The sequence below is a fragment of the Saccopteryx bilineata genome, chromosome X (assembly GCF_036850765.1).
Source record: "Saccopteryx bilineata isolate mSacBil1 chromosome X, mSacBil1_pri_phased_curated, whole genome shotgun sequence".
NCBI lineage: Eukaryota > Metazoa > Chordata > Mammalia > Chiroptera > Emballonuridae > Saccopteryx > Saccopteryx bilineata.
In genome coordinates, this window is record NC_089502.1 from 145,989,462 (window position 1) to 146,133,640 (window position 144,179).

The 144,179-nt window shown below is 51.2% G+C and overlaps 1 protein-coding gene and 1 non-coding gene across 2 annotated transcripts; one reads left to right on the forward strand and one right to left on the reverse strand.

The window, feature by feature from the left end:
• The first annotated feature begins 1,638 nt into the window (after window positions 1-1,638).
• PRKX (protein kinase cAMP-dependent X-linked catalytic subunit) lies at window positions 1,639-97,386 on the forward strand. The gene is made up of 9 exons (XM_066248778.1): window positions 1,639-2,293; window positions 32,486-32,654; window positions 47,790-48,053; window positions 73,214-73,333; window positions 78,483-78,578; window positions 81,983-82,040; window positions 84,925-85,002; window positions 86,075-86,230; window positions 93,456-97,386. The coding sequence occupies exons 1-8, from the start codon at window positions 2,128-2,130 to the stop codon at window positions 86,198-86,200; spliced, it is 1,077 nt and encodes a 358-aa protein (XP_066104875.1). The 5' UTR covers window positions 1,639-2,127; the 3' UTR covers window positions 86,201-86,230; window positions 93,456-97,386.
• A 33,429-nt stretch (window positions 97,387-130,815) lies between these two features.
• Window positions 130,816-130,891, reverse strand: TRNAG-GCC (transfer RNA glycine (anticodon GCC)). The gene has a single exon. It is a non-coding gene; the product is annotated as a tRNA-Gly (tRNA).
• Between the last annotated feature and the right edge of the window lie 13,288 nt (window positions 130,892-144,179).

A 144,179-nucleotide genomic window follows, 5' to 3' on the forward strand; every position in this document is an offset into this window, starting at 1 on the left:
GGGGGTGTGTGGGAGACAGGAAGGGGTCAGAGTCCCTGGGTAGCCCAGAATTTAATTGTGAGATCCTCTGTCTGGGTACAACCAGAAGCGCAGGGCGTGTTCCTTAAGTCAGCGTGAAACCTTGGTCTTTAACCAAGCCCTCAGCCACCGGCACCCCAGTCTAAAGGTCCACCCCACGTGCAGAGGTCGCGCGCTCCGCAGGCAGACACGCACGATACCCCTGCGCGGTCAGTCAGCCCCGGTGACCCCGGGCCTCCCGGGCGGGCAAGGGTCCTTTGGCCCGCGCGCGCGCGCGCACGAGCGCAGGGACGCCTCCTTGTTCTCAGCAGGCGCACCGGCACACGTGGCCCTCTCCCGGGGCGCATTTTTCGCATTCCAGTTCAAGATTTGGCAACCCGAGAGTGCAGAACCGGCGGCGTCACGCCCGGGGAACACGCCACCCACAACGTGCCGATGACGGGTGGGGCGAGGGCTGGCAGCCCCGGGGCGAGAGAACCACACCCAGAGCCGGGACCTGGTTTCCTGGGGCCCCTTCCGTCTTGGCCCTGCCCGGGTCTCTGCAATCCGCTTCCGTGCTAAAGTTCTGGTTTAGACGCACGCACGCGGCCTTGCCTTTCTGAGAAACTGCCCCCGCCCGGCCGCGAGCACGCACGGGCAGTACCGCTGAAAGCCCCTCCAAACAAGGAGGCGGGCAGGCGACCCTCCTGCTGCTAAAAGGTGGCGCGCGCACCGGCATCTGGGGCAGCCCCGGGGCCCGGCTAGGAAGGACCGGCAGCTTCCAGGCCGCGCCAGGCCCGCGGAAGCCCGGCGCGCCGCTTTGTAACCAGATACCGCCAAAGGGAAAAAAGTACCCTTTGAAAACACCGGTCGTCCCGTTCTATCAGAATTTCAGACACACCCTCTTCATCTAAATCTATCTATAAAGATGGGCCGGGAGAAGCACACGCTAGGAGAAAGTCTATATTATTATTATTATTCTCGCGTGTCTGAAATTCACATGTGTCCGGGAGGGAATCCCACGCGCATCTCCAACCGTCCCTGCTGCGCGTGGGGCCGTGGCTCATCAAGTCGCGCGCGCCGCCTTCGGTTGTCCCGGCTCTTGAATCTGAGTCTCTTTAGACTTTTTTTTTTTTTTTTTTTTTAACGGTCCTTTGGAAATATAAATAATTACGGCTTTAGAGGAAGGCGTAAAGAAGCGAGCGCCCCGGAAGGTCCCGCGCGCCGCGAGCCCGGCGGCGCAGTCAGCGTATCGCCGCGCTGGAGTCCCACAGCGAGACTGAGAGGCTGACCCGGCCCAGCCGCGGGGACTCGTAGGCAACGCGCGGCGCGCCGAACGTCCCCTCCGCCCTGAAGCGTAGGTTCAGTTTTATTTTTTTTAAGTTTACTTCGGTTTGAGCCACGCCCTGTGCGTCCCCAAGCCGGTCCCGCCTCCAACTTTCCGGACTGGGGCGCAGCGATCCCGCCGGCCAGCTCGCGCGGCGCAGCTTCCGAGGGGGAGCGCGGCAGGGAGGGACCCCACCCAGGGACTCCCCGGCGTGCCGAGGGGGGCGTGGGCACCTCCCCAGAGCCGCTCGACGCTGGGTGGCTGGAGCAGCCGCCACGCCCCGAGCCTCGCAGTTCCAGGGCGGGGACTCGGCGGGGGCGGAGCGGGCCGAGTCCGGGCAGGCGGGGAGAACGCCCCGCCCCGCCCAGGCGGCTTCCGCCCGCTTCCCCATTATCGCGCACTCAGCCTGCGCGCGCCGGTGGCGGCGGCGGACTCGGGACACGAGGAATGAACAGGGAGTCGGGCGCGCGCGGCCGGGACCCCGCCTCGCCCCCGCCCACCCGGGCCGCGCCCCCCTCGGAGGCTGCGCCGCCACCGCCGCCGCTGCCACCGGGCCCGCGGTGCCCGCCCCGCCAGGCCGCCGGCTACTCCCACCGGCTGCTGCTGCTGCTGCTGCAGTGAACGCCGCCCCGCGCCCCGCCATTGTCCCCGCCGCCCCGCCAGTCGCGCCGGGCCCCAGGCCGGGAGGCGGGGAGCGCGCATGGGTGGGCGCCGCTGATGCCGCCGCCTCGCCGCCCTCCGAGGCTCCGTCCCGGGAAGCCCGGCCCGCCTCGCCCCCTGTCCCGGGACTGGAGCGCGTCCTCATGGAGGCGCCCGGGCTGGCCACGCCGGCTCCGGCGGACTCCGACCCTCCAGAGAGCCCAGGAGAGACCCCCGACGGGACCCCCGCGCACTTGCCGGACGCCGAAGCGCCTTCCACGGAGTCGGCCGCCTACCGCCTGCAGGACTTGGAAACGCTGGCCACCGTGGGTGAGTACGAGGAGCTGAGACCCGGGGCCGCAGGGGCGCTCGGTGCCGCCGGGAACGCAGGCAGGCGTCAGACAAAGGGCCCCGAGTGTCGTCGCCCGGACGCCTCCCGGGGACGTTTCTGCCCGGACCCCGCCAGCTCCGGCTGGCCGCGCGGGGCTACCCCTGCGTCCTCTGCCCCACACCGACGCCCCGAGAGTTGCAATGAGTAGTTAGTCCCCCCTCGGGCTGGCGTCTCCAAAGGCAGCTTCGTTTAAGACCGCCCGCCAGGAAACCGCCGTGGTGTCTTGAGCCCCTCGACGTCACATGGGGGGGGGGTGTCGCGCGTCCTCCCGGGCAGGGACCCCCCTGGACAGAGGCTGTTCCCCACCTTCACTTGAGGCCAGCGTCCCCTGCGCCCAGTGGCAGGAGACACTCTTGGGGAGCTTGGTCCTAACTGCGGCTGGGGGGGGGGGGCAGGGAGCAGGTGTCTGGTGCCGCTCTGGGCTGGGGGCCTTGGCGATGGATTAGAGACATTTGCTGGATCCGCGCGCGCGTGTGCATCTAAAACTTGGCCCTTTTCCACGAAATGCTTCTTTTCTTTTGTCCTATGCCTTTAAACTCTACCCTCAACCGGGCGGCTGGAAAAGTTCAGTTTCCACTTCTCTGTCGCGGGTATCCCCGTAACGCACCGGTTTGTGGAGCCTCCCTGAGGTGCTCAGAAGATCCCAAATCCCCCCCCCACACACACACACACTTCCCATGGGGCGCTGAATTCAGGCTTTGAGCACCAGCCACCCTGGGGCTCCTTGGCAACTGTTGCCAAGGGGTTGTGCCAACCTGTTGTTTGGCGAGATGAGCCTGGTGGGAGAGGTAATGAGGGTGACTGTGGGGTGTTTGGGTTCCTACTAGCCAACCCCCAGCTTGGATAGGGGAAGCAGGGGCAACTGTGGACTCAAGGTCATGAGGTCCTGGCACTTAAGGCTCAGTAGTACCCAAAGCCAGAGCCAGACTGACCCAGAAACCACCGGTGTCCATGACTGTTCTCATCTCCTTCAGGGGCCTCCTTGCCCAGGCGTAGTGGGTGTGAGGAAGGGCCCACCAGGGACTGTGATTTGGGAAGGAGGGTGTGGAAGGGACCCTCTGTTTCCCATTCTATCTCTGTCTTCATCTCTCTCCCCATATCCATCCATCTATCCACCCACCCACCCATTTAGCCATCCATCTATCCAGCTAACCACCATGTATCCATCCATCCATCCATCCATCCATGCATCCACCCATCCATCTACCCATCTGTCCAACCACCTGCCTATCCAATCACTCGCCCATCCACCCACCATTCCATCCATCCATCCACCCATCCATCCATCCACCCTTCTATCCATCCATCCATCCATCCATCCACCCTTCCATCCATCCATCCATCCATCCACCCTTCCATCCATCCATCCATCCATCCATCCATCCATCCATCCATCCACCATCCATCCATCCATCCACCCATCCATCCATCCACCCTTCCATCCATCCATCCATCCATCCACCCAACCACCTGCCCATTCATCCACCCATCTATCATCTACCATTTATCTATTATCTATCTACCTGTCTATCCATCCATTTATCCATCATCCACTCACCCATCCATCCATCTGTCCATCCATCTATCCATCCATCCATCCTCCCACCATCCAACTATATCTATCTATCCCTGTTTCTGCATTCCCCCTCCATCTCTGCCCATCAATATCTTCCTCCTTCCCCCCCCTCCATCTCCTTCCCTGTCTCTCCCATCTCTGAAGCTCTGCTGGGCTGGCTGTGACAGGGAAGTCACACGGAAGTGAGACACCGGGATCCGTGGAAAGGGAAGTCCTCGTCCTCAACGGGGAAGCACTCACGTGGGCCCCAGGCTGGGTTCCAGCGGCAGGCACAGTGCGCCCACTCCATCGTGCAAGGATGTGAAAGCCGGCTGTCTTTGGGGGTCGGTTAGTTACACAGGAGGTGGAGACGCAGGGAACAAGGCGGACTTGTTGGAGGACATGCCCCCCCTTGTGTTTGTTCTGGGCAGGGCGCTCGGCTTTATTGTGAAAGGGGCCAGGGCGGCCAGGTGGGTGGGCTGCCGCCGACGTGACCTCGTCTGGCGCCCCCTGCCTGGTACCAAGCGGGCATCAGTGCCCCCGTGAGTCATCTCGTTTGTTAAAAATAGAATGTCGCCCACTCTGGGGGACCATTCGGGCGGGGCCGGGGCGTGACCTCTTTCCTCCATTCCTCTTCTGTTCTGTTGATGGAGACAGGATGCTTGCTCACGTGGGATAATCTCCCGTGGGCTCCGGGGGCCGTGCCTGGAGACTCTGGCCGCCCTGTGTCGGATGGCGGACAGGCAGGGGGGATGGAGGGACCCAGACCCCGTGTGCGTGCGCCCTCCCCTCCCTTTCCAACCTTCGGTGACCTTTTCTGCAGCCTTTTGACCTAAACTTCCTCCCAGAATATTGGAGACAGGCTCACCTAGCCGCGCGATTCATTTAATAGACTAAGAATCTGCTTTGTTAAAAAAAGTGTCGCGGCCCTGGCCGCTTGGCTCAGTGGTAGAGCGTCGGCCTGGCGTGCAGTGGTCCCGGGTTCGATTCCCGGCCAGGGCACATAGGAGAAGTGCCCATTTGCTTCTCCACTCCCCTCCCTCCTTCCTCTCTGTGTCTCTCTTCCCCTCCCGCAGCCAAGGCTCCATTGGAGCAAAGATGGCCCGGGCGCTGGGGATGGCTCTGTGGCCTTTGCCCCAGGCGGTGGAGTGGCTCTGGTCGAGACAGAGTGACGCCCCGGAGGGGCAGAGCATCGCCTCCTGGTGGGCAGAGCATCGCCCCTGGTGGGCGTGCCAGGTGGATCCTGGTCGGGCGCATGTGGGAGTCTGTCTGACTGTCTCTCCCCGTTTCCAGCTTCAGGAAAAAAAAAAAATACCAAAAAAAAAAAAAAGTGTCGCAATCTTTTCCAAGCTGCCCGCGTCGGGTCTCTTGAGACGGTGCCTCTTGCCAGGACACCTCATTCCACAAGGCGCAAGGCGCGATGAGGTGGACGCACCTGGGAGAGGGGGGGGGGCAAGGCTGGGCTCCCCGCCCCCCCCGGCGTCTGGAACCCAGCGCAGGACGACGACGTCCCTTTCCACGGATCTCGGGTGTCTCCCTTCTGTGGGACTCCAAAGTGCGTCCCCGCCCCAGCCAGACAAGCCAGCAGCCAGCCCCGGGAGCCCCCGGAGGCGTCTGTGTACGGCTTTCCTTCTGAGCAACGGCTTATCATCTCCACGGGGCGAAACCAACCCACGCGCGCAACACAAACAAGCGCACACGACAACCCCCCGCCCTCCTCCTGAACCTTTCTTCCTCGTCGCCGGAAACTTCTAGAACGAGTCCAGTGGGGGTGGGGGGGTGGGGGGGCAGAAAACTCATCTCCTGCTATAGCGCCACTGGCTCTCTGAAGGACACGTCCTTTTGCCCGTGAGCCGGACACTGCCGGGAGGCGCCCCCCGAACCCCTCCTGGGGGGACAGAATTGCTGACTCACCATCAGCAGAACACAGGTGCGATGACGTGGCATTCCCATGCGTGCAGCTCTGGGGACGGCTGAGTCCGTTCCACAGGGGTGGCCAGCGTGCCCTGGGGTCCAAGGAAGGAGGGTAGGAAGGTCAGCTCGTGGGGAGACGGGGGGTGCTCCTCTGCCCTCATTCTGGGCTCTGGTTTCTGGGGAACTGTCCGCTTTCTAGAGGGAGCCGGTCTCCACACGCTCAGAGGAGTTTGGAACAACGCTGGGCTTGGCGTTGGTGAAAAAACTCTCACGGTGGTGCTTTATTTATTAATTTTTTTTAGAGAGGAGAGGAAGAGACAGAGAGAGAGAGAGAGAGAGAAAGAGAGGAGAGACAGAGAGAGAGAAGGGGAGGAGGAGCTGGAAGCATCAACTCCCATATGTGCCTTGACCAGGCAAGCCCAGGGTTTCGAACCGGCGACCTCAGCATTTCCAGGTCGACGCTTTATCCACTGCGCCACCACACATCAGGTGTTTTTTTATTTTTAAGTGCAGAGGACACTTTGGGGCACATCTCAGCTGAACTGTGACTTCGTCGATGGAGCAGCAGCTCAGGTTCAGAGCGACACCCCTACCCCCCCCCCCCCGCCCCTCAGAGAGAGGAAATGGTTTGCATCCCAGTTTTCCTGCGATTCTGGTCCGTGTCTGCCCGTGTGCGTGGACGGTGGTGCGAATCAAAAACTATACACTTGATACTTTTATTATTATTATAATAATTATTGTTACTATTATTATTTTACTACCACACGTCACGAGATTAGAAACGGCGGTTCGTTGAAACCCAGGAGACCCTCGGCGAGCGGTTAATGAGGAACCTTCTCTCTCAAGCGCCCGTGAGCATTTTCCTGCCCACCTGTCGGGTCTAGGCTTCCGTCTTCTGCCCTGGGTTCTCTTCCACGGGCCCTTAAACGGCCCGGGCTGTGGAGTGACCCCTGCAGTGGCCCAGCTGAGGGGCCCAAGCTGAGCTCCCGGGCAGAACCAGGGGAGTCGGAACCACAGAACGGCCGTGAACCCGGGAGTACCCTGCAAGGACGCACCTGTCACTGGTTGAGTGGGAAAGGTTTCCCACTGGTTTCGCCCCGTGGAGATGATAAGCCTTCTGTAGGACTCAGCGGCTGGCCCACTGTGCAGCAGGGTGCAGCGTCCTCCTAGCACGCCCGGATACCTCCCCTGGCTCCCCTGGTGTGACCCGCGGTGACGGCCCCCCCCCCCGTCCCAACGCGGCCGCCAACTTGGGGCTCTTCTGTGAGAAAATGTCCCATAAACCGGGAGGCTTGTGACCCTGTGGGTTCATTTTATTTTATTTTTTACAGTTCTGCAGGCTGGAAGTCGGAGACCACGGTGCTAGCGTAGTCTGGGTGTGGCCTGCCTCCCTTCTGGCTGGTCTTCACGTGGTGCAGAGCAGAGAAAGGGAGCCCCGTGTTCCCCGGGGGGGGGGGGAGGCTCCGTTAAAGACATTCCTTTATGAGGGTTCTGTGATGACCCACCTCCAAATGCCAACCCGCCGGGCCGGGCCGGGGGTCAGGGCTCCGTGCCACACACCGCATTGCAGCCACACTCACGCTCACGCCCTGGCACTGCCTTTGCTTGTCACCTGTTGCTTCGCTTTGGTTCTGAGCTCTTGGCTCTGGGGACAAAGGTGGTGTTGTCCACATTGTCACATCCCGGAACGCCTGGGGGAAGGAGGGGACACCCTTCTCTCCTGTGGGTGAGTGTAGGGAAGACGCTCCCTGGGTCCTGTATGTGGATGGGGCTGTGACCTCATCAGAAGTGAGCTCAGACCTGCACCTTTCCACCCTCTCCTGCCCTGGGCATGTCCCTGCACAGCTGGGGACCACCAGCCAGCGGGACCACCACCTTCGCCACTGCAGGAAGGAAGGGGCAGAAATACTGCGTGACACACACTCAACCTTCTGCTTCCCCTCCCACTCCCACTCCTGTGGAGATCACACATAGGGGGGAAAGCTTTCAAGCGTCCTTCCTGGGAAAAAATGCAGTTCAGAATTCTTGGCCCTGGCCAGTTGGCTCAGCGGTAGAGTGTTTGCCTGCCGTGCGGGGGACCCGGGTTCGATTCCCGGCCAGGGCACACAGGAGAAGCGCCCATCTGCTTCACCCCCACCCCCTCCTTCCTCTCTGTCTCTCTCTTCCCCCTCCCGCAGCCAAGGCTCCATTGGAGCAAAGATGGCCCGGGCTCTGGGGATGGCTCCTCAGCCTCTGCCCCAGGCGCTAGAGTGGCTCTGGTCACTACAGAGCGATGCCCCGGAGGGGCAGAGCATCGCCCCCTGGTGGGCAGAGCGTCGCCCCTGGTGGGCGTGCAGAGTGGATCCCGGTCGGGTGCATGCGGGAGTCTGTCTGACTGTCTCTCCCCTTTTCCAGCTTCATAAAAAAAAAAAAAAAAAAAGAATTCTCTGCCTACACCTTGCAGTCCCTTTGGGAGCCACGCCCTGGGGCTTTCTCTGTAGTTCCCCCTAATTTTTTTTTATTTTTTATTTTTGAGACAACCACCACGTCACCATTCCCACTTCCATGTATATAAGCCAGGTTCCTCTTTCTTCAGAGTTTCTTGGGAAGTCTCCGCCCGCCCCGCCGTTTCCTGCTCAGGCTGTTGGTGTGAAGTTCAGGTGCCCTTTTTCTGAGGCTGTCCCCAGAGGGGGAGGGGAGGACAGGGGACAGGGGACCACCGTGTCGGTTCTTTAGCTCAGTGACTTGTGGGGGCAGCCCTGCAGTGACCGCCTCCCCGTGTCTGCCTGCGGTGTCCCCTCCGGGGCGTGGCTGCGATGAGACTTAGCATCCCTCCTCAGGGTGAAGAACGCCCCAAGGCTCTCTGCTAGCTGACTCCCTCCCCCACCCCGTCTCAAACCCTCTCGGCCACCGAGGAAGCGTGGCCAACGGTGGGTGACATTCTCGAGCTTCCGTGGGCAGAGGGGCGAGGTCACTGCCGAGGTTCACAAAGCACAGTCTCCTGGAACTCAGTGACTGACGTGCCTGCATTCCAGCATCCACACCTGGGGGCAGGGGGGGGGGGACACTGTCGCCCTGCCCGGGTGGAGCTTCCCAGCAGGGGACTGAAGACACCTGGGTCTTCTTCCTTCCTTCTCCACGGCCAGGTCCAGTCCTGTCGCATGGATCAGGCGACTGGAACCCTGTTTTGGACTAGGCAGGTGTCCCGTTAACTTCCTCGGGGAAAATGGAATTGGAAGATGGAGCCCCTTAAGCAAACAGACCTCTGCTTCTCACCCGAGACCCCCCCTGGGGCCTCTCTCCTGGGCCTACAGACCGCCTTCTCCTCCCCGGGTCCTCACACGGCCGTCCCTCTGTGTGTGTCTGTGTCTCCTCCCCGGGTCCTCACACGGCCGTCCCTCTGTGCGTGTCTGTGTCCCCTCCCCGGGTCCTCACACGGCCGTCCCTCTGTGCGTGTCTGCGTCTCCTCCCCGGGTCCTCACACGGCCGTCCCTCTGTGTGTGTCTGTGTCTCCTCCCCGGGTCCTCACACGGCCGTCCCTCTGTGCGTGTCTGCGTCTCCTCCCCGGGTCCTCACACGGCCGTCCCTCTGTGTGTGTGTCTGTGTCTCCTCCCCGGGTCCTCACACGGCCGTCCCTCTGTGCGTGTCTGTGTCTCCTCCCCGGGTCCTCACACGGCCGTCCCTCTGTGCGTGTCTGCGTCTCCTCCCCGGGTCCTCACACGGCCGTCCCTCTGTGTGTGTCTGCGTCTCCTCCCCGGGTCCTCACACGGCCGTCCCTCTGTGCGTGTCTGTGTCTCCTCCCCGGGTCCTCACACGGCCGTCCCTCTGTGCGTGTCTGCCTCTCCTCCCCGGGTCCTCACACGGCCGTCCCTCTGTGTGTGTCTGCGTCTCCTCCCCGGGTCCTCACACGGCCGTCCCTCTGTGTGTGTCTGTGTCCTCTCCCCGGGTCCTCACACGGCCGTCCCTCTGTGTGTGTGTCTGTGTCTCCTCCCCGGGTCCTCACACGGCCGTCCCTCTGTGTGTGTCTGTGTCTCCTCCCTGGGTCCTCACACGGCCGTCCCTCTGTGTGTGTCTGTGTCTCCTCCCCGGGTCCTCACACGGCCGTCCCTCTGTGTGTGTCTGTGTCTCCTCCCCGGGTCCTCACACGGCCGTCCCTCTGTGTGTGTGTCTGTGTCTCCTCCCCGGGTCCTCACACGGCCGTCCCTCTGTGCGTGTCTGTGTCCCCTCCTTTGCGTCCTTCTGTGGTCTCCCTCAGGGTCCGTCCTTCCCGCCAACCTTGCCCTGCCCCCCAACCTAACAGCTTAAACCCGCCTGCTTTTATTAGGTGATAAGGGGATCTTTGAGGGTTCAAGCCCGGGTGTAAACAGGGCTGGACGTCGCTTCCTTGTCCTTTCCAGCTTCCAGAAGCTTCTAGAAGCGTCCACGTTCTTTTGGCTTAGAATGCCTTCTTGTATCTCGTACGGAAGAGAGGTTGGATCGAGCCTTCCTCTTCCTCCCGCTTTCTCTCTCGTTCCTCTCTTCCTCGTATGAGGCACCTGGTGGCTGCATGGGCCCCCCGTCCCCCAGAGAAGCCAACATGATCGCCCCGCTGACGGACAGACAGTGGACCGGGCTCTGTAGTCAGCACGCGCACACCCCCTTTCTCCTCCGCCGCAGAAACTAGCCCACGGGCGGGCCTAACCTCGGGGCGTCGGCGTCCTAGGAGGGGGTGACCGAGTGGACAGCGCGTGCTGACCTGTGCTCCCGCATGGGGGGGAGGGGCATGGTGAGGACGCAGAGGTGGGCCCTGCTGCGCCCAGGGGGGGGGTTCCCATGGGTGAGGCGTGCAGCTGGGGGTCCTTGTGAGGGTGGGTGTGTGTGTGCCGGGGACAGCGTCCACTGCGTTCATCGAGGGCCTCACGTCTGTGTCCTCCCCTGCCTGGTGTGTCCGCTGTGTGAGGGCTCACTGCCCCCCCCCTGCCCCCACTGTGGGTCCTTCTCGCCCCTAATGCTGGGGCAGGAGAACCCGTTCCAACAGCAGTGGGGAGCCCCAGCCACAGGCTGGTTCGCGGATGTCAAGACACAGTCCCTCTCAAAAAGTGTGTCCCAGCCCTGGCCGGTTGGCTCAGCGGTAGAGCGTCGGCCTGGCGTGTGGGGGACCCGGGTTCGATTCCCGGCCAGGGCACATAGGAGAAGTGCCCATCTGCTTCTCCACCCCTTCACCTCTCCTTCCTCTCTGTCTCTCTCTTCCCCTCCCACAGCCGAGGCTCCATTGGAGCAAAGATGGCCCGGGCGCTGGGGATGGCTCCTCAGCCTCTGCCCCAGGCGCTAGAGTGGCTCTGGTCCCGGCAGAGCGACGCCCTGGAGGGGCAGAGCATGCCCCTTGAGGGCGTGCCGGCTGGGTCCCAGTCGGGCGCATGCGGGAGTCTGTCTGACTGTCTCTCCCCGTTTCCAGCTTCAGAAAAATACAAAAACAAACAAACAAACAAAAAAAACCCCCAAAAGTGTGTCCCGAGCTGTTCCCAAACCACAGCTGTTGTCACCCAGAGACGGGAGCTCACGGGGACGACGGTACAGGTACAATCGTCACACGCCGCCGTCTGGAGCATGTTGGTTAATTAACTGATCATGCCACCACTTTTTTTTTTTTTAATAAGTTTGGCAGCCTCTGCATTCCGAGTTCCCACGCGGTGAAGTAATAATAATATTGATACAAACAACGCTCTGAGGGCTTCTGAGACGCTCCTGACGGTGGGCGCGTTTTCCCACGCCCCCGGACGGACGGCACGCCGGCGTGGGCGCACGGGGGGGGACGTGACCGCGCCTTCAGCGTCCCCGGGTGGGGTCCTGACGTGGACGTCCCCCTGGCGTCTGGATCGTGGTTGGATGGGGCCGGTGGGGGGGTCCGCGCGTGCGTCCAGCAAACCAGCGTGCGTCCCTGGGAAGGAACGGTGTTTATTGGCGACGGGGGGGTACGCGTTCCAAAACATGGACACCTCCCCTGCCCGCAGGCCCGAGGGAGGCGGCTCCCAGTTCTGAGCGTCCCCTCCCCTCAGGCTTGGACTTCACGTCTAGGTTTGCTTCCAGGGTGGACTCCACAAAGACCAGCGAGGCTAAATAAATAAACCCTGGGCGTCCAGGGGTCGCTGCCCACTGGGTGATCCCACGGTTGAATAAACGATCCGCCTTCCACAGTTCATCTCCTCTGCAGGCACCGGTTACCCTCCTCCTCCCAACTCGGAAATCTATACGGGTTTTTCCGCCAGCGACCAGAAAAGAGAGCCCTGTCCACGCGACTGCTATCACAAGATAAAGTTCCCTACAGGGCGTAGGGCAGGTGTCCTCTGTGGGCGTTATATTGATTGTCTGGACATCATTAGTTTGGACATTCGATAATTTTTTTTTATTTTTTAGCATGACCAGGTGGTGGCACAGTAGATAGAGCATCGGCCTGGGATGCTGAGGACTCAGGTTCAAAACCCTGAGGTCGCCGGCTTGAGCACGGGACTGTAGACAGGACTCCATGGTTGCTGGCTTGAGCAGGGGGTCGCTGGCTTGAGCATGGGGTCCCTGCCTCTGCTGGAGCCCCCCAGTCAAGGCACACATGAGAAAGCAATCAATGAACAACTAAGGAGCTGCAACTATGAGTTCATGCTTCTCATCTCTCTCCCTTCCTGTCTGTCTCTCTCTAAGAGAAAAAAAAATTTTTTTAATTGATCTGAAACAGAGAGAGACAGACCTTGATTTTGTTGCACTTAATTGCTGCATGCATTGGTTGAGTCTTGTACGTGCCCTGACCGGGGATCGAACCCACAACCTTGGTGTATCAGGACGATGCTCTTAATGCCCTAAGCTGCCCGCCCGGGGCTGACGTGTTGTATTTTGATCGGGACCGGCAGCTGCCTCTTGGAGCGTGAGAGGGGGCCTTGGAAACCCAGGAAAAGCGCCCGGGAAACATCATCATTTTTGGTGCTTGAACCGCTGTGACCAGGGCAGCCCAGTGTGGTGCGTATCCGTCTTTTAAGAGCCGGCTGCGGCCTCTCTCATGTGCCCGGCTGCCTGCCTGTCTTCTTTTTTTTTTTTTTTTTTTTTGTATTTTTCTGGAGCTAGAAACGGGGAGAGACAGACAGACTCCCGCATGTGCCCGACCGGGATCCACCCGGCATGCCCACCAGGGGCGACACTCTGCCCACCAGGGGGCAATGCTCTGCCCCTCCGGGGCGTCGCTCTGCCACGACCAGAGCCACTCTAGCGCCTGGGGCAGAGGCCGAGGAGCCATCCCCAGCGCCCGGGCCATCTTTGCTCCAATGGAGCCTTGGCTGCGGGAGGGGAAGAGAGAGACAGAGAGGAAGGAGAGGGGGAGGGGTGGAGAAGCAGATGGGCGCTTCTCCTGTGTGCCCTGGCCGGGAATCGAACCCGGGACTTCTGCACGCCACGCCGACGCTCTACCACTGAGCCAACCAGTCAGGGCCCCTGCCTGTCTTTCTGAGCATCTGCTTTATCGTGAGTGGAAGTCTCTCTCTCTCTCTCCCCCGGATATAACCCAACATCCTTCACAGCGTCATCAACACGCCGCTCATCTTCCTGCGAAGATCCTGCCTCCGTCACAGACACAAAGCAAAACATCCCCTCTGCCATCTGCACCAGAACTGGGTCCCTGCAGGCTACTCTCAGTTCCGGTCACCCTTTTCCATGTAAAATCCCACGTGAAATAACCCTGCGTTCTAAGCCAACCTCTCCCCCCCCTCCCCACCCACCGCGCTCGCTGACCGCGCCCTGCCTGTCAGCTTAGGACCCCCCCCCCCCCCCCCCGCTTCGAACCCGAGATGCCAGGAAGACCGGGCGGGGGGTCCTGTGCCCTCCGGTTCCTCGACCTCCTGTATTATGGGATGGAGATGCCTTTCCTTTGCACACCTGGCTTACTGGGCTGCACGCTTTTCTTTGCACGCTGACGCCCACAGTTGTGACGGACACACACACACACACAGAACGTATACACACGTGCCTGAGCACAGAAACATTTTTGTTGGACGGCTGGGCGTCGGCCCTTCCGAAGGTCAGTCGGAAACACGACGATTCTTCTGACTTTGGCAGCCATGGTGGTTGAGCCAGAGACCCACGTCCATGCCCCAGCCCCCTGCGCCGGGAGTTCTTGTGCGGTGTGCCCGGGACGGGGAACCCCCTCCCTTCCGTGAACCCATGCCCTGCTTCACCCCCCTCCACGGTGCTGGGTACCCTGTTCCTCTGGAAAGTCTCTGTCCGTCCTGAAAAATCACGATGGGTGTGGAGGTTGGGCTTCTTTTCCGGTAGAGAAAAGACATTGGTGAATTCCAGCAGACGCCACCAGATGACAAGAACCTAGAAAGCAGGGGCCCTGGCCGGTTGGCTCAGTGGTAGAGCGTCGGCCTGGTGTGCGGAAGTCCTGGGTTCGATTCCCGGCCAGGGCACACAGGAGAAGCGCCCACCTGCTTCTCCACCCCTCCCCCTCTCCTTCCTCTCTGTCTCTCTCTTCCCCTCCCGCAGCCCAGGCTCCATTGGAGCAAAGATGGCCCGGGCGCTGGGGATGGCTCCTTGGCCTCTGCCCCAGGCGCTAGAGTGGCTCTGGTCGCGACAGAGCGACGCCCCGGAGGGGCAGAGCATTGCCCCCTGGTGGGCGTGCTGGGTGGATCCCGGTCGGGCACATGCGGGAGTCTGTTTGACTGTCTCTCCCCGTTTCCAGCTTCAGAAAAAAAAAAAAAAAAAAAAGAATGTAGAAAGCAGGGTAATTGTTACATTCAGGCCCCAGCTAAGGAAATCAAGCCTTGCAGAAAGTCGGGGAAGGGGGCTCCCCTGCGGACCAGCAGATGGAGACAGGGGCGGGTTTGTTTGACGGGAAGGGGGCCGGTGTTCAGACCCGGAGAGAGAGAGAGCGGCTTCTGTCAGGGCGGCTGGGGAATTCCGACCTGTCCTTTTATTGACTTTTTAATTTTCCGTGGGCGTGGGCCTTCGCTTTGAACCAGGTCGGCGGTGGCGTGCCTCAACCTGGCCCGGGCGCTCCGTGACCGGGCTTGTATAAAAATGTGCTTCGGGTAAATATATAACTCAGGTTCTGTTGTTTTATTCTCCCTCTGGCCGGGCAGACAGACAGGGAATCAGACGGGCTCACACCACATTTTTTCGTGGTAGATTTCTGGGTTCTTCATGCTCACCTGGGACTTCGTCAGTTACCTGTGTTGCGTGAAGACAGGGGGGTGGTGGCTTTTTACCTCCGTCAGGGACGCGGGGACACATTTAAGAAGAACGTCTAGGCCCCTGGCCGGACGGCTCGGTGGGTTAGAGCATCGTCCTGAAGCACAGAGGTTGCCGGTTCAGTTCCCACTGAGGACAGAGACGGGAGCAGATTGGTGCTTCGCCCTCTCTGCTTTCTTCTCTCTCTAAAATCAATAAAAAAAAGAAAAGGATTCGTGTCTGGGACCCTCAAGTCCTGCCCTTTCAGACCCTCCTGGGAGACGGCGTCTCAGCTCTGCTGTTGGGTCAGGGGGTTACGTGTGATGGGAATTGGATGTCCCCAAGGACAGAAAGGAAACAGTAGAGGAAAATTGATGAGGGAAGAGCCCGTCTTTCAGTCACATCCTCCAGTGGTGCTTTGGGTCCTAGAGAACGAGTTGTGATTTGAAGCCCTGGCTGGGGAGCTCAACGGTTGGTTGGTGACGGGGGTCGGCCTGAGGTGCGAAGTTTGCAGCTTTGATCCCCGGTCGAGGCAGCATACAAGAGTCACCCAGTATGTGGAACAACAAATGGATCTCTCTCTCTCTCTGTCTCTCTCTCTCTCTCTCTCTTCCTCTCTAAAACCAATACATTTAAAAAAAAGGAATGTGATCGGAAACAGGAAGCACGAGAAACACTTCCAGCGGAAGGAAGTCGTAAACCTGGGTGCCGACCGTTGGTCAGAAAAATGTCACCCCTGCAAGACTTGTAGAATGGCCGGATGGATCTAGTGCCTTGGGCTCTTCAGTGGTCACTAAAAAAAAAAAAAAAATTCCAGCTCAGTGGTAGAGCGTCAGCCTGGCGTGCAGGAGTCCCGGGTTCGATTCCCGGCCAGGGCACACAGGAGAAGCGCCCATCTGCTTCTCCACCCCTCCCCCTCTCCTTCCTCTCTGTCTCTCTCTTCCCCTCCCCACAGCCAAGGCTCCATTGGAGCAAAGTTGCTCCGGGCGCTGGGGATGGCTCCATGGCCTCTGCCTCAGGCGCTAGAATGGCTCTGGTCGCAACAGAGCGATGCCCCAGATGGGCAGAGCATCGCCCCCCTGGTGGGCGTGCTGGGTGGCTCCCGGTCGGGCACATGCGGGAGTCTGTCTGCCTCCCCGTTTCCAACTTCAGAAAAATACAAAAAAAAAAAAAAAAATTCCAAACCTGAGTGCAAAGGGCCAGTTGGAAACCCCAACGGGGGTGAAAATACATCTTCGCCGAGCGAGCGTAAAGCGAAAAGATGCTAAACTGGTATCTTTGTCACGTGTGCACAACGGTGGCTCACGGGAAACACTCCCAAGAGCTGGTTTATTCCATGGTGCGGAGCGAGCTAGAGCCTGCTTGTCACTGATATCAAAGTCGTTCTCCAAGCAGGGGTCCTGGGGTCCCTGGGGGATATTCCCTGAGGATGTGAGAGGGGGCCTCTGAGGTCACGGCCAGATGGGAACACGTTCTTCGCCAGCCCGTCTCTATCTCTGCCAGCGTGGGTTTGTGGTGCCGTTTCCCCGGGGCTCCCTGAGGGATGCCGACGTCCTTGCTCACCACGGGGCGACCTGGTCTCTGCTCGCTCTTGTGCTCACGTTATTGCTGCTCTCCTTGTGAGCATGGTGACGCTCCGGGGACTCCGCCCCACGGACCAGGGCTGCTCAGGGTCCTCCATGTGTTTCTCAGGAGGGCCAGGTGCTCCCGAGACGGGAGGGGTTCAGAACTGCCTTTTGAAAGGAGTGTCCCGTGCGGAGACAATTTTGACCCAACTATCAGTGGATTGGATTGGATGGAGACCGCTTGAAGTGCTGTTTTTCACCTTAGCGTCCCTGATGAACATGAACCCTTCTTCTTCCTTCATTCCTTCACTTATTCCTTCCTTCCTTCCTTCCTTCCTTCCTTCCTTCCTTCCTTCCTCCCTCCCTTTCTTCCTTCCATTATTCTTTCCTTCTTCCCTTTCTCCTTCCCTTCCTCCCTCCCTCCCTCCCTCCCTTCCTTCTTTCCTTCCTTTCTCTTTCCTTCCTTCCATCCTTCCTTCCTCCCTCCCTCCCTTCCTTCCTTCCTCCCCCCTCCCTCCCTCCCTTCCTTCCTTCTTTCCTTCCTTCCTTCCTTCCATTATTCTTTCCTTCTTTCCTTCTTTCCTTTCTCCTTCCCTTACTCACTCACTTCCTTCCTTCCTTCCTTCCTTCCTCCCCCCCCTCCCTCCCTCCCTTCCTTCCTTCCTTCCTTCCTTCCTTCCTTCCTTCCTTCCTTCCTTCCTTCCATTATTCTTTCCTTCTTTCCTTCTTTCCTTTCTCCTTCCCTTACTCCCTTCCTTCCTTCCTTCCTTCCTTCCTTCCTTCCTTCCTTCCTTCCATTATTCTTTCCTTCTTTCCTTCTTTCCTTTCTCCTTCCCTTACCCCCTCCCTCCCTCCCTCCCTCCCTTCTTTCCCTCCTTCCTCTTTCTTTCCTTCCTTCCTTCTTCCTTCTTCCTTCCTCCCTTCTTTCCTTTTTTCCTTCCTTCCTTCCTTCCTTCCTTCCTTCTTCTCTTCTTCTTTTCTTCCTCCCTCCCTCCTTTCCTTCCTTCCATCTCAAAACACAGCCTGACAAATCACCTTTCTTTTTCTTACTCAAACACGGGAATGTGAGAAGGACTGTTTCCAATGTGCCGAGGAGAAATGGGGGGTTTAATAGCAGATGGGTAGTCATGGGTCCAATTCAGGTAGAACCTCACTGGACAGGAAGGAAGGAAGGAGGGAGGGAGAGAGGGAAGAAGAAGAGAAAGAGGGAAGGAAGGAAGGAGAGAGGGAGGGAAGGAAGGGAAGAAGGAAGGAAGGAAGGAAAGAAGGAAGGTAGGAAGGAGGAAGGGAGGGAGGAAAGAAGGAGAAAAGAAAGGACAGAACAGGGAGGGAGGGAGGGAGGGAGGGAGGGAAGGAAGGGAAGAAGGAAGGGGAGGAGACAGACGCAGGAAGCACTGAACTTCCAGTGGACATTTAGACACCACAGATTGGAATCAAATCATGTGAGTGGAAGACGGAAGGGAGCAAAGGTAGGTTAGATACCAGAAATGTGTGGACAGCCTGACCAGGCAGTGGCACAGTGGATAGAGCGTTGGACTGGGATGCGGAAGGACCCAGGTTCGAGACCCCGAGGTCGCCGGCCTGAACACAGGTTCATCTGGTTTGAGCAAAGCTCACCACCTTGTGCCCAAGGTTGCTGGCTTGAGCAAGGGGTCACTTGCTCTGCTGTAGCCCCGTGGTCAAGGCACATATGAGAAAGCAATCAATGAACAACTAAGGTGTCGCAACGAAGAATTGATGCTTCTTATCTCTTTCCTTTTTGTCTGTCCCTCTCTCTGACTCTCTCTGTCTCTGTCACACACACATGCACACAAATAGAATGGGTGGATCGCATACTAGCTGAGATGTCTGTGGCTCTTTGAAGACGAGAAACGCCATGCATGGCTAATGCAGGGACAAGATGGTTGAAACGGGAGGGGGTGGCCCGGGTGTGATGGAGGGACCCCTAGAGAGTGTCCAGTCCCGGGGAAGCACAGGCGTGAAGTCACGCAGCAGGACGGGACATTTCTGGGCGGCCCATGTCATCCCGGGTTCAAGGCAGTGAAAGCGTGGGGGACCCCTGAGGCGGACAGGAATGGGGGTGAAGGGCGCCCCGGTCTCTGTTCTACATCCCTGTGATGCAGCCATACCTGGCCCGGCCCCTGGGACACTGTGGGGACCCCAGGACATTGACGCAGCCAGACGCTGGAGGAAGACCCGGGTGGCAGGACCATTGGCCACGCCTGAGGTCAGCTGGAAGAACGCCCCAGTGACGTCTGGAAGTGCAGCCACTAGGAGGGGCACTTGGTTGGGGAAAAACCCAACTGTTGGCCAACGGGAAGTCTTCCCAATGCCGCCCAGTTTTTCTATGAAATATCATCGGAGTGGCCTCACCGTTCTGCAGCTGGCACGGTCAGACCAGGTTAATGCTGTTTGGTATGAGCCACAGCGAGTGGAGTGGAGGGTCGAGGGGTAAGTGTCCCCGCTCCTGAAGCAGGGATAGTTCTCAGCGGCTTGTGAGCCCGGCTCCCTCATCGACGCAGCGTGGTGTCAGCAGTTGCACACGGCAGCCTGACGCGTCCGGCATGGTGGTGTGACTCGTTCTTGACCCGTCTGTCTCTGCTGGTGATGGCGGTCAGGACCCCCTCCGGTCATTCTTCCATTCCGGCGCCAGTTGGCTCGATGACCACGTCCTCATATCCGGTCACCCCCACCCCCCCCACCCCACGTGGCCAGGGAGGGTGACCGAGGCTCGGACTTTTCTGTCCGAGTCAACTCCTCTGCGTTTCGTCTTCGGTAACCACAGGGGCCGGCGAGGACTGCGTTGGACAGCGGCCTCAGACGTCAAAGGATCTCTCCGTTAATAGCACTGAATAAAATCAGAAGCCCTCCTTTCTTCCTTCCTTCCTCCCTTCCTCCTTCCTCCCTTCCTTTCTTCCTTCCTTCTTTTCTTCCTCCCTTCCTCTTTCCTTCTTTCCTTCCTTCCTTCCTCCCTCCCTCCCTCCCTTCTCCCCTTCCTCCTTCCTTCCTTCCTTCCTTCCTCCCTCCCTCCCCCCTCCTCCCTCCCTTCCTTCCTTCCTTCCTTCCTCCCTTCCTTCCTTCCTTCCTCCCTCTCTCCCTCTTTCCTTCCTTCTTCCTTCTTTCATTCCTTCCTCCCTCCCACCCTCCCTCCCTCCATCCTTCCCTCCCTTCTTTCTCTCTTCTTCCTCCCTCCCTCCCTCCTCTTTCCTGCCACTTTTTCTTCCTTCCTTCCTTCCTCCCTTCCTCCTTCCTTCCTTCTTCCCTCCCTCCCTCCTTCCTTCCTTCTTCCTTCCTTCATTCCTTCCTCCCTCCCACCCTCCCTCTGTCCCTCCCTCCATCCTTCCCTCCCTTCTTTCTCTTTTCTTCCTCCCTCTCCTCCCTTCCTCCCTTCCTCCCTTCCTCCCTCCCTCCCTCCCTCCCTCCCTCCCTCCCTCCCTCCCTCCTTCCTCTTTCCTGCCTTCCTTTCTTCCTTCCTTCCTTTCTCCCTTTCTCCTTCCTTCCTTTCTCCCTCTCTCCCTCTTTCCTTCCTTCTTCCTTCCTTCGTTCCTTCCTCCCTTCCTCTCTCCTCCCTCCCTCCCTCCCTCCCTGCCTCCCTCCCTCCCTCCCTCCTTCCTCTTTCCTGCCTTCCTTTCTTCCTTCCTTCCTTTCTCCCTTTCTCCTTCCTTCCTTTCTCCCTCTCTCCATCTTTCCTTCCTTCCTTCCTCTCTTCTTCTTCCCTCCCTCCCTCCCTCCGTCCCTCCCTCCTTCCTCCCTCCCTCCCTCCTCCCTCCCTCCTTCCTCTTTCCTTCCTTCCTTCCTTCTTTCCTTCCTTCCTTCCTTCCTTCCTTCCTTCCTTCCTTCCTTCCTTCCTTCCTTCCTTCCTTCCTTCTTTCCAGCCTGGAAGGTGGACGTGATTGCCCAGCCCGCAGTTGGTGACGTCCGTAGAGACCGCTTTCAATAACACTCTCGCCCGTCCCTTGATGTGAATCACACGTCAGCAAGACGGACTCTTGATTTGCTTCTGAGATCCTTCCACGTCCTCACGCAGGCTTACGTTTTCCAGCAGAGACTAACGGTCACCTGCCCTTTCTATAAACACCCATCAGGCCGGACCCCGCGGGGGACCCCTCTGTGATTTCTCTCTTCATTTTTAGATGAACCCTTATCCTCAGGGGTCACCCCACAGGAACACCGCCCCGCGGGGGAAACATTCGATGAGTTCGTTGGTCAGGAGACCACTGGACATGCTTGAGAAGCAGATAGAGAGACGATGCTTCGTATATTATCATCTCTGATGTATTTGTTTCTAGCCTCTCACCCGTGCACGTTTTTTTACCGAAGACTTTTTATTTTTAGTTTCGTGTGACAGGCTGTGGGCACGCACCCCTCGCAAGCTACCTCTCTTAAACTGCTATTAAAACCGGTAACGCGATTTATTTCTGTGAACTCACGATGACCCAGCCTCTAAGAGGGTAGAGGGGGCTGTGTCCAAGGTCACCGTCCACGTCAGACTTCGGGAGGGACGACATCACCATGTACGGGACCCCCAACAAGCTCTGCGCACCGGGAGGGGCAGAGAGCGGAGCTGGGGAAACTGTCAGCATCGTAAAAAAACAATCAAAAAGATGACGTTTTCTTTGTTCAAAAGATGTCAGCACACGGGAAGTGGGCTCCACAGAGGAAAGTCCTCCCACACCTCTCTCCCCACCGGTCCCTTCAGCCCCCCGCCCGCGTGGAAACTCAAGGTTTGCTCTCTCCTGTGTCTCATTCAACGAGGGGAGAGCTGGCACCCCTACCCCCGGGGCTTACCCGTAGCGTACCCCGAGATCCGGCGTCAACACGAGACAGACTCGGGGTCCCGGACACAGCAGAGAATTCTGGGGAACCCACGAGAAGGTTCAAATGAAAGGGGACGTGTAAGAAATGACCAAAGAAAAAGAAAAAAAAAAAAAGAAAGAACAACAATGTTTCCCTTCCAGTCACCTATTCAGAAAAAATCTTCAGCAGACGCCGGCTCCGCCGACAGACACCATCGTAGGGAAACAGGAAGGACATTCGGTGGTGTCGCTGAAAAGAAATTAAAAATTAGAGAAAGAAAATTTTAATTTTTTTTTTTGTATTTTTCTGAAGCTGGAAACAGGGAGAGACAGTCAGACAGACTCCCGCGTGCGCCCGACCGGGATCCACCCGGCACGCCCACCAGGGGCTACGCTCTGCCCCTCCGGGGCGTCGCTCTGCTGAGACCAGAGCCACTCTAGCGCCTGGGGCAGAGGCCAAGGAACCATCCCCAGCGCCCGGGCCATCTTTGCTCCAATGGAGCCTTGGCTGCGGGAGGGGAAGAGAGAGACAGAGAGGAAGGAGAGGGGGAGGGGTGGAGAAGCAGATGGGCGCTTCTCCTGTGTGCCCTGGCCGGGAATCGAACCCGGGTCCCCCGCACGCCAGGCCAACGTTCTACCGCTGAGCCAACCAGCCAGGGCCAAGAAAGAAAATTTTAAGCGGGCCGGAGGAGGGAGATGTGATGATCCGCACTTGCTGGATGGTTAGTTAGCTGCTGGGGCTGTTTGCTGTCAAATGCCGGCTGGACTCGAAGCTGTGGTCCCGGGCACCGTGGGGCAGCACCCCTTGGGGGGTCTGTGTCTCCCTGCACGTTCTGTCCGCTTCCCATGGCTGACGTGACAAACCACCACACGGCTGGTGGCCTGTGACAGAAGTCCCTCCTGCCTCTCCCTCCAGCTCCTGGGGCTCCAGGCGTCCCCGGGCTGGTGGCCGCCTCCCTCCATCTCAGTCCCCACGTGGCTTCTCCTCTGTGTTTGTGTCTCCTCCTCCTCCGTCTCTTCTAAGGTCCCTGTCACTGGGTGCATGCAGGGCTCCCCTCCTGACCCAGGGTGACTCATCTCAGACTCTTCCCTTCTTCCCTTTTTCCTCCCTCCCTCCCTCCCTCCCTCCCTCCCTCCCTCCCTCCCTCCCTCCCTTCTTTCCTTCCTCCCTTCCTTCCTTCCTTCCTTCCTTCCTTCCTTCCTTCCTTCCTTCCTTCCTTCCTGTCTCCCTTCCTCCCCTCCTCCTCCCTCCCTCCCTCCCTCCTTTCCTCCCTTCCTTCCTTCCTGTCTCCCTTCCTCCCCTCCTCCTCCCTCCCTTCCTTCCTTCCTTCCTTCCTTCCTTCCTTCCCCTTCCTTCCTTCCTTCTTTCCCCTTCCTTCCTTCCTTCCTTCCTTCCTTCCTTCCTTCCTTCCTGTCTCCCTTCCTCCCCTCCTTCTTCCTTCCTTCCTTCCTTCCTTCCTTCCTTCCTTCCTTCCTTCCTTCCTTTCTTCCTGTCTCCCTTCCTCCCCTCCTTCTCCTTCCTTCCTTCCTTCCTTCCTTCTTTCCTCCCTTTCTCCGTTCCTCTCCTTCCTCTCCTTCCTTCCTTCCTTCCTTCCTTCCTTCCTTCCTTTCTTCCTGTCTCCCTTCCTCCCCTCCTTCTCCTTCCTCCCTTCCTTCCTTCCTTCCTTCCTTCCTTCCTTCCTTCCTTCCTTCTTTCCTCCCTTCCTCCCCTCCTTCTCCTTCCTTCCTCCCTCCCTCCCTTCCTTCCTTCCTTCCTTCCTTCCTTCCTTCCTTCCTTCCTTCTTTCCTCCCTTTCTCCGTTCCTCTCCTTCCTCTCCTTCCTTCCTTCCTTCCTTCCTTCCTTCCTTCCTTCCTTATTTCCTTTCTTCCTTCCTCCCTTTCTTTATCCGTTCTGCACAGACTCTATTTCCAAAAGTCACCTTGACAGATGCCGGGGGGCTCGGACTGAGACCTGTGCCTCTTGGGGGGGAAGCTCGTGGCCCCTGCTGTCTCTGCACGGGGTTCATCGTGGAACGCGCCCTCCATTTCTCCAAACGGGATATATAACCCAACAGGCCTTTGCCTACCTGCCTGCCGGGGGGGAACTCGCAGAAATCTTTACAGCCCAGCAAAACCGTGCACGACTGAGACACGCCCGGGGCCCCTGCCGGCTCTGCACCCGATGACTTCCTGCTGCCCTTGGACCATTTCGAAACCCCTTCCTTCTCTGGATAGGGCTCCTCCGCCCTCGGGGGTCCCAGCTCTCTCCATGGTGGCCTCGTGCCTGAGCCATCTCTAACCTCTCCCCTCAGCACACACGGCAGGCGGGGAGTCTTTATCCTTCACAGCGGCTTCTCTTGGCTGCTTGGCTTTCTCCAAACTCTTACCTCTCTTCCGACCCTGCGGCCAATGGGAGCCCCAGCCTTCACGCTCCTTAACGACGCACCCACCTGTCTTCTGAGGTCGTCAGTCAGTCCCCCCCTTGATGAGGAATGTTCCCTGCCTCTTAACTCACGGATGTGACCTCGGGGGGGGGGGACCACCCTCGGGCGGGCGTGTGATGTTTCCGACCCAGAGAGAGAGCGAGCTGCCCACATAGAGCAGGCTGTCAGCCCGGCTGGGGAAGGGTCTCGCCTGGTGACGTCGGCTTTTTCACAGATAACGTAGAGCTGGATGGTATTCAGAACACAGACCGGAGAACCCGCTTTTGGTCAGAGAGGCGGGCTTTGCCAAACAGACATTCCTGAACAGGCGGTCGGTGGTTGGACAATGGAGTGTGAGCTGCTGCATGGTCCCCTGTATCTGTCCGCTGTGGTGGCCGCCACCCACACTATTAGATACCACGGAACACGCGCTTGCCGCAGGTGGTGGCCTTGCCGTGGCCCCCGCTGGGTCTGTGGCTCTGGGACGGGACAGCAGAGATGGTCCCATCTACTGCCCCGTGCTCACTCTGTGGTGCTGCTGGTTCACTACGTAGCGCTCTCTGCAGACGTTACAGTTGTTAAGACTCAGGGAGGGGGGGGTCTGGGGGCGGGGTGACGCTGCTGCTGGAGTCTGGTCTGGTGGGGGGGAGACCAGGGAGGCCGCTCAGCACCCCACAGGGCACAGGGCGCCCCACGTCAGAGACTCACCAGCCCCAGACGTCAGCAGAGGTTGAGAAACCTGACTCAGTATCAGAGATGTTTATTCTCTCTCTCGCTCGCTCTCACTCCCACAGACGGGCAGACAGCTCTACTTTATCTGTACATCTGTTTATGAGGCATCCGTGTCTTTATTATCCATTCATCTATCTATTTATGTAATCTGTCAGGCTTGTGTCTATTCAATCCATCCATTCATACACCTGTTCATCTATCTATCTATCTATCTATCTATTATAAATCCATCCATTCATCCATCTATCTATCATCCATCCATCCATTCATCCACCTACCCACCCATCTATCTATCTATCTATCTATCTTTCTATCATCTACCCACCCATCCATCCATCCATCCACCCACCATTTATATATCTATATATCTACCTACCATCTATCCATTCACTCATCCATCTACCCATCTGTCTATCTATCTATCTATCTATCTATCTATCTATCTATCTATCATCTATCTATCTATCATCATCTACCCATCCATTCATCCACCCACCCACGCACCCATCTATCTGTCGATCTATCATCTACCCACTCATCCACCCCACCCGTCTACCTATCTACCCACCCTATCTATCTATCTATCTCTCAGAAAAGGGTGATTCTGTCCCCCCACAGATACTTGTCAACCTCTGGAAACATTTCTGGTTATCACATTAGGTGACATGCTACTGGCATGTTGTGGGTTGAGACCAAGGATGCATGACAGCCCCCACCACCACTGAGCCTCCCCAACCATACAGAACCTGCCGGCCCCAGACGTCAGCTGGGCAGGGCTGGAAAAACCCCAATCTAAAGGGGAGTCGTCTAAAGGGGAGTCGTCCGTCTTCTGTCCTATGGGGGTGGGGGCACCGTGACATCACGATCTACGACCTTCCATGGTGCGCATATTTTATAGCTGTGCGTGTCCCCCCCTAGACCTGGCCGGTGCCTGCTCTGACCCTGGGGACCATTCAGAGCTTGCGGACACCCCCCGGTGCTGTGAGCTGGGGCTGAGCCAGGAATCTCAGGCCATTTCCTTGCTGTGTGTGGGGGGCAGGGCTGCCTGTGCGCTGCTTTCTCTGCCCTGATTGTGTCTTTGTAACTCTTTGATAGCACAGAGGAAGGCTTAGTACCTTCACTCGCAGAAGGGAACATTGTTGCGCTTCTAAAAATACCGGCTCTGCCTAGGTCTTTTCAAGACAGGACCGTGCAGAATGAATGGAATATTGGTCAGCTCAAAAACGCGTATGCACTGCTCTGTGTGTGTGTGTGTGTGTGTGTGTGTCTGAGTGTGTGTCTGAGTGTGTGTGTCTAGACAAGTGAACTCTCCCCAAACTAACTTCCTCCCCTCACCCCCCTGCAGAGCTGAACTTCATTTTACTTTATTCATGCTGATCTTTCAAGAAACCGTCCAAGTTTTTAAAAGAACCTTCCTAACATTATCCAAAGCGCACACGTCGTTTTTTTGTTTGTTTTTTGTACATTTTCGTTATTGGCATCTAACATACAGACCGAGGGCGTCAGCCTGGTCATGCCTTCCGTTCTGAGGGTATACGCGTAATCAGATGATTAGACCACGGTCTTTTAAAATACCTTTTAAAGCCTGACCTGTGGTGGCGCAATAGATAAAGCGTCGACCTGGAAATGCTGAGGTCGCCGGTTCGAAACCCTGGGCTTGCCTGGTCAAGGCACATATGGGAGTTGATGCTTCCTGCTCCTCCCCCCTATCTGTCTGTCTCTCTCTCTCTCTCTCTCTCTCTCCTCTCTGTCTCTCCCTCTCTTCTCTAAAATGAATAAATAAAAAATTTAAAATACCTTTTAAAGGCTTTTTTTTTTATTTTACCCCATAAAACAGAAGTTGGATGTGGCATGAGCCACATACTTGGCTCATTTCGAAAATCAGCTTGTTAAAGGAAAACGGAATGATTTAGACATTCACGATCTTATACGTTGTATCGTATCATCTTCGGGGGGGGTATTTCGGGGGGAAAGGCCAAGAAAAAGGACTGAGGTTTACAATGATAAATTCATTTATTATGATCGAGTTCTTATTCTCTACTAATTACGCCTTGTATCAATCTTATCGAATGGATCAATTGTATTTCATTGATCACTTGAATGGAGAGTGTAATTTATCAATTTAACTGTGCATTTCACTGTTATATAGAGTCGAGATTTCCATAGTTGACAAATTTAAAAAAATTAAGAAAATTGTAGCCCTGGCCGGGTAGCTCAGTTGGTTAGATAAGAGCATCGTCCTGCTTTGCTAAGGTTGTAGGTTCAATCCCCGGTCATGGCACATACAAGAATCAACCAGTGAGTGCATAAATAAATGGAACAACAAATCAATGTTTCTCTCTCTCTTTCTCTCTGTCTCTCAAATCAATACATTTAAAAAATTACATAGTGAAATGTATCTCTTGCTTTGGTCTCTGCCTCACAGTAAGTCCAGTGAACATCCATCACCGTGATAGTAACACCCTTTGATTTCCTGGGATCAGGACTTTTCAAATGTTCTTTCTTGGCAACTTTCAAATCTAAAGTTACTATATTGTAATCTAAAGTTACTACTATATTGCAACTTTCAAATCTAAAGTTACTATATTGTAATCTAAAGTTACTACTATATTGCAACTTTCAAATCTAAAGTTACTATATTGTAATCTAAAGTTACTACTATATTGCAACTTTCAAATCTAAAGTTACTATATTGTAATCTAAAGTTACTACTATATTGCAACTTTCAAATCTAAAGTTACTATATTGTAACTACTATATTATGGCCCCCACATAATCCATCCCCCCCCACCCCGGGGGACGTGGTTCATCTTACAAATCAAAATTGCTTCCGTGTGAAGCCCGCACCCCCTCACACCCCCAAACTACTACGGGAACCACCAAGCTTTTGTCTGTACCTATAAATTTCTTTTTGTTTTTTTGGGTCTGTTTGTTTTTTTTAAGATTCCACATATAAGTGGGATCATACCACATATCTGTCTGACTCACTCCGTTTCAGCACAATGCCCGGCGGGTCCATCCACGATGTCGCCAATGGTGAAATGGGTCCTTTTTTAGTGGCTGAGTCATACATAGTTCGCTGTGAGTCTTCCTGGCCGGAGGAGGACCTGGTGACATCCTGACTTGTAGAAAAACCTAAACAAACAGGGTGTTTTTCTAATACCTAGTGGGAGATATTATTGTTTTTATTTTATTTTATTTTGTACTTTTCCAAAGCTGGAAACGGGGAGGCAGACAGACAGACTCCTGCATGCGCCCGACCAGGATCCACCCGGCATGCCAACCAGGTGGCGACTCTCTGCCCATCTGGGGCATTGCTCTGTTGCAACCAGAGCCATTCTAGCACCTGAGGCAGAGGCCATGGAGCCATCCTCAGTGCCCGGGCCATCTTTGCTCCAATGGAGCCTCGGCTGCGGGAGGGGAAGAGAGAGACAGAGGGGAAGGAGAGGGGGAGGGGTGGAGAAGCAGATGGGTGCTTCTCCTGTGTGCCCTGGCCGGGAATCGAACCCGGGACTCCTGCACGCCAGGCCGACGCTCTACCACTGAGCCAACCGGCCAGGGCCAAGGGAGATATTATTAATAGCTGAGGGTGCATGTGAGGCAGGCTCCCAGCACCCGGCGAGTCACTGATTTTAAACTCCCCCGCCACAACGATGTGACCCCCACACCACTCACGTCTTTGTCTTACGTGCATTTAAGCGGACCGACTGACGCGTGACCGCCTGCCCGTGGTGTCCACCTTGATCCAGGTGGTGTGCACCTGCGTGGGCCCGTCACGTGCTTGTGGTTTCGAGGGGCCGGCTCGGGGTGTGTCCCGGGGTCGTGCAGACCTCCGTCTGCGTGCCGGGGTCCTGTGTGTTTGCCGCTCACGCCGCTCAGAGAAAGCTGAACCTGCATCATCGTGGAGAGAACTATAGAGTTCTCCACAGTGGATCAAGCGTCGACCTGGAATGCTGAGGTCGCTGGTTCGAAACCCCGGGCTTCCCTGGTCCAGGCACCTAGGGGAGTGGATGCTTCCTGCTCCTCCCCCTGCTCTCTCTCTCTCTATCTCCCTATCTCTCTCTCTCTGTGTCTCTCTCCCTGACTTTCTCTCTCTCTCTCTCTGTCTCTCTCTGTGTGTCTCTCTCTCTCTCTGTGTCTCTATCTGTCTGGCTCTCTGTCTATCTCTGTGTCTCTCTCTGTCTCTCTCTCTCTGTGTCTCTCTGTCTCTCCCTCCCTCTCTCTCCCTGACTTTCTCTATCTCTGTGTGTGTCTCTATCTCTCTCTCTGTCTCTCCCTCCCTCTCTTTCTCTCTCCCTGACTTTCTCTCTCTATCTCTCTGTCTCTGTGTGTCTCTATCTCTGTCTCTGTGTCTCTGTCTGGCTCTCTGTCTCTATCTCTGTGTCTCTCTGTCTCTGTGTCTCTGTCTCTCCCTCCCCGTCTCTCTCCCTGAATTTCTCTATCTCTCTGTCTCTCTCTGTGTGTCTCTCTCTATCTCTCTCTCTGTCTCTGTGTCTCTCTCTGTCTCTCTCTCTGTCTCTTGTCTTTCTCTCTAAAATGAATAAGTCAAATCTTTAAAAAAAAAACATATTGAGTCATGGCTGCGTCCTCTCTCATGGACGAACACATCCAGACGTCTGACTCCGGCGGGGGGGGGAGGGGTCCATCAACCACAAGTGCATTCGGGAGACGAAAGAGCGTCTAGTCGATATCATCAGAGAGACCCCCCCAAAACCCCATGAGTGGACCCCTTGACCAGGGGCAGCAGGTGACGGGGAAACAGGGACCAGGCAGAGAAGGAAGGATGAAGACAGCCAACCATCTTTTTATTGCTAGAATCCGAGAGCCTGGCGGGAGCTTTGTCTGCATCGCCGGGGTCTCCGTGGACCTTGGGGGGACATGCACCCCCAATGCGTCCGAAAAGCGTTTGTTTGTGTGTTTGCCTGACGTCATGGAGCCCATCGGAGGGCAGACGTGGGCTGGGCACCGAGCTTCCCTGTGGACGTGCACTTGACCCCCCACGGAAACCTTCACGTCGCCCTAAAAAACACCGAAATCACCCCCGATCCCTTCCTTCTCGCTCCTGTCCTGATCCCACGCTTTTTTTTTTCTTCTTCTTCTTTTTTCACTACTTTGTCGCCACCGCCGCAGCTCAGACTCCGACCTGGTTCTGTTCTTGCGTCCGAATTATCTTTTCATGAGCCTGTGCTTTCCGGACGAGTCACACCCCCCCCCCCCCCCCCCGGACCGCCCCAGATCACTTTCTGCTCCTGCTGGAATCAAATATTCATGACGGAAACTTCGTGGAGAAGCCAAGCTGTCTCAATGCGAGCCCTCAGCACCCCCCCCCCCACTTCCCCGGGGCCGTTAGCTACAAGGTTTCTTTTGCAGCGCAGGAGATGGGGTAGAAAATGCTGGAGGAAAAAAAAATCGTGTTTACATCAGTATCACTTTGTTCATCTTGTCTTGTGCTCATGGGCGACTCTGAATGGTACACCCTGAAAACACACACACACACACCAAAAAACAAAAATGCATTATTATTTTTTCTTTTTTTGTATTTTTCTGAAGCTGGAAACGGGGAGAGACAGTCAGACAGACTCCCGCATGCGCCCGACCGGGATCCACCCGGCACGCCCACCAGGGGCGAGGCTCTGCCCACCAAGGGGCAATGCTCTGCCCCTCCAGGGAGTCGCTCTGCCGCGACCAGAGCCACTCTAGCGCCTGGGGCAGAGGCCAAGGAGCCATCCCCAGCGCCCGGGCCATCTTTGCTCCAATGGAGCCTCGGCTGCGGGAGGGGAAGAGAGAGACAGAGAGGAAGGAGAGGGGTAGAGGTGGAGAAGCAGATGAGCGCTTCTTCTGTGTGCCCTGGCCGGGAATTGAACCCGGGTCCCCCGCACGCCAGGCGGACGCTCTACCGCTGAGCCAACCGGCCAGGGCAAAAATGCATTATTTTGAGCTCCAACCCATGCCTGATTTAGTGTTTCCTCTTTTCTCATCTGCATCCCGGCTGTGTTTCCGGCCGGGGCGCCCCCCGGTGAGCCGGCTGAGCTGTCCCTGCAGGAAGAAGACCCCCTCTCTCGGCGTGACCCCTCGGACGGGGCGGGGCAGGGTCGTAGAAGTCACACGTCGTGTGTGTCCATGGTGCTCACAGTTTCTGTTCTTCCGTCTCAGCCCTGGTCTTCTATCGCCTTAGATAAAAAACAAAAAAATCATTTGCATCTTGAGTCTCCTCGTTGCATCAGGAGACAGCCAGCCAGCCTGTGTGAGGGGTTCACGGCGGGGGGCTCTGTGCCCCACATGCGGGCTCACAGGACCAGGAGGGGCTGGAAGGGAGAGAGAGGGATAGATACAGCACTGTGGGCAGCAGGAACGGTTGGTGTTAACCCCGCAAAATAGTCCCACAGGCACAGGAGTCTAAGAGAGACTTGGTCGTGCTTGCTACAGTGTGTCAGTAAAGTCATGGTGCACTTTTGATGTTTTCTGCTTTTCTATTGGGCACCTACGTTACTTTGTTGCGGTGCACGGCACACGGTAAAACCAAGACCCAAGCGTGTTGACCAGGCGTGAGGAGGCGGAGCAGGGATGGTCCTGTGCCCTGTGTTTATCTAGAAAACCTCAACCAAACAAAACAAAACAAGAAACAAAAACAAAATAGACATGGGGAAGAAATGTCTTTACCATACTGTTCTCTTTTTTAAATTGAATATATTGGGGAGACGTGGATCAATTAAACTGAACGGGTGTCTGGTGTCCGACACTACACGCCATCCTGTGCGTGTTACGGGGAGGGGGGGGCGTCCTCAGGGGCCTGCTGAGCGCCCGTGTCCACGTGCGCGTGGGTGTGACACACGTGAGAGACCAGAGCGTCCCAGCGGACAGCCCACTCGGTGTTTCCGTGGGTCCCGAGCGGGGGCGGAATGCGTGGTCCGCGCATGGGTCCCGCTGAGCGCCCGTGTCCGTGTGCGCGTGGGTGTGACGCACGTGAGAGACCAGAGCGTCCCAGCGGACAGCCCCACTCGGTGTTTCCGTGGGTCCCGAGCGGGGGCGGAGCATGTGCACCGCGCATGGGTCCCACTGAGCGCCCGTGTCCGTGTGCGCGTGGGTGTGACGCACGTGAGAGACGGGAGCGTCCCAGCGGACAGCCCCACTCGGTGTGTCCCTGGGTCCCGAGCGGCGGCGGAGCGCGTGGTCCGCGCACGGGTCCCGCTGAGTGCCGGTGTCCGCGTGCGCGTGGGTGTGACGCACGTGAGAGACCAGAGCGTCCCAGCGGACAGCCCACTCGGTGTTTCCGTGGGTCCCGAGCGGGGGCGGAATGCGTGGTCCGCGCATGGGTCCCGCTGAGCGCCCGTGTCCGTGTGCGCGTGGGTGTGACGCACGTCAGAGACCAGAGCGTCCCAGCGGACAGCCCCACTCGGTGTTTCCGTGGGTCCCGAGCGGGGGCGGAGCATGTGCACCGCGCATGGGTCCCACTGAGCGCCCGTGTCCGTGTGCGCGTAGGTGTGACGCACGTGAGAGATGGGAGCGTCCCAGCGGACAGCCCCACTGGGTGTGTCCCTGGGTCCCGAGCGGCGGCGGAGCGCGTGGTCCGCGCACGGGTCCCGCTGAGTGCCGGTGTCCGCGTGCGCGTGGGTGTGACGCACGTGAGAGACGGGAGCGTCCCAGCGGACAGCCCCACTGGGTGTGTCCCTGGGTCCCGAGCGGCGACGGAGCGCGTGGTCCGTGCATGGGTCCCGCTGAGCGCCCGTGCCCGTGTGCGCGTGGGTGTGACGCACGTCAGAGACCAGAGCGTCCCAGCGGACAGTCCCACTCGGTCCCGAGCGAGCGGGGGCGGAGCGCATGGTCCGCGCATGGGTCCAGCTGAGGGCCCGTGTCCGCGTGCGCGTGGGTGTGACGCACGTGAGAGACCAGAGCGTCCCAGCGGACAGCCCCACTCGGTGTGTCCCTGGGTCCCGAGCGGCGACGGAGCGCGTGGTCCGCGCACGGGTCCCCACACACGGCCTTGTCGCCCCGCCCCCTGCAGGGACCGGCACCTTCGGACGCGTGCAGCTGGTCCGGCAGAAGTCGGCCAAGCGCTTCTTCGCGCTGAAGGTCATGAGCATCCCCGACGTCATCCGGCTGAAGCAGGAACAGCACGTCCACAACGAGAAGTCGGTCCTGAAGGAAGTCAGCCACCCGTTCCTGGTCAAGCTGTGAGTCCCGCCCGCCCCGCCCCGCCCTGCTCGTGGGTCTGTCCCCGGGGGGGGGGGTCTCTCCCCTTCCCGCACACCCCCCCCCCAGGGCTCTCCCGGCGTCTGTCTCCCCGGGGACCCCAGGCGGCCAGCCAGGAGGGACGTCTGTCTCGTCCGGCCGGGCGGGCATGCTTGCTGCTTTGCGTGCAGGGCTGGACACTGATGCAACCGCGCTTCCGGGCTATCTCGGCCTCTGATCTGGCAGATGCGCTTGTGCAAAGGCCGCTGACCTCAGCGGGCCAGGCCTTCCCAGAAAGGCAGGCAGGGTTTCTAGAAACCTCCCCGGGAGCCTGGCTCCCCTCCTGAGAGAGAGACAGAGAGAAACAGAGACAGAGACAGAGAGAGAGGCTTTACCCTTCCTCCCACCACGGTCACCTTCGCCAGCTCCCTGGAGGGCGTGGTCCTCTGCTCTCTCTGTGTCACCTTCTGAGACGATCACCTTCTTGCACGGTCCCTGCGGTCCACGGCGCCGTCCCACGGAGCCGTCCCGGGCGTGGAGCCCAACACGGAACGGACACTTCCGTGTGTGCCCCGTGCTACGTGCCGATAGGGGGTCAGGCCGCTTCCCAACCAGCGGTCAAAGATCCGGGCGCCTGGAGATGGCTCTCTCTCCCCTACCATGACCATGACCACCTTTGTCCAGTTCCCAGCTTCTCCGCCGGACATCCTGCTTTCTCTCTTGCTCTGTCTCAGACCCAACTGCTGCCCCCCCCCCCCCGCCTGTGTCATCCGCCTCCTGTCTCGGCCCCGATGTCCAGCACTGGCCGCACCCTGTGGCTTGGCCCTCCCAACCTTGTTCGTGGTGGTCCTCCGTCTGTCCCACACCTCCCCGGGGGCCCCCATCTCTATTTAGAAGTCTGCAGGGAGTTTCTGAGGGGCCTGGAGTCCGGCTGCAGTGACTTCCTGTTCTATAAAGAGGTCACAGTGGCTTTTTCTTTTTTGTGTGTGTATTTTTCTGAAGTTGGAAACGGGGAGGCAGTCAGACAGACTCCCGCATGCGCCCGACCAGGATCCACACGGCACGCCCACCAGGGGCAACGTTCCGCCCATCTGGGGCGTTGCTCTGTTGCAACCAGAGCCACTCTCTAGCGCCTGGGGCAGAGGCCACACAGCCATCCTTAGCGCCCGGGCCAACTTTACTCCAATGGAGCCTTGGCTGCAGGAGGGGAAGAGAGAGACAGAGAGGAAGGAGAGGGGGAGGGGTGGAGAAGCAGATGGGCGCTTCTCCTGTGTGCCCTGGCCGGGAATCGAACCTGGGACTCCTGCATGCCAGGCCAACGCTCTACCACTGAGCCAACCGACCAGGGCTCACAGTGTCTTTTTCTTCATCTCTTTCTCCTCCTGCACCGTCCCATCTGTGGGCTTGTGTGGGAGCAGGTGGGGAGTTTTCCGGCGCACCTGCCCGTGTGGAGACAGCTGTCCTATGTTCTGGTCTCCGCGCTTCTCGTGGGGACCCCAGCACGGGGGGCAGGAGGTCCACCTCTAAACCCAAAGTCCCCAGGCAACACCCTCCTGAAATAGGGTTCCTACACAGACTGGGCACGGGTGGCCCATTACTGACAGCAGAGGGGCAGCTGTTGACTTTTGTTTTATTTTAGTTTGTGTGTGTGTGTGTGTGTGAGAGAGAGAGAGAGAGAGAGAGAGAGAGAAGGAGGGACAGGAAAGCAGAGATGAGAAGCATCCACTTATAGTTGTATCACTTAAGGTGTTCATTGATTGCTTTCTCATATGTGCCTTGACCGGGAAGCTCCAGCTGAGCCAGTGACCCCTCGCTCAAGCCAGCGACATGGGCTCAAACCAGTGACCTTGGGCTTCAAGCCAGAAACCCCTTGCTCAAGCCAGCGACCTTGGGCTTCAAGCCAGAAACCCCTTGCTCAAGCCAGAGACCTTGGGCTTCAAGCCAGTGACCTTGGGCTTCAAGCCAGAAACCCCTTGCTCAAGCCAGCGACCTTGGGCTCAAACCAGTGACCTTGGGCTTCAAGCCAGCGACCCCTTGCTCAAGCCAGCGACCTTGGGCTTCAAGCCAGAAACCCCTTGCTCAAGCCAGCGACCTTGGGCTCAAACCAGTGACCTTAGGCTTCAAGCCAACGACCCCTTGCTCAAGCCAGAGACCTTGGGCTTCAAGCCAGTGACCTTAGGCTTCAACCCAGAGACCCCTTGCTCAAGCCAGCGACCCCTTGCTCAAGCCAGCGACCTTGAGCTCAAACCAGTGACCCCTTGCTCAAGCCAGCGACCTTGGGCTTCAAGCCAGCGACCCCTTGCTCAAGCCAGCGACCTTGGGCTTCAACCCAGAGACCCCTTGCTCAAGCCAGAGACCTTGGGCTCTGTGGGGCTAGCGTCCGGTGGGGTGTTTAAGTCAAAGTTCCCGGGACAGAAGCCTTCAGCTTCTGGAAGTCGAACATGAACTTGGAAGGGAAGAAACCAGCCTAGCGGAACCTCAGTGCGAACCTTCTGCTGCCCAGAGGGACACGGGCTCCATATTTTACTGTTTCCTGTTAGGTCCCTAAGCTGTTTCGAGTATACAGTCTAGACCAGGGCTCGGGAAGCTTCTTGGCTGAGAGAGAGCCATGAACGGCACAGATTTTAAAATGTCATTCCGTGAGAGCTGTACAACGACCCGTGGACAGGACGCATTATCCAATAAAAATGTGGTGTTGTCCCAGAGGACAGCTGTGATTGGCTCCAGCCACCCGCAACCATGAACGTGAGCGGTAGGAAATGAATGGATTGTGATCCATGAGAATGTTTTATATTTTTAACGTTATTATTCTTTTTATTAAAGATGTGTCTGCGAGCCAGAGGCAGCCATCCAAAGAGCCACATCTGGCTCACGAGCCATAGGTTCCCGACCTCTGCTTTTGGTGGAATAAAATGGGATCAGGGCTCATCCAAACTGGTTTATTTTTATCCTGAAAAGAGTGTGATATTCCTACTCCACAGCAGCTCTGTGACCTGACCATGTCCACGCAGCCTGGATTTCTGTGTTGTCCACACGGCTCAGGGACTGCGGGTCTCAGATGGGTGTGGTTTTTTTGTCAATGTTAAGACCCAACTAAACTAGGGCTGTGGGTGGAGACACAATTTTTTATTTTTATTTGTTTTGGTCATTTCATCTGCGTGGAATTTAATGATCGTTAAGGTGTTTTTCTCAGCGGTGAGTAATGTGTGAGTTTTGGAAAAACACAGTCGGGGGGGGGAGGGGGGCGGATGGAAAAATCTCTCCACCGATGCTGACCTGACCGGTTTGCCCAACAGCCTCACGCTGGCCGGCGCACAGAACAATGCGTACCGTGGCGTCTACGGGCCTCGTGACCTGCTAGGGGTGTAGGCTCGTTATTCTCAGCAGTGGATGAGTTAGAGACGTCATAGGGACGTGGATTTCCGGGTGCCTTTTATCCAAAAATTACGGGATAAGGAGTGTGCGCTTGCTGACATCATGAATGACCACAGTCTGGGGACATCTGTGTCCCCCGTCTTGGGGGCTGGAGTCTGAGACCTGGGTGCGGGCAGGGCTGGGTCTCCCTGAGGCCTCTCTCCTGGGCGTGCAGACGGCCGTCTCCTCCCTGGGTCCTCACACGGCCGTCCCTCTGTGTGTGTCTGTGTCTCCTCCCCGGGTCCTCACACGGCCGTCCCTCTGTGTGTGTCTGTGTCTCCTCCCCGGGTCCTCACACGGCCGTCCCTCTGTGTGTGTCTGTGTGTCTCCTCCCCGGGTCCTCACACGGCCGTCCCTCTGTGTGTGTCTGTGTGTCTCCTCCCCGGGTCCTCACACGGCCGTCCCTCTGTGTGTGTCTGTGTCTCCTCCCCGGGTCCTCCCACGGCCGTCCCTCTGTGTGTCTCTGTGTCTCCTCCCCGGGTTCTCACACGGCCGTCCCTCTGTGTGTGTCTGTGTCCCCTCCCCGGGTCCTCACACGGCCGTCTTTCTGTGTGTGTGTGTCTGTGTCTCCTCCATGGGTCCTCATATGGCCATCCCTCTGTGTGTGTCTGCATCTCCTCCCCGGGTCCTCACACGGCCATCCCTCTGTGTGTGTCTGTGTCCTCACCTCCTCTTCTTATAGGGATCCCCGTCCTGTGGGGTCAGGACTCTCCCTCGTGACCTCATGTTACCTGAGTCCCCTTTCTATAACCCCGTCTCCCAATACAACCCCATCCTGAGGTCGTGGGGTGTAGAGCTTCCATAGATGACACAAAGGTTTTGTTGTCATTTGGCAGGGGACATCATTCAGTCTATACAGCACGTCCTTAGTGACTTGCTCCGACCTCCCCCCCCCCCCCACCCAGGGCCTGGGGCTCTGATTATCACGGACTGACTTACAACATCTGTTTGTTCTTTCTGTGCCTTAGGACCTGAGGGACCAGGTCTGTTTAGAAACCGGACTTGGGTTGACCTAGCGTGGTCGGGAGAGAGCTCCGTGTATCCGCTCCGCCCACGACACCTGCAAGGTGTCCAGGACCCCGTGACGCGGGACGAGTGTTACCATGGAGAACGCCATCCGTTTAGGGTGCATGTCACCCTCTTCCCGTCCCCAGCTGTGAATCGTGTGACAGTTTTCTCCCCCGAGTGTGAGTCGTGTCACCTGATGTCTGCATTCCTTGACTGTTTCCGGAAACTCCGAGCACCTTTATTTATTTTTTTAAATTTTTCCTGCAGTTCCTCAAAGCACACAGAAGGCCGGCTGTGGCTGGTGTCAGGCCCGGCAGGGACTGGGTGGAGGCTGACGTGGCCCCTGAGCGGCCCCCGGGGAAACTCACCCCGGGCGTCCTCGGGGTCCCGTGTCCGAGCTGCTGCTGGCTGTGTCTTTGAGCAGATGCCAGGGTGCCCGTGAGCGGCGCACGGAAGAGCACATTCCGTCTGGGGACGCAGGTGACGCCCAAGGCCAGCTCAGCCGGGGCGGAGATCATTTTAAAAGTCCGAGGAACGCGGTGTCCAGGGCGCAGGAGAACTGTGCAAAGTCAGCGTCGCCGCGGGGAGAGGTTTAGTCTGTCCGGAGCCCAAGAGTCCCCCTCTCCCCGCCCTTTGTACCCTGAGCGGTGGCTGGTGTCGGGGAGATGGTAGGGCCCAGACCTGCGGGCTCGGCCTGGCGCTGGGGACAGGGGGATTCTCTGAGGTGGGGGTTGTTCCATGCGGGGTGGGCTGCTGAGCAGTATGTCTGGCCTCTGCCCACGTGGGGCCGGTGATGGTCCCTCTGCTCTGCTGACAATTAGACATGTGTCTCTAGACCAGGGGTCCCCAAACTATGGCCCACGGGCCACATGCGGCCCCCTGAGGCCATTTATCCGGCCCCCGCGGCACTTCCGGAAGGGGCACCTCTTTCATTGGTGGTCAGTGAGAGAGGAGCACATTAACCATCTCATTAGCCAAAAGCAGGTCCATAGTTCTCATTGAAATACTGGTCAGTTTGTTGATTTAAATTTACTTGTTCTTTATTTTAAATATTGTATTTGTTCCTGTTTTTTTTTTTTTTTTTTTACTTTAAAATAAGATATGTGCAGTGTGCATAGGGATTTGTTCATAGTTTTTTTTATAGTCCGGCCCTCCAAAGGTCTGAGGGACAGTGAACTGGCCCCCTGTGTAAAAAAGTTTGGGGACCCCTGCTCTATACGTTATCAGAAGTTTCTTGGAAGGTGAGGTTGTCTTTGGTTAGAGAGCACTGCCAAAGACCGGTGGATGGATGGATGGGTGGATGGAGGGAAGGATGGATGATGAATGGATGGATGGAGGGACAACTGGAAGGGAGGAAGGAAGGGAGGGAGGGAGGAAGAAAGGAAGGAAGGAAGAAAAGAGAAGGAGGAAGGACAAAAAGAGAAGGAGGAAGGAAGGAAAGAAGGAAGGAAGGAAGAGGAGGGAGGGAGGAAGAAAGGAAAGAAGGGAGGGAGGGAGAGAGGGAGGGAAGAAGGGAGGAAGGAGGGAAGGAAGGGAGGGAGGGAGGAAGGAAGGAAAGGAAGGAAATGGAGGGAGGAAGGAAGGAAGGAAATGAAGGAAGGAGGAAGGAAAGAAGGAAGGAAGGAAATGAAGGAGGGAGGAAGGAAGGGAGGGAGGGAGGAGGGAGGGAGGGGTGATACGGTGCATGGATGATGGAGGGATGCTGGATGGATAATGGATAGATGGATGGATAAATGGGTGGGTGGATGGATGGATATGTAATAAATATATTAATAGGTAGGTAGTTGATAGATAATAAATGAATGATAGAACATTTGACTGAGTGAGATGGAAGAGACAGAGACAGAGGGAGACATCTCTCACTCCAAGGCAGGCTTGTCAGCTTGAGCAGTGTTGCCGTTTGAAGGCGGGTGACCCTCCAATGCGGGGCTCCCCGTGTCAGGTGTGGGGCAGCCTCGCTGACCTCTGCCCTGTCCCAGCTGTGACGACCTAAGGTGTCCCCCGGCATTGCCAGGCGTCCATCCGTGTGGGGACAGAGCCAGCGCAGGGGACAACGCCCGCTGCGGACGCCCCCACAGAGACGGGGGTTCCCATGACTCCATCACGATGCCTCCCCGGTGGGGGAGGGGGACACACACTAATGGGATTCGTTCAATAAGTTTTTCCTGGACACCGGGGAGGGGAAGATCGTGAACTCTGCCACCCCCAGGGCGCATTCTTCTCAGGACAGTCGAAAGGACACTTTCTATACCCCCTTGGAGGACCTCATGGGTCCGTCCAGAGCGGGCGTGCCCCGTGGACCCTGTCAAGTTCAAGGGGGTTTCTTCTTCAAGTTCACCCGCCTGGGTCTCGGACGGGTCCCCTGGCCACCGTCTCCGTGTTGTTTTTTGTGAGAGTCCTTGTCCTCTCTCCGTGTGAGCTGTAAAAGAGATGGCCCTTCTTTGTCACCTGAAAGGATGACGTGACGGTCCGGTGGTCCGCCCGTATTTCAGAATCCACCCCTTTTTCAGGGCTGCGTACTATTCCAGAACCTCCTTTTCAGGGTTCTACTCTAAAACGGTGATGTCACTGTCCGGCGGGCAAGGTGGCTGCGAATGAAAGGGGGTGTAAGCTGTAGAGGAAGCGTGCTCCCCAACGAGGCGGGCTTGGGACCTGGCGTGCGGAAGGAAGGGCGTTGTCTCCCAAGTGGCCGGATCCTTCCAGCGGACAGGGGTTGTGGCGGTCATCGGTCGGTCCCCGGGGGTCTGGACCATAGGGAGGAACCCTCCGTCCAGCATGGACTCCTCTCTGTCATCGTCGGTGGTGGCATTGGGGGAAAAGAGCTTCGAAACAGGGGGGTCCAGCCAGGGTTAGACTGCAGGTGGCGTGGTCATCGGCACAGGGCGAGCCGTGGGATGGAGGATGCCAGGCTTCCATGTGAGTTCAGGTGGGGGGGGCTGGGGGGCGAGGCTGGAGGGGCGCCCCACCCTCTTCGCCTTCCACAGGTGCGCCTTTGGGGAGGCCACACCCAAGGAGACGCACGGGAGAGAGTACAGGTCTCCATTGTGGGTGTTTTGCCTGCAGAGGACCAGTGGGCAGAGATAAAGAGTCAGTGAGTAGCATCATCATCAGACGGAGCCACCTAGGTGCGGGGGACCCTTGGGGACAGGAGCAGAGAGAACCCAGGGAGAGGCACGGAACACGTGTGCCAAGGTCACCTTGCCGGAGCGCCTGGTGAGCACGCAGCCCAGCCGGAACAGAGGTGGCACGTTCCGGAGTCTCAGATACCCGGGGGGGGGGGGGGGGATGGGACAGAGGAGATAGGGTGACCGGGCGTGTCCTCTCCCTGGCAGACAGCCGGCCGTATCGTGCGTGCCCGTGAGGGAATCCGTGCACGCGGCCACCCCTGACGTGAGTCAGTTCCAGCCCCTGAGGGCAACACTGTGGCTGCAGCGGACCTTTGCAGACACGCCTGGCGATCCGTCTTAAAGATAGTGACCCTTCCGGCAAGAGGGACCCTCTGAGCCAACCCCTCCTCCCCCCCCCCCCGACAGAGAGGGCTGGGTGTGAAAATCTTGAGGTCCGTTTGGGGGCGTGCATTTGGGGTCTTTGCAGACCACGCCTGTTTTTGTGCTGGTCCTGTGGTCAGAGGTTAATCCCTACGCCTCGGTGCCTTTTCAAATGGTAATGAATATTTTTTTTTAATTTTTTAAATTAATTTTTAGAGAGGAGAGAGAATGAGATTGAGAGACAGAGAGAGAAGGGGGGAGAAGCAGGAAGCATCAACTCCCATATGTGCCTTGACCAGGCAAGCCCAGGGTTTTGAACCGGAGACCTCAGCGTTTCCAGGTCGACGCTTTATCCACTGCGCCACCACAGGTCAGGCGAATATTTTTTTAATTGGAGTAAAAGACTCATAATTTTCCATCTTAACCATTTTTTTTAAACAATGTTTTTATTATTATTATTGATTGATTGATTTTCGAGAGAGGAGAAAGGGGGTGGACAGACGGAGGCATCAGGAGCAGGAAGCATCCAGTCACACACAGTAGTTGCTTTCTCTGTGTGCCTTGACCGGGCGAACCTGGGGCTTTGAACTGGCAACCTCAGCGTTCCAGGTCGAGGCTCTGTCCACTGCGCCACCACCGGTCGGGCCGTCTTAGCCGTTTTTAACTGTACAGCTTATTGGCACTGAGAAGTCACGGTGTTGTGCAAACATCACCCTCCGCCGTCCGTTTCCAGAACCTTCTCATCGTCCCCACCTGAACCTCTGTCCCCGTCACATGCTAACTCCTCCACCCCGAAACCCCGGCCTCAGACACACGCGTGGGCCCTTTTTTATTTCTACAAACGGCGTGACCCCACGGACTTCCTCTAAGTGGAATCACACAGTGCGTGTGCTTTTTGGTGACCGACGTATTTCGCGGAGCGTAACGTCCCCAAGGTTCGCCCGTGTTTCAGAATCCATCCCTTTTCAGGGCTGCGTACTATTCCTTAGTCTCTTTTTCAGGGCTGCATACTATTCTGCAGTCTCTTTTCAGGGCTGCGTACTATTCCGCAGTCTCTTTTTCAGGGCTGCGTACTATTCCGCAGTCTCTTTTCAGGGCTGCATACTATTCCGCAGTCTCTTTTTCAGGGCTGCATACTATTCTGCAGTCTCTTTTCAGGGCTGCATACTCTTCCATGGTCTCTTTTTTTCAAACCCACACACTCTTCTGTGGTCCCCTTTTCAGGGCTGCACACTATTCCATAGCCTCCCTTTTCCAGGGCTGCATTCTATTTTTGCAGTCTCTTTTTCAGGTTTGCATACTATTCCGTGGCTCCTTTTCAGGGCTGCATACTATTCCTTAGTCTCTTTTCCATGGCTGCATACTATTCCATAGCTCCCCCTTTCCCAGGGCTGCGTACTATTTTTGTAGTCTCTTTTTCAGGGTTGCATACTATTCCGGGACTTTCAGGGCTGCATACTATTCCGTAGCCTGAACCTCTGTCCCCATTACACGCTAACTCCTCCACCCTGAAACCCCGGCCTCAGACACATGCATGGGCCCTTTTTATTTCTACAAATGGCGTGACCCCACGGACTTCCTCTAAGTGGAATCACACAGTGTGTGTGCTTTTTGGTGACCAACATATTTTGCGGAGCGTAACGTCCCCAAGGTTCGCTCGTGTTTCAGAATCCACCCCTTTTTCACGGTTGCATACTATTATTCCGTAGTCCCTTTTTCAGGGCTGCATACTCTTCCATGATCTCTTTTTCAGACCCACACACTCTTCTGTGGTCCCCTTTTCAGGGTTGCGTACTATTCCTTAGTCCGTTTTTCCAGGATTGCGTGCTATTTTTGTAGTCTCTTTTTCAGGGTTGCATACTATTCCATAGTCTCTTTTCAGCACTGCATGTTTTTCCGTGGTTCCTTTTTCAGGGCTGCATACTATTCCGTAGTCCCCCTTTTCCAGGGCTGAGCACTATTTTTCAGTCTCTTTTTCAGGGTTGCACACTATTCCATAGCCCTCTTTTCAGGGCTCCATGCTATTCCTTAGTCCCTTTTCCAGAGCTGAGCACTATTTTTGCAGTCTCTTTTTCAGGGTTGCACACTATTCCATAGCCCTCTTTTCAGGGCTCCATGCTATTCCGTAGTCCCTTTTCAGGGCTACATACTATTCCGTAGTCCCTTTTTCCAGGATCGCATACTATTCCATAGTCTCTTTTCAGGGCTGCATACTATTCCGTAGCCTGAACCTCTGTCCCCATTACACGCTAACTCCTCCACCCCGAAACCCTGGCCTCAGACACACGCGTGGGCCCTTTTTATTTCTACAAATGGCGTGACTGCATGGACTTCCTCTAAGTGGAATCACACAGTACGTGTGCTTTTTGGTGACCGACGTATTTCGCGGAGCGTAACGTCCCCAAGGTCTGCCCGTGTTTCAGAATCCACCCCTTTTTCGCAGCTGCATACTATTCTGTGGTTCCTTTTACAGGGCTGCATACTACTCCATAGTCTCTTTTTCAGGGCTGCATACTCCTCCATGGTCTCTTTTTCAGACCCACACACTCTTCTGTAGTCTCTTTTCAGGGCTGTATACTATTCCATGGTTCCTTTTTCAGGACTGCATACTATTCTGTAGTCGCTTTTCAGGGCTGCATACTATTCCGTAGTCCTTTTCCAAAATGATGCACCATATTTGCAGCCTCTTTTTCAGGGCTGCATAATATTCCGTGGTTCCTTTTTCAGGGCTGCATGCTATTCTGTAGTTCCTTTCCCTGAACTGCACACTATTCGCAGTCTCTTTTTCAGGGCTGCATACTATTCTGTAGTTCCTTTCCCCGGATGGCATGCTATTCCATAGTCCCCTTTCAGGGCTGCATACTATTCTGTAGTTCCTTTCCCCGGACTGCACACTATTCATAGTCTTTTTCCAGGGCTGTATACTATTCCATAGTCTCTTTCAGGGCTGCATGCTATTCCGTAGTCCCTTTTCCGAGATTGCACACTATTTTTGCAGTCTCTTTTTCGGGGTTGCATACTATTCCGTAGCCTCCTTTTCAGGGCTGCATATTATTCCATAGTCTCTTTTTTCAGGGCTGCATACTATTCCATAGCCTCCTTTTTCAGGGCTGCACACTATTCCATGGTCTCTTTTCCAGGGCTGCATACTATTCTGCAGTTCCTTTCCCCGGACTGCATACTATTTGCAGTCTCTTTTTCAGGGTTACATACTATTTCATAGCCCCCCTTTTCAGGGTTGCATGCTATTCCAGTCTTTTTCAGGGCTGCATACTATTCTGTAGTTCCTTTCCCCGGACTGCACGCTATTCACAGTCTCCTTTTCTGGGCTGCATACTATTCCATAGTTTGGATGGACCTCGTTTTCTTTCCCTATTTATCGATGGATAGAGACAGTTGGGTTCTCTCCACTTTTTTTTTTTTTTTTTTTGGCCGTTGTGAGTCACGCTGCTCTGAACGTGGGTGTGGAAATAATCCGAGTCCCGGTGCTCAGCTGCTCTGGCACGCGTTTTGAACATCCGAGTCTGCGGCCTGTTTGTGCGGGGTGCGTCGGCCTTCTCTCCCATTTCTTTCCTCCTTTCTCGGCTTGTCTCATTCACTCCCTCCTCCCTCTCTCTTCGTCGGGTGACTCCATCCCACGGTGCGGAACTTTCTCTGGACTGTGTGTGCGTCCAGCTGCGCTCACGTGTCCTTGGAGAGAAGCTGACCACGCGTGCCCAGTCGAGGTTTAGAGGACCGGATGCATGTGTGCACACGCCCCAAGAGTCATGCTGTCAGCCCAGCGTTAATGCCTCATCCCTCTTGAGGTTCCAGAGCCCCGAGTGACATTCCTGCGGCTACCTTGGTCTTGGCTTCTGTGTCCTGTCCACCTGTGGTCAGTTCTGCTCAGAGAACGTCCCTGGTGGCTCTTCCGGGTTCCTGTATCTCGACTGCGTCACGGACCCACCTGTGTCCCCGAATCCTCTCAGAAATGGGCTCCGTGTTTCCAAACCTCCCATCTCTCCGCGTCCCCTGCGTCCCTGATGTGCAAACGCTCCGTCTCCCTCCCCATTTCTCTTCCTGTCCCCAAGATTCCTGACGTACGCACAGGACTGGGCGTTTTGTTTTCCCCCCTTCTCTTTGTCTCTCCAACGCTTGCTTTATTTTCATTATTACTATTTCGTTTCTCCTTCTCGAGCCCTCACTCACTGCGGCCTCTCCTTCCATTAACTGAGCTCATCAGCGCCTTGGAAAGGCGAGATGCTTCTCTCCAGCGCTCCCGGGCAATTCTCCCGCCCGTAATGACTTAGAAGCCTCTCACGATGGGCTGTTTAATGGGCTCCATCTGCCGGGAGGTGTTCGGCAGCCGGCTGGCTCATTTACTGTAAATTTCCAGCCCTCAGGAAGACGGCCGACTGAACTGGGCGTGGTCCCTGAACGTGTCCCCCACTGGGTATATGCTCAGGCCGGGTGTGCCAAAGCAAATGTCATAAAAGACAGAGGTTTATATGTCCTCCAGTTCTGGGGACTAGAGCCTGAGACCCGGGTGCAGGCAGGGCTGGGGTCCCCCTGAGGCCTCTCTCCTGGGCGTGCAGACGGCCGTCTCCTCCCCGGGTCCTCACACGGCCGTCCCTCTGTGTATGTCTGCGTCTCCTCCCCGGGTCCTCACACGGCCGTCCCTCTGTGTGTGTCTGTGTCTCCTCCCTGGGTCCTCACACGGCCGTCCCTCTGTATGTGTGTCTGTGTCTCCTCCCCGGGTCCTCCCACGGCCGTCCCTCTGTGTGTGTCTGTGTCTCCTCCCCGGGTCCTCACACGGCCGTCCCTCTGTGTGTGTCTGTGTCTCCTCCCCCGGGTCCTCACACGGCCGTCCCTCTGTGTGTGTGTGTGTTTGTGTCTCCTCCCCGGGTCCTCACACGGCCGTCCCTCTGTGTGTGTGTCTGTGTCTCCTCCCCGGGTCCTCCCACGGCCGTTCCTCTGTGTGTGTCTGTGTCTCCTCCCCGGGTCCTCCCACGGCCGTCCCTCTGTGTGTGTCTGTGTCTCCTCCCCGGGTCCTCCCACGGCCGTCCCTCTGTGTGTGTCTGTGTCTCCTCCCCGGGTCCTCACACGGCCGTCCCTCTGTGTGTGTCTGTGTCTCCTCCCCCGGGTCCTCACACGGCCGTCCCTCTGTGTGTGTGTGTGTGTGTTTGTGTCTCCTCCCCAGGTCCTCACACGGCCGTCCCTCTGTGTGTGTCTGTGTCTCCTCCCCGGGTCCTCACACGGCTGTCCCTCTGTGTGTGTCTGTGTCTCCTCCCCGGGTCCTCACACGGCCGTCCCTCTGTGTGTGTGTGTGTGTGTGTGTGTGTGTGTGTGTGTGTGTATCTGTGTCTTCACCTCCTCTTCTTATAGGGACCCCTGTCCTGTGGGGTCAGGACCCTCCTTAGTGACCTCATTGTACCTGAACCCCCTCTTTATAGACACGTCTCTGAACACAGCGCCCTCTGAGGTCCCCGGCGTTAGGGTTAAAATCCATGGGTTTGTGAACCAAATTCCGCCTCTCGCAAGCCGTCGGGGTTCATGATCAAAACACGCCTTTATTGTTCGTTCTCAAAGCTTCCTACCTGGAGCAAGGATGCCCACGTCTTAACCTGTGTCTGTCTATACACGGTACATCACTGCCGACACTGCCAGGTTTTCAAATGCGGCTGCGACATCTGTCCAAGCGAATCGTAACATGGAGAAATAAGACCGATCTCAGCATCCGCTCCTGTGTGTGCACAGCCTCACATCTACTGAAAGTGCGCCTGCTGCATTCCTGCCCACCCCTGAGCGCCCGTGCCCACCTGTACCTTAATGTCCATCCCTGCCCAGCTCCGAGCATCCATGTCCACCTGTGCATTAGTGTGTATCCTGCCCACCTCCGAGCATCTATGCCCACCTGTGCCTTAGTGTGCACCCTGCCCAGCTCCGAGCGCCCACGCCCACCTGTGCCTCACTGTGCACCCTGCCCACCTCCAAGCATCCATGCCCACCTGTGCCTCACTGTGCACCCTGCCCACCTCCGAGCATCCATGCCCACCTGTGCCTCAGTGTGCACCCTGCCCACCTCCGAGCATCCATGCCCACCTGTGCCTCAGTGTGCACCCTGCCCACCTCCGAGCATCCATGCCCACCTGTGCCTCAGTGTGCACCCTGCCCAGCTCCGAGCATCCATGCCCACCTGTGCCTCAGTGTGCACCCTGCCCACCTCCGAGCATCCATGCCCACCTGTGCCTTAGTGTGCACCCTGCCCAGCTCCGAGCATCCATGCCCACCTGTGCCTCAGTGTGCACCCTGCCCACCTCCGAGCATCCATGCCCACCTGTGCCTCAGTGTGCACCCTGCCCACCTCTGAGCATCCATGCCCACCTGTGCCTTAGTGTGCACCCTGCCCAGCTCCGAGCATCCATGCCCACCTGTGCCTCAGTGTGCACCCTGCCCACCTCCGAGCATCCATGCCCACCTGTGCCTCAGTGTGCACCCTGCCCACCTCTGAGCATCCATGCCCACCTGTGCCTTAGTGTGCACCCTGCCCAGCTCCGAGCATCCATGCCTACCTGTGCCTCAGTGTGCACCCTGCCCAGCTCCGAGCATCCATGCCCACCTGTGCCTCAGTGTGCACCCTGCCCAGCTCCGAGCATCCATGCCCACCTGTACCTCAGTGTGCACCCTGCCCAGCTCCGAGCATCCATGCCCACCTGTGCCTCACTGTGCACCCTGCCCACCTCCGAGCATCCATGCCCACCTGTGTCTCAGTGTGCACCCTGCCCACCTCCGAGCATCCATGCCCACCTGTACCTCAGTGTGCACCCTGCCCATCTCCGATCATCCATGCCCACCTGTGCCTCAGTGTGCACCCTGCCCAGCTCCGAGCATCCATGCCCACCTGTGCCTCAGTGTGCACCCTGCCCACCTCCGAGCATCCATGCCCACCTGTGCCTTAGTGTGCACCCTGCCCAGCTCCGAGCATCCATGCCCACCTGTGCCTTAGTGTGCACCCTGCCCACCTCCGATCATCCATGCCCACCTGTGTCTCAGTGTGCACCCTGCCCACCTCCGAGCATCCATGCCCACCTGTGCCTTAGTGTGCACCCTGCCCACCTCTGAGCATCCATGCCCACCTGTGTCTCAGTGTGCACCCTGCCCACCCCTGAGAACCCACACCCACCTGTGCCTTAGTGTTTATTCTGCTCCCACCCCTGAGCGGCCGCGCCCCCCTGTGCCCGTGCCCAGGTTCTGGACCTGCCACGACGACCACTTCCTCTACATGCTGATGGAGTTCGTGCCAGGCGGCGAGCTGTTCAGCTACCTGCGGAACCGGGGCCGCTTTTCCAGCAGCGCCGGGCTGTTCTACGCGGCCGAGATCGTGTGCGCCCTCGAGTACCTGCACTCCCGGGAGATCGTCTACCGGGACCTGAAGCCCGAGAACATCCTCCTGGACCGGGATGGCCACATCAAGCTCACCGACTTCGGCTTCGCCAAGAAGCTGGTGGACAAGTGAGTGACCGGGTCCCCCCATGTACCTCACCCTCAACCCAGCCCTGCCCCCTGACCACCTACCCTCTGTGTCTGGAAGTCTTCCCTGGTCTGTCTAAGATTTTCCACCGATAATTGAGACCACGGGGCATTGGACTTTGTCTGATTTCTCTCACTTAGCACACGGCCTTCTGGGTCCACCCACGTGGTCTCAACTCACAGAATTTCTGATGCTCCCACAACACGTACAATACGTATGCCATACAGCAGGGGTCCCCAAACTTTTTACACAGGGGGCCAGTTCACTGTCCCTCAGACCGTTGGAGGGCCGGACTATAAAAAAAAACTATGAACAAATCCCTATGCACACTGCACATATCTTATTTTAAAGTAAAAAAAAAAAAAAAACAAAACCGGAACAAATACAATATTTAAAATAAAGAACAAGTAAATTTTTTTTTTTTTTTTTTTTTGCATTTTTCTGAAGCTGGAAACAGGGAGAGACAGTCAGACAGACTCCCGCATGCGCCCAACCGGGATCCACCCGGCACGCCCACCAGGGGTGACGCTCTGCCCACCAGGGGGCGATGCTCTGCCCATCCTGGGTGTCGCCATGTTGCGACCAGAGCCACTCTAGCACCTGAGGCAGAGGCCACAGAGCCATCCCCAGCATCCGGGCCATCTTTGCTCCCATGGAGCCTTGGCTGCGGGAGGGGAAGAGAGAGACAGAGAGGAAGGAGAGGGGGAGGGGTGGAGAAGCAAATGGGTGCTTCTCCTGTGTGCCCTGGCCGGGAATCGAACCTGGGTCCTCCGCACGCTAGGCCGACGCTCTACCGCTGAGCCAACCGGCCAGGGCAAGAACAAGTAAATTTAAATCAACAAACTGACCAGTATTTCAATGGGAACTATGCTCCTCTCACTGACCACCAATGAAAGAGGTGCCCCTTCCAAAAGTGCAGCGGGGGCCGGATAAATGGCCTCAGGGGGCCGCATGCGGCCCGCGGGCCATAGTTTGGGGACCCCTGCCATATAGTACCCCTCTTTTATTACTATTATGATTATGATGCATTCATCTATCCATGGATAATCAGATTGCTTCTGTGTTTGGGCTCTTGTGAGTAATTCTGCAGGTGAACATGGGGGGGGGTGCGGATATCTCTTCCACACCCCCACATCCCCCCACCCCGGGCACATTGCCGTTTCTTGTGTTTTTGCCGAGAGCCGTTCTTCTTCTTTTATTTTAATTGAAGTCACACGGGCACAGACTCTGTGAAGACAAGGGGCATTCTCTCCGCCTTTCGTCTGCAACAGACTTTTCAACAACCCTCAGGTCTCCGCAGCGAGGTTCCCTGGCCCATCTCTGGGACGGCTTCCCAGACGGTGCCTGTGGTCTTCTGGTCCTTTCTCAATTAGTGCGTGTGGCTTACACGTAAATATTTTTATCTTTTTTTTTTTTTTTTTGTATTTTTCTGAAGTTGGAAACGGGGAGGCAGTCAGACAGACTCCCGCATGTGCCCGACTGGGATCCACCCGGCACGCCCACCAGGGGGCGATGCTCTGCCCATCTGGGGCGTCGCTCTGTTGCAACCAGAGCTATCCTAGCACCTGAGGCAGAGGCCACAGAGCCATCCTCAGTGCCCGGGCCAACTTTGCTCCAATGGAGCCTTGGCTGCGGGAGGGGAAGAGAGAGACAGAGAGGAAGGAGAGGGGGAGGGGTGGAGAAGCAGATGGGCGCCTCTCCTGTGTGCCCTGGCGGGGAATCAAACCCGGGACTCCTGCACGCAGAGCTGAATTTTTTAACTCACCACCTTCTGCAAGAACGGAATGCTTATGTAAAGATAGCGAGGTCATCTATATGTAATTTTCTTTCTTTTTTTAATTGTATTTGGCTTTTTATTTCTTATAATAACAAAACACAAGAAAAGTCCTCTGGGTGCATAAAGAGAAGACCATTTTCAGTGTTTTCTTGGGCAGATAAATGTCCACTAACGTGCTTTACCCAAATACCCATTTGCGTTTCTGATTAATTCTGAAACGGTAACATAGATTCAACTCTGGTCTATGTTGGAGTTGAAGCTTAATTTTTCCAAAAACGGAATCAGGTGGACAACTGTTTTCACCGCTACCAGTGAGCACGGCAGGCAGGGGCGGCGTTATTGAGAATAACCGTCTAAAATAAAAGCCTTTACCTCGTTCAAGATAAAATACAACCTGGCTTCCTTTACCTGGATGATCCAGACTGCTTTATTCAACGGACAAAATAATAATCATAATAATCATGGTGATCACTGATGTGCATAATTACAACTGAGTGCCAGTTATGGTGGACATTCGATATTGTATTAGCTTCAGGTGCACGGCAGAAATCCTCAGCAAGATAGTAGCAAAGGGGATGTAGCAATACACAGACAGACAAGACTTTATGCCACGATCAAGCCAGGTTTATTCCTTGCATGCGAGGTGCTTTTAATACTTTTTAAAAAAGTCAGTCAATGAACGCCATGCACCCTGTTCCCTAACCCAGGGGTAGTCAACCTTTTTATACCTAGCGCCCACTTTTGTATCTCTGTGAGTAGTAACATTTTCTCACCGCCCACCGGTTCCACAGTCATGGTGATTTATAAAGTAGGGAAGTCACTTTACTTTATAAGGTTTATAAAGCAGAGTGAGAGCAAGTGAAAGCATAGAATCATAATTACTTACCAAGTAGTTTATGTCGGATTTTCGCTATGTTTGGCAGAATCAATCTTTATAAAACAATGTACTCTAGTTCAATCTATCTTTTTATTTATACTTTGGTTGCTCCGCTACCGCCCACCATGAAAGCTGGAACGCCCACCAGTGGGTGATAGGGACCAGGTTGACCACCACTAGGGGGCAGTAGAGACCAGGTTGACCACCACTAGGGGGCGGTAGGGACCAGGCTGATCACCACTAGGGGGCGGTAGAGACCAGGTTGACCACCACTAGGGGGCGGTAGGGACCAGGCTGATCACCACTAGGGAGCGGTAGAGACCAGGTTGACCACCACTAGGGGGCAGTAGAGACCAGGTTGACCACCACTAGGGGTCAGTAGAGACCAGGTTGACCACCACTAGGGGGCAGTAGGGGCCAGGCTGACCACCACAAGGGTGCGGTAGAGACCAGGTTGACCACCACTAGGGGGCGGTAGGGACCAGGCTGATCACCACTAGGGGGTTGTAGAGACCAGGTTGACCACCACTAGGGGGCAGTAGAGACCAGGTTGACCACCACTAGGGGTCAGTAGAGACCAGGTTGACCACCACTAGGGGGCAGTAGGGGCCAGGCTGACCACCACAAGGGTGCGGTAGAGACCAGGTTGACCACCACTAGGGGGCGGTAGGGACCAGGCTGATCACCACTAGGGGGCGGTAGAGACCAGGTTGACCACCACTAGGGGGCGGTAGGGACCAGGCTGATCACCACTAAGGGGTGGTAGAGACCAGGCTGACCACCACTAGGGGGCGGTAGGGGCCAGGCTGACCACCACAAGGGTGCGGTAGAGACCAGGTTGACCACCACTAGGGGGCGGTAGGGGCCAGGCTGATCACCACTAGGGGGCGGTGGGGACCAGGTTGACCACCACTAGGGGGCGGTAGGGACCAGACTGATCACCACTAGGGGGCGGTAGAGACCAGGTTGACCACCACTAGGGGGCGGTAGGGACCAGGCTGATCACCACTAGGGGGCGGTAGGGACCAGGCTGATCACCACTAAGGGGCGGTAGAGACCAGGTTGACCACCACTAGGGGGCGGTAGGGACCAGGCTGACCACCACTAGGGGGCGGTAGGGACCAGGCTGATCACCACTAGGGAGCGGTAGCGACCAGGTTGACCACCACTAGGGGGCAGTAGAGACCAGGTTGACCACCACTAGGGGGCAGTAGAGACCAGGTTGACCACCACTAGGGGGCAGTAGGGGCCAGGCTGACCACCACAAGGGTGCGGTAGAGACCAGGTTGACCACCACTAGGGGGCGGTAGGGACCAGGCTGATCACCACTAGGGGGCTGTAGAGACCAGGTTGACCACCACTAGGGGGCAGTAGAGACCAGGTTGACCACCACTAGGGGTCAGTAGAGACCAGGTTGACCACCACTAGGGGGCAGTAGGGGCCAGGCTGACCACCACAAGGGTGCGGTAGAGACCAGGTTGACCACCACTAGGGGGCGGTAGGGACCAGGCTGATCACCACTAGGGGGCGGTAGAGACCAGGTTGACCACCACTAGGGGGCGGTAGGGACCAGGCTGATCACCACTAAGGGGTGGTAGAGACCAGGCTGACCACCACTAGGGGGCGGTAGGGGCCAGGCTGACCACCACAAGGGTGCGGTAGAGACCAGGTTGACCACCACTAGGGGGCGGTAGGGGCCAGGCTGAACACCACTAGGGGGCGGTGGGGACCAGGTTGACCACCACTAGGGGGCGGTAGAGACCAGACTGAACACCACAAGGGGGCGGTAGAGACCAGGTTGACCACCACTAGGGGGCGGTAGGGACCAGGCTGATCACCACTAGGGGGCGGTAGGGACCAGGCTGATCACCACTAAGGGGCGGTAGAGACCAGGTTGACCACCACTAGGGGGCGGTAGGGACCAGGCTGACCACCACTAGGGGGCGGTAGGGACCAGGCTGATCACCACTAGGGGGCGGTAGAGACCAGGTTGACCACCACTAGGGGGCAGTAGAGACCAGGTTGACCACCACTAGGGGGCGGTAGAGACCAGGTTGACCACCACTAGGGGGCAGTAGGGGCCAGGCTGACCACCACAAGGGTGCGGTAGAGACCAGGTTGACCACCACTAGGGGGCGGTAGGGACCAGGCTGATCACCACTAGGGGGTTGTAGAGACCAGGTTGACCACCACTAGGGGGCAGTAGAGACCAGGTTGACCACCACTAGGGGTCAGTAGAGACCAGGTTGACCACCACTAGGGGGCAGTAGGGGCCAGGCTGACCACCACAAGGGTGCGGTAGAGACCAGGTTGACCACCACTAGGGGGCGGTAGGGACCAGGCTGATCACCACTAGGGGGCGGTAGAGACCAGGTTGACCACCACTAGGGGGCGGTAGGGACCAGGCTGATCACCACTAAGGGGTGGTAGAGACCAGGCTGACCACCACTAGGGGGCGGTAGGGGCCAGGCTGACCACCACAAGGGTGCGGTAGAGACCAGGTTGACCACCACTAGGGGGCGGTAGGGGCCAGGCTGATCACCACTAGGGGGCGGTGGGGACCAGGTTGACCACCACTAGGGGCCGGTAGGGACCAGACTGATCACCACTAGGGGGCGGTAGAGACCAGGTTGACCACCACTAGGGGGCGGTAGGGACCAGGCTGATCACCACTAGGGGGCGGTAGGGACCAGGCTGATCACCACTAAGGGGCAGTAGGGGCCAGGCTGACCACCACAAGGGTGCGGTAGAGACCAGGTTGACCACCACTAGGGGGCGGTAGGGACCAGGCTGATCACCACTAGGGGGCGGTAGAGACCAGGTTGACCACCACTAGGGGGCGGTAGGGACCAGGCTGATCACCACTAAGGGGTGGTAGAGACCAGGCTGACCACCACTAGGGGGCGGTAGGGGCCAGGCTGACCACCACAAGGGTGCGGTAGAGACCAGGTTGACCACCACTAGGGGGCTGTAGGGGCCAGGCTGATCACCACTAGGGGGCGGTGGGGACCAGGTTGACCACCACTAGGGGGCGGTAGGGACCAGACTGATCACCACTAGGGGGCGGTAGAGACCAGGTTGACCACCACTAGGGGGCGGTAGGGACCAGGCTGATCACCACTAGGGGGCGGTAGGGACCAGGCTGACCACCACTAAGGGGCGGTAGAGACCAGGTTGACCACCACTAGGGGGCGGTAGGGACCAGGCTGACCACCACTAGGGGGCGGTAGGGACCAGGCTGATCACCACTAGGGGGCGGTAGAGACCAGGTTGACCACCACTAGGGGGCAGTAGAGACCAGGTTGACCACCACTAGGGGGCAGTAGAGACCAGGTTGACCACCACTAGGGGGCAGTAGGGGCCAGGCTGACCACCACTAGGGTGCGGTAGAGACCAGGTTGACCACCACTAGGGGGCGGTAGGGACCAGGCTGATCACCACTAGGGGGTTGTAGAGACCAGGTTGACCACCACTAGGGGGCAGTAGAGACCAGGTTGACCACCACTAGGGGTCTGTAGAGACCAGGTTGACCACCACTAGGGGGCAGTAGGGGCCAGGCTGACCACCACAAGGGTGCGGTAGAGACCAGGTTGACCACCACTAGGGGGCGGTAGGGACCAGGCTGATCACCACTAGGGGGCGGTAGAGACCAGGTTGACCACCACTAGGGGGCGGTAGGGACCAGGCTGATCACCACTAAGGGGTGGTAGAGACCAGGCTGACCACCACTAGGGGGCGGTAGGGGCCAGGCTGACCACCACAAGGGTGCGGTAGAGACCAGGTTGACCACCACTAGGGGGCGGTAGGGGCCAGGCTGATCACCACTAGGGGGCGGTGGGGACCAGGTTGACCACCACTAGGGGGCGGTAGGGACCAGACTGATCACCACTAGGGGGCGGTAGAGACCAGGTTGACCACCACTAGGGGGCGGTAGGGACCAGGCTGATCACCACTAGGGGGCGGTAGGGACCAGGCTGATCACCACTAGGGGGCGGTAGAGACCAGGTTGACCACCACTAGGGGGCGGTAGGGACCAGGCTGACCACCACTAGGGGGCGGGAGGGACCAGGCTGATCACCACTAGGGAGCGGTAGAGACCAGGTTGACCACCACTAGGGGGCAGTAGAGACCAGGTTGACCACCACTAGGGGGCGGTAGGGACCAGGATGACCACCACTAGGGGGCAGTAGGGGCCAGGCTGACCACCACAAGGGTGCGGTAGAGACCAGGTTGACCACCACTAGGGGGCGGTAGGGACCAGGCTGATCACCACTAGGGGGTTGTAGAGACCAGGTTGACCACCACTAGGGGGCAGTAGAGACCAGGTTGACCACCACTAGGGGTCAGTAGAGACCAGGTTGACCACCACTAGGGGGCAGTAGGGGCCAGGCTGACCACCACAAGGGTGCGGTAGAGACCAGGTTGACCACCACTAGGGGGCGGTAGGGACCAGGCTGATCACCACTAGGGGGCGGTAGAGACCAGGTTGACCACCACTAGGGGGCGGTAGGGACCAGGCTGATCACCACTAAGGGGCGGTAGAGACCAGGTTGACCACCACTAGGGGGCGGTAGGGACCAGGCTGACCACCACTAGGGGGCGGTAGGGACCAGGCTGATCACCACTAGGGAGCGGTAGAGACCAGGTTGACCACCACTAGGGGGCAGTAGAGACCAGGTTGACCACCACTAGGGGGCAGTAGAGACCAGGTTGACCACCACTAGGGGGCAGTAGGGGCCAGGCTGACCACCACAAGGGTGCGGTAGAGACCAGGTTGACCACCACTAGGGGGCGGTAGGGACCAGGCTGATCACCACTAGGGGGTTGTAGAGACCAGGTTGACCACCACTAGGGGGCAGTAGAGACCAGGTTGACCACCACTAGGGGTCAGTAGAGACCAGGTTGACCACCACTAGGGGGCAGTAGGGGCCAGGCTGACCACCACAAGGGTGCGGTAGAGACCAGGTTGACCACCACTAGGGGGCGGTAGGGACCAGGCTGACCACCACTAGGGGGCGGTAGAGACCAGGTTGACCACCACTAGGGGGCGGTAGGGACCAGGCTGATCACCACTAAGGGGTGGTAGAGACCAGGCTGACCACCACTAGGGGGCGGTAGGGGCCAGGCTGACCACCACAAGGGTGCGGTAGAGACCAGGTTGACCACCACTAGGGGGCGGTAGGGGCCAGGCTGATCACCACTAGGGGGCGGTGGGGACCAGGTTGACCACCACTAGGGGCCGGTAGGGACCAGACTGATCACCACTAGGGGGCGGTAGAGACCAGGTTGACCACCACTAGGGGGCGGTAGGGACCAGGCTGATCACCACTAGGGGGCGGTAGGGACCAGGCTGATCACCACTAAGGGGCGGTAGAGACCAGGTTGACCACCACTAGGGGGCGGTAGGGACCAGGCTGACCACCACTAGGGGGCGGTAGGGACCAGGCTGATCACCACTAGGGAGCGGTAGAGACCAGGTTGACCACCACTAGGGGTCAGTAGAGACCAGGTTGACCACCACTAGGGGGCAGTAGGGGCCAGGCTGACCACCACAAGGGTGCGGTAGAGACCAGGTTGACCACCACTAGGGGGCGGTAGGGACCAGGCTGATCACCACTAGGGGGCGGTAGAGACCAGGTTGACCACCACTAGGGGGCAGTAGGGGCCAGGCTGACCACCACAAGGGTGTGGTAGAGACCAGGTTGACCACCACTAGGGGGCGGTAGGGACCAGGCTGATCACCACTAGGGGGTTGTAGAGACCAGGTTGACCACCACTAGGGGGCAGTAGAGACCAGGTTGACCACCACTAGGGGTCAGTAGAGACCAGGTTGACCACCACTAGGGGGCAGTAGGGGCCAGGCTGACCACCACAAGGGTGCGGTAGAGACCAGGTTGACCACCACTAGGGGGCGGTAGGGACCAGGCCGATCACCACTAGGGGGTTGTAGAGACCAGGTTGACCACCACTAGGGGGCGGGAGGGACCAGGTTGATCACCACTAGGGGGCGGTAGGGACCAGGCTGATCACCACTAAGGGGCGGTAGAGACCAGGTTGACCACCACTAGGGGGCGGTAGGGACCAGGCTGATCACCACTAGGGAGCGGTAGAGACCAGATTGACCACCACTAGGGGTCAGTAGAGACCAGGTTGACCACCACTAGGGGGCAGTAGGGGCCAGGCTGACCACCACAAGGGTGCGGTAGAGACCAGGCTGACCACCACTAGGGGGCGGTAGGGACCAGGCTGATCACCACTAGGGGGCGGTAGAGACCAGGTTGACCACCACTAGGGGGCGGTAGAGACCAGGTTGACCACCACTAGGGGTCAGTAGAGACCAGGTTGACCACCACTAGGGGGCAGTAGGGGCCAGGCTGACCACCACAAGGGTGCGGTAGAGACCAGGTTGACCACCACTAGGGGGCGGTAGGGACCAGGTTGACCACCACTAGGGGGCGGTAGGGACCAGGCTGATCACCACTAGGGGGTGGTAGAGACCAGGTTGACCACCACAAGGGGGCGGTAGAGACCAGGTTGACCACCACTAGGGGGCAGTAGGGGCCAGGCTGACCACCACAAGGGGGCGGTAGAGACCAGGTTGACCACCTCTAGGGGCGGTAGGGACCAGGTTGACCACCATTAGGGGGCGGTAGGGGCCAGGCTGACCACCACAAGGGGGCGGTAGAGACCAGGTTGACCACCACAAGGGGGCAGTAGAGACCAGGTTGACCACCTCTAGGGGCGGTAGGGACCAGGTTGACCACCATTAGGGGGCGGTAGGGGCCAGGCTGATCACCACAAGGGGGCGGTAGAGACCAGATTGACCACCACTAGGGGGTGGTAGGGACCACACCACCACTAGGGGGCGGTAGAGACCAGGTTGACCACCTCTGCCCTAAACAGAGGCGACGGAACACTCTCCCTACGTCAAGCCCCGTGCATTTAAGCCAGGGAGACCCCTGACATATAGCACTGGTGGGTGGCGGAGGGGAGGGGGGGTCTTCTTGGCATCTAAACCTTTGTTTTGAACGCAATCCCAGAGTATTTAGGTCAAAGGAATGAGAGAGACGAAAGCGTGTAAGGTTTAGGAGGTAAAACTTGCTGCTTATCCATGGTGACATTTTTCTCTCCTTCGTATTACTTCTTAGTTCGCTGGTTTCTTTTTTTGTTTGTTTCATTTTGGGGTTATCTCGCTTTCCTTTCCACACTCGTTCTTCTTGTGGTTCCCGTCCCCTGATTAAAACGTGAGCTTTTCCTTTCTCGTGTCCCAAGCGGCCCACCGAATATCCTGGTGCAAACTAGCGTGTCTTTAAAAACAGGACTAGGTTGACCACCACTAAGGGGCGGTAGGGGCCAGGGCTGACCACCACAAGGGGGCGGTAGAGACCAGGCTGACCACCACTACGGGACGGTAGGGACCAGGCTGACCACCACTAGGGGGCGGTAGGGGCCAGGGCTGACCACCACAAGGGGGCGGTAGAGACCAGGCTGACCACCACTAGGGGGCGGTAGAGACCAGGCTGACCACCACTAGGGGGCGGTAGAGACCAGGCTGACCACCACTATGGGACGGTAGGGACCAGGCTGACCACCACTAGGGGGCGGTAGGGGCCAGGGCTGACCACCACAAGGGGGCGGTAGAGACCAGGCTGACCACCACAAGGGGGCGGTAGATACCAGGCTGACCACCACTAGGGGGCAGTAGAGACCAGGCTGACCACCACTACGGGACGGTAGGGACCAGGCTGAGCACCACTAAGGGGTGGTAGAGACCAGGCTGACCACCACTACAGGACGGTAGGGACCAGGCTGACCACCACTAAGGGGTGGTAGAGACCGGGCTGACCACCACTAGGGGGCGGTAGGGACCGGGCTGACCACCACTAGGGGGCGGTAGGGACCAGGCTGATCACCACAAGGGGGCGGTAGGGACCAGGCTGACCACCACTATGGGACGGTAGGGACCAGGCTGACCACCACTAGGGGGCGGTAGGGGCCAGGGCTGACCACCACAAGGGGGCGGTAGAGACCAGGCTGACCACCACAAGGGGGCGGTAGAGACCAGGCTGACCACCACTACTGGACGGTAGGGACCAGGCTGAGCACCACTAAGGGGTGGTAGAGACCAGGCTGACCACCACTACAGGACGGTAGGGACCAGGCTGACCACCACTAAGGGGTGGTAGAGACCGGGCTGACCACCACTAGGGGGCGGTAGGGACCGGGCTGACCACCACTAGGGGGCAGTAGGGACCAGGCTGACCACCACTAGGGGGCGGTAGAGACCAGGCTGACCACCACTAGGGGGCGGTAGAGACCAGGCTGACCACCACTACGGGACGGTAGGGACCAGGCTGACCACCACTAAGGGGTGGTAGAGACCAGGCTGACCACCACTAGGGGGCGGTAGAGACCAGGCTGACCACCACTACGGGACGGTAGGGACCAGGCTGACCACCACTAAGGGGCGGTAGAGACCGGGCTGACCACCACTAGGGGGCAGTAGGGACCAGGCTGATCACCACAAGGGGGCGGTAGGGACCAGGGGGCGCCCCGCCCCCCCCACGCGGAGACCCACCCCCCGCGCGTAGACTCCTCCCCCCCAGGGGGCGGGGCGCTGCATCCCGTCTGATGTCAGCCCAGCCTGCCGCCGCCAATGACAAGAACACGCATTCCTTAAATCGCCACCCCGGACAGTTTGAGTCATGCACGTGCTAAAAATGTCTGTTTCTCCAGAGCATCATGGTGTTTGTGTTTTCGAGCGATCTTGTTTTATTTACAGAGTTAAAACAGACGCCGCCGCCGCCGATGTGACCGACACGGTGTCTTTAATTCCATGTGGCTCACGCACAGTCGTTCTGACTGACACACAGTCCTCGGAAATGTCTCGCCTTTGCACGAACTTCCACCACCGAGTTCTGGGAAGCCCTGTGGCCTTTTCATGTCCGCAGGGCGTGTCCGTGAGGGGGATACAGTTTCATCAGAAACTCCCGGTCCCCCGACGACGTGGACAGTCGCAAAGTCGATTGTCATGCGCAAGCCCTCCAAAAATCCTGAAACTTTCTTTTTAGGGAACTGGATCGAATGTCACATTTAAATGTTTTTAAGGAATGAAATCAGATTAAAATCTCACGCCCTCGCCTGACCAGGCGGTGGCGCAGTGGATAGAGCATCGGACTGGGATGTGGAGGACCCAGGTTCGAGACCCTGAGGTCGCCAGCTTGAGCGCGGGCTCATCTGGTTTAAGCAAAAGCTCACCAGCTTAGACCCAAGGTCGCTGGCTCGAGCAAGGGGTTACTCGGTCTGCTGTAGCCCCCTGGTCAAGGCACATATGAGAAAGCAATCGATGAACATCTAAGGTGTCACAACAAAAAATTGATGCTTCTCATCTTTCTCCGTTCCTGTCTGTCTGTCCCTATCTGTCCCCCTCTCTGTCTCTGTCACACAAAAACAAAACAAAAGAAATCTCACCCCCTCAGTACATTTCGGGTGGGCAATAGCTGTGTGTGGCCCGTGGTTCCCGTATCAGACGGGGGGGACACACCTTTTAACAAGGTGACTGTGTTCCTCATGTGCTAGAAACCTCCGGGTGGATGAGGAACCTTGATTTGGGGCCGTTTCACCCTAAATTACACATCTCTGGCGATTCGTAGAAAGGGGCCATCCTTCAAACTCCTTTCCCCTTAGAGGATCCCATTGATTCCATTTTTTAAAGACTAAAACATAAAGATGAGGTGCTCTTCTGTAGTAGAACGAGGACCTCATTGATTGATTTATTTTGAATTCAACTTGGTCTGGAAACACCCGTGCTGCCCCCTACTGGCAGCCGGTGGTATAGGTTCTATACCCTGGGTTTATTTTTTAATTCATTTTATTGGGACGTCTGATTCCAGTGAAGAAAAATCTCTCGCCGAATCAATTGATGAGCAGCTGGGCGCACCATAGCCCTGTCCGGTTAACCCATGACGTCCATTTGCGATTAAAGGAATGAAGTCAGTATAGCAGCTAGCAACAAGGCATTAATGAACTTAACGAGCGAGTTGAATCTTTGGATCGAAGACCTCATTACTATCTTGATATGTTCCTTTCCCAAAGACAGAAGACTTTGTTTTCCTAGTCCTGGGTCCTGTTGCTTGCAAAGTTTTCTTTTTTAAATCTTTTTTTTTTTTCACCTTTTCATGTGTTCCTCTCGGCATGCCTAAAAAACTCTTCTGAGGTCCTCACAGACACATCGAAACAGCCTACTTCTGGTCTCGATGATTTAGACAGCAGTCACAACTTCTGCATTTGAAAGAGGCCAGAAATTCACCAAAGACCCCAGGGGTCACCACAAAATAGATGGAAATAATAAAAAAACAGAAAGACTTCCCCTCAAATAATATTTTTGAGCATACAATGTAGAGAAGTGAGTTTCTCCTAGATATCTATTTTTCATAAGGGTGTCAGGGTACAATATACCCTCCTAACCGGGCGAATTGATGTTTATCTGCACAGTGAGGATGTATGTATTGACCTGACAGCATTAAGAACATAGTGGCTAGGGCTGGAAGCTCCGTGGTAGGTGACTGGTGTCTGTTGAACCCAGGATACCGCGCAGGTGCTGAGCGTGAGCTGTCGTGGTCTTTGCATGCCCTGCTTTGCTCACCTGAGCAATGAGGAACATGCTTCCTGCTTCACGGAGCTGTTGCTGAGATTGGTGGGGTCTGCTCATTACAGAGCCCTGAGGACAGTTTCTGTCCCGCGATTATCATCAAGAGAGACAGGAGGTGCCGATGACTTTACCATCTCCATCCTCACTGTCGTTTCTATTCTCGTTGTTGTGATTATGATTGTCAGTGTCAATGTCATAGCACAGTCACCGTCAACACAGTCACTACCATCACCTTCATCATAATAACCATCACATCGCCATCACCATCATCATCACCATCACCAACATCATAATAACCATCACTTCACCATCATCATTATTATCACCATTATCATCATCACTGTCACCATAATCATCATAATTATGACCACCATCATCACCACCATCAGCATCATCAGCACCATTCCCATCATCATCACCATCATCACCATCATCACCACCATCACCACCATCCCCACCACCATCATGACCATCATTACCATTATCATCACCATCACCATCATCATCATCATCACCATCACCAACATCATAATAACCATCACATCACCATCACCATTATTACCATCATCACCATCGTCACCATCACCATCGTCACCATCATCATCACCACCACCACCACCATCACTACCGTCACTATCACCATCATCACCATCATCACCACCACCATCATGACCATCATCACCACCATCACCATAATCATCATCATAATTATGACCACCATCACCATCATCATCACCACCATCACCACCATTCCCATCATCATCACCATCATCACCACCATCATGACCATCATTACCATCATCATCACCATCATCACCATCATCATCATCATCATTACCATCACCATCATCATCGCCATCGTCACCATCATTATTGTCACCATCACCATCATCACTACCGTCACTATCACCATCATCACCACCATCACCACCACCATCATGACCGTCATTACCATCATCATCACCATCACCATAATCATCATCATAATTATGACCACCATCACCATCATCATCACCACCATTCCCATCATCATCACCATCATCACCACCATCACCACCACCATCATGACCATCATTACCATCATCATCACCATCATCATCACCGTCACCATAATCATCATCATAATTATGACCCCCATCACCATCATCATCACCACCATCAGCATCATCATCACCACCATCCCCATCATCATCACCATCATCATCACATCACCATCATTATTACCATCCCCATCATCACCATCATAATTATGACCACCGTCACTATTGTTGTGGACTAAATTGTGTCCCTCCAGAATCATAGTATTGAATCTTTAACCCCAAACACGACTGTATTGGAGAGGTAATTCAAGGAGGTAATTAATACAAGTTGAGAGAGCTGATGAGTGTGGGGCCTTCATCCCAGAGGATTGATGACCTTGTGGCACATTTGTTTCTCAGAGTTCTGCAGGCTCGATGTCCAAGATCGAGGTGCTGGCCCATTCCTGGGGGGGGGTTCTCTTCCTGGATTTTAGGTAGTCCTTCTTACTGTGTCATTACATGACACAACTGAGAGGTGTCTCTCTCTCTCTCTCTCTCTCTCTCTCTCTTTCTGTGTCTGTATCTTTCTTTTCCATTCTCACCACCATCCATTGGACCTCTTCTTACCCTGATTAGCCGTGCAAGATCCTATTCCCAGATAAAAGCCTCTTTATATGCACTGGGGCTGAGGACTTTTTTGGGGGGGAATCACAGTTCAGAACCCCGGTTCAGATGGCATGACAGGCGAGTGGGAAACTAAGGATGCACAAACTTGTAACATCTCTGCTCTACACAGAATCCCGCCTGTCCTTGGCTTCCACGGTCCCCCCACCCCTGCCCTAGTGGAACTGATAGCTGTGGGCACATGGAGAGGGACGGGTGTCCCCTTGCATTCTCTCGGGGAGGAAAAGGAGATAAAACCGGGGTCATGGATAATTCACGGTCTCCACCCACCAGCGATCTCCCTGTTATACCCCGGGCTCTCTTGTCTGTATCCACTGCATTTGGATACTCTTTATAGCAATTCTCACCTCTTCTGAGATATCTATCTGTCTATCTATCTATCTATCTATCTATATCTATAGATAGATAGATAGATATATGTATCTATAGATAGATAGGTATAGATATATATATAGACATAGACATAGATATAGATATAAATATTCTGGGATATATATATATATCCCATATATATATATATATCCCATCATCACCACCATCACCACCACCTATATCCCATCATCACCATCATCACCACCACCATCATGACCATCATTACCATCATCATTACCATCACCATAATCATCATCATAATTATGACCACCATTCCCATCATCACCACCATTCCCATCATCATCACCATCATCACCATCATCACCACCATCACCACCACCATCATGACCATCATTACCATTATCACCATCATCACCATAATCATCATAATTATGACCACCGTCACCATCATCATCACCACCATCAGCATCATCATCACCACCATCATCATCCCCATCATCACCATCACCAACATCATAATAACCATCACATCACCACCATCATCATCATCATCATCACTATCATAATTATGACCACCGTCACTATTGTTGTGGACTAAATTGTGTCCTTCCAGAATCATAGTATTGAAGCTTTAACCCCAAACACGACTGTATTGGAGAGGTAATTCAAGGAGGTAATTAATACAAGTTGAGAGAGCTGATGAGTGTGGGGCCTTCATATATATATATATATAGATATAGATATAGATATAGATATAGATATATAGATAGATATATAGATATATAGATAGATATAGATATAGATATATCTCCAGAAGAGTTGGAGCTTTTGGTAGGAGGCCTCCACTTTCACAGGGTCTCAAGCTGCCTGGGGCTACGTAGACACTGGACACGTGGACAGCCTGCTCTCCTGACCCCAGGAAGGAGCCAGAAAAGAGGGACTCACCTTTCCAAGTGTTAAGTTGGGGACACAGTACCCCGAGGCAGATAGAGTTACCGGCGTCTGCCTTCGCCTGGGTCTTCACATCAGTGAGGAGCTAGGCTCCCAGCTGCAGGCACGCCACCTTGCATGCGCCGTCCCGTGCGGAGAGCGTCCTGATCTAACGTCCGCTGGGAAGCCGTGACCGCAGCCAAGTTCATTGATTGACACAAACGCCTCGTCACACGATCGGCACGCTTTTCCTGACCGCGACGCCCTAGCAGATTCCCAGTGTAGAAGACGCTATTTCAAACCCCACTCACCTCGCCGCACGTTCGATTGCCCGGAAGGTAAACGTCTTACAACTGAAAGTGATGTCCTTGGACCGACATCTCCCCCTCTGCCCCCACACCCCCTCATGCCCATTTCCATGAGTTTTAGCATTCCAGATTCTCACCTAAATGGGATCTTCCAGGACTTGTCTTTCTGTGTCAGGCTTATTTCACTGATCAGCGTATCGGATGCAGAATCCATCCATGTTGCTGCTAGTGGTGGACTCTCCCCCCCTTTTTCACGGCCGAGTAATATTCGTGCATGTGGGGGTAGACATTCTGTACATCTACCCCACATTTGTATACACTCACCTATCCATGGAGCCTTTTTTTATTCATTTTTTAAAGATTTATTTTTTTTTTATTTTTTTTATTTTTCTGAAGTTGGAAACAGGAGGCAGTCAGACAGACTCTCCCGCATATGCCCAACCAGGATCCACCCGGCATACCCACCAGGGGGCGATAATCTGCCCATCTGGGGCGTCGCTCTGTTGCAACCAGAGCCATTCTAGCGCCTGAGGCAGAGGCCATGGAGCCATCCCCAGCGCCTGGGCCAACTTTGCTCCAATGGAGCCTTGGCTGCAGGAGGGGAAGAGAGAGACAGAGAGGAAGGAGAAGGAGAGGGGTGGAGAAGCAGATGGGCGCTTCTCCTGTGTGCCCTGACCGGGAATCGAACCCGGGACTCCTACACGCCAGGCCGATGCTCTACCACTGAGCCAACCGGCCAGGGCCTGTGGAGCCTTTTATATCTTGACTATTGTGAAGAAGATGGTGATGACAGTCATGTACCATAAAACTCAGCATTCGGACCATTTTCCAGTAAACAAGCCAGTGGCATTTAGCTCAGTTGAAATCTCGTGCTGCCATCTTCTGCGTTTGATTCCAGAACATTCTCATCACTCCAGAAGATGATGACCCCATCCCTGTGAGCAGTTCTCCCCAGCCCCTGAGAACTACTAACCCAGTATCACATTCTATTAGTTCCCGGATAAACTGAGCTGTGATCAGTATCACATTCTATTAGTTTCCGGATAAACTGAGCTGTGATCAGTATCACATTCTATTAGTTCCCGGATAAACTGAGCTGTGATCAGTATAACATTCTATTAGTTTCCGGATAAACTGAGCTGTGTTAGTTCCCGGATAAACTGAGCTGTGATCAGTATCACATTCTATTAGTTCCCGGATAAACTGAGCTGTGATCAGTATCACATTCTGTTAGTTCCCGGATAAACTGAGCTGTGTTAGTTCCCGGATAAACTGAGCTGTGATCAGTATCACATTCTGTTAGTTCCCGGATAAACTGAGCTGTGATCAGTATAACATGCTATTAGTTCCCGGATAAACTGAGCTGTGATCAGTATAACATTCTATTAGTTTCCGGATAAACTGAGCTGTGAACAGTATCACATTCTGTTAGTTCCCGGATAAACTGAGCTGTGATCAGTATCACATTCTATTAGTTTCCAGATAAACTGAGCTGTGATCAGTATCACATTCTATTAGTTCCCGGATAAACTGAGCTGTGATCGGTATCATATTCTATTAGTTTCCAGATAAACTGAGCTGTGATCAGTATCACATTCTATTAGTTTCTGGATAAACTGCGCTGTGATCGGTATCACATTCTATTAGTTCCCGGATAAACTGAGCTGTGATCAGCATCACATTCTATTTCCGGATAAACTGAGCTGTGATTAGTATCACATTCTATTAGTTTCTGGATAAACTGAGCTGTGTTAGTTCCTGGATAAACAGAGCTGTGATCAGTATCACATTCTATTAGTTTCTGGATAAACTGAGCTGTGATTAGTATCACATTCTATTCGTTTCTGGATAAACTGAGCTGTGTTAGTTCCCGGATAAACAGAGCTGTGATCAGTATCACATTCTGTTAGTTCCCGGATAAACTGAGCTGAGATCACTATCACATTCTATTAGTTTCCGGATAAACTGAGCTGAGATCACTATCACATTCTATTAGTCTCCGGATAAACTGAGCTGTGATCAGTATCACATTCTATTAGTTTCCGGATAAACTGAGCTGTGATCAGTATAACAGTCTATTAGTTTCCGGATAAACTGAGTTGTGATCCGTATCACATTCTATCAGTTCCCGGATAAACTGAGTTGTGATCAGCATCACATTCTATTAGTTCCCGGATAAACTGAGCTGTGATCGGTATCAGATTCTATTAGTTTCTGGATAAACTGCGCTGTGATCGGTATCACATTCTATTAGTTCCCGGATAAACTGAGCTGTGATCAGCATCACATTCTATTTCCGGATAAACTGAGCTGTGATTAGTATCACATTCTATTAGTTTCTGGATAAACTGAGCTGTGTTAGTTCCCGGATAAACAGAGCTGTGATCAGTATCACATTCTATTAGTTTCTGGATAAACTGAGCTGTGATCGGTATCAGATTCTATTAGTTCCCGAATAAACTGAGCTGTGATCAGAATCACAGTCTATTAGTTTCCGGATAAACTGAGCTGTGATCAGTATCACATTCTATTAGTCCCCGGATAAACTGAGCTGTGATCAGTATCACATTCTATTAGTTTCCGGATAAACTGAGCTGTGATCAGTATCACATTCTATTAGTTCCCAGATAAACTGAGCTGTGATCAGTATCAGATTCTATTAGTTCCCGGATAAACTGAGCTGTGATCAGTATCACAGTCTATTAGTTTCTGGATAAACTGAGTTGTGATCAGTATCACATTCTATTAGTTCCCGGATAAACTGAGCTGTGATCAGCATCACATTCTATTTCCGGATAAACTGAGCTGTGATTAGTATCACATTCTATTAGTTTCTGGATAAACTGAGCTGTGTTAGTTCCCGGATAAACAGAGCTGTGATCAGTATCACATTCTATTAGTTTCTGGATAAACTGAGCTGTGATTAGTATCACATTCTATTAGTTTCTGGATAAACTGAGCTGTGTTAGTTCCCGGATAAACAGAGCTGTGATCAGTATCACATTCTGTTAGTTCCCGGATAAACTGAGCTGAGATCACTATCACATTCTATTAGTTTCCGGATAAACTGAGCTGAGATCACTATCACATTCTATTAGTCTCCGGATAAACTGAGCTGTGATCAGTATCACATTCTATTAGTTTCCGGATAAACTGAGCTGTGATCAGTATAACAGTCTATTAGTTTCCGGATAAACTGAGTTGTGATCCGTATCACATTCTATTAGTTCCCAGATAAACTGAGCTGTGATCAGTATCAGATTCTATTAGTTCCCGGATAAACTGAGCTGTGATCAGTATCACAGTCTATTAGTTTCTGGATAAACTGAGTTGTGATCAGTATCACATTCTATTAGTTTCCGGATAAACTGAGTTGTGATCAGTATCACATTCTATCAGTTCCCGGATAAACTGAGCTGTGATCAGAATCACAGTCTATTAGTTTCCGGATAAACTGAGCTGTGATCTATTAGTTTCCGGATAAACTGAGCTGTGATCAGTATCATTAGTTTCCGGATAAACTGAGCTGTGATCGGTATCACATTCTATTAGTTTCTGGATAAACTGAGCTGTGATCAGAATCACAGTCTATTAGTTTCCGGATAAACTGAGCTGTGATCTATTAGTTTCCGGATAAACTGAGCTGTGATCAGTATCATTAGTTTCCGGATAAACTGAGCTGTGATCAGTATCACATTCTATTAGTTTCCGGATAAACTGTGCTGTGATCGGTATCACATTCTATTAGTTCCCGGATAAACTGAGCTGTGATCAGCATCACATTCTATTTCCGGATAAACTGAGCTGTGATTAGGATCACATTCTATTAGTTTCTGGATAAACTGAGCTGTGTTAGTTCCCGGATAAACAGAGCTGTGATCAGTATCACATTCTGTTAGTTCCCGGATAAACTGAGCTGAGATCACTATCACATTCTATTAGTTTCCGGATAAACTGAGCTGAGATCACTATCACATTCTATTAGTCTCCGGATAAACTGAGCTGTGATCAGTATCACATTCTATTAGTTTCCGGATAAACTGAGCTGTGATCAGTATAACAGTCTATTAGTTTCCGGATAAACTGAGTTGTGATCCGTATCACATTCTATCAGTTCCCGGATAAACTGAGTTGTGATCGGTATCACATTCTCTTAGTTCCCGGATAAACTGAGCTGTGATTGGTATCAGATTCTATTAGTTCCCGGATAAACTGAGCTGTGATTAGTATCACAGTCTATTAGTTTCCGGATAAACTGAGTTGTGATCAGTATCACATTCTATCAGTTCCCGGATAAACTGAGCTGTGATCAGAATCACAGTCTATTAGTTTCCGGATAAACTGAGCTGTGATCTATTAGTTTCCGGATAAACTGAGCTGTGATCAGTATCATTAGTTTCCGGATAAACTGAGCTGTGATCAGTATCACATTCTATTAGTCCCCGGATAAACTGAGCTGTGATCAGTATCACATTCTATTAGTTTCCGGATAAACTGAGCTGTGATCAGTATCACAGTCTATTAGTTTCCGGATAAACTGAGTTGTGATCAGTATCACATTCTATCAGTTCCCGGATAAACTGAGCTGTGATCAGAATCACAGTCTATTAGTTTCCGGATAAACTGAGCTGTGATCTATTAGTTCCCAGATAGACTGAGCTGTGATCAGTATCACATTCTATTAGTTTCTGGAATAAACCATAATGATTCGGTATAGGTATGTACTACAAAATAGCTCGTAGAATAAATCTCGTTGATTTATTTATTGTAACTAATCCACCACTGGACTAGTTACAACTAGGTCCTTGTGAAGAGAAGGTTTAACACTCCCTGTTGGTGACTTTCAAATCAACAACTGGGCTATAATCCATCTCATCTCAGGACGTCTCTACCCCCTCTGCCTGTTCCCAGGGGACGTTTTTGACGGTAGGGTCCCCCAGATCTTGTTGGACAAAAGTGGAGAAAATGCAGACAAACCGGGTTTGCACTTTCTGCAAAGCAGAAACATTTTCGAAACGTCCGCAGAAAAGTCACACGTCCGTACATTTTCATGAAATGTGGCAGCTCGTTACTTGTAAAGCGAATTTTTCGTATAGAAGGAGAAGACACGTTTTCTCTCTCTGTTTTGACGAAAAGAGACACATTTGCCTGACCGGGCAGTGGCGCTTGGATAGAGCGTCGGACTGGGATGCGGAGGACCCAGGTTCGAGACCCTGAGGTCGCCGGCTTGAGCGCAGGCTCATCTGGTTTGAGCAAAAGCTCACCAGCTTGGACCCAAGGTCGCTGGCTCAAGCAGGGGTCACTTGCTCTGCTGTAGCCCCCCAGTCAAGGCACATAATGAGAAAGCAATCAATGAACAATTAAGGTGTCGCAACAAAGAATTGATGATGGATGCTTCTCATTTATTTGTTCCTGCCTGTCTGTCCCTATCTGTCCCTCTCTCTAACTCTTTCTCCATCTCTGTAAAAAAAAAAAAAAATTCTAAAAAAAAGAGAGAGAGAGAGAGACACCCGAGGCTGCCCAGGCAAGGCGTGATCGCAATGAAAAGTAACAAAAACCAACCAAATAACCAGAAAGATCCACCCTCCCTGGGGGGTCCCCGCTGGGCTGTTCACAATGTCTTGCTTTTAGCCGGCTGTCCTCTAGGTGGCACCAGAAGCTCATTTTATTTTATATTATTTTATTTTATTTAATTTCGCTCCGATCTGCAGAGAAGATCCTTTTGGAAGTTCTCTGCCCCCTGACAGTCCCGCACAGGCCTGCGTCCCTTAATGTGAGAAGCCTCAGGTGCAATTAAAGGGACAGGGAACCCACAAAAACATGGCCAGCCGTTGCTTTGCTTGGGTTATTTATAGCTGTGTGTTTCCCCTCAGAGGACGGAATTCTTAGCCGATTCATGCAAATCGAGCCAGCATGGGGCTTGTTCAAGGCGAGAAGCAGTTAATGACGGAAGGTTTCAATCTTTTTTTGTTTTTAATTATTTTTAAATTTAATTTATTGTCTTTACATAGATTCTAGAGTCACCCCGAATGCCTCTCCCCTCCCCCCTATTCCCCTCAACATCTCCCTTGCTCCCCTCCCTATAACACCTTCCCCCCTTCCTTTCAGGTTTATCCCATCCTCTCATCCCCTTTCCCTCTGTCCTCTTTTCCTCTGGTCCCTTTGATCCCTCCTCTGTCTCAATTCCGTTCCTCAGTTCTCATTATTCCTTGCATTCTGCAAATGAGTAAGGTCTATGATATTTTTCTTTTTCTGCCTGGCTTATTTCACTCAACATAATATATAGTTTCCAGGTCCATCCATGTTGTTGCAAAAGGTAATATTTTCTTCTTTTTCATAGCCCCATAGTATTCCATTGTGTATATGTACCACTGCTTTTTAATCCACTCATCCTCTGACAGACACTTGGGCTGTTTCCAGATCTTCGCTATTGTGAACAAGGCTGCCATAAACATGGGGGTGCATTCTTTTTTTTTTTTTTTTTTTTCCAAACCGGATCCAGCAATACATGAAAAAAATCATACATCATGATCAAGTGGGATTTATCCTGGGGGAGGCAAGGCTGGTACAATATTCGTAACTCAATCAATGTGATTCATCATATAAACAAAAGGAAGGAGAAAAACCACATGATAATTTCAATAGATGCAGAAAAAGCATTTGATAAAATCCAGCACCCATTCATGATCAAAACTCTTAGCAAAGTGATAATACAGGGGACATACCTCAACATGTTAAAGGATGTCTAGGACAAACCCACAGCCAACATTTTTTTTTAACTGTCACTTTCTAGGCAGACAAGCACTGCCCGTTCGTTATCTGGATACAGAGTAACCGTGGTCAACAACAGTAACAAGGAGAGTAACCATACCCACAGGACAGACAGGGAGTGACGTTCTGTTTGGGCTCAATGTGTTTTCAGGGGAACAGGAGACAAAGTTACTGTCTATCAAAGGGCTGGGGAGAGTGACTCAGCTGTGATGTCATCCACACATTGAGTTAAGTGATTGTAGCATTCTTAGTGGGTTATTGTAACAAGCTCAGGGAACAGGATTGTATTAGGGCACTCCTGTGGTGTTCTGCTCCTCCCCCCCCCCCCCAAGGACTCGGATTTTGTTGTATCGGGTGTTTTTTGTTGGTTCGCTTATTTTTGTCGTTTTTGGCAACTTAGGCATTAATTCAATTTCCTTTTTTTTAACAAGATCATTACCTTTGGTGACCATTTTACTTAATCAACAAAAATCTTCAAGTATATTCTTATGCTGTTTGTTCTGAAGTGGGTCTCCTTTAAAAAATTTTTTTTTTAATTTATTGATTTGAGAGAGCGAGAGGGAGAGAAACATTGATATATTGTTCCACTCATTTATGCATTCATTGGTTGGTGTTCATATGGGCCCTGACCGGGGATCAAACCCACAACCTTGGTGTTGCAGGATGGTGTTTTAACCAACAGAGCTACTTGACCAGGTTTGAGCTGGGCTCTTATAGACAACATATATATATATATACACACACACACACACACACATATATATATGAGTCTTCTTTACTTATCCAGTATTTAAATCTGTTTACACATTTAAAGTGATTATTGCCTGACCTGTGCTGGCGCAGTGGATAAAATGTTGACCTAGAACGCTGAGGTCGGCGATTAGAGACCTTGGGCTTGCCAGGTCAAGGCGCATATGAGACAGAAACTACTATGAGTTGATGCTTTCTGCTCCTCCCTCTTCTCTCTTTTTCTCACTTTCTCTAAAATCAATAAATATAATTTTTCTTTTTTACTTTTTTTTTTCTTTTTACAGGGACAGACAGGAAGGGAAAGAGATGAGAAGCATCAATCATCAGTTTCTTTGTTGTGACACCTTTGTTGTGCATTGATTGCTTTCTCATATGTGCCTTGACCGTGGGGCTACAGCAGACTGAGTGACCCCTTGCTCGAGCCAGTGACCTTGGATCCAAGCTGGGGAGCTTTGCTCAAACCCAATGAGCCCGTGCTCAAGCTGATGACCTCAGGGTCTCGAACCTGGGTCCTCCGCATCCCAGTTCGATGCTCTATCCACTGCGCCACCGCCTGGTGAGGCAATAAATATAATATTTAAAAAAAATAACAACTGATTCTTTTTTAAAAAATTATTTATTTATTTATTCATTTGAGAGAGGAGAGGGAGAGACAGAGAGAGAGAGAGAGAGAGGAGAGACAGAGAGAGCGAAGGGGGGGAGGAGCTGGAAGCATCAACTCCCATATGTGCCTTGACCAGGCAAGCCCAGGGTTTCGAACCGGCGACCTCAGCATTTCCAGGTCGACGCTTTATCCACTGCGCCACCACAGGTCAGGCCACAAACTGATTCTTGATAGAAACATGCAGTTTTCTAACCCCTGAATTCTTTGTTGTTGTTGTGTTTTTTTTATATTTCCGTTCCAGTGGGCATTCGTTATTATTTTATGTTACTTTCGGGAGGGGAGCAGCAAGATAATTCTATCGCCGACGCTTCTAATGGGTCCCCGTGCCCTGGCCCGAGCAGGGCTGAGGTTTTACCCGTGGCTTTCTGTCCCGCCAGGACGTGGACCCTCTGCGGAACGCCCGAGTACCTGGCCCCCGAAGTCATCCAGAGCAAGGGCCACGGGCGAGCGGTGGACTGGTGGGCGCTGGGCGTCCTCATCTTCGAGATGCTTTCCGGGTGAGTAAGGGCTGGCGGGCGGGGGAATGTCAGGACGCGCCCTCCATCCAACACGTCCGTCCCCCGGCTCGGTTGCCCTGGTTCGGACGGTGCGTTGGGGCGGAACAGTTTTTTTGTTTGTTTGTTTGTTTGTTTGTATTTTTCTGAAGCTGGAAACTGGGAGAGACAGACAGACTCCCGCATGCGCCCGACCAGGATCCACCCAGCACGCCCACCAGGGGCGACGCTCTGCCCCTCCGGGGCGTCGCTCTGCCGCGACCAGAGCCACTCTAGTGCCTGAGGCAGAGGCCAAGGAGCCATCCCCAGCACCCGGGCCAACTTTGCTCCAATGGAGCCTTGGCTGTGGGAGGGGAAGAGAGAGACAGAGAGGAAGGAGAGGGGGAGGGGTGGAGAAGCAGATGGGCGCCTCTCCTGTGTGCCCTGGCCGGGAATCGAACCCGGGACCTCTGCACGCCAGGCCGACGCTCTACCACTGAGCCAACCGGCCGGGGCCTGGGGCGGAACAGTTTTGAGGTCTGGTGGCCCCTGCCCAGTGGGCAGCCACCTGGACGCACTTGGGTCTAGGTGTCCCTTCTGCGAGTCTGACCTTCCTCTTCTGCGTGGAGTCTGTTTGGAGCTCCGTACTGCACCTGCCGGATAAACATACGTAAATGGAAGGCAGCGTAGGGCTTTATGGGCGTGAACAGCGTCGTCCAGGGGGGAAGACCGTGCTTTCTAGAAATCGATGACCGTGTCTTCCCCTCCATCCGGGATCCTGAGAGGCGGACACTTGTCTCGGCTTCACCAGGTTAGATGACGCCACGTCTGGTGAGCCCGGCCTCACGCCCCTCGAGCAGGAACGCACAGCCAGCGTGGGGACGCCTCCTGACCGGAAGGCTGGCTCTTTCTCATCCCTGATGGCTCAGTGGACAGGCAGCCCCTCCGGGGGGGTGCCGGGAACACTTTCTGGGGACCGTTGGGCAGACTGCTTCTCTGCCCCTTCCCACCCACTCTGCCCTTTCCCTTAGTGATTTTTCTGCTTGACGCCCTTGTTCTCTGCCTGTGAGTTTCACGCATGCCGGCTTGACTCCTGGTCGTAGCAAAAAGCCGGGCCCTGTCCCACACCTGTCAGACGCAGGGAACGTCCACAGATTTGTCCCCACGAACCTTTTCTTTTTCGTCTTACCCATCGAAGATTTTTTCAATGAGCTGTCTACCTATTCATCCTTTAAAATTCACCGTGACTGTCTACTCGGGTGCCCTGAGCGAATCACGCCTGAGTCCCCCGGGCCGTGTGCAAGCAGGGAGACAGGCTCGAGTCCACGGTGCCCAGGGTCAGTCCCTCAAGGGGACACAGTGGTTATAAGCAGACGCCCGTGTTGGCCACTAGAGGGCAGGCGTGCCTGGTCATCGTGGAATCAAAATGAGGTTCACATGTTTTGTTCTATTTTATTATTAAAGTAAAATGTCATAGGACAACACGTAATAACGTGTAATGTTATTACTAAATACAGTATCAGAACCCAGTACACTATAGAACATAATATGAATAGAACTGGATACATACAATATGAAATTGTTAGACTAGAATAGAACAGAACACATGAGGATATATTAAAAATGATTACATTAGGGTTATTATGTAATTCGTTATTAGAAGTATTAGGATACTATTAGGGATATAATGTATAATGATATCATCCTTATATATTGTTATATATAAATTATAATTTATATGTAAACTATATAAATAGAGTATATAATTCTTATACGATTATTTCACCTATTCAAGCTTGTTAACTTCGGCCCATGAAATCAACCTTCTCACCAAAACTAGAGGATACATCGAAAATGAATAAATATGAAGCTATAAAATATCCCCTCTTTTTGGTGAGCAGTATATAATAAAATATATTCTGAAAGTATGATATATTCTCATATTATGATATGTATTCTTATATTATACTATGGGAATATGAATTATATATTAGGTTACTATGTATAATGTTATATATTCTTATATTAGCATGGGAATATGTATTACCAGTATATGTTAGATCACTATATATAATATGTTATAAGGATATGCTATAATATAGTGTATTTTATAATATTAGAAAATAGAACATTTCTATTATTTTAGTAGAATGTTAACAATAGAATACTTCTATTATTCTTTTAGGTCAGGGGTTGGGAACCTATGGCTCGCAAGCCAGATGTGGCTCTTTTGATGGCTGCATCTGACTCGCAGACAAATCTTTAATAAAAAAAAAATAATAACGTTAAAAAGATAAAACACTCTCACGTGTCACAATCCATTCATTTCCTACCGCTCATGTTCATGGTTGCGGGTGGCTGGAGCCAATCACAGCTGTCCTCCGGGACAACACCACGTTTTTATTGGATGATGCGTCACGTCCACGGGTCGTTGTACGGCTCTCACGGAATGACATTTTAAAATATGTGGCGTTCATGGCTCTCTCAGCCACAAAGGTTCCCAAGCCCCTGTTCTAGCGTAAGAACAGAAAAGGAAATACCATTGCAGTCTGGTTTTTTTCTTCGGCTCTATTACTAGACTAATGGATGGTGAGTAAGTGAAACTTGCTCCTAACTAGCCCCAAGCTCCGTGAGCCGACCTATGAATTAATTTCACACCGTGTGCTCGCAAATAGGCGTGTTTCCGTTTTGCACATTTTCGGTTCGGAGGATGCAGGTTTTCTAGGGGGGACTTCCTGAGAGAGGTCACTCCCGTGCGTGCCCTGAGCTTGGCCGGCCCCTCCCGGGCGTGGCTGGGCTCGTCCTGTGGTCCTGCATCCCCACCTCTTCCCTGCCTCCCTCCCGAGCTCCCTGATGTCCACCCAAGGGTTCCCTTTCCTACGCGGGCAGAGGGGTCCGTATCCACAGCAACCAGGCCACGTCACTCTGCCCTGCAGCGGTCTAGCGCAGAGATCCTGGGCTCCTTGTTAAAGGCGTCCGTGAGGTGGTCTGTAGGAGACACCCCCCCTCTGCCCCATCCCAGATGAAGACGCTATTGATTTTGATGCTGCCCCTGTCCCCAACACGCCACCGGGCACCTGCTAGCTCGCCAGACTCCTGCAGGGTGTGATACTTTCTCTTCTGCGTCTCATGGTGTCGGTTGACCCCATAACCTTGACACAGCGTTCTTCTCTCATTAGTTGGGGTCCTCACCCCTTTTCTCCTTCCTTGAAAGCTCTTGCCTAGGAAGTCACTGGCCACAGGCTGTGATTTTCGTGCCCGTGAACGTGGAGAGTTCCCAGGGCAGCCCCGGGCAGGGGGTTGACCGACCGTCCGGATGGTGGATGACGTAACCTTTTCATCCAAAGCCTGTCCGCGTCCGGCTGGCTCACTGGGCTTTTGTTTTTCTCTGTCCGTCCGCACGCATCGTTAGCAAATACCGGAAGATGTAGCCAGATCAGCCAAGATTCTTTTTTTTTTTTTTTTTTTTAATCTATTCGTTTATTGCTTGAATGGTTCGATGAAGTCTTTTCTGAGGTATCAGCCAAGCAATCGTAGGCAGGATTTTATTTTCAGCTAATGACAGAGGGAAATGTGCGATGGGACAGGGCGACCCCAGTTCCTCCATTTTTATCTATGGGGGACTTAACTGCCCACACACACGCACGCACACACAGACCAGTTTAAAAGGAAGATGGTGGCCCTGGCCGGTTGGCTCAGTGGTAGAGCGTCGGCCTGGCGTGCAGGAGACCCGGGTTCAATTCCCGGCCAGGGCACACAGGAGAAGCGCCCATCTGCTTCTCCACCCGTCCCCCTCTCCGTCCTCTCTGTCTCTCTCTTCCCCTCCCGCAGCCAAGGGTCCATTGGAGCAACATTGGCCTGGGCACTGAGGATGGCTCCATGGCCTCTGCCTCAGACGCTAGAATGGCTCCGGTTGCAACAGAGCGACGCCCCGGATGGGCAGAGCATCGCCCCCTGGTGGGCGTGCCGGGTGGATCCCGGTCGGGCGCATGCGGGAGTCTGTCTGACTGCCTCCCCGTTTCCAACTTCCGAAAAATACAAAAAAATAAATAAATAAAAGGATGATGGTAGTTGTAGTGGGAGCCACAACTGTGAGAGACATTAGCGGACCCCTACCAGGTTTCCACAGCCGTCCATTTTAAATGTCACTCCGGTCATCAGAGTCCTTCACACTCTTTTTTTAAATTTAATTTTATTTTTTTTAATTTATTCATTTTAGAGAGGAGAGGGAGAGACAGAGAGAGAGAGAGAGAGAGAGAGAAGGGGGGAGGAACTGGAAGCATTAACTCCCATATGTGCTTTGACCAGGCAAGCCCAGGGTTTCGAACCGGCGACCTCAGCATTTCCAGGTTGACGCTATATCCACTGTGCCACCACAGGTCAGGCCCTGAGTCCTTCACACTCTTAAGACTCATCATCAACCCCAAAGGGCTTTCAGCTCGGTGCGTCTCTCACCATTTTACTGCCTTTGAAAGCTCTAGCGAAATTAAAATGTACACAGATTTTTCTAAAATAATAGTCATCTCACTCATGATGCGCACAGATAACATTTTAAGGGGGAAAATAACCATAACTCAAAGAATTAAAAATATTTATGGACCCCGGCAGGTTGGCTCAGTGGTAGAGCGTCGGCCCAGTGTGTGGACGTCCTGGGTTCGATTCCTGGTCAACGCACACAGGAGAAGTGACCATCTGCTTCTCTCCTTTTCCCTCTCCATCTCCCCCTTCTCTCTCTCTCTTCCCTTCCCCCAGCCAGTAGCTCCATTGGTTCGAGCATCGGCCCCAGGCACTGAGGATAGCTCAGCTGATCTGAGCATGTCAGCCTCAGGCACTAAAAATAGCTCAGTTGATTCAAGCATCGGCCCCAGTCAGGGGTTGCCATGTGGATCCTGATTAAGGCCCATGCAGGAGTCTGTCTCTCTCCCCTCCTCTCACTTTAAAAAAAAATTAGCGAGAGCCATGGCTGGTTGAACGGCCTCCTGGTGGTTTTCTGGGCTCGACCGGCCCTTCTGCACAGATGTTTCGATTTTTCACGCCTCACTTAGAAGTATCCCTTCCAATGTGTCCCCGGACAGGACTCCGGCGTGCAAGGAAGAAGGTGCAGGGGGGCCTGACTCCGTCCTCGCTGTCTGTCTGCCAGAAACACCCATTTTTAATCTGCGTCTCCCACCAGGTTCCCTCCGTTTTTCGACGACAACCCGTTTGGCATTTATCAGAAGATCCTAGCCGGCAAAATCGACTTCCCCAGACATCTGGATTTCAATGTCAAGTGAGTACGACGTCCCTCCCCGCCCCCCCTCTCCGCCGCCCGGTCGGTCCTCGGCTGTGTTTATTTATTAAGCGTCAAAAAACAAAGGAATAAATAAATTCAAGCCCGACATCTGCTGAGCAGGACACCACGTCGTTGCCCTTTCTCGCTGTGCACTGTGTTGACACAATCTGTGCTCTCATCTTTCCCGCTGAAAGGCGAACGTTTCTCATGACTTTGCTGCTCTTCATATTTCACCCGCTCGTGAGTCTTGGCCAGCGGTGAGATCCTGGGTGCCCCCGATGATGTTTGCAACGTGCCCGTCCTCCCTGCGTCCTGCCCCTGTGTCCTTGATCGCGAGAGAGGCGCTTGGGTATTTCACACGGAGGGTCCCCCCTTCCCCGGCTAATTCTTTTATTTCTTTTTCTTTCTTTCTTTGTATTTTTCTGAAGCTGGAAACGGGGAGAGACAGTCAGACAGACTCCCGCATGCGCCCGACTGGGATCCACCCGGCACGCCCACCATGGGTGACGCTCTGCCCACCAGGGGGCGATGCTCTGTCCCTCCGGGGCATCACTCTGCCGCGACCAGAGCCACTCCAGTGCCTGGGGCAGAGGCCAAGGAGCCATCCCCAGCGCCCGGGCCATCTTTGCTCCAATGGAGCCTCAGCTGCCGGAGGAGAAGAAAGAAACAGAGAGGAAGGAGGGGGTGGGGGGTGGAGAAGCAAATGGGCGCTTCTCCTGTGTGCCCTGGCCGGGAATCAAACCCGGGTCCCCCGCACGCCAGGCCGACGCTCTACCGCTGAGCCAACCGGCCAGGGCTCTTTTATTTCTTTTTGGCGGTTGGCGGACATGGTAACGAGTTTAACAGGGTTCACCTTGTCTCCTTGCTGCTGAGAGGGTTCTCGTTCTTTTTTATAATTTTTATTTTTTTATTTTTCTGAAGTGAGAAGCAGGAAGGCAGAGAGACAGACTCCCACATGTGCCTGATTGGGATCCATCAGGTGTGCCCACTAGGGGGGCGATGCTCTTCTTAGCACCTGAGGCGGAGGCCATGGAGCCATCCTCAGCGCCCGGGCCAACTTTGCTCCAGTGGAGCCTTGGCTGCAGGAGGGGAAGAGAGAGACAGAGAGGAAGGAGAGGGGGAGGGGTGGAGAAACAGACAGATGGGCGCTTCTCCTGTGTGCCCGAACCGGGGACTTTCACATACCGGGCGGAAGCTCTACCGCTGAGCCAGCCAGCCAGGGCTGAGACAGTTTTCATTCTTCGATGGCTTTTTCCTGCGGAGGTTTGGCTGCAGAGGGTCAGGCAACAAGTGCAGAGCATGTCCCCGGGGACGAAGGTGCCCATGTCAGAATTCCTGTCTGGGGTCGCCTTACCCGGTCACCTTGTTTGATTGGCCCCCCGAGCTGTTTCGCAAGCGTTTGATTTTTGTTTTCAACACACCCTTTGTTTTTTTATAATCCTGGCAATGCTCTAAGGGACTTCCCTCGTAGGACCAGAGATGTGGTAGATAATAGGGCAAAAAGAAGGAAAAAGATGTTTATTTGGGGAATGTTTTGGGAGGACAGAGTGTAATGAGTTTGCTTATTTTGTTTTTTGTTTTGGGGGGGTGTATTTGTTGAGATGTGAAAACAAGGCAAGAGACACCCAGTAATGATTGGGAAGGTATCCAATTTCTCAGTGCCCTCCTATTCCTCCGTTTTGGTCACAAGAAAGCGTAGAGACTGAGGCCCTCGTTGGTTGGTTTGCTCAGTGGATAGAGTGTTGGCCTGCTATATGAATTTCCTGCGTTCAATCCCTGGTCAGGGCACACAGGACAAGCAACTGTCTACTTCTTCCCCTTCCTTTTTCCCATCTCTCTCTCTTCCCCTCCCCCAGCCAGTTGTTTGAACATCAGCCCCAAGTGCTGAGGATATAGCTCCATTGGAGCGCATCAGCCTCTGGCACTAAAAATAGCTCAGTTGATTCGAGCATCGGCCCTAGATGGGGTTGCTGCATGGATCCTGGTCAAGCAGCATCTCACCCTCATGGGATCGGCTTTCCATATCCCCAAACGGCCTACCCTTTAGGGGGAGGACCTCAGGGAGCATTAGCTCAGACTTGACAATCGTCTCCGTGCCTGTGGAGAGGCAGTCCTTGCAAACCAAGAGTCCCATCTGTTCGGACGCCTGCAGGGAGGAGCGGGACCGTCTGGCATGGTAGAATGACAGGTCTTTGCGGCGGGTGCCTTCAGACAGGTGCAGTGTTAGGGTTCGCCTCGCACTTCCCACAGCAGGTACGCCCACCGCTGTCTCATAACCTAAGTCCCGTTTTCTGGACAAAGATGACATCAGCATGTTTTCCCGCTCAGATCAGCCCCTCGGGATAGACAGCCCAGCGTTGCATGTATTATGTAGGAACTGATACTGGTCAAAGAGAAGAGAAGAGAAGAATAGAATAGAATGGTCAAAGATAGGATAGGATAGGATAGAATAGATTAGAATAGAATAGAATAGGGTGGTTAAAGTTAGAATAGAATAGAATAGGTCAAAGATAGAATAGAATAGAATAGAATAGAATAGAATGGTCAAAGATAGAATAGAACAGAATAGAATGGAATAGAATAGAATAGAATGGTCAAAGATAGGATAGAGTAGACTAGAATAGAATAGAGGATAAGAAAGAATAAGAATAGAGTAGAATAGAAGATAATAGAGTGGTCAAAGATAGAATAGAATAGAGTAGAATAGAATAGAACAGAATAGAGTGGTCAAAGATAGGATAGAGTAGAATAGAATAGAATAGAGGATAAGAAAGAATAAAATAGAATAGAGTAGAATAGAATAGAATACAATACAATACAATAGAAGAGTATAGAATAGAACAGAATAGAATAGGTCAAAGATAGAATAGAACAGAATAGAACAGAATAGAATAGAATAGAGTGGTCAAAGATAGGATAGAGTAGAATAGAATAGAATAGAATAGAATAGAATAGAATAGAATAGAATAGAATAGAATAGAAGATAAGAAAGAATAGAATAGAATAGGTCAAAGATATGATAGGATAGAATAGAATAGAATAGAATAGAATAGAATAGAATAGAATAGAATAGAATAGAATGGTCAAAGATAGAATAGAATAGAATAGAATAGAATAGAATAGAATAGAATGGTCAAAGATAGGATAGAGTAGAATAGAATAGAATAGAGGATAAGAAAGAATAAAATAGAGTAGAATAGAAGAGAATGGAACATAAAATAGAAAATAGTAAATAGTGCTCGAAAATGTTTACAAAACATCAGAAAACTGACCCATTTGTCCAAAGGCACAGGCTGTGCTCTAGGTATATTTTACGCGTGTTGACTTGCCTGGTTCATTTGTGTGTGTGTGTGTGTGTGTGTGTACGCACTTATTTTTTTTGTCCCCTTTTCCCCAAACAGAGACCTCATAAAGAAGCTCCTTGTGGTGGACAGAACACGGCGCCTTGGGAACATGAAGGTTTGTGTGCATGTCCTGCTCTTGTCTGGTGGGCTCCATGACGAGTCCCTGTTCCGTAACACGATGTGTTTCTGTTCACGGAGAGGGATGGAGCCGCAGGATCCACGTCAACTCTTCCCCATCAGGGTGTCTGAGTGCACGGAGCTCAGCGGGGTCCGCACCCCTTCTCCTCTGTGTCCGTACAGGGAAATGACTCAGCAGTGATCTATAAGTCATTAGTGATCTATCTATCTCTTTATCTATCTATCTCTCTATCTATCTACAGGGAAATGACTCAGCAGTGATGTATAAGTCATCAGTGATCTATCTATCCATCCATCCATCCATCCATCCATCCATCTATCATCTGTTATTGTCTATCTAGCTATCATCTGTCTACCTGTCTTTTTATCCATCCATCCATCCATATATCATCTATTATTGTCTATCTAGCTATCTATTATCTATCTACCTGTCTATCTTTTTATCCATCCATCCATCCATATCTATCTATCCATCCATCCATATCTATCTATCCATCCATCCATATATCATCTATTATTGTCTATCTAGCTATCTATTATCTATCTACCTATCTTTTTATCCATCCATCCATCCATATCTATCTATCCATCTATCCATATATCGTCTATTATTCTCTATCTACCTATCTATTATCTGTCTATCTACCTGTCTATCTTATTATCCATCCATCCATCCATCCATCCATCATCTATTATTGTCTATCTAGCTATCTATTATCTATCTATCTTTTTTATCCATCCATCCATCTATCCCTATCTATCTACCATCTATCTTTCCATCCATCCATCTGTCATCTATTATTGTCTATCTAGCTATTTATTATCTATTTACCTGTCTATCTTTTTATCCATCCATCCATCCATATATCATCTATTATTCTCTATCTACCTATCTATTATTTGTCTATCTACCTGTCTATCTTATTATCCATCCATCCATCCATCCATCATCTATTATTGTCTATCTAGCTATCTATTATCTATCTTTTTTATCCATCCATCCATCCATCTATCCATATCTGTCTACCTATCTATCTACCATCTATCTATCCATCCATCTGTCATCTATTATTATCTATCTAGCTATTTATTATTTATCTTCTGTCTATTGTTTTATCCATCCATGCATCCATCCATATCTATCTATCTATCTATCTATCTATTCATCCATCCATCCATTTATCTATATATCAGTCATCTATTATTGTCTATCTAGCTATCTATTATCTATATACCTGTCTATCTTTTTATCCATCCATCCATATCTATCTATCCATCCATCCATATATCATCTATTATTCTCTATCTACCTATCTATTATCTGTCTATCTACCTGTCTATCATATTATCCATCCATCCATCCATCCATCATCTATTATTGTCTCTCTAGCTATCTATTATCTGTCTATCTTTTTATCCATCCATCCATCTATCCATATCTATCTACCTATCTATCTACCATCTATCTATCCATCCATCCATCTGTCATCTATTATTGTCTATCTAGCTATTTATTATCTATCTTCCTGTCTATCGTTTTATCCATCCATCCATATCTAGCTATTTATCTATCCATCCATCCATCCATCCATCCATTTATCTATATATCAGTTATCTATTATTGTCTATCTTGCTATCTATTATCTATCTATCCATCTAATTATCATCCATCCATTCATTTATCCATCCATTCACTTATCTATCCATCCATCTAATTTCTATCCACCATCTAGCTACACATCCTGACACCGTAGTATGTGTCCTAGCATTTGAACTACCTGGGACAGTAAAGTCCAAGCCTTCTTCTCCCCACATCCCTTCAGGTGACACTCAAGCAATATTTATTATTGCCCTTTGGTGGGGACGGAGACTATTTCTTTCCCCAGCAGGAAAAACGGAGTTGTCCTAGTAATAGGATGAGAGAAGGAAAAAAAAATAAAAAGAGTAGAAACCATTCACAGCAGCATTTCGTTCCCTGGGTAGTGTTGGAACTCGGGAATGCTCTGTGCCTGAGAAAGAACTGGAAATTTAGGAATGATGAACTAACCGATCGACACACATTTGTCGAAGGTGCGTTCAGTTTCAGAACCCCCTGGCTTCTGTGGTACAGAATCCACGAGTTTCTGTCTTATGGTCTCTGGCGTCCACTTGATGTAAAAAGTTGTCACAGGGGCGCTGGACAGGGTGTAGGCGGGGCCTTGTGGAAAGAGAACTTGGGAGAGATTTCCGGAAGGCGTGACAACCTCGGTGTCCGCCCACCGGCGGGCAGCGCCCGGCCGCAGAAGGAAGTAGACAGGCTCTATAGCTCACGGTTCACGGGAAGGTCACGCGGGGCGGTTGTTGAGATCCCTGAAGGTGGACATCCTTCTGGTCTCCATCATGGGATGGCTTGGCCACACGGGACAGAGCGGACGTCGCCGTTCAGCGACCTTCGCTCTCGCTGTCTCTCGTGGGGATGATAAGCACTAAGGGAAAGCTGTCATCGGGCAACGCTCGGACACGTGACTGTGGGTGCTGTTTCCCGTGGAAAGGCTGGTCCGTGGCCGTGGCTGCAGCCTCTGTCCCCGATGAACACCCTTGTGAGCGTAAGGACCGCGTATTTCCACGAGGAAGGAAATCCCGCACAACCTAAAAACCTTTCTGGGGCATTTTCCCTAATAGCTCAAACTACTTCCTGCAAACCTAGCAAACATTTGCTGTTAATTTCTATACTCTACACACACATACACACACACACACACACACAAAAAAAAAAAAGATTGTTTTTTAAGGATATTTTCTCTCCCATGCCATGAAAATCCTGCATTCTGACAATGCCTCTTTTGTTCTTTCTTTCTTCTCTCTCTCTTTTTTTTTTAAAGAACGGGGCTGATGATGTCAAGCGGCACCGCTGGTTCCGGTTGTTGGACTGGGAGGCCGTCCCACAGAAGAAACTCAAGGTAGAGCATATGTTTAGGTCCACAGACAGGCATCTCTTTTTGTGTGTGTGTGTGTGTGTGTGTGACAGAGACAGAGAGAGACAGATAGGGACAGACAGACAGGAAGGGAGAGAGATGAGAAGCATCAATTCTTTGTTGCCCACCTTAGTTGTTCATTGATTGCTTTCTCATATGTATGCCTTGACCGGGGGCTGCAGCAGAGTGAGTGACTCCTTGCTCAAGCCAGGGACCTTGGGTCCAAGCTGAAGCTGAAGAGCTTTTGCTCAAACCAAATGAGCCCGCGCTCAAGCTGGCGACCTCGGGGTCTCGAACCTGAGTCCTTCCGCATCCCAGTCCGACGCTCTATCCACTGCGCCACCGCCTGGTCAGGCCAGACTGCTGTCTTTTAACTTAGCATCCTTGCAAAAAGTTACAGAATCTCTCTTCTGCAACTTACGTCTTTACGGTTGATACTTTGTTCCTTTACGCACTCTGCCCGATCGTTATGGATCACGCTGTCTGTTCAGCGGATAACTTCCCGCTAGAGAGGCACCTAGGTGGATAGGGTGGCCGTTGAGACCCCAGCTTTTGCACCGGGACTTTGGGGGGAGCCTGGTCCCATGTCTCAGTCACTCGGTGACCACGATGAGCCCTGGTCCCCGCTCCGGGGAGTGAGTCACACAGGTAAACCGTGTGCCCAGGATTTAGGGATATTTTGCAATGATGCTGAGACATGAGGTGGAGAATATTCTATGTGCTGTTCTCCTTTTGACAGAGTACGTGTCTGAGAGCATTTCTCAGTAGCTGTGTGCCCAACTCTGTCCCTCGGAGTCAGCGGAGGGAATTTGACAGACGCTGATGCCCACAAACACGGCGGGCGGGGGTGGGGATCTCAGCCTGGACACCCCCCCACCACCCCCACCCCCACCCCCCCCCACCCCCCCACCCCCCCCCCACCCCCCCACCCCCCCCCACCCCCCCACCGCCGTGCAAGTGAGCTGAGGCGCATAGACTCACAGACGCAGGGGGGCGTGCGGACGCCCCGTGCACTCCCCTTTCTAACCGCGTCTCTGTGTCCCGGCCGACCCCCTAGCCCCCCATCGTCCCCAAAGTACGCAGCGAGGGAGACAGCTCCAACTTCGAGGCGTACCCTGAGAATGACTGGAACACAGCCCCCGCAGTGTCACCCAAAGACCTGGAGGTCTTCAAGAATTTCTGAGGACGGATGGGGTGCATCCGCTCCGGGAAGGTATGTATCTGTCTGGTGGGTCATTTAGAACAGTGGTCCCCAACCTTTTTTGGGGGCCGCAGGACCGGTTTAAGTGTCAGAAAATATTTTCACGGACCAGCCTTTAGGGTGGGTCTCGTATCATGTGAGCGAGACGAGCGTCCAGAGTGAGTCTTAGACGGATGGAACAGAGGGAATCTGGTCATTCTTTAAAAATAAAACATTGTTGCCCTGGCCGGTTGGCTCAGCGGTAGAGCGTCGGCCTGGCGTGCGGGGGACCCGGGTTAGATTCCCAGCCAGGGCACACAGGAGAAGCGCCCATTTGCTTCTCCACTCCCCCCCTCCTTCCTCTCTGTCTCTCTCTTCCCCTCCCGCAGCCGAGGCTCCACTGGAGCAAAGATGGCCCGGGCGCTGGGGATGGCTCCTTGGCCTCTGCCCCAGGCGCTAGAGTGGCTCTGGTCTCGGCAGAGCGACGCCCCGGAGGGGCAGAGTATCCCCCCTGGTGGGTGTGCCGGGTGGATCCCGGTCGGGTGCATGCGGGAGTCTGTCTGACTGTCTCCCCCGTTTCCAGCTTCAGAAAAATACAAAAAAAAACAAAACATTGTTCAGATTTAAATATAAATAAAACGGAAATGATGTAAGTTATTTATTCTTTCTCTGCGGACCGGTACCAAATGGGCCACGGACCGGTACCGGTCCGCGGCCCTGGGGTTAGGGACCACTGATTTAGGGGAAAAAAGGAAATGCTGAGGAAGGCTTGGTTGATTCGAGCCTCAGCCCCAGACGGGGGCTTGTTGGCTGGATACCGGTCAGCGCAGGTGGGGCGTCTGTCCTCTCTCCCCTCCTCTCACTTTAAAAGGAGAAGAAAAGAGGGGGAAAAAAGACCTCGTTTTGCACGAGCAATAAATCTCTCTTAGCTTGAGAGACCCCGGGATAGTCCCACGGAAGGAGATCTCGTCCAACACGGATCGAAAGCGGACCTGTAAAATATCGTTCGATTTCTCTTACGGGACACGTGACCTCTCTTCACAATTCCGGTTTCTGCGTCTGTGCAGTACGGACAGATTCCTTTTCTTTTCTTCTTTTTAAATTCTTTTATTGATTGATTTTAGAGAGAGAAAGAGAATGAGATCTTTGTAGTACATACGGATTTTTTTTTCTTTTTTAATTCTTTTATTGATTGATTTTAGAGAGAGAAGAGAGAATGAGATCTTTGCAGTACGAATGGATTTCTTTTTTTTAATTCTTTTATTGATTGATTTTAGAGAGAAGAAGAGAATGAGATCTCTGTAGTACATATGGATTTCTCTTTTTTAATTCTTTCATTGATTTTAGAGAAAGAAGAGAATGAGATCTTTGCAGTACATATGGATTTCTTTTTTAAAATTCTTTTATTGATTGATTTTAGAGAGAGAAAGAGAATGAGATCTTTGTAGTACATACGGATTTTTTTTCTTTTTTAATTCTTTTATTGATTGATTTTAGAGAGAGAAGAGAATGAGATCTTTGCAGTACGAATGGATTTCTTTTTTTTAATTCTTTTATTGATTGATTTTAGAGAGAAGAAGAGAATGAGATCTCTGTAGTACATATGGATTTCTCTTTTTTAATTCTTTCATTGATTTTAGAGAAAGAAGAGAATGAGATCTTTGCAGTACATATGGATTTCTTTTTTTAAATTCTTTTATTGATTGATTTTAGAGAGAGAAGAGAATGAGATCTTTGCAGTACGTATGGATTTCTTTTTTTAAAATTCTTTTATTGATTGATTTTAGAGAAAGAAGAAGAGAATGAGATCTTTGCTGTACATATGGATTTCTTTTTTTAATTCTTTCATTGATTGATTTTAGAGAGAGAGGAAGAGAATGAGATCTCTGTAGTACATATGGATTTCTTTTCTTTTTTTAATTCTTTTATTGATTGATTTTAGAGAGAAGAGAATGAGATCTTTGCAGTGCATATGGATTTCTTTTTTTTTAATTCTTTCATTGATTGATTTTAGAGAGAGAAAGAGAATGAGATCTTTGTAGTACATACGGATTTTTTTTCTTTTTTAATTCTTTTATTGATTGATTTTAGAGAGAGAAGAGAATGAGATCTTTGCAGTACGAATGGATTTCTTTTTTTTAATTCTTTTATTGATTGATTTTAGAGAGAAGAAGAGAATGAGATCTCTGTAGTACATATGGATTTCTCTTTTTTAATTCTTTCATTGATTTTAGAGAAAGAAGAGAATGAGATCTTTGCAGTACATATGGATTTCTTTTTTTAAATTCTTTTATTGATTGATTTTAGAGAGAGAAAGAGAATGAGATCTTTGTAGTACATACGGATTTTTTTTTCTTTTTTAATTCTTTTATTGATTGATTTTAGAGAGAGAAGAAGAGAATGAGATCTTTGCAGTACGAATGGATTTCTTTTTTTTAATTCTTTTATTGATTGATTTTAGAGAGAAGAAGAGAATGAGATCTCTGTAGTACATATGGATTTCTCTTTTTTAATTCTTTCATTGATTTTAGAGAAAGAAGAGAATGAGATCTTTGCAGTACATATGGATTTCTTTTTTTAAATTCTTTTATTGATTGATTTTAGAGAGAGAAAGAGAATGAGATCTTTGTAGTACATACGGATTTTTTTTCTTTTTTAATTCTTTTATTGATTGATTTTAGAGAGAGAAGAGAATGAGATCTTTGCAGTACAAATGGATTTCTTTTTTTTAATTCTTTTATTGACTGATTTTAGAGAGAAGAAGAGATCTCTGTAGTACATATGGATTTCTCTTTTTTAATTCTTTCATTGATTTTAGAGAAAGAAGAGAATGAGGTCTTTGCAGTACATATGGATTTCTTTTTTTAAATTCTTTTATTGATTGATTTTAGAGAGAGAAAGAGAATGAGATCTTTGTAGTACATACGGATTTTTTTTTTCTTTTTTAATTCTTTTATTGATTGATTTTAGAGAGAGAAGAAGAGAATGAGATCTTTGCAGTACGAATGGATTTCTTTTTTTTAATTCTTTTATTGATTGATTTTAGAGAGAAGAAGAGAATGAGATCTCTGTAGTACATATGGATTTCTCTTTTTTAATTCTTTCATTGATTTTAGAGAAAGAAGAGAATGAGATCTTTGCAGTACATATGGATTTCTTTTTTTTAAATTCTTTTATTGATTGATTTTAGAGAGAGAAAGAGAATGAGATCTTTGTAGTACATACGGATTTTTTTTTCTTTTTTAATTCTTTTATTGATTGATTTTAGAGAGAGAAGAAGAGAATGAGATCTTTGCAGTACGAATGGATTTCTTTTTTTTAATTCTTTTATTGATTGATTTTAGAGAGAAGAAGAGAATGAGATCTCTGTAGTACATATGGATTTCTCTTTTTTAATTCTTTCATTGATTTTAGAGAAAGAAGAGAATGAGATCTTTGCAGTACATATGGATTTCTTTTTTTAAATTCTTTTATTGATTGATTTTAGAGAGAGAAAGAGAATGAGATCTTTGTAGTACATACGGATTTTTTTTCTTTTTTAATTCTTTTATTGATTGATTTTAGAGAGAGAAGAGAATGAGATCTTTGCAGTACAAATGGATTTCTTTTTTTTAATTCTTTTATTGACTGATTTTAGAGAGAAGAAGAGATCTCTGTAGTACATATGGATTTCTCTTTTTTAATTCTTTCATTGATTTTAGAGAAAGAAGAGAATGAGGTCTTTGCAGTACATATGGATTTCTTTTTTTAAATTCTTTTATTGATTGATTTTAGAGAGAGAAAGAGAATGAGATCTTTGTAGTACATACGGATTTTTTTTTCTTTTTTAATTCTTTTATTGATTGATTTTAGAGAGAGAAGAAGAGAATGAGATCTTTGCAGTACGAATGGATTTCTTTTTTTTAATTCTTTTATTGATTGATTTTAGAGAGAAGAAGAGAATGAGATCTCTGTAGTACATATGGATTTCTCTTTTTTAATTCTTTCATTGATTTTAGAGAAAGAAGAGAATGAGATCTTTGCAGTACATATGGATTTCTTTTTTTAAATTCTTTTATTGATTGATTTTAGAGAGAGAAAGAGAATGAGATCTTTGTAGTACATACGGATTTTTTTTCTTTTTTAATTCTTTTATTGATTGATTTTAGAGAGAGAAGAGAATGAGATCTTTGCAGTACAAATGGATTTCTTTTTTTTAATTCTTTTATTGACTGATTTTAGAGAGAAGAAGAGATCTCTGTAGTACATATTGATTTCTCTTTTTTAATTCTTTCATTGATTTTAGAGAAAGAAGAGAATGAGGTCTTTGCAGTACATATGGATTTCTTTTTTTAAATTCTTTTATTGATTGATTTTAGAGAGAGAAAGAGAATGAGATCTTTGTAGTACATACGGATTTTTTTTTCTTTTTTAATTCTTTTATTGATTGATTTTAGAGAGAGAAGAAGAGAATGAGATCTTTGCAGTACGAATGGATTTCTTTTTTTTAATTCTTTTATTGATTGATTTTAGAGAGAAGAAGAGAATGAGATCTCTGTAGTACATATGGATTTCTCTTTTTTAATTCTTTCATTGATTTTAGAGAAAGAAGAGAATGAGATCTTTGCAGTACATATGGATTTCTTTTTTTTAAATTCTTTTATTGATTGATTTTAGAGAGAGAAAGAGAATGAGATCTTTGTAGTACATACGGATTTTTTTTTCTTTTTTAATTCTTTTATTGATTGATTTTAGAGAGAGAAGAAGAGAATGAGATCTTTGCAGTACGAATGGATTTCTTTTTTTTAATTCTTTTATTGATTGATTTTAGAGAGAAGAAGAGAATGAGATCTCTGTAGTACATATGGATTTCTCTTTTTTAATTCTTTCATTGATTTTAGAGAAAGAAGAGAATGAGATCTTTGCAGTACATATGGATTTCTTTTTTTAAATTCTTTTATTGATTGATTTTAGAGAGAGAAAGAGAATGAGATCTTTGTAGTACATACGGATTTTTTTTCTTTTTTAATTCTTTTATTGATTGATTTTAGAGAGAGAAGAGAATGAGATCTTTGCAGTACAAATGGATTTCTTTTTTTTAATTCTTTTATTGACTGATTTTAGAGAGAAGAAGAGATCTCTGTAGTACATATGGATTTCTCTTTTTTAATTCTTTCATTGATTTTAGAGAAAGAAGAGAATGAGGTCTTTGCAGTACATATGGATTTCTTTTTTTAAATTCTTTTATTGATTGATTTTAGAGAGAGAAAGAGAATGAGATCTTTGTAGTACATACGGATTTTTTTTTCTTTTTAATTCTTTTATTGATTGATTTTAGAGAGAGAAGAAGAGAATGAGATCTTTGCAGTACGAATGGATTTCTTTTTTTTAATTCTTTTATTGATTGATTTTAGAGAGAAGAAGAGAATGAGATCTCTGTAGTACATATGGATTTCTCTTTTTTAATTCTTTCATTGATTTTAGAGAAAGAAGAGAATGAGATCTTTGCAGTACATATGGATTTCTTTTTTTAAATTCTTTTATTGATTGATTTTAGAGAGAGAAAGAGAATGAGATCTTTGTAGTACATACGGATTTTTTTTCTTTTTTAATTCTTTTATTGATTGATTTTAGAGAGAGAAGAGAATGAGATCTTTGCAGTACGAATGGATTTCTTTTGTTTAATTATTTTATTGATTGATTTTAGAGAGAAGAGAATGAGATCTCTGTAGTACATATGGATTTCTCTTTTTTAATTCTTTCATTGATTTTAGAGAAAGAAGAGAATGAGATCTTTGCAGTACATATGGATTTCTTTTTTTAAATTCTTTTATTGATTGATTTTAGAGAGAGAAAGAGAATGAGATCTTTGTAGTACATACGGATTTTTTTTCTTTTTTAATTCTTTTATTGATTGATTTTAGAGAGAGAAGAGAATGAGATCTTTGCAGTACAAATGGATTTCTTTTTTTTAATTCTTTTATTGATTGATTTTAGAGAGAAGAAGAGAATGAGATCTCTGTAGTACATATGGATTTCTCTTTTTTAATTCTTTCATTGATTTTAGAGAAAGAAGAGAATGAGATCTTTGCAGTACATATGGATTTCTTTTTTTAAATTCTTTTATTGATTGATTTTAGAGAGAGAAAGAGAATGAGATCTTTGTAGTACATACGGATTTTTTTTTTTAATTCTTTTATTGATTGATTTTAGAGAGAGAAGAGAATGAGATCTTTGCAGTACGAATGGATTTCTTTTGTTTAATTATTTTATTGATTGATTTTAGAGAGAAGAAGAGAATGAGATCTCTGTAGTACATATGGATTTCTCTTTTTTAATTCTTTCATTGATTTTAGAGAAAGAAGAGAATGAGATCTTTGCAGTACATATGGATTTCTTTTTTTAAATTCTTTTATTGATTGATTTTAGAGAGAGAAAGAGAATGAGATCTTTGTAGTACATACGGATTTTTTTTCTTTTTTAATTCTTTTATTGATTGATTTTAGAGAGAGAAGAGAATGAGATCTTTGCAGTACGAATGGATTTCTTTTGTTTAATTATTTTATTGATTGATTTTAGAGAGAATAGAATGAGATCTCTGTAGTACATATGGATTTCTCTTTTTTAATTCTTTCATTGATTTTAGAGAAAGAAGAGAATGAGATCTTTGCAGTACATATGGATTTCTTTTTTTAAATTCTTTTATTGATTGATTTTAGAGAGAGAAAGAGAATGAGATCTTTGTAGTACATACGGATTTTTTTTCTTTTTTAATTCTTTTATTGATTGATTTTAGAGAGAGAAGAAGAGAATGAGATCTTTGCAGTACGAATGGATTTCTTTTTTTTAATTCTTTTATTGATTGATTTTAGAGAGAAGAAGAGAATGAGATCTTTGCAGTATGGATTTCTCTTTTTAAATTCTTTTATTGATTGATTTTAGATAAGAAGAGAATGAGATCTTTGCAGTACGAATGGATTTCTTTTTTTAATTCTTTTATTGATTGTTTTAGAGAGAGAAGAAGAGAATGAGATTAGAGACAGAGAGAGAGAGAAATATTGATTCGCTGACCCCTTTATTCATGCCCTCATTGGTTAATTCTTATATGTGCCCTGACCGGAGATCGAGCCCTCAACCTTGGTGTATCCGCCGGCCGAGCTAGCCAGCCGGAGCAGCAACGAGAATTTCAAAAGCCATTGGGTTTCTTTGCTGTTCTTATTTCGACCACGGCGTTGACCCTCTTCTTCAGAAACTGACCAGAGCCTCTGTCCACTTTCAGACCAGCAACAGGAAGCTCTGACCGCCGCCCTCCCCTCCAGGGAGAGAGCGCCTCACCCAGCCACGCACACGCAGCCTCCAAGAGACGCCTTCCAGACGTGAGTGGGGCTGGACCGCGTGCCCACGCCCGTGTGTGTGTGTCTGCACAGGGTCTGGGGGACCGCCGGACCTTCGCAGACCTGCCATCGATCTAAGCCGCTGGACGTCAACGGACACCACCATGGGGTTGTGGCTTTTACCTCGTCCCTCGCGGCGCGGGGTCCCTGGGCTGTCGTGACCATCCTGGCTTCCCTCATCGACTCAGCTTTATACGTTTGAACTGATCGCGTTGGGTTGTAGCCACTGAGTGTGTGTGTGTGTGTGTGTGTGTGTGTGTGTGGACGTGAGATCAATAGGACAGAGACCGTGAGGTCCCTCTGGGAGGTGACGTCCTGTACCTAACATCCTAAGTGCCTCACAGCCGGCAGCTTTCGTTCTCGAAACCAGGACGGGGGGCAGAGACACGGGTTTTGAATGTAACTCCAGGGGACAGCCAGTGAGCATTACAGTTATTCAAGGACTGGAACGCAGGCATGAAATTGTCTGTATTCACCCCTCCACCCTTCCAAAATTTTTCCCATTGCATCGGGGACGGGCCACCCATAAAAACTGCAGGTGAAATCTCTGGAGCGAAACGTACCCTCCGGGAGCGAACAGGTGCATCGGGGTGGTGGCTCGGAGAACCTTCCGGCAAAGTTCTTTTTTATGGCTGTTGGTGTTTTGTTTTGTTTTGTTTTTTGCATTTTTCTGAAGCTAGAAACGGGGAGAGACAGACAGACTCCCGCATGCGCCCGACCGGGATCCACCCGGCACGCCCACCAGGGGCGACGCTCTGCCCACCAGGGGGCGATGCTCTGCCCCTCTGGGGCGTCGCTCTGCCACGACCAGAGCCACTCTAGCGCCTGGGACAAAGGCCAAGAAGCCATCCCCAGCGCCCGGGCCATCTTTGCTCCAATGGAGCCTTGGCTGCGGGAGGGGAAGAGAGAGACAGAGAGGAAGGAGAGGGGGAGGGGTGGAGAAGCAGATGGGCACTTCTCCTGTGTGCCCTGGCCGGGATTCGAACCCGGGACCCCTGAACGCCATGCCGACGCTCTACCGCTGAGCCAACCGGCCAGGGCACTGTTGGTGTTTTTATTTGGGGAAAGTGGGAGACCAGTGTCCACTTGGTTTGGCCGCTGCCTGTACACGGGTCACGTGGAGTCTGTGTATTATTTGGTGGCCGTGCAGAGCGGGGCAGGCTGGCGTGAGCTCCAGTAAAGGGACATTTCTTCTGTTTGGACCTAAAAAAAAAAGAAAATGAATCGTGACATAAAAGGCAGCTTGTGAAGAGCCCCGCACACGTTTCCCCTTCAGGTTGGCGGGCCAGCGTCGTCGGCCACCGCGCATGCACGTGGGGGTTGGATGATGTTGGCGGGTCGTGCCCCCGAAAACGGGGCTCGGACCCATTTTCTCTTTCCCTCTGTTTTCTGCTTGGTGGTTCTGAAATGGGCTCTCAAAACCCGAGTGGGGCAAGCCATCCACGCCCGGTCGGCGGGGAGAACGGAGGCACCGGAGGCCGTTGTGTTACCGGGTCGCACGGCCGAGCCGTGACCTTGCCCGCGGAGGTCGGCGATGGGAGGGAGTGGGTTCCAGCACCTGTGTCCGCCAAGCGGCCCCCACGCCGACCGTGGGGACCCCGGCGGAGGCTCCCTTTTTATTTTTTCTCCCCTGTCCCATCCAGACAGCCCGAGCCCCCCTCAGGGGGGACAGAGGATGCCCGGGGGTGGGCGGGTGCCGTCTGGGTTTTCTTAGCTCAGGTGCGTTCCTGACTCACCCGGCTGGCATGTGCTGTGGATCTGTCTTCCGTGCTCAGCATGGCGTCTCCCTCTGATGTCTCGCTGCCCAGCTATTCCGCCCACGCAGCTAGGGACAGGGACAGCTGATGTTTGCAAAGGGCATGTGCCTTTTTTTTTTTTTTTTTTTTTTTACCCCGGTAGCCGCACATCAAAGGAAAATGCGTTCACCTGCCGGATTCGAGGCGCGTTTCATGGATCGGAAGGTCCCTGGGGCGGGGGGGGGGTGTCTTATTTGTAGGCCCCCCTCCACCCCGGCCCGTGACAGTTTCAAAAGACGGTCCCAGGGAAGACGCTAAATGTCCCTCTTCTCAGGCAAGACTCTCTGCTTTCAAACAGGAGTCAGGCCTGGGCGGTGAGCAGAGTGAGATCTTTACAAGGAGTTACTCAGGGCAGGGGCGGGGGCAGGGGGGGGTATTCCCAATGAACGAGTGCGCTGTGCCCTTGCCCCTGCAGACCTCTGTTTTCCCTCTGCGCCCCCTCCCTCAGAATTCTGTTCGCATCAACAGGAGGACCCACACTGGCCCCAAACGTGAGCCGTTTCGGAACCGGCTCCCCAGGGAACGTCAGGTCCGATTGGCAGGGGACTCTGTGCGCCGAGACGTGCGGACTGAGCCAGGGAACCCTGTCTCCGATTTCCTGACTCTGAAACGAATCGTGACCATCCTTCTTGCTATGATTGTTGTTATTTTGAAGACTTCTGCTTAAAAAAGTTTTTTTTTAAAAAAATAAAAGAAATGCCATCCTGGATGACAGTAAAAAATTAGATAGATAAACAGATGGATGAAAGAAAGGATGGATGGATGGATGGATGGATACATATATGATAGATAGATAAATAGATAGATAGATGAAAGAAAGGATGGATGGATGGATGCATGGATACATAGATGATAGATAGATAAATACATAGATGAAAGAATGGATGGGTGATGGATGGATGGATGGATGGACAGATATAATAGATAGATGATAGATAGATAGACAGATGGATGAATGAAAGGATGGATGGATGGATACATAGATGATAGATAGATAAATATATAGATGAAAGAATGGATGGATGAATGGATGGGTGATGGATGGATGGATGGACAGATATAATAGATGATAGATAGATGAAAGAAAGGATGGATGGATGGATGAATAGATAGATAGATAGATAGATAGATAGATAGATAGATACAAGGATGGATGGATGGATGGATGGATGGATGGATAGATATAGATATGTTAGATCGATACAAGGATAGATGGGTGGATAGATGGATGGAAAGATGGATGGATGGATGGATGGATAGATAGATGAAAGAAAGGATGGATGGATACATAGACGATGGATGAAAGAAAGGATGGATACATGGATGGATGGATAGATAGATAGACATACAAGGATAGATGGATGGATGGATGGATGAATGAATGGATAGATAGATAGGCAGATAGATACAAAGATAGATGGGTGGATGGATGGATGGATGGATGAATGATAGATAGATAGGCAGATAGATACAAGGATGGATGGATAGATAGATAGATAGGCCCATTCACTTATGTACATAGTTTTGTAGGTTTACATCTTCCAGTCGGAATAAATGAGTCAGAAACAGCATCGAGAAAGCAGGAAATAACCGTGTGAACACATTGGTGACCTTGTGTTGTTTCCGAAACACTGTCACCGGCTGGCCCTCGGCCAAGCAGCGCAAATTAGACCCTAGAAAGAATTCCCAGGATGACCCCCCTACCCCCCCCTGCTGTTAAAACTCACCGGGGACAGTCCCACCCCTCTGAGAAGCGGCAGGCACCCTGAGTGGCCGGCCCACGGCAGGGCGGGGCATCGATTACATCATGTGACAAAGAAGAGACCCAGTGAGCCAGCATTTCTTTGACACCTCAGGACCCCCTCACCCCATGAAAACAAAAAGTTCACCGACTCCTTGGGGACCTTCTGAAACGCGCCCGTCGTCTGTGACTGTCTCTCATCAGCCTGAGACGTTCGGAAGCAAATTCACAGCACTGTTCGCGAAATCCAGTTCAGGGGAAATCATCGATGTGTGTTAGGCGGGGCTTAAAAAAACAACAACAAAAAAACAGAAGAAAGCAAAACAAAAAAACCCCACACAAGTGTTTTGTTTTCTTTTTTTTCTAAATGGGGACTCTATGAATCGGACCTTTTGGAATTAAAAAGAAAAGAAAAGAAAGATTTGCTTACAGAAAAGGATTTCAGTGAGATCTGTAGGATTAGCATATAAGCCAAGAAGACGTCCTTCGGGGCTGGGTCTTGTTTTCGGAATGGGACTCTGACTCCGCTGGTTTTATCGGCCCCTGTGAGACAAAGAAGGAAAAAAAAGTCAGGAATAATTATTAGGCAGCATGTGGGCCGACTTCTGACATCGTCCTGGCAGAAGTTGGAATCCCGCTGGGCATACACGCACCTGTTGCCAATGAGCCTATCATGATGGCCGCGGTCCCTGTGACAGAAAATGCAAAGGAAATAGCAGCCACGAGATACATTGTGTCCCCTTCACGCCCCCCCCCCCGTGCCCAGGGGTCCCCTGTGCTCTGTCACCTGTCCAAAGATGTCGAGGACTTTTTTTGTTTCGTTCTACTCCCCCTAACCCTCGAGACCAGTGTCACCGGGAACTGTCACTCGCTCTTCCTCTGACGCGGGACCGGGTCTCATTGCTCCCACGTGGTGGCCGACGCCGTTAAACATTCCCCCAGACACAGCTGCCTGTACCCCCTGTGTCTGACCCATGGGTTCAAGCCTGCCTGGGTGATGTCCACTTACCCCCCCCCAAAATACCCCCTCCCCAAAAAAACACAAAGAAAGAAAATGAAAGAGGAAAAAAACAAGCACATCAGTAGTTGTGTGAATAATGTTTTGGGATAGTTTGGTCATGTGTGTGTGTGCGTGTGCGTGTGCGGGTGTGTAAGCAGCCCTGGCCGGCTTGGGTCCGAGGGCCAGGTCCTCCGTGCCGGGGGGGGGGGGAAACACTCTGGGACTCTCTTCTGTATATGACGATGCTAGGTGCACCCCATTAACCCCTGACCTCCCTTGGACCTCCCATGGGGCGTGCACGTCTGCGATGTCGCTCCAGGTCATCATCGCCGGCGTGTTTTTAGCGGACGGGGACTTCAGGAGCCGTGCGACCCTCACCACTGGGCGTCTTTCCTGACCCCTCTCCGTAGCCTTCTCAGCTTCCTGCACTCCTGCTGCGGTGGTCCCAGCTTCTCAGGCCGGGGGGCGGCGGGTTGGGGAGGGCGAGGTGGGTGGTGGTGGAGGAAATCCAGCTATTTCTGACCCTGTCCCCCCCCCCTTCCTTGCACAATGAGAATCACTGTGATTTGTACATATGCCTGAGGAAAATTTGACTGCTGTCTAATTTATCGAATAAAGAAAACCCTACTGATTTCCAGGTTTTTGTTGTAATAAAAACGCTTTGTACCTTTGAGGAAGCTCGGCTCTGGTCTGCCTGGTCCGTCGCTGTCCGGAAGCTGATCCGCCTGGACCCTGGTCCGGGGGTCCGCGGTCGCTTCTCTTTCTGTCAATGAAATGTCATGCTTTCCCTGAGATAAAACGGGCGGAGACGTCATGACGTTTGTCCGAGGGCCACACGTGATTATTGGATATGTCTGTGTATTGCACGGTGAGCACGCCAGTGAGTCTGGCTGCTGTCCGTCACCGTTCGTAGTTATTAATTATTTTCCTTGTGACGAAAACTTTGAAGATCCATTCCTTAGCGCTGTGACAGTCAACCTGGTCCCTGCCGCCCACGAGTGGGCGTTCCAGCTCTCATGGTGGGCGGTCACGGAGCGACCAAAGTATAAATAAAAAGATAGATTTAACTATAGTAAGTTGTTTTATAGAGATTGATTCTGCCAAACTTAGCGAAAATCCGACATAAAGTGGTAAGTAATTATGATTCTATGCTTTCACTTGCTGTCACTCTGCTTGATACATTTTATAAAGTCAAGTGACTCCCCTACTTTATAAATCACCATGACTGTGGAACCGGAGGGTGATGAGAAAATGTTACTACTCACAGAGATACAAAAGTGGGCGGTGGGTATGAAAAGGTCGACTCCTCCTGCCTTAGCATCTATTAGATACATTGTTATTGCATCTTTTTTTTGTCTATGCGTAAAGGGGCCAACTTTTGACCACGGGGAAATGAGACCCTGGAAAGCCAAACCCCGGATGAGGGGAGATGCTGCATATTTGGCACATGGGATGTTGAGTGAGTTCGATGTGTACACCGTGTTGATTCGCTACATTTTTATATGGCGGTACGGTGACCCCTGTCGCATTGGCTGGCTCCTCTGTGAAGAGACAGGCTTGTCATTTGTGTGGCTGTGTGGTGGGAATAGAATAATGAACGTCTAGTCTCTCATTAGTAGGTGTGGTGATTGGAACACAGTGCTGTTGTCTAGACTCAGTGCTTGCCTGTGGTCCATGCCTAACACTCGTTCATCTACAGGTGGCACGAGAACATCTGTCCTATTCCACGCCCCCTACCCCTGGTGGCCACCGCCTCATGCTGTATTTTTTAGGACGTTTATGTTTCTTAAGACTCCAGATCTCAGGGAGTTAGTTTATAGAGTCCTTGTCATTTTCTGACTTGTTTCGCTGAGCAGAGATGGCTGCCGATGACAAGGCTGCATTCTTTTTTTCATGGCTGCGTAGTATTCCGTGGCATCTCTTTATCTATTCACCTGTCCCTGGACATCGGGGCTGTGTTCCTCTAGCGCAGGGGTCGGGAAGCTGAGAGAGCCATGAACGCCACATACTTTAAAATGTCATTCCGTGAGAGCCATACAACGACCCGTGCACGTGACGCATCATCCAATAAAAATGTGGTGTTGTCCCGGAGGACAGCTGTGATTGGCTCCAGCTACCCACAACCATGACCATGAGTGGTAGGAAATGAGTGGATTGTAATACATGAGAATGTTTTCTATTTTTAACATTTTTTTTTAAAAGATTGGTCTGCGAGCCCTGGCCGGTTGGCTCAGTGGTAGAGCATCAGCGTGGCGTGCAGAAGTCCCGGGTTCGATTCCCCGGCCAGGGCACATAGGAGAAGCACCTATCTGCTTCTCCACCCCTCCCCCTCTCCTTCCTCTCTGTCTCTCTCTTCCCCTCCCGCAGCCAAGGCTCCAATTGGAGCAGGGATGGCCCGGGCGCTGGGGATGGCTCCTTGGCCTCTACCTCAGGCGCTAGAGTGGCTCTGGTCGCAAAAGAGCGACGCCGCGGAGGGACAGAGCATCGCCCCCTGGTGGGCGTGCCGGGTGGATCCCGGTCGGGTGCATGCAGGAGTCTGTCTGTCTTCCAGCTTCAGAAAAATACAAAAAAAAGAAAAAGAAAAAGATGTGTCTGTGAGCCAGAGGCAGCCATCAAAAGAGCCACATCTGGCTCGCAAGCCATAGGTTCCCGACTTCTGCTCTAGTGGCTGTTGTGAAGAATGCATCAGGGAGCACGGGGCATCGTAGCTCTTTGAGGAACAAATCAAAGCCCCAGCGAGCTATCAGCAGACACCCGTTGGAATGGCCATGGGCAGTAAGACCAGAAATAACAAGTGTCACTGTGCATGTGGTGAAAAGGGAAACAGGCGTGCACGGTTGGCAAGATTTTAAGTCGGCTCAGCCCCCTGTTGAACAAAGTAAGGGCGTCCCTCAAAAAAATTAAAGCCGGCCAGGGCACATAGGAGAAGCGGCCATTTGCTTCTCCACCGCCCCTCCCCTTCCTCTCTGTCTCTCTCTTCCCCTCCCGCCGCCAAGGCTCCATTGGAGCAAAGATGGCTCGGGCGCTGGGGATGGCTCTGTGGCCTCTGCCCCAGGCGCTAGAGTGGCTCTGGTCGCAGCAGAGCGACGCCCTCTGGTGGGCAGAGCGTCACCCCTGGTGGGCATGCCGGGTGGATCCCTGTCGGGCACATGCGGGAGTCTGTCTGACTGTCTCTCCCTGTTTCCAGCTTCAGAAAAATACACACACAAAAAAAAATTAAAGACAGAGCTGTCTTACTTACCTGTGTCCACCTGTAATCCTCAAAAAAAAACCCGCTGTGAAACCAGCCGTCCGCGCACTCTCAGGACAGCTAACTCACGGGCGAGACCGACTAAGCTATTCACCCGAGATCTCGCCGTTAGGAGATCACGCGGCTGAGGTTGGAACCCGCTCTGTCTGGTCCATGCTCCTTCCGATGACCACGGACCGTTTCCGTCATACAAACGGGAAGGTCGTCATCGGAGAAGCAAAGACCCAGGTTCTCTTGCTTCTGATACAAGTTTGGGGTCCTGGGCCAGACCGCCCTGTGCCGCAGACCCCAGCCCGAGCGCTGTTCTGAGACAACTTGGGGTTTGACGTTTCGCTCCCAATTCCGAAAACCAGTACCTTCTTCACCCCCAGGTCAGGCGACCCTTTTGAGAATCCGATCCGTTGAAACAAGCAAATCGCCTTCCGGAATTGGGGCGCAATGGACCGTTTTATAAACCCATCAGGCTATACAAGCTTAGAGACATTTTTTTTTAACTGATATTAAGGGGGAGAAAAAAAGCACATACCATGAAATTTACCCTGTTACCAAAAGCTCAGTGAAAGGATACACTGTCATCCACGCGTCTCACCAGATGCCCTTTGTTTGCAGAATTAAAAAACTTCTCCTCTGCCCCTGGGTGTTTGGCTCAAATTGGAGAAGTTTCTTAGGAATTCGGACCGCCCAGGTGTTAAATTTTACGACAGATGTTCTTAGTTCTGAAGGACATTGCAGGGTGTGGACAATGGATTTTCTATATCTCGTTCTAAACACTTATCTTTCAGCCTCCTATGTGTTCAGCAGTGATCCTGCCTCCTGGGGGGTCTGTGTCCCCCCCCACCCCCCACCCCCAGCCACTGGCCAAGACACAATTCCTCATTGTGAATTGGGACTTGTGTGCTGTCCACCTAAAAACCAGTGTCTAGGGGGAAAAAAAAGGAGAATTAAAAAACAAACAAACAAAAAAATCCAGAAAGGGCAAAGTTTAAAAAGCGATGTCATCGCAGTTGGTGGGGAGTGGACAGAGTGGACGTGGCCAGCAGCGGTCTGAATTCCTACAGCCGCTGTCCACTGGGCTTAGTTCCTGTCCACCTGATGGGTAACGGCCACAATGCACTCGCCCTGTGAGGGCTACAGCGTGAGGCCCGAGAACGGCCCAGGAAGTGAACAGGTGTGTAGACGGCTTCTGGTCTCTCTGATTCCTGTCTCTTTGCGACTGACCCTCTGCTAAAACTAAGAAAAGAAAGGCCCTGGTGATCAAACATGGGGCACGATGCCTCTTTCACGGACATCACTTTAAAATTAATTGGGTTATTTTTAAAATTATTATTCAGTGGGAGACAGGGAGGCAGAGACAGACTCCCGCATGCACCCTAACCGGATACCCAGCAAGCCCAGTAGGGGGCGATGCTCTGCTCATTTTGAGTGTTTCTCCGTTGATCAGCAACCGAGCTCTTCTTAGTGCCTGAGGTGGAGGGCATGGAGCCATCCTCAGAGCCCAGGGACAAGTCCTTGGAACCATTTGAGCCATGGCTGCAGGAGGGAAAGAGAGAGAGAGAAAAGCAAGAAGGGGAGGAGTGGAGAAGCAGGTGGCCTCTTCTCCTGTGTGCCCTGACCAGGCATCGAACCCGGGACATCCACAAGCCGGGCCAACGCTCTACCGCTGAGCTGACCGGCCAGGGCAGTTTTTATTGCAAGATCCCGTAGGCCGTGTTCTTCCTACCTTTTCCTTTGTGCGCAGTGAGAAGAGTATTTGCCGTATTGGGTGGGACCATCCAGAACTCACCGACACACACATACACACACACACTGGAAAAAAATCAATTTGAATGAGACCACATTAACCTGACAAAATGAGTAATACCAAAAACAACGTTCTCAAATAGGACTTTAGGAACGAATATATAGAACACTCGTGGTTTGGGTTTTTTTTGTTTGTTTTTTTTCCTTTTCAAGTTATTAATATTAAGAAGGACCCCCACAGAAGAGGTGGCGTGGGTGTTGCTTGGTATTTGAAAAAGGCTTTCTAAGCGGAAAAAATATATATATGAGTGCTCTCAGTGCCCAGTTCTCTCTCCCACATTGTTGGGGATTTCACGGGAGGGGAGGGGGGTACAGCCGGCTGGCCCCCTTCCCCTTCCGTGACCTCTGCGGGTTCCAAACCCCCACGTTTTATTTATTTCCATTTCCGTAGTACGCTGTGGCACACGCCACCAGCCTCCTGGCTGAGGGGGACATTTTACAGCAGCATTCATGCTGCCTGCATCTTGATGGGAGTCATATTTTTCTTGTCTGCAGCCCCGGCTCTGAGTCTATAAATTTGTACTTTGGACAAAAAGAAAAATAGTCGGTCCAGCATTTTTTTTTTTGGGGGGGGGGGGGAGTTGGCTTTTAATTTTTTTTTTTTTTTTTTTTTTTTTTTTTTTTTTTTTTTACAACAGTTGCGTGGAAATTGGCCTTGATGTGGCCGTGACCGTTAGTTTTTAACAACCTGCCTTGGGAGACGGGCCGGTTTTGGCTGTGTTTCTCCGCCTTGATGGAGGAGGTGGAACATCTCTCTCACTGTTGGCTGCCAGCGAGGAGGGGGGCAGCCTTCCCACCCCCAGAACACGTCTCAAGTTCTCCTTGAAGGCCGCGGTGGAAGTTCGGTGTTCCTGACACCCTGGAGTCTTTTCCTTTCAAGGACGGACAAGGGGGTCACATGTCTGATGTTTAACTATTTCCAATCCGCCTGACCTGCGATGGCACCGTGGATAAAAGCGTCGACCTGGAAATGCTGAGGTCGCCGGTTCGAAACCCTGGGCTTGCCTGGTCAAGGCACATACAGGAGTTGAAGCTTCCTGCTCCTCCCCCCTTCTCTCTCTCTCTCTCTCAAAAAATGAATAAATAGGCATATACGGGAGTTGAAGCTTCCTGCTCCTCCCCCTTGTGTGTGTCTCTCTCTCTCTCTCTCTCTCCTCTTTCTCAAGAAATGAATAAATAGGCACATACGGGACTTGAATCTTCCTGCTCCTCTCCCATCTCTCTCTCTCTCTCTCTCTCTCTCTCACTCCTCTCTTTCTCAAAAAATGAATAAATAAAATCTCAAACAACCACAACAACAAAATATCTATTTCCAATCCGAGGGGTAGCTTCTGTGTTCGCACCTTGGAAGACGCTCACATTCTTAGACGTCTCCCTGTGTCTCTCATTATTATTATTCTTATTTTATAATATATTGTCATCATTTTCAGTATTCCTTGGAGTCATTTGACTATCCGATGTCCTCTGGTGTCCCCAGGTCCTCACTGAAAACTATTGTCCCCCTCCCACCCCCAGCGCTTAAAAAAAAACAAAAAAACAAACCGTTCTTTACATAATGACACACTCTCCTTACTTGAGGCAAAGTCAATGTTGAAAACACACTTTTTTAAAAAAAAGTGTTTTTTTCCCCCATTTGAGGATTCACAGTTCACCCCTTCCATCTGTAATACTGAAGGTGTTGAATAAATTACTAAGAACTGTGTTCGGTATTATAGTATTTAACTTGTGCTTTAATGTTAAATGTTTATTTAATTGATTTTAGAGAGACGGGAAGGGACAGAGAGACAGACAGAGAGAGAGAGAGAGAGAGAGAGAAACACTGATCTGTTCCTGTAGGTGCCCTGACCGGGAATCGAACCGGCAACTTCTACACTTTGGGGAGGCGCTCTAACCCAGTGGTGGTCAACCTGGTCCCTACCGCCCACGAGTGGGCGTTCCAGCTTTCATGATGGGCGGGAACGGAGCAACCAAAGTATAAATAAAAACATAGATTGAACTATAGTAAGTAGTTTTATAAAGATTGACTCTGCCAAACTCAGCAAAAAAACCGACATAAAGTACTTGGTAAGTAATTATGATTCTATGCTTTCACTTGCTGTCACTCTGCTTTACAAATTTTATAAAGTAAAGTGACTTCCCTACTTTATAAATCACCATGACTGTGGAACCGGTGGGCGGTGAGAAAATGTTACTACTCACAGAGATACAGAAGTGAGCGGTAGGTGTAAAAAGGTTGACCACCCCCTGCTCTAACCCACTGAGCCATCCTGTGAGGGCATATTTAACTTGTGCTGTTTCATGAAGACTGTGAAGAGTATATTTAAAACAGTGAAAACAGCCCTGGCCGGTGATGCAGTGGATAGAGTGTCATCCCAAAGCACTGAGGTCTCCAGCTGCATTCCAGGGTCACAGGCTTGATTTTGGGGTCACCAGCTTGATCCCCAGGGTGCCATGTCATGCCCGAGGTGGCCAGTTTGAGAGCCAGTCAGGGCACCTGTTAGAAGCCATCAGTGGGTGTACAGCTAAATGGTAGAAGTTGATACTTCTTTCTCTCTGTCTCAAATCAGTGGGGGGGGGGGGGAATAAACAAAACAGTGAAAATAACACTTAAACAATGCACAGATTTTTTTTTTTTTGTATTTTTCTGAAACTGGAAACTGGAGTCAGTCAGACAGACTCCCACATGTGCCCGACTGGGGTCCACCCGGCATGCCCACTAGGGGGCGACACTCTGCACATCTGGGGTGCTGCTGTGTTGCAACCAGAGCCATTCTAGCACCTGAGGCAGAGGCCACAGAGCCATCCTCAGCACCCGGGCCAACTTTGCTCCAATGGAGCCTCGGCTGCAGGAGGGGAAGAGAGAGACAGAGAGGAAAGAGAGGGGGAGGGGTGGAGAAGCAGATGGGCGCTTCTCCTGTGTGCCCTGGCCGGGAATCGAACCCGGGACTCCTGCACGCCAGGCTGATGCTCTACCACTAAGCCAACTGGCCAGGGCCAACAATGCACAGATTTAAAACCTGCTTAGCCGTGGGTAAATTCACACTCATGGCGATACAGACTGTGATCACGGTGACGTCACCATCGTAAAATACATTCCACGCTAGTCGCAGGGTTCATCTGCCCTGTTTGTACTGGGGTCCCTTCTCCGTTGATGAGATATATTCTTGGCTGAGGATACAGGCAGTGGTATTCTCCTAAAGGACCCCGGGAGTTACCTGTAGAAGCGTGGGGGGCTCTCTGTTACCCCGAGATTCCTGCCCTGCTCACATCTCAGTGTCTTCTAATATGGAACAACCGCACGCCAGGCACAACCCAGGTGAGTTTTAAAGAGGGGAACGGTTCAAAGAGAGAGCAGCTGGTGACTTCTGTGTATCCGTGGGTAGGAATCGCCGGCATGTGAAAATGACATCTTTCAAAAGGGTTTCGTCAGCCGTGGCTCCGTTATTTAGTGGCAGATGGTTCTCTCTGATGTGGGCCCCCCCCCCCCGGGCACTGCAGGGTTTGTGGGCAGAGTCCTTGGTCTCCGCCCACCAGATGTCAGGAGCACCTGCCCCTTGGTGACGTGATCGTGAAGTGCCTGCAGGCGTTGATCAACATCTTCTGCTGAGGGGGCACATCAATCCTCTGATGACAAGCCCTGCCATAGAAAGATATGTAGTTAAGGAGGTAGGTATGTAGAGACAGAGATAAATAGTAGATAATAAGTAGGTACAGCCTGACCTGTGGGGGCTCAGTGGATAAAGCATCCACCTGAAATGCTGAGGTCGCCGGTTCAAAGCCCTGGGCTTGCCTGGTCAAGGCACATATGGGAGTTGATGCTTCCTGCTCCTCTCCCCACTTTCTCTCTCTCTCCCCTCTCTGAAATGAATAAATAAATTAAAAAAATAAGTAGGTATAAATGAGTGGATGGGTGGTAGATAGATAGGTAATAGATATAAATGGATGGATGGATGGATGATGGATGAACAGATGGATGGATGGGTTGGCAGGTGGTTGGATGGGCAGGTGGTTGCTGTATGGGTGAAAGGATGAATGGATGGATGAATGGATGAATAGATGGATAGATGGATGGATGAATGGATGGATGGATAATGACTGGATGGATGATGGATGGATGGATGGATGGATGGATGGGTAGTTAAGGAAATACGGAAGTAGAGAGATAAATGATGGATGATATATGATAGATATATAAATAGATACCAAGATACGTAGATAGATAAGTGTAGATAGATAGATGGATGATAGATTAGATAGATAGATTAGATAGATAGATAGATAGATAGATAGATAGATAGATAATAGGTGATAAGCAGATGCAAATGGCTGGATGGATGATTGATAGATACATAGAGACAGTTAATAGATGTAAATGGATGGATGGATGGATAGGTGGATGGATAATGGATGGATGGAGAGGTAGGTAAGTAGATATATAAACAGCTATAAATGAGTGGGTTGATGGATGATAGATATATAGATAATATAGATAAATGGATGGATAGATAGATAGATCATAGATAGATAGATGATAGATAAATAGATGATAGATAGATAGATAGATAGATAGATGATAGATAGATGGTCTCATGCTAAGATTTAGGTCTATTAATGCCCCACAACTGACATCTGGGACTGGTGACTCTGACGTGAGGCATCCTGTGCCCTGTGGGGGTGTTGAGAAGCCTCCCTGGTCTCCCCCCACCAGGAGTCAGAAGAAGCCCTGCCCCCAGTAACGACATCAAGAAAAAATGTGTGTAGACATTCTCCAAAAGCCCCCCAGAGGTAACATCGTCCCCAGTTGAAAACCACCGTGTTAAATCATCATATGTTGACGCTGGGGGACGCTTTGAGGGTTGCCTAGCCTGGAAGTCCAGTCGAGCGGAGACTCAGGACCTCAGGGACCGGGTCTCACTCCAACGGTGCAAACAGGACGGACCGTTGTGCCAAAGCAACCAACGTCCCGAGTGGACAGAGTCACTGTCCCAGTTTGGAAGCCACACAGGGCACGCCACGGCGACACGCCCAACCCAGGCGTGAGCTCTTCCCGTGCCCTCGTCCTTCGCTTTGAGAGAATGAGGGGACCAGCAGAGCGCGCCCGAGGTCAGCCAGGGGTCGTCAAACTCTTTATAAAAACCGCCCACTTTGGCAGTGCTGGTCAACCTGGTCCCTACCGCCCACTAGTGGACGGTCCAGATTTCATGGTGGGCCAATCGCAGCGCTGTTTGGTTCCTCGATAGGGACCAGGTTGACCAGCACTGCAAAAGTGGGCGGTTTTTATAAAAAGTTTGACGACCCCTGCAGGCTGGCCGGTGCAAAGGGCCGTGTCTGACGGACTCTCTTTCCTTTTCCCGCGGGTCCATCTTGGAATCGCTTCCCCCGGTGGCCACGCTGAAGCATGGACGTTTGGCCACTCTGGGAGGGTCCCCGTCTGCAGCACCGGGACACGTCCCCAGGAGGAGACCGCCTAGGTGGGAAGAAGGGACGTTCATCAGAGACGTGGTTTCCAGGTCACCCCCGGCATCTACCTGGGATGGAGGGGGGGGGCGAGGCCGTGATGGTAGGCACGTCCCTCAGGGGACTGTCCACTCGGGGTCACGCTTTTTACTGAAGAGGCGTGGCAGCTGGTTCCGAGGGTGTGTTTCTGCTCCGAGCCCTGGCGTGGCTCCCCGGGGCTCTCCGAGGAAATGACCGTATCGTCGCCACCTCTAGGGAGGTGTCTGTCTGCGCTCTGCTGTCCCTTTGGTCTGAAACCTCCTGCTCTGGCCGGGTCACTCACCCTTGGTCTCTGTGCTGACGACCTTGAACTCAGCCCACCAGCTTGCTCCTGTCTCGTTGGGCCAGGTCTTTCTGCTGTTTTCCTAGTTACACACCTTGGTCTTCACCACCTGTCCAGTCTCCGCTCAACGACCTTCTTTCTCAGCAGGGGGCTCCCTCCTGCTCTCTGTTGAAAATCCCAGTTTGATACGATTCTTCTTGACTTTTTCTCCCCGACGGACGGCGTTGAGCGTAGTAGCCCCAAGATCCAGCCGTGTTGTCGCGAATGCCGTGATCCCACTTTTTCTCCTTTCTCCTGGCTGCGTGGTGTTCCATCGTCAAAATCAGTCGTCGTTGATGAGATCTCAGTTCGTGCCTCTCGGTTCTCCCCTACGGTATTCTTCTCCGTAGCCACGAGCGCTTTCTAGTGTCTTATCTACAGTGTGTCCCTAAAGTCATGGTGCACTTTTGACCGGTCACAGAAAAGCAACAAAAGACGATAGAAATGTGAAGTCTGCACCAAATAAAAGGAAAACCCTCCCAGTTTTATACTATTCAGTGCAGTTCCATGTGGGCTCACACACAGATTTTTAGGGCTCCTTAGGTAGCTATCCCGTATAGCCTCTACAGCACGGGTCCCCAAACTTTTTACACAGGGGGCCAGTTCACTGTCCCTCAGACCACTGGAGGGCCGGACTATAAAAAAAAAACTATGGACAAATCCCTATGCACACTGCACATATCTTATTTTAAAGTAAAAAAACAAAATGGGAACAAATACAATATTTAAAATAAAGAACAAGTAAATTTAAATCAACAAACTGACCAGTATTTAAATGGGAACTATGCTCCTCTCACTGACCACCAATGAAAGAGGTGCCCCTTCCAGAAGTGCGGCAGGGGCCAGATAAATGGCCTCAGGGGGCTGCATGTTGCCCGCGGGCCGTAGTTTGGGGACCCCTGCTCTACAGACTCGTCACTGACGGATGGCCTACCAGAACCGGGTTTCTCCACCAAACTGCCGGTTTCCTTCAACTGCTTATCCCACCGAGTCATGTTATTCCTATGTGGTGGCGCTTCGTTATAAATGCGCCGATACTCACGATGCGCTTTGGTCACGGATTCGAATTGAGCGAGCCACAGAACACACTGAACTTTCCTCTGTACCGTCCACATCTCGACCGGCATGGCCGTGGGCTGCTCCGCTGTAGACACAGTGTGACGTCATCCTCTGTGCATGCACACATGCTGCCACATCATCCTACAGAAACTGGGAGGGTTCTCCTTTTATTTGGTGTGGATTTCATATTTCTGTCGTCTATTGTTGCTTTCCTGTGACCGGTCAGAAGTGCACCGTGACTTTTACGGACACACTGTATACATTTTCCTTCTTTAGGGAGAAGTATTGTCTTGATCTCATTGGGCTGTGACCTCCATGCAGACATTTGGCCTTTGCTTCTGTTCCGTGCTTGTAACCCTGGTGCGTAAAACTGTCCTGGCTACAAGGAAGACTGGGCTGTGTACAGGTTGTGGTCATAGCCATAGGTTATTGTTCTAGTTTATGGTTAAGACGCCAGGACCCTGGTTTATCCAGCTGTCTAACATCAGAGAGCTATCGTTCTTGTATTTTGTGCATTATGACCCATGCTCTGTGAAATACCACAGCATGCTTGTGGGCGTGTGGTGGCATGTTTGCGTGAGTGTGCGTATGCATACAATGTCAGTTTCTAGAACACACGTCGCTGCATCCAGAGATTGGCACAATTGTGCGGTGGCACAGTGGATAAAGCATCGACCTGGAATGCTGAGGTCGCTGGTTCGGAACCCCAAGCTTGCCTGGACAGGGCACATGTAAAAAGCCACCATGGGGGCAGAGCATCGCCCCCTGGTGGGCGTGCCGGGTGGATCCCGGTCGGGCGCATGCGGGAGTCTGTCTGACTGTCTCTCCCCGTTTCCAGCTTCAGAAAAATACAAAAAAAAAAAAAAGCCGCCATGAATTGATGTTTTCTGTTCCCCTTCCTTTCTCTCTCTCCTCTCTCTAAAATCAATAAATAAAATCGTTTTTTAAAAAATACTACACTCCGTTATTAGGGTAAAGAAGTGCTATCTCAACATTTTCACCCTGTATTTATCTATCAGTGAGATTTCATTCTGTAATATTTTCAACATGGACATTTTTATGAATTGCTGTCCTTCATTCAGTTTTTAACAAAGCGGTGTGGGGGGGGGTTCATGTGGCTTTCCGTGGGGGTTCATGTTACAGCCTTACAGATTATCTAGGGATTTTTTTTTTTGTGTGTGTGTCTTTTGGAATAATCTCACAAGAAACTGCACATACAATGCCAAGTCCCCGCAGGGATGCCTCATGCCGCCTCCCACACACTAATAATAACATTTTCTCCGCCATGGCACGCACGCTGTCCAAAGCAGGACCACAGTCCCTGTACGTTCAAAACACTTCCCACTTTTTTTTTTTTGTATTTTTCTGAAGCTGGAAATGGGGAGAGACAGTCAGACAGACTCCTGCATGCGCCCGACCAGGATCCACCCTGCACGCCCACCAGGGGGCGACGCTCTGCCCACCAGGGGGCGATGCTCTGCCCCTCCGGGGGGGTCGCTCTGCCGCAACCAGAGCCACTCTAGCGCCTGGGGCAGAGGCCAAGGAGCCATCCCCAGCGCCCGGGCCATCTTTGCTCCAATGGAGCCTTGGCTGCGGGAGGGGAAGAGAGAGACAGAGAGGAAGGAGAGGGGGAGGGGTGGAGAAGCAGATGGGTGCTTCTCCTGTGTGCCCTGGCTGGGAATCGAACCCGGGACTTCTGCACGCCAGGCCGACGCTCTACCACTGAGCCAACCGGTCAGGGCCTCACTTCCCACTTTTAATTTTTTTTCCCATTCGCTCTCTATGCACCATAGGGTTTGAATTTCACTCGACATGGTTATGTATTTTTATGTATTCCGTACACGCGTGTGATGCTGTCTTCGCTCGACCTAAACACCGTCAAACGGGGTCATGCTTTGGAGCAGAAGCTGTAAGCAAATTGCCATCAACCCCCCCGCCCCCCCGCCCCCCCCGCCCCCCTCCCCCCGTTGACGATTCCTTCAACTTCTCAGCTTAGTAACCGGTCCTGGCATCCAGAGCCTTGTGCTGATTTCAGCTCCGCAGGGCCAAGAAAAACGTTTATTCTTTGCATTTTATTTTATTTTTTTTTACGAGTGTCCCCATTCCAACCCAGTCTCTTCAGCTTTGGGGAGCCCGGGCAGGCGGGGTCTCCCGCTTGAATATGCACCAGGGTTTGCAGAAGCTGAGCTATTTCTGCAAATTAAGAACGGTCATGAGCCCACGCTCTCAAGGACGGTATTGTTTCCCTTGCCAGTGATTTATCCTGGACAATAGCAAGACCACGGGGGGTGGGGGTGGGGGATGAGAGGTCTCCTCTCTGCCTTGTGTTTTCAGTGAAAGCTGAGAGCGGATGGTGTGGGAGCCCTCAGTTTCCCCGGGGGCGCCTGGGTCTTTCCGTTCTTCCTTTTCAGAACCGTCAGCTGGCTCCGAAGAGTTCCGGGCTGGGTCTGGTATTTATGTTCCTGTCGGCCACCGGCCCCGGGGGGGGGGGGGGGTCACGCTCGGAGAAGCATCCTGCGGCTTCTTCCGTGGCCTCCTGGCCGGGCTTTGAGCTTTGTCATTTCCCCGTGGTGTAAAAACATCCCTCCCAACTCCGGCCGGCCGTGAGAGGTCTCAGCCCCATCAGAGGTTTGGTTTCACCCCAGGGTCCCACAGTTTTTTTATTTGTTATTTCACCGTCCCCCTTTTGCAAGAGCTGGACAGAGCCAGCACTTTGGGGTGTCCACAGGGACCAGGCAGTCCCCATAATCCTCCTCCTTGTCTGCTGGTGCATCAGGGAACGGAGGAGACACCATTCAGGGTCTGTCTGCTAGAAACCTGGGGACAAACAGCAGGGCCACCCCACCCAGGGACGTGGCAGAGCTGTGCCCATTTTTTCTTTTATTTTTATTTTATCACTCCTATATCTCTCCACATCTGTCGTTTTAGCCTTAAATATTAACCCAAGAATACAAAGTAGAAAAATCTCTCACACTCTCTCTCTCCTTCTACAAACTTTCTGCTTCTATATATGTTTTGTCGTTGTTGTTGTTATTTTTTTTCCAAAGTGACAAGCGGGGAGGCAGAGAGACAGACTCCCGCATGCACCCAACCGGGATCCACCCGATATGCCCACCAGGGGGTGATGCTTTGCCCACCTGGGGCGTTGCTCCGTTGCTCAGCAACCCAACTCTTCTTAGCGCCTGAGGTAAAAGGCATGGAGCCGTCCTCAGCACCCGGGGCCAACTTTTCTCCAATGGAGCCTTGGCTGCAGGAGGGGAAGAGAGAGACAGAGATAAAGGAGAAGGGGAAGGGTGGAGAAGCAGATGGGCGCTTCTCCTGTGTGCCCTGGTCTGGAGTCATACCCAGGGCTTCCACACGCCGGGCCAACACTCTACCACTGAGCCAACCGGCCAGGACCTTATATATTTCTAACATTTACAGCCAGATTGGGAAATGGGCTTCTAGCAAGTATTTATTACTTACATTCAATCAATGTTTATATATACATATATCGCTTATGTACATATATATGTACACGGTTATATATAGTTCCATATATAGTTATATATAGTTCCATATTAAGTATATATATAGTTCCATATATATACTTAATATATTTATAATTTTTACATGTTTATATATCAATATAAAACTTATCTTTGCATCTTTGCTGGCTTATACGTGATTTTTTTTTTTCCTGCCAGTTACGCAGGTTGGAACTATTTCACACGGTTTTGCCTTTTTCAACGAACCGAGTTAACCATCTGTTGTCTGTTACTTTTCAACATGTTCCCTTTGGAACTGCGTGACCTCGTCATGTACACAGCTTGGCCCCGCGACAGATGATCTTATTGACTCGTATTTCCGAAAGGCATAAGGTCAAGCGGTCGTGCGTCCACACTTCTTGCGTTTTCTCACCAGGGGCACGCATTGTGATTTTTAATAAAGGGCAACGGAAAACATCTGTGTGTTGTGGCGACTGCATCCTCTGCCTGGTTTTTCCCGCTTCCGTGCTTACATGTGCGAAGCCACGGGCTAAAAACAAAGATAGGAAAGACGCAGTTTGAGAAACAATCATAAAATCAGGGTGGGGTTTGAAAATAAACCACCATGTGTCCAATCTATGAGAGAAGTATCATTTTTTTTTGTTTCTTTGTTTGTGATTGTTTGTCATTGGAAGACTCCCATTGTGTGTCAAGAGAAGATTTCTAAGACATAGTGATATCTCAGAAAGCAACTTGGAAGATATTGGCATCCACACAAACAAACAAAAGAGAAACAGATTCAGAGACACAGAGAACAGACAGATGGTCACCAGAGAGCAGGGAGGTGGGGGATCTGGGTGACCAAGGGGAAGAGACTGAGAAGCACAGGTGGGCAGTCACAGCACAGTCACAGGACGTCACTTCCAGCACAGGGAACAGAGTCAGTCACATGGTCATATCTGCACGGGGCCAGGTGAGCACCGGACTTACCTGCAGGAGACCATTTTGTAAAGCATCTAATCAGTATGTGGCATTCCTGACAGGCATATAACCCTGCCTTTCAACTGTAACTGTTAAAAAAAAAAAAAAGGAAATTACAATTAAAAAAATCACTAACAACCTCTTCATTCCCCCCACCCCGCCCCATCCATTCCGGAACCCAAATACACCGTCAAGGTCTAGAAACCTACACATCGGACAGACAGGTCACGGCCGAAGGACATTGAGGGAGGTCGCTGAGGACAACCTGATTTATTTCCTTTTTATTTCTCTATCAGGGTTGAACACGTGCCCAGAGGAGACATCACCACCAGAGTTTAAAAATAAATAAAACAGCCTGACCTGTGGTGGTGCAGTGGATAAAGCGTTGACCTGGAAACGCTGAGGTCGCCGGTTCGAAACCCTGGGCTTGCCCGGTCAAGGCACATATGGGAGTTGATGCTTTCTGCTCCTCCCTCCTTCTCTCTCTCTCTCTCTCTCTCTCTCTCCCTGCTCTATAATGAATAAATAAAATCTAAAAAAATAAATAAAACACAAAATGTATACACACACACACTCACACACATATACACATAAAACATACCCATTGAAGAGCCCAATTTGAAAACACCGTGTTTTGATCTCCAAGCTTCCTCTGCCTCTTGGCGGGGACAGTCCCAACATGAGCTCCACCCGTGCGGGGACGGACAGCCATCTCTGAGCAGAGAGTTCTGCCCAGAAGTTCCTGATGTAGCCTCTTCTTCCCCTAAAACGACGTCTCCTCTGCACAAATCTTGCTCCGTGGCAGGTGGACTGCTTCCGGTTTGGGTGGATGACGTTGTTCTCTTGGGTTGGGGAGCACTCAGGTCCCCTTCACCGGGGGTGGCGGGCGGTCCCCTGGGGCGGCTATGCCCATTGTGTTCTTATCGGTATCATTTGAGGTCACCTTTTCTATTCCTGCATCCGATACAACCATGTGATTTGCACGAGGACTGTGCATGCTAAACAGGAGAAAGGAAAAAGGAAACATCGCCGTTCTTAGAAATGGCAGGAATCCTTGCTCTTGAGCCAGAGTCATTGGAAAATGACCCAGATCTGAAACGTTGGTGGAAACCGTCCTCGATGCTTTTCCTTCCTTTCTTCTCCCCTCCCTTCCTTCTTTTGTTCCTTCCTTCCTTCCTTCCCTCCTTCCTTCCTCCCTCCCTCCCTTCCTACCCTCCTTCCTCTTTCCTTCCTCCCTTCTTCCTTCCTTCCTTCCTATCTTCCTTCCTTCCTTTCTCCTTCCTTTTCCTTCCATCCTTCCTTTGTTCCTTCCTTCCTTGATTCCTTCTTTCTCTTCCTTCCTTCCTCCCTCCCTTCCTTCCTTTCTTTCTCCATCCCCCTCCTCCCTCCCTCCCTCCCCTTTCCTCCCTCCCTCTTTCCTTCCTTTGTTCCTTCATTTCTTCTTCCCTTTCCTTTCTTCCTTCCTTGCTTTCTTCCTTCTTTCATCTTTCTTCCTTTTTTCTCTCCTCCCTTCCTTCCTCCCTTCCTTCTTCACTTTCTTTCTCCATCCCTCCCTCTTTACTCCCTCCCTGCCTTCCTTCCTTCTTTCTTCCTTCTTTTTCCTTCCGTCCTTCCTTTCCTTCCTTCCTTGATTCCTTCTTCCTCTTCCTTCCTTCCTCCCTCTCTCCCTTCCTTCTTTCTTTCTGCCTCCTTCCTTCCTTTCTCCCTCCCCCATCCCTACCTCCCTCTTTCTTTTCTTCTTTCCTTCCTTCCTTTGTTCCTTCATTTCTTCTTCCTTCCTTCCTTTCTCCTTTCTTCTTTCTTCCTTTCTTCTCTCCTCCCTTCCTTCCTCCCTTCCTTCTTCTCTTTCTCCCTCCATCCCTCCCTCTCTCCTTCCCTCCCTTTATTCTACCTTCCTTCCTTCCTTCCTTCCTTCCTTCCTTCCTTCCTTCCTTCTTCCTTTCTTTTATTTGATAGGGCTATCAGACGTACATTCCATTCCCTATTTTCTAAATGCCTTACGAGACACCATTTTAGGATCTAATCTGAAGTTACGATGCAGTCCATGTGGGATCTGACAAACCCGTGCGTTTTCACTTATTTCAGAAGGTGCTGGGGCTTGGAGGCCACTCGTGTTTCTAAAATGCATGTCAGTCCCCTGGCGAGGGTTCACTCCCGCACTGAAGAGGGGTGTTCTCGTTCTCAGGATGTTTGGGCCGCACGGCAGAGATCGGAGCCGGTCACTGTGTGGCGTTGGACTCCAGGGTCTTTTTAAGCCCACACTTCCTCCCAGTAAGGGTGACTTTTGTTCATGTGCAAAAATACGGGTGTGTCACGTTCTGGGTTAATGTGACCCGGAGAAGTTGATCGGGACTCTAAAAACGGGAAGGGAGTAATAATAAACCCTTTTTAGTATTTGAAGCCAGTCCATTGGAACAATGTAGCAAACCATCCACAGAGAATTAACACAACTGAGAAAGAGTATTTGCCAGGCCCTGGCCGGGTAGCTTCATTGGTTAGAGCATCGTTCTGATGCAGCAAGGTTGTGGGTTTGGTTCCTGGTCAGGGCACCTACAGGAACAACTTGGCGTCCTGTCTCTCTCTTTCTCTTTCTGCCTCTCTCAGAATAAAAATAAAAATAATGATAATAATAATAATAATTAAAAGAGGACATCTAGTTCGAATTTGGGGAAAATTATGAGTAATTTTAAAAAGCATATGTCACGTCACTTTGGGACATAAGCTATCCTGGTGATTAGTATATGTCAGGGGTTGGGAATCTTTTTGCTGAGAGAGCCATGAACACCACATATTTTAAAATGTAACTCCGTGAGAGCCATACAGCAACCTGTGCACATGATGCGTTATCCAATAAAAATGTGGTGTTGTCCCGGAGGACAGCTGTGATTGGCTCCAGCCACCCGCAACCATGAACATGAGCGGTAGGAAATGAATGGATTGTAATATATAAGAACGTTTTATATTTTTAACGTTGTTACATTTTTTATGAAAGATTTGTCTGTGAGCCAGATGCAGCCATCAAAAGAGCCTCATCTGGCTCGCGAGCCATAGGTTCCTGACCCCTGGTTTACATATACCCCCCCATGCTCGAGATATAGTTAACGGTCGTATAAGTAATAAGTTAGGTTGCTACAGAGTCTCACAGATTCTTTGTGACCCGGGAATCACCTGTCACCAGCTCCCCGTACGCCTCTCCTCCAGAGCATGCCAAATCCGGATTGATTTAAAAACAAAGCTTCCCAAATGATAGCACAAGGTTCTCATTCATTCAAAGGGCGGGAATGAAGGATGGAGGGTCCGTCGTTGGCCGAGAAAAGAAATTGTACTTGAAAATAACCTTAAAAAAAAAGAAAAGAAAAGAAAATGACACCGTCAGCAAATCCAACTTGGACGCCCTCACAGTTCTCCGTTAACAACGTAATCCGCTTCTGCGCTCGGGATAAAAGTAAATCTCCTCACGCTGCAGAGAATAAAATAACAAGGTGGGGTTTGCATGTGTCTTGGGGGTTGGCCGTTCCCCGAGTCCTTTCTCCCCAAGAGTACGAACAATGCTGCGGGTGAGGCGCCCTGAGCTCTTTCAACCTGATGTCGCATCCTCGCCAGATGGTACGTCTGTGAGTAAACATTTAGAAAAAAGCCTCAGAGAGGGGAGGGAGAGGGAAAGGGGGAGGGGGAGGGGCATAAAGAAAACTAGATAGAAGGTGACGGAGGACAATCTGACTTTGGGGGATGGTATGCAACATAATTGATTGAACATATGTACCCTGATTTATTGATGTCACCCTAGTAAAATTAATAATAAAAAAAATCACACATCATGACCAAGTGGGATTTATTCTGGGGAGGCAAGGCTGGTACAATATTTGTAAAACATTCAATGTGATTCATCACATAAACAAAAGGAAGGAGAAAAACCACATCATAATTTCAGTAGATGCAGAAAAAGCATTTGGTAAAATCCAGCACCCATTCATGATCAAAACTCTCAACAAAGTAGGAATACAGGGGACATACCTTAACATGATAAAGGCCATGTATGACAGACCCACAGCCAACATCATACTCAATAGATAAAAGTTTAAAGCAATCCCTTTAAGATCAGGAACAAGGCAGGGGTGCCCCCTTTCACCACTCTTATTCAACATAGTTGTGTGAATCCTAGCCACAGCAATCAGACAGGAATAAATAAAAGGCATCCAATGAGAATCAGAGACATGGACAAGGTGTGATGGTTATGGGGGGGGGAGAAGGAAGGGGCAGAAAAAAACTAGTTAGAAGGTGATGGAAGACAGTTGGACTTTGGATGATGGGAATGCAGCATAATCGAATGTCAAAATAATCTAGAAATGTTTTCTCTGAACCTAGGTACCCTGATTGATCAATGTCACCTCATTAAAATTAATAATAAAAATAAGTAAGTAAATAAAAATTAAAAGAAAGTCTCATCAAATTCCTATCCATCAAGACTCGCCTCTGAATCCGCCGCTGTGGCCATGGATTGACTCAGGATTCCGTGGAGAGAAATCCATGGCTCCACGGCTTCCACCTCAGGCACTAAGAGGAGCTCGGTTGCTGAGCAACGGAGCAACATCCCAGATGGGCAGACCATCGCCCCCTGGTGGGCATGCTGGGTGGATTCCGGTTGGGCACATGCAGGAGTCTGTCTCTGCTTCCCTGCTTCTCACTTTGGAAAGATACACACACAAAAAAAGTAGTACGAGGTTCACATCCTCCCCGCGTTTAGACGAAATAATAATACATCGGGGGGGGGGGTGTCTTTCCCTGGGTGTCTGTTATTTGCACGGGTGGGGATGGCTTCTCCAGGCACAAGAAAGCAGTCCCAGTGAACATATTCCACGGCTGTCCGGTTTCCCGTGACGTCCTTGTATCCCCTGGGACGGGGGACCTTGAAAACGGAAGTCTCGACTGGCCCCAAGTGTGAAAAATGCCCCCGATCGTGAAACACCCAGTTGTTTTTCCCCCCGAAGCAAGCGCCCAGTGCAGTAGACACAGACGTGGTAAGTCACCACCATATCGTGAGCGCTCACTCAGAGGGCAAGACTGAGTGGGTGTGGTGTTGCTTTGCCAACGAAAATACTGTATTTTTCGCTCCACAAGATGCACCTGACCCTAAGACACACCTAGGGTTTTAAGGAGGAAAAGAAGAAAAAAATTATTCTGAAGCAAATGGTGTGTTACAATACTGAATAAAATACTGTATTTTTTGCTTCATAAGATGCACGGGCATTTCCCCCTCCACTTTTTGGGGAAAATTGTACGTGTTATAGAGCGAACACTAAGGTAGTTTCAACCCACAGAAGCGTAAGCATCTGCAGGAGTCCGAAGACAACAGCGTTTTATTGACGCTCTGGATAGGAGAGAACTTGAACCACATAATGTCTCTTTCTATTCAGTATTGCATGCATTTACCTTTCTTTTTTTAATGGCGTTACTTATGTATGCAATCAGAAAAAAAGGCATAATACAAGCCCACAAAACAGCAACCAACTTGTAGATGCAGAGGACAAATTGGTGGTCTCACCCCATCACGGGGATCTGGGGCAGGTGGATGACTAGAAAAAGGGGACATATTAAGAAGTACGAGTTCAGACCCTGGCCGGATAGCTCACCAGTAGAGCATTGGCCTGGAATGTGGAAGTCCTGGGTTTGATTTCCAGCCAGGGCACACAGGAGAAGCACCCATCTGCTTCTCCCCCCTCTCCTTTCTCTCTGCCTCTCTCTTCCCCTCTTGCAGCCAAGACTCCATTGGAGTCAAGTTGTCCTAGGTGCTGAGGATGGCTCCATGGCTTCCACCTCAGGCACTAAGAGGAGCTTGGTTGCTGAGCAACGGAGCAACATCCCAGATGGGCAGACCATCGCCCCCTGGTAGGCATGCTGGGTGGATTCCGGTCGGGCGCATGCGGGAGTCTGTCTCTGCTTCCCTGCTTCTCACTTTGGAAAAATACACACACAAAAAAAGAAGTACAAGCTCATCCCTCCAGTAAGGGTGGCACCCACCTGGCCCCACCCATAGTTAGGATGGTATGATGGGCTGGATTTCCCATGGTGGACCTCACATCCCGGTGACTATGAATTACAGAAATATCTCACCACTGAGCTTGCCGTCCACCTGAAAGTACTATTCAAATCACACTGGACGTCAACTATAATTGGGAAATAAACAAATAAAATTGAAAAAAAAAGAGAGAGAAAAAGAAAAAAAAATGTCCAAATGGCTAGTTTATCACCAAACACGCACGGGGATATAAAATCCAGTTCGGGGAGTAGAGTCGATAATAATATCATCACTGTAGGGACTGGACGTATTATTGCGGGATGACTTTGGAAAGCATGTAAAAATGCTTAACCACTATGCTGTACCCCTGCGACTAATACAGTCATGTGTGTCTGTCTAAACTGTAACTGAAAAATAAATATTAAAAAAAAAAAAGAACAAAGAACGGAGAGGACAGGACTATTCCTGAGAAATATCCAGGTTTCTGTTGAAATGATAAGAGAGCCGTAAGGAGTGGCTCATACGTTGCCCAGTGGGAAGGCTGTGTAACCATGGAGGGAATTTCTTCCTCTGGAATCGGGGACCTCAGCTCATTGCATCCAAGGGGCACCTTCACGTTCACATCAGGGTCCCTCTCCGTGCGTGGTCAGCCGGTCTGCGTTTTGTGGACGGACGTTTCCAGCCTGCGGTGCCACGTCAGGTGATTGGGGAACTGGAGTTGTTTATGAAGCTCCCTTCCCTTTTGTTTCCACAGAGACATCTGAGCTTCCTGCCGCCCGTGCACAGACGTGGTTTTCATTAACGCGAGGGAACACGGACCACCATGTCTGGTTCTGAGTTCCTTTGGGCTCCCAATGTCTGCTCTTTCTGGACCGAAGAAAACCAGGCATGATGTGTGTGCTGAATAACTAGTAGACTTCTTCTCATCTTGTGACCCACCAATGTCCACAGTAGGTAGAAACACCAAAAAATAAAAAAAATTCTTCCCTGACCAGGCAGTGGCGCAGTGGATAGATAGAGCATCGGACTGGGATGCGGAAGGACCCAGGTTCGAGACCCCGAGGTCACCAGCTTGAGCGCGGGCTCATCTGGCTTGAGCAAAAAGCTCACCAGCTTGGACCCAAGGTCGCTCTTCTCCAGCAAGGAGTTACTTGGTCTGCTAAAGGCCCCTGGTCAAGACACACATGAGAGCAATCAATGAACAACTAAGGTGTCGCCACGAAAAACTAATGATTGATGCTTCTCATCTCTCCATTCCTGTCTGTCTGTCCCTGTCTATCCCTCTCTCTGACTCTCTCTCTGTCCCTGTAAAAAACAAAAAAACAAAAAACAAAAAAAAATTCTTACAGAAGGGTGCAAGGCGACATGTAGGATATGTTCCCAAGAGCAGCGTAGGGAACTGTCACCAAATCAAACTCCTAGCCATTCGGTGGGGGCCGACTATAGACCAACAAACAGCAGAGTGGCCATTCAGCAAGGGGAAGAGGTCTCTCCCACATGCCATGTCGAGCGGAAGACATTTCGGAAACCGAGTGAGATTTATAGCACCATGCTGTTTGTGTAAATAAATCAGTAACAGAACTTCAGGGCAACACAACGCCGTTGACAGCCCGGAGGCGTGCGTAGCATTGAGGACACATGTCATGCAGATTGCGCCGGGGAACTTGGGCGTCCAGGGTGGACAGAGGGGAGAGAAAAGACACAGGGACCAGCAAAGTAGTTGCCGTGGTGATAGAGAGGGTAAGAACGATGGTGGACTATACCCTGCTCAACTCTCGGGGCTCGGGTCCACGTGAGAGCCTCCACCACAAACATAGATGAGTAACTCGAATTTAGCTGGGTCAACGCACAGGAACGGGGACGAAAGAGAGTCCCCAGCAGAGGCTGGAGGTTCAGAGGACGTGATGGACTTTGTTCGGGGTTTCTTTAGCTTGACACCCGCAAGTGTTGGGGCTGGATCCTGGATGGTTGTTGTGGGAGACTGCCCTATTCCCTGTAGGGTGTTTGGGCACCATCCCTGGTTTCTGCTCACCTGAGAATGTCCCCAGAAGACATTGTCCTCTGCCTTCTCTGGACACAGGGACAGAATCTCCATCCCCTTGAAGAAGGCTGACCAGGGAGGAAGCAAGGTGGTATGAGAGAAACCAGTGGCCAATGAGTTGGGTATGGCCATGCTCTTCTTGCAAAATATCTTGGGTTATATTTGAGCCACCCACAGAGGACAACACGTAGATTGCCAACCACTCCAGCCAGGTCACTGCCCCGGTGGCGTAGACAAGACCTTGTGGATTAATCTCAGTTCATTATTGTCTCTTTTTTGTTGTTGTTGTTTTGTTTTGTTTGTTTTTGTATTTTTCTGAAGCTGGAAATGGGGAGAGACAGTCAGACAGACTCCCGCATGTGCCCGACCAGGATCCACCCGGCACGCCCACCAGGGGGCAATGCTCTGCCCACCAGGGGGCGATGCTCTGCCCCTCCGGGGCATCGCTCTGCCATGACCAGAGCCACTCTAGCACCTGGGGCAGAGGCCAAGGAGCCATCTCCAGCGCCCGGGCCATCTTTGCTCCAATGGAGCCTTGGCTGCGGGAGGGGAAGAGAGAGACAGAGAGGAAGGAGAAGGGGAGGGGTGGAGAAGCAGATGGGTGCCTCTCCTGTGTGTCCTGGCTGGGAATCGAACCCGAGTCCCCGCACCCCAGTCCGACGCTCTACCGCTGAGCCAACCGGCCAGGGCCAATATTGTCTCATTTTAAATAGGTTGTGTTTGTTGCCTTTCCGTGGGAGCTAAGGTTTAGAATTCACGGGGTTATTTCCTTGTTATTTCTTCTAAGTTCCCTGGGATGCTTTTGTCTCTGGGCTCCGGTCTTTCAACCCCTCGGGGAACTTTTTTTCTATGACATCTGCCATCGTGTCCTTCTGGTTAGCTACGTCTTGCCTTCTCGGGCAGATGGATGCTGTCCGTGCCTTAGCTGGACCTCGCCTCTGTGTTCACACGAGACGACCACCACAGCCCTGTGGCCGTGATCCCCACGGTCAGCTTTTCCTCTGCGTTGTGCGTTCCCCAAGCCAGCGTGTCTCCCGCTCCGTGGATTTGAGTTTCCACACATAGGGCGGAACCTGAGATTCCCTGCGTCCTAAGCATGTGGACTCTCGTCCATCTGGGTTGTCACGTCTACATCCTTTCTGCAGAAATGCCTCACTCACGCTTCTGCAAGGAGTGTTTTCCAGAAACAGCCGTTGTTCCCCTATTCTTTCGGGGTTCCCTGTTTGGAGAGGCAGTATATTTTTTCTCTCTCTGTTTACACAATTGGAAAGGAAGCTTCACTGGTGTTGCCTATGCCCAGAAGGTAAATACGCCTATTCTCGTGTTTGTGGGTCTGAGTTCCTACCTCACGGCTCACCCTTTCAATGTCTCCAGACCCCCCTTCATGTCACGATTATCTGCCAAGTTCTGCGCGGCACGAATTTTTTGGCATCTTGGTGAGGCTCTTGCATTCTGCCCGCGGCAACTATTTAGGATTCTGTGGGCTTTCATACCCCACCTGCATGCTTTCTAAAATTTTACCGAGACGTTGGTGTGGTATCTGTTTTACCCATGTCTCTCTACTAGATTAGAAATTGTGTCCATCTCTATCCTTACATTTATTCTACTCCTAAAATATGGTAAGACTCGATAATTATTGGCCTCTTCATTCCACTTAGAAAAAGCATTTTTTTTTTTCTGAAGCTGGAAACAGGGAGAGACAGTCAGACTCCCGCATGCACCCGACCGGGATCCACCCGGCATGCCCACCAGGGGGCGACGCTCTGCCCACCAGGGGGCGATGCTCTGCCCATCCTGGGCGTCGCCATGTTGCGACCCTCCTGGGTGTCGCCATGTTGCGACCAGAGCCACTCTAGCGCCTGGGGCAGAGGCCACAGAGCCATCCCCAGCGCCCGGGGCCATCTTTGCTCCAATGGAGCCTTGGCTGCGGGAGGGGAAGAGAGAGACAGAGAGGAAGGTGTGGTGGAGGGGTGGAGAAGCAAATGGGCGCTTCTCCTATGTGCCCTGGCCGGGAATCGAACCCGGGTCCTCCGCATGCTAGGCCGACGCTCTACCGCTGAGCCAACCGGCCAGGGCAAAGCATTTTTTTTTTTTAAAAAAGTGACAAACACAAAATATTTCTGCTCCTCCCCTCCTTCTTTCTTTCTCTCTCTCTCTCCCCTCTCTCCTCTCTCTCTAAAAATAAATAAATAAAATCTAAAAAAAATATTCTATTTTATCCTTCTACTCAAGAGAAAAATGAGGAATGTCTTCCATGACATTTTTTTCTGAGTTAAAAAAAAAAAAAAAAGAAAAAAGTTGCTGACGCTAATGAAAACAACGCGGGGAAAATTTCCTTCGACAAGGACAATTTGCTAAAGACAGAGTCAAACCCCAAAATAATATTTTTGGAAGGCGTGTTCTGCTCCGCTGCAGACCGATCTAATCATGTCAGCGCGCTGTTGCGTGTCCAGCGCGGTGACCTCTGTGGGCTGGGGCATTTCCCGTGAAGAACTGACCCTGAGTTTGGAGAAAATGCATTGCAGAGATGAGGTCCTTAAAAAAAAAAAAAAAAGGATTATGCGCACACACATACACACAAAAAGACGAGGTGGAGGCCTCTAACCACAAACAGCTGTCCCTTGTAAACCGCTGGGGCCCCGTCATCAATTTGCAAATCTTTAGGTGTGGTTGTTCCAGAAAAAGACATTATGCTGACTTGGTTATAAACCAGCCCGGGGAATGCACATCGGAGGTGGAAGAGCCCCAGAATTTAATGCTGATTCCAACTATTTCTTTGTTGTTGTTGTTGCTGTTTCCCCCCCCCCTTGTTTTGGGCTGTGTTTTATTTTCCTAAGATGGCCCGACTCCCACCACCCGCTTTCCCATCGGCTGAAAGTCCAGGGTGTGAGGCTCACAGGAGTTCTCCTGGGATGCAGCAGGAAAACTTGGATTGACTTACTTCTCTGGGGGGGGGGGAGGAAACATGAATTCTACTTTGCCTAGAGAAGCATGCATTATACTAGATGTCACCCCAACAGTAGGTAAAATTCAGCGACGTAGTCTAAGAGGCTGTTTATCCCGGGCTCTGATTCCCCCGCCATAGGCGGCGATGCTGGTTTTAGAGACGGAAGACTTGTGAGTGCGTGGTTCAACGCCACGATCTTTCAAGAAGGTAACATCTGGGGAAGGCTTTTAAGCATTTTATTTTATTTATTTTTTGTGACAAAGACAGAGTCAGAGAGAGACAGATAGGAACAGACAGACAGGAAGGGAGAGAGATGGGAAGCATCCATTCTTCGTTGCGGCTCCTTAGTTGTTCATTGATTGCTTTCTCATAGGTGCCTGACTGGGGGCTACAGCAGACCGAGTGACCCCTTGCTCAAGCCAGTGACCTTGGGTCCAAGCTGGTGAGCTTTGCTCAAACTACATGAGCCTGTGCTCAAGCTGGCGACCTCGGGGGTCTCAAACCTGGGTCCTCCGTGTCCCAGTCCAACGCTCTGTCCACTGCGCCACTGCCTGGTCAAAGCTTCTTAAGTATTTTAAATGTTATTCATGTGGCTGAAAAGCTGATGCTCAGTGGGCTTGGGCTCTCCTAAGCTACACAGTGTGTGTTTGGGGCTGACTGGGACATAGTGTGTCCACGGAAATCTATAGCAAACAGGTTTCCAAAGGGGTCGTCAGCTGGGGACAGGGTTTTATTTGGGTTGACGGAGATTTGTTTTTCTTTAGCATGACATCCAGGGTGACGGCCCAGCAGTGACATGCCACGTGCTAGACGCTTCAGTTTGGGTGCTCGAGGTGGTGATATGTCGGAGTCACTCCATGAAAGCCCCACAATTCAGAGCCCGATGGCAACCCAGTGGGCTCACCTCAGCCCACACAGGGCACAGCTGCCATGGGCACACCATCCAAAGCTCTGGATGTCGGACTCAACGTGAGCTGGCCGCCTTTTCAGCGACGGACGTGTGGACCCACGGAATGATTGTCCTAAAATTATAGAACCAAACACACACACACACACACACACACACACACACACACACACAGCTTTATAGACCAAACTCTCGGGCCAACTCATCTATTCCTCATTGCACCCGGGAACATCTCCGTGAGTTCTCTCTCAGGAGCTTGGCAGGTCCCAGCATGACAATTAAAGGCGTCCGCCGGAAACTTGCCTTGTGCGGTTAAACGTGCTGTGACCTCGTACCTCCTTCACAGGGGGTCTCATGTGTGGGGATCCCGACCCCTACAGGTGAAAAAGAAAAATGAAGAGAAACACCTGTCTACCATATGTTAACATCCAGCCCACCATTCATATGTAAAACTATCTCAGGGGCCCTGGCTGGCTAGCTCAGCTGGTTGGAGCGTCACCTCGATGAACCAGGTTGGGGGTTCGACCCCCGGTCAGGGCACATACAAGAGTCAACCAATAAATGCATAAATAAATAAGTGGAATAACAAATCAGTCTCTCTCTCTTTTTTTTATTTCTTTATAGATTCTAGTGTCTCTCCAAATGCATCCTCCAGTCTCTCTCTCTTTCTCTCTTTTTTTTTTCTCTCTCTGTCCATCAAAAAAAAATATCAATAAATAGAAATTGTAACTGCAGTAGGTATGAAGAACGCCGGGAAGAATTTCATCTGCTGGAATTTTACATGGTCATCTTTTTTTTTTTTTTCTTTATCAGAGACAGAGAGGAGGCCAGACAGACAGGAACGGAGAGACATAAGAAGCATAAGGTGGTTGTGCCACCTTAATTGTTCATTAATTGCTTTCTCATATGTGTCTTGATCATGGGGCTACTACACACCAAGTAACCCCTTGCTCGACCCAGCGACCTTGGTTACAAGCTGGTGAGCCTTGCTCAAACCCAATGAGCCTGCATTCAAGCTGGCAACCTTCGGGTCTCGAACCTGGGTCCTCCGCATCCCAGTCTGATGCTCTATCCACTGCGCCACCATCCGGTCAAGCTTACGTGGTTGTCTTAAAATTTCGCCAGGCGTGCATCCGTGGTGTTCAGTAAGTCTGTCTGTGTTTAAGCAGCAGAGACCTCAGACATGGGTGTCTTCTTACCCTTATTGTTATATTATTATTTTTTTATTTTTTTATTTTTTTGCATATTTCTGAAGCTGGAAACAGGGAGAGACAGTCAGACAGACTCCCGCATGCGCCTGACTGGGATCCACGCGGCACGCCCACCATGGGGCAACGCTCTACCCACCAGGGGGCGATGCTCTGCCCATCCTGGGCATCGCCATATTGCGACCAGAGCCACTCTAGCGCCTGGGGCAGAGGCCAAGGAGCCATCCCCAGCGCCTGGGCCATCTTTGCTCCAATGGAGCCTTGGCTGTGGGAGGGGAAGAGAGAGACAGAGAGGAAGGCGCGGCGGACGGGTGGAGAAGCAAATTGACGCTTCTCCTGTGTGCCCTGGCCAGGAATCGAACCCGGGTCCTCCGCACGCTAGGCCGACGCTCTACCGCTGAGCCAACCGGCCAGGGCTATATTATTATTATTATTGATGTATCGTTATTCCCGAAACCCATCGTCCACGGCGCTGGAATTAAATGGCTCGCTTTGGCACAGGCCAACCTTCTCTCTCCAGAGGCCTGCAGTCACGCCGTGGGCGCCCCTTGTGTCTGGGTGCCAAGAACATCCTTCTTTCCACGGCAGGGTGAGTGGGTGTTCCTCCGTAGACGTTTCTTGGTTTTCTCCCCTCAGGAAATTCTCTCTCTGGTCCCCCCACAACGGGCAGCCCAGCTGTCCACCTCTGCCTGTCTGTGCGGGGTGGGGGTGGGGCTCCCATCCGCTCTCGTTCTCCACCAGACCCAATGCCACGCGTACAGAAACCAGAGCTCCACCCCCCCACCCCCCCACCCCCACCCTCGAGCGTCAGACCCGCGAAAGCCACGTGCGGCTGAGAGCACGCTCATCCTTCCGAACACCTGCCGCCCAGATGGGGCCGCCCCCTCCCGCCCCCACTTCTGGAATCTGCTTCTGCTGCGGAAATGAGCGTCCCAGTGATTGAAGTGCACGGGGACCCTATTTATAGCCCACGGCACGAGCTCCAGGGGCTCGTGGGGGACAGTGACCTCACCCACTCATCCCACACGCATCTCTGCAGGGCGGGTGCTCAGACCAGGAATGCCATGTGGGGCGGGGCCCCCAAGGTTCAGCGCGGAGGGTTTCCTGTGTGCCACGTGGCCGGTCTGGCCTTAACAGTCCCTGACTACCTACCCCCAAACCCCCCCCCCCCCGTAAAGAAACCCCCTTTCAAATGGACAGAATGCATCATACTCCCCTTTCTTGTTTTCGTTTAAGGGGTTTGTGTGAGGTTCACTTATGCCAGAGTCTCCCTTTTTGTGACATTAAGTAGGAACCTCAGAGGTAAGAAAAAGATTTGTGAAAAAGTAAACCAAAATATACACTAGGATATATATATATATATATATATATATATATATATATATATATATATGGTCTACTGGAAAGTTCTGTCCGTTTCTATCACAAGTTTCGACACGTAAGCACATGTTTATTTGGCGCATGTGTGCCTCTCTATTTGTATCACTTAATGTACACATACTGACGTAGCAAATTAACTAAAACAAAGTTGATTCACGTTAGTCTTATGTGTGAAGCCATAGTGTACCCATGGCTACTGATAAAGTTCATTGACGCCACTGTCATTTTTACGAACTTCAACAAGGAAGAAATGCTACAGAAGCATGTCTGTCTCATCCACCATATTCCCCGGACTTAGCACCCTCCGACTATTCCTTGTTTTTGTCCTTACAACATTTTTTGAAGGGCAAAAAATTCAAAAATGAAGAAGATATCGAACAAGTACTGGTTCAATTTTTCACATCAAAAGATGAAACATTGGCCCTGGCCAGTTGGCTCAGTGGTAGAGCGTCGGCCTGGTGTGCAGAAGTCCTGGGTTTGATTCCCGGCCAGGGCACACAGGAGAAGCACCCATCTGCTTCTCCACCCCTCCCCCTCTCCTTCCTCTCTGTCTCTCTCTTCCCCTTCCGCAGCCGAGGCTCCATTGGAGCAAAGATGGCCCGGGCGCTGGGAATGGCTTCTTGGCCTCTGCCCCAGGCGCTAGAGTGGCTCTGGTCGTGGCAGAGCGACGCCCTGGAGGGGCAGAGCATCGCCCCCTGGTGGGCAGAGTGTCGCCCCCTGGTGGGCGTGCCGGGTGGATCCCGGTTGGGCACATCCGGGAGTCTGTCTGACTGTCTCTCCCCGTTTCTAGCTTCAGAAAAAAAAAAAATACAAAAAAAAAAAAAAAGATGAAACATTTTTCAAAAATGGGATATACAAATTGCCCTCATGCTGGCAAGAAATTGTTAATAATAATGGCAATTATATTATTTAATAAAGTTTTTTGACTGTAAGAAAAATTTGTATTTTGTTTTATTCCAAAAATGGACAGAACTTTCCGGTAGACCATATATATATATGTATATATATATATACATATATATATATGTGTGTATATATATATCTCAATGGGCAGAATATATACACACACACTAGTATATATAAAATATACACTAGAATATATAATATATATATAAGATAACATATTACTTACACCAGGAGAATATATCAATATATATATATTATATATATAAAATATTATATTAGTTATAACAGACTGATTATTGGTTTAGTCTCTTGGTTTTTCTTGTAGGTACAATGTTGGTTTCCTCTCCAAAGATGTCCAGGTCTTTATCCACAAACCTGTAAGTATATTTGCTGACAGAACACAGAAGAGTTAAAGTTGCAGAAGAAATAAAGGCTGTTGATTTGCTGAGCCATGTATATATATATATATGTGTATATATATATATATGGCTCATATATAGATGAGTCATCTTACATATAACATAAAATATATCATATATAATATATATATATGATATATTATATATTAGATAGATACCTATCTACAGATATCTATATATGTCTATTTATCTATCTGCTCACAATGATTAGGGGATTTTTTTTTTTGTATTTTTCCGAAGTTGGAAACGGGAAGGAAGTCAGACAGACTCTGGCATGCGCCCCACCAGGATCCACCCGGCATGCCCACCAGGGGGCGATGCTCTGCCCATCTGGGGCGTCGCTCTGTTGCATCCAGAGCCATTCTAGCACCTGAGGCAGAGGCCACAGAGCATCCTCAGTGCCCGAGCCAACTTTGCTTCAATGGAGCCTCGGCTGCCGGAGGGGAAGAGAGAGACAGAGAGGAAGGAGAGGGGGAAGGGTGGGGAAGCAGATGGGCACTTCTCCTGTGTGCCCTGGCCGGGAATCGAACCCAGGACTCCTGCACGGCAGGCCGACGCTCTACCACTGAGCCAACGGGCCAGGGCCGATTAGGGGATATTTTATGGCTTCATATTGATTTTGAAATCTCCCCTAATTTTTGTGAGTAGTATATATTAGACTTTGCTTGAGACCAACAAACATAAGCATGCTTATATCGATATGTCTTGCATGAATAATATGTGTGTCTTGAGTGAAATCTATCCATAAATAATAGATGTAATATAGATAACCTATAGATACCTCTCCAGAATAATCAAACTCTTCACGGGGAACTCTTCGGTTTCCTTCAACTGCTTATCCCACCGAGTCATGTTATTCCTATGTGGTGGCGCTTCGTTATAAACGCGCCGATATTCACGTTGCACTTTGGTCGCGGATTCGAATTGAGCGAGCCACAGAACACACTGAACTTTCCTCTGTACTGTCCACATCTCGACTGGCATGGCCGTGGGCTGCTCCACTGTATACACGGTGTGACGTCATCATCTGCGCATGCGCACATGCTGCCACATCATCCTACAGAAACTGGGAGGGTTTTCCTTTTATTTGGTGCAGATTTCACATTTCTATCGTCTTTTGTTGCTTTCCTGTGACCAGTCAAAAGGGCACCATGACTTTACGGGTACACTGTATTTCTTGGGGTGACGTGGGTTAATAGCATTCTATTAGATTCAGACGCGCCATTCTATAAGTACATCACGTGCAGGGTGCACTGTGGGTTCACCCCCCACCCAAGTCACGCCTCTTCTGCAAGTCCGTGAGAGCTCCCTAAATGGAACTCATTCCCTCTACGCCTCCTCCTCCTCTTCCTCATTCTTGAGTTTCAGTAAGACTTCCTCCCCAAAGCCCTCACTGACAGAGTTAGCAGCCTGGCTTGGGGTGTCTTTCCCAAAACCCCCGCTCTTCCAAGAAAGCCCTTCCCCCACCCCCCAGCTGGGTCCCCTGTCCTGTGTCGTATCTGGTGGTGTGTTGATAAAGGGGAGCCAGCTCTCTCAGAGGGATGGATGGTGCTGTATGCACGTTGTCCCAGGACAAACCCTCCCTCCGCTGGGGTCCGTTCCTCCAGATGGAAGGGATGCCTTTCACGGGGTTCTCCCAGCCCTGCCTGGCCCCCTATCCCTGCCCCAAGCCGCCCTCTGTCAATATCTCCCGCCCCTCCTCAGCCGCCTTTAGGGGGAGTCACCCAAGGTTTCTCATTCATTCTGCGATGACTTTCTCACCCACGATGTCCGTGCCCTGACCCTGAAAACCTGTGAGGACATTGGGTCATACGGCCAATGGGACACTCAAGGGGCAGATGCAATTAAGGTTGCTGACCCTTCATGTAGAGAGGAGACCCCGGCTTATGCAGGTGCCCCCCCCGCACCCCGGTGTGGTCACAGGGGTCCTGAAAAATGGTCGAAAAGACTCAGGAGGATAGGTCACCGGGACTCTCGGTGAAGAAGTCAACCCACCACATTGAGTTTAAAGACAGGGGAGAAATCCATCAGCCAAGGTCCAGGCACTTCTAGAAGGTAGGAAAGATAAGAGAAGAAGCTGTCCAAAGAGTGGACGCGTCCAGAAGGAAGTAGCCCTCATGTCACGGGACCCCCGTCTGGATTTTAGCCATGGGGGCTGTGTCTTCGACTTCCATTGATTGCTTTCTCATCTGTGCCTTGTGACTGAGTGACCCCTTGCTCGAGCCAGCGACCTTGAGTTCAAAGTGATGAGCTTTTGCTCAAACCAGATGAGCCCGTGCTCAAGCTGGCGACCTTGGGGATCTCGAACCTGGGTCCTCCACATCCCAGTCCGATGCTCTATCCCAGGGGTCCCCAAACTACGGCCCCGCGGGTTGCATGCAGTCCCCTGAGGCCATTTATCCGGCCCCCGCCGCACTTCCGAAAGGGGCACCTCTTTCATTGGTGGTCAGTGAGAGGAGCACATTGACCATCATTAGCCAAAAGCAGGCCCGTAGTTCCCATTGAAATACTGGTCAATTAGTTGATTTAAATTTACTTGTTCTTTATTTTAAATATTGTATTTGTTCCCTTTTTTTTTTTTACTTTAAAATAAGATATGTGCAGTGTGCATAGGGATTTGTTCATAGTTTTTGTTATAGTCCGGCCCTCCAACGGTCTGAGGGACAGTAAACTGGCCCCCTGTGTAAAAAGTTTGGGGACCCCTGCTCTATCCACTTGCGCCACCGCCTGGTCAGGCCAGTGTCTTGGACTTCTGACCTGCAGAGAAGGGCGCCAGCCTTTCTGCGCCGTGTTCAAAGCCACAGAGTCAACGGTGGTCGGTGAGGGTGGTCGTACAAAAGGCGAATACGATGTTGTCACAGTGTGAAGAAGCCGGGTAGCTCTCCTCGAGATGACCAAGCAGCACAGCACAGAGAAAAGGCATCAACAAAGATCAGCAACAGCGGCCACGTCTGTCATCGGATCCCTGCCTGGGTCATCCGCCCTTCTCCCATCACATGGCCGGGGGGTGGGGAGGGGGCAGCTGTTGCCACACACAGCAGACCCCACAGAAAGACCTTGAGCCGTGGGGCCCGGTCCACCCTGGTGACCCCTACAAACGTAGGCACGCAGAATAGCCGTTGCTTTCAGCAGTGACCCCATAAGCCGCCCTCACGAACGGAGAGTTTATTTCTCGGAAACCGGGGTGATCTCACCCCCTCTGTTCCTCATTAATTCCAACACGGAAGAGAGGGCTGGGTGGGTCCCCAGGGGACATGGTGGGGGTTGGTGGGTGGGCGGGGGTCAGGAGGGATTTGGACAAAACAGGTGGTCGCTCGTTTTAGGAGCTCGGGAAGAAGGGCGTCTTCTTCCGAAGCGTGGAGGACACGTTGGGGCCGTGAGCCAAGCTCAGGTCAGGTTTCCGAAGGGAATTCCCGTAGACGCACACACACCGTGACGGGAATTTATGTCCCAGACGGGGTTGCGTTTGTTTATTACTTGGAGTCATTGCCTCAATCCGTCACGGTGAATCCATCATTCTCCTTTTATTCCCCCCCCAATAAAAAATCGCTGACCCTGCATGCAGTCAAGGTCCCGTGTTGTGCGGAGAACAGAGAGGTGACCTTGGTTTGTTTGCCTGGGACGTCTGTCTTGAGTTGGGATGTAACGACCCGGAACCATCAGTGAGATATTTGCAAACGTTTCTCTTGGGGTCACCGCTGGTTTTTATTTTTATTTTATTTTTTTTCACGGATCTTCTTTCTACAGCCCCCGCCTTCCTAACGGTTAAACGCTTACACAACCCAACCCACAGTCTGTCTGTCTGTCTCTCTCTCTCTCTCTCTGTTTCTGATTTATTTCCTATTAACTCACTGAATATTTTTTGTATGTACAAGAAGTCTTCTGGGAGTATTTAATAAGACTATTTTGATCTTGCTCAGCTGAAAGCGTGAACCCACATTTTTTTTTTTCCTTCCTCGGGGTAGAAATAAATCTGGAAGAGATTTAAATTGGGATCAAAACAGCCAACTCATGAAGTTTGAATGGTTTCTAATCTTGGAAAAAAAAAAAAAAAAGAAGAAGAATTTCCTCAGCGCGCGCTCTCTCTCTCTCTCTCTCTCTTTTGGAAGAATATTCTATTTTGACTCCCTGACTTGTACAAAATGTCCACACTTTTCTTTACCACCCCTCCTACAATGTGCCTCCGATTTATTTTTTTACGGGATGCATTGACTTGCCTACCAATCCTGGGTCAACTCATCAGAAACGTTTCAAAAACATGTAGAAAATGGAAATAGTTATTGAAAACTTGTATTTTCCTCCCTCCCCCTACCCGCCCATGGTGTACGGAGATACTTAAGAAAGACAGAAAGGACTTAAATATGGCTATAATTCCCCCCCCCCCCCAGGAAACGTTAGTCCTGTCCTTTTCCTTCAAAAAGTAAGAACCGAACAAATTCAGGAGAATACAGATGAAAGTTAACTTTGCGTTTAGTTTATATTTGCCGACCTCCCTGATGGGAGAGAGCACACTGCTGGATTAGCAGCACAAAACTCTTCTTCACTGTCCCTAGCAAATATCAGAAAATGTCCCCCAGGCAACCCAATCCACACACACGCCTGTCGGCTGCAAGCCATCATGGAGGGACACACATTTCTCTGCCTTTGGCCCCAAATCAACGCAGATGCACTGGAACCAACCTTGGGGAAACTCCCTTCTGGAAACTCCCCAAGACCTGAATTCTGTTGTTCATGACGCCCAAGGGACTCTTAACCCAGAGAGGTACACCATCTATATTCAGCTGTATTTTTCGTGTGTGCGGAGGGGAGAGGGTGTGGAACAAAAACCGACCCCCTGCATGTTGTGAATTGGATCTGAGGAGTTGAAATCAGAGCCCTGGTTGAGGGTTCCTTCAGCAGCGGTGGTCAGAAAAGCAACGTCGCCGATGAACTTACTGAAGGTGGATGGAGGGTGCAGGTACCAAGTTATGCATTTCACTTCCCCAGAGGTGTGCTATGTGCAAACTATCTCTCTACTATCTATCTATCTTCTATCTATTGATCACATCTGTTTATCTATTTATCCATCCATTCATCCATTCATATATGTATGTATCCATTCATCCATCCATTCTTTCATCCATCCATCATCCATCCATCCATCCATCCATCCATCCATCCATCCATCAACCCATCCATTCATCTATCTATCTATCTATCTATCTATCATCTATATATCATCTACCAATCTATCATCTATCGTGCATCTATCTATTGTCTATCTATCTACTCATCCATCCATCCATCATCCATCTATCCACCATTCATTTATCCATCCATCCATTCATCAACCATCCATCCATCATCTATATATCTATCTATCATCTATCATCTACCTGTCTATCATCTGTCGTGTATCTATCTATTGTCTGTCTATCTATCTATCTATCTATCTATCTATCTATCTATCTATTCATCTATCCATCCATCCATCATCCATCCATCCATCCTTCCATCCATCCATCCATCCATCAATCCATCCATTCATCCATCCATCATTTATTCATCCATCCATCATCCATCTATCCACCATTCATTTATCCATCCATCCTTCCATCCATCCATCCATTCATCAACCCATCCATTCATCCATCCATCCATCATCTATCTATCTATTTATCTATCTATCATCTACCTATCATTTGTCATGTATCTATCTATTGTCTGTCTATCTATTCATCCATCCATCCATCCATCCATCATCCATCTATCTACCCACCATTCATTTATCCATCCATTATCCATTCATCTCTCCAGTCTCCCATCCATTCTTCTAGAGATTTATTTTAAGGATTTGGCTCACACAATTGTGGAGGTTCGGAGAGCCCTAAATTTAACGAGTATGCAGGCTGGAAGGCTAGAAACTCAAGGACGCATTGCAGCTCATTGAAGACCAAAGACTGTCTGCGGTCAAGCTCCCCCTTCTTCAGCCCTTGCTCTATGCAGGCCTTCCACTGCCTGGACAAGACCTTACAGGAATCAGGGAGGCCAATCTTTTATACTGATTTAAATGTGCATCTCCTCTAAAAACCAACCCTCACAGAAACATCTAGAACAATGTTTCACCACATAGCTGGGCACTGTGACCCAGCCAAGTAGACTCATGACATGAGTCATTGCTTACTAGGATGAGCTGAGTGACAACTGCTAAGACCATTAGGTGATAGGTTGGTATCAGCTGTTGTCAACTGGGGAGACTGTCTCCCAGGGGATAATTGGCAATGTCTGAAAAAATTTTTTTTGGTTGTCCCCACTGCAGGGAAGGGGTACCACAGACATGGAATGGGTGGAGACCAGAGATGCACACTGCTCAACACCCTACAGTGTACCCGGCGGCCCCCACAGCAGGAGAAGCATCTGGCTCCAATGTCAAATTGCCCCAAGAGCGAAAAACCCTGGTGGAGACTAAAACGGTCAACGTTATAAAATTCAGACACAGCCTTTCTAAAATATTGGTTTGACGATTAGCTATTTTTTTTATGAGTTGTTTCACAATGGTGCAAACATCTTTGAAGATTAAGTAAACTTTAAAATCGTTTTATGAGATCTTTGCTAATGCGTTTGGATGTGTTTGCATGGCGTGTGAAGACATCTCTCTCTCTCTCTCTCTCTGTCTACTTATCTGTTGAGGTTGAAATGTCTGTCTTATGCATCAGTGATAAATATTAGCGCCAACCTCAATTCCTTGCTCATAAAAGCAATTATGCAACATTTCCGCAGAATGAGTTGGTCAGAGCCAAAGCAAAGCATTCAGTATTTTTCTCATAAAAAGTCATACATATGGGTGTGTGTGTGTGGGGGGGGGAAGTATAACAAGCATTTTCTAAGCGTATTCTAATTTTAGGCCACTATGGCGATTTCTGAAGAATGTGGGTGGGCTATGAAAAGAGAGTTTCAAAATTCCCTGTCACGTTCACTTAAGACCAAACTGGCTTTAAAAAAATTTTTTTTAAAAAAAGGATTTTCATAGGAATATAAAACTATTTCTTACACTGGGTGATTTTTCTTCTTTCTTTTACCCAAATGGAGGACTCTCGGCTTTCGTGAGCTGATCTAAGTTGGAAAGGTTAAGTCAAAGATGACGTCTTAAGTAACTTTTGGTAAAATACGCAGATTATTCACCTCCCCCCTCCCCCCCCAAAAAAAAAGAACTGAGGATTTTTTTTTTTTTAATATGAAGACAGATCTGAGTGGACTCGAATATATTCCATGGCTTCAAAGTTTCCATAATGAAGAGAGAGAACACGTTCTGTCTCAGACAAACAGGATGGCAGGCGCCCACGGGATTAGCGTTCCTTCGCCGTCTGTGAGGTAGCGAGGGTCCAACTGGGTCATTTCTCAAATCCTGTCAAGTTATGTAATTTAATGTTCTCATTAGAAGAAGCCCGGATGGTGTTCTGCATGGAGAACCGGTGAACTAGAGCAGCCGTGTCACCATGGAAATGTCAGCATTGGCTCAGATGTAGGGAACGAGTGTCCAGGGAAGACTCGGTTGTGTCGATGGGCTGGGTCGTGTGTGTGACGGAATGCCGGGGGGGGGGGGGTTGCCATTAAAGAGGGTGTCTTAAGGGGGGGCAGGGCTGGGTGCTCGAGAGTGAAGGGGTGTCCCCTCCCAAAATCATAGATTGAGTCAGAACCCCGAACCCCTGTGATATATAGGACTGGTCTTTGGGAGAAGCCTTTGGGAATGGGGTTATAGATAGGTAGGATAGATAATAATGAATAATGATAAAGATAAGTTAGAGAGATAATGATGGCGATCGATGGATGGATAGATGGATAGATAGATAGATAATAGATTGATAAATAGAGGATGGCTGTATAGATAATTGGATGGATGGATAAATGGATGATGGATGGATAGATGGATGGATGGATGGATGGTGCATGGACAGATAGATGGATAGACAGGTGATATATAATACATAGATAATAGATTTATAGAGGATGGATGTATAGATAATTAGATGGGTGGATGAATGGATGATAGATGGATGGATGGATAGATGAATGGATGATGGATGGATGATGGATGGATGGATGGATGATAGATGGATGCATGGTTGGATGAATGGATGATGGATGGATAGATGAATAGATGAATGAATGATGGATGGATAATGCATGGATAGATGGGTAGATGGATAGATGATAGATACATAGATACATAATAGATTGACAGATAGAGATGGATGTATAGATAATTAGATGGGTGGATGAATGGATGATGGATGGATGGATGGATGAATAGATGAATGGATGATGGATGGATAATGCATGGATGGATGGGTAGATGGATAGATGATAGATAGATACATAGATACATAATAGATTGACAGATAGAGGATGGATGTATGGGTAATTGGATGGATGGATGGATGGATGGATGGGCAGGCAAGTCATCAGGCTGAGACAGAATTTCTCGCCCTCAGCCATCCTGACATTTGGGGCTGGATGACTCTCTGTATTGGGCAGCATTCCTGGTCTCCGCCCATCAGGTGTCACTACCACGCTCCACCCATCACTTGTGACAACCAGAAATGGCTAGAGACATGGCCAAGTGTCCCCCGGGGCGCCCACTGCCCAAGGACCCCAGGGGTCCATGGAACACAGCAAGGACTGTTCGGAATGTGATACATTGCGTCCCTTCCCCTGTCACCCCCCCCCCCCCGCCCCGGAACTGGCCAGGACGAGAGGCAGGCTGTCCCCTGCTCTGGGCTTTGTGCAGTGGCTTCTTCCCAACACTCTGGAAAGTCCCTGGCTCCCGGGCGCGCTCAGAGACTCCTGGCTCTTCAGAGTCAGCAATTAACGATTGCCTCATCCTATTTCAGTTCTGAACAGTGGCTTGGGTAACCAGGAATTTAAAAAGAAATAAAAAAAGAGAGACAGTGTAACCCAGCAGAACAAAGCCAGGAAAACCTTGCTCTCCAAGGGACCTTTCTGCTTACAGAGACCCCCAACCACAAACAACCTTCTGCACTCTTCATTGTCCACTAATACCGGCTCGCCCCTCTGTGGCCGGAGGGTCCCGTCAGCGTCACGAAGCTGCCACAGTCCTTCCGAGCGGCCTGAACTAAACAGACTGAAGCCTTGGACCGCTTCGAATGCCGGAAGAAACATTCCTCTCCTCTAATGTTTGGGGACAGGAAGAAACTATTTACTTTACGGTCCTCTGCCCGGGGGAAGCTCCCGGCCGCTTTGTATACACAGCATTTGCTGATACTGCTGACTGTGGTTTTGTGCCATGGCCAAACGGCCGTATAAATGAGCCAGAAGGAGTCGCAGGGGTATTTATCCTCTCTCTCTCTGGATGCTGGAAATAATGCACTTAGTAACAGCTAAAATATATCTATATATATATATTGGTGAGGGGGATAGGGTTATGGGATGTTTTCTATTCAAAGGAAAATGGACAGTCAATATCACTGACTTGGAATGTGGGAGGTATTTTTGATGAATCTATTTATTTTTACTAGATTTCTCTCTCTCTCTCTCTCTCTCTCTCTCTCTCTCTCTCTACTTGAAATGTTACTTCCTCTGGAAAACCGCTGTGTCCTGTGTGTGTTCTAGAATGGATATAGGTTGCCGCTGTTTTCGGAAGAGCTGGCTTGTCCCTCCTCACCCACGCAGCAACCCCGGGAGGATGGGACGTCCTTCCTCAACCATGTGGAATACCACCGTCACAGCCGCCTGGCCCCATGCAGGTTCGCATTGGATTTGGACAGAGGGTAATGAAACAACGGAGCCAAGAACTGGTGGGCCATCAGCTTTAATCCTAGCTTGCACCCGGTGGGCGAGAAATACACACAGTAGGAAAACACTTCCCTTTCCATTCAGGGCTCCCAAAGCCACTGACTTATTCAAGTTTCCTAGAATCAAGGGTCTCTACCTCACCAGCCTTATTCACCTCTGTTCCCCATCTCCTTCTCTCTGCACAAACTCTGCACAAACTGGCTTCTCCTTCAGCACTCCGCCATCTTGGCTGCTTCTCCTCTCCTCCACGTGGCCTTTCTCTGCTCTCCTCTCTAATGCTAATCTCAGGAACTGGAGAGAGAGCAAGCTCCCGGTCTGCCCCACTTTATAGTGTAGAAACCAAAACCTTTAATGCAGTATACAAACAAGGAAGTCTCTGATACAAAGTCACTTGTCTGAGGCATAATGGGATTCCTCATGACAGTGCACCACTCCACATCATGCAACAGTCAAGGGTGTGGGGAAAAGCTTAGTCTTAAAACTAAGCCTTAGGCTATAAGGACCCTGCCTGCTTACAGCCTGTCCCCCACACCCAATGCAAACTATAAGCGAGCAAACCTATAGATCATATTTACAAACTTATTCGACCAACAGCTCTCCAGTGGCAACACCGGCCACCCTCACAGGGACATTGGGACCACCTAAGTCCACGACCCACTGTGAACACACAGCAGACTGGTGTCCGTGACGTGATCTCTTCAAAGCACAGCCTCATCGTGTACGTTTTTTGAGACAAACAGATGTGAAGCTGAGGAGGGACCAGATGCTATTCCCCACAGAGACGTATCTGTATCTTCCCTACCCGTCTCTCCGGGGAGGTCACCCCCTCTGCCCGGTCCCTGCAGAATATCGCTTAGGGCCACATCGTAAAGGGGTAGACGGGAGTGTGTTCCCTTCTCTTGAATGAAATCGGTGTCCATCCCTCCCTGTCCCCTGCTCTAGGGGGGGTTTGACACTTCTTTGATTTCGGAGCGAATATCGTTGGCCTTCCGCTGGTGATCTGGATTTCCCCATCAGTTACTCAACGTGGCCACTTTGTTGCAAAAGCAGGCCCCGGAAAGCACCTCCCTGGATGAGCGGGCGTGCTTGTGTGCCGATAAAACTTTATTGATGGAAATGGATTGGGGGGCCGAACAGGGGAAGTGTGCTATCGTTTTATGGAGGACACCTCCCGACATTTAGGAATCACGCCTCAGGACTGAAGGTGGCCCGTCCACAGGACTGTGAGGTTCTGATTTCTGGGCGTGATTGGCGATGCCGGAGAACGGTGTGTGTATCCCTGCTCTTCATTCAGCTAGGGACATGCAGACGGTCTTGTCCCGGACACACATGGTCAGGAGCAGGCACTGTCATGGGTTGAGGTGTCCCCTCCCCCCCAAAAATGCGTATGTTGAAGCCCTAACCCCCAGGACCTCAGAATGGGGCTGTATTAGGAGATGGGGCTATAAAGAGGAAATTCAGGTACAATGAGGTCACGAGGGAGGGTCCTGATCCCCACAGGACGGGGGTCCCTATAAGAAGAGGAGGTGAGGACAAGACACACACAGAGGGACGGCCGTGTGAGGACCCGGGGAGGAGACACAGACACACACAGAGGGACGGCCGTGTGAGGACCCGGGGAGGAGACACACACAGAGGGACGGCCGTGCGAGGACCCGGGGAGGAGACACAGACACACACAGAGGGACGGCCGTGTGAGGACCCGGGGAGGAGACACAGACACACACAGAGGGATGGCCGTGTGAGGACCCAGGGAAGAGACACAGACACACACAGAGGGACGGCCGTGTGAGGACCCGGGGAGGAGACACACACAGAGGGACGGCCGTGCGAGGACCCGGGGAGGAGACACAGACACACACAGAGGGATGGCCGTGTGAGGACCCAGGGAAGAGACACAGACACACACAGAGGGACGGCCGTGTGAAGACCCGGGGAGGAGACACAGACACACACACAGGGACGCCGTGTGAGGACCCAGGGAGGAAAGACGGCTGTCTGCATGCCCAGGAGAGAGGCCTCGGGGGGACCCAGCCCTACCCGCACGCTCCGGGGTCTCAGACTTCAGCCCCCAGAACTATCACAAATAAAAATCTGCTATGTAAGCTTCCCTATATATGGGGTATCTGTTATGGTGACCCCTTGAAAACTCACACAGGCACGTTTCCACGACCGCCCCCCTTCCCCAAAAATGTATACTGCTTTGTGAATTCTTGGCTGAGCTGGCCAGAAAGCCACCCTCCAAATAACTGTGTTCCCGGAGTCTGCCGCCGAAGGCAGTGACATCTCAGACGGTCAAGGGAGGGACGCAGCTCATTCTGTCTGAACCGGGGACCGGACTTGGACTCTTATTGGAAATCTCAACCTCCCCTCCCCCCCCCCCGACCCCAGCACCCCCGTGCTCGAGTCCCTGTTCCTTCTGCATTTGGGGGCTCAGCTGAAGCAGACGGCGTGTTTCTAATTTTTCTGTTCTGCGCAAGTTCATGAGATGCAACAATGGATGCATTTTTCTTGCGGCAAAAACTTCGCTTTTTTCTCTTTCTTTCATTTCTCTCTCTCTCTCTCTCTCTCTCTCTCTCTCCTTTCTTTCTTTTTTTAACGTTCAATGCAGTTCCTAGCCTGGCGCAGGGGAGTGGAAACTTTGACACAAGGCTTCCAGCACTTCAGAGCGTTTCCAGCCCCTGGGCCGCTGAATGAAAATATTGTGCGTTCCCGTCTTCCGTGAGCGACCCCCCCCTCCCTCCCCGAGTCAGTTTCTGTTTGCGTGACCTTCTCTGCCGAACGAACGCAGGACAGGACCCCCGTCTCTTTCTTTCTTTCTTTTTTTAAATTTAAATTTCGTCTCCTTGCCCTCGGGCTGCTGCTGAAAGATGCTGCCTGCCGACCACGTTCTCGTTTGAAGTGGCCTTTTGGTAACTATTCTCGGAACAGGCGGGCGGGCGTGTCCACAAGCCGGGCGAGCCAAGGTCAACATCCTCCGGCACGTAAAGGTGTTGGGCTCCGCCTGCTTCTCCCGACACCTGAGAGGTGCTTACGTTGGCCCGCGGGCTTGGACCTTGGCCGGTCACCTAGCGACCCCGTGCCTGTTTAAAACGCACACGTGCGCCGAGATGACTGGACCAGCCGGCGATGGACACCTTGTCCACTCTCTGCTCTTGTGCGAGCGAGAGAGAAAGAGAGAGAGAGAGAGAGAAAGAAGGCGAGAGCCGTCCACAGCGTCCGTCCGTTTGTTCGACGGTTGTTGCTAAATCGCATCAGAAACCGGTGCTGAGAGAGGGAACAGGCTTCCGTGAGAAGCATGTTGGGTTGAGTTAGTCCTGGTGTGTGACTTCTAGAGCCTTCCGTTCCAGCATTCCACGGCGTCGTGTGCCATAAACGCCGTCGACTCTCTCTGGTTCTTGGACATGAGTCTTCCCACGCACAGGGCACCCCCCATCGGAGGTCAGCTCCGTATCTTTGGAATGACGCTCATAACCTAAATGCAGGTTGACAGTCACAGGAAGAGGACAGACACAGAGAAAAATAACTTTTCCGTCTGACCAGGCGGTGGCGCGGTGGATACGAGCGTCGGACTGGGGCGCGGAGGACCCAGGTTTGAAACCCCAAGGTCGCCCGGCTTTATTGTGGCCTCACCAGCTTGAGCCCATGGCGGCTGGCTTGAGTGTGGGAATCACAGACATGACCCCAAGGTTCCTGGCTTGAGCCCAAAGGTCAATGGCTTGAAGCACAAGGTTGCTGGCTTGAAGTCCAAGGTCCCTGGCTTGAGCCAAAGGTCACTGGCTTGAGCGTGGGATCACAGGCACCAAGGTCCCTGGCTTGAGCCCAAAGGTCACTGGCTTGAAGCACAAGGTTGCTGGCTTGAAGCCCAAGGTCGCCTGCTTGAGCCCAAGGTCACTGGCTTGAGCGTGGGATCACAGCCATGACTCCAAGGTCCCTGGCTGGAGCCCAAAGGCTGCTGGCTTGAAGCCCAAGGTCGCTGGCTTGAGCAAAGGGTCATTTGCTCTGCTGTAGCCCGCTGGTCTTCCTCAGTTGGGATTTCCATGTCCTGTGCTTGTCTAGTGTGTTCACTCTCAGGGTTGAG

Bases quoted from the DNA above. Each gene is read 5' to 3' on its own strand.
- PRKX (XM_066248778.1), top strand. From the start codon at position 2,128: ATGGAGGCGCCCGGGCTGGCCACGCCGGCTCCGGCGGACTCCGACCCT. The intron at 2,294-32,485 runs GTGAGTACGAGG...CGCCCCCTGCAG, and splicing joins GGAAACGCTGGCCACCGTGG to GGACCGGCACCTTCGGACGC. The intron at 78,579-81,982 runs GTGAGTACGACG...TTCCCCAAACAG, and splicing joins CATCTGGATTTCAATGTCAA to AGACCTCATAAAGAAGCTCC.